Source organism: Anopheles merus, chromosome 3L, assembly GCF_017562075.2.
Source record: "Anopheles merus strain MAF chromosome 3L, AmerM5.1, whole genome shotgun sequence".
NCBI lineage: Eukaryota > Metazoa > Arthropoda > Insecta > Diptera > Culicidae > Anopheles > Anopheles merus.
In genome coordinates this window covers 2,130,787-2,267,910 of record NC_054085.1, presented here as the reverse complement: position 1 = coordinate 2,267,910, position 137,124 = coordinate 2,130,787, and the positions used below count along the sequence as shown (strand labels likewise).

The window sequence follows — 137,124 nt, the reverse complement described above, 5'->3', positions numbered from 1 at the left end:
GAGTAATTTTACGTCGTCACACAAAATAAATTGTTAAACATTCAATATTTAAAAACCATTCACTCCTATGTTTCCGTCTATATTTGCTTAAATGTTTTTCAAAATGTGTCCTGGAAGGAACTGCTTTTGTGACGTTCGTATACATCATATACAGCTTATTATTCAACATTGTTCATTGTTCACTAACTGGAGTTTGTTTACATCTCAGCTAGCGGTCACCAACTGTATTAGAAATGTTATCACAATCGTACATATAAATGTTATTTTACATAATTTCGGATACCACCGCAAGTAGAAATAAAAATAGAGCATATTTTGTAATTAAACTTTATTCATTTCAAATTCAATCATGGAGAATGCATAGCATATTGAATATTATTTTCATTAAACCAGAATGCTGTCACTTCTATAATGAAATTTTTATGATAGATTGTTTATATGACCAATTCCATCACACAATTCACCTCAAAATCTCACTGTTATAATCAATTTAAACATTTGTAGCAATCAGTTCAGTGCAAAGTGTCTATACACTAACGTGTTTAAACGGCTTCCAACACAGTTTGGGGTACAGTATCAATCCCATCTTCAGCACGGTGCGTTCATTTTAATTAGCCATATCATGTTGAGCTCTTGATTAATAAACAACAAAACTTTCGCTGGCAAATTCAGTAAAGCAAAGAATTATATTGTTGGCAAATTATTTACGCAATTATGCCATAAATATTACACGGCACAAACTTTTCGCCTTCAAAAATTGCGTCTATTTGAAAATATGTACGTCTATAGAAGATTTGTGATTTTTTGTTTATATATTACAATCTTGTGTAAGTTTTATGATTATAATTTCACGCATTATTTTTTATGCGTCATGCCATTGGATTTGCTGACGTATACAGCACACCTTCCATTGTATGTCAAATATATTATGCTTATTATTCTCTTTCAGTTGAAAACAGTGATCGTTATCCCTGATATATATAGTGACAATAATACTAAAGTAGTATTAATGCAAGCATAGTCAACGACTCAATAAGTTATTATTTAAACTTAATAGCAATAAACCAAATTATAATGCATTGATACCATTGAATGACACATTCTTGAAAACTTATCACATCCAATCATGGATTGGCAATCAAGCAAATTGTTTCAGCTTGAAAGCTATTGACATTTTAAAAAATGAATTATTACTTGTACATTTTATAGAATCTTCGTCCTGAACATTATTTTTATCTCGTAGATCTATGCTGATACTTATGTCGCGAATCGAATTAGTTCTGTCAACAATGTTCCTAGTATACAAAATAAAGAATAAAGTCACGCTACCTGCAGAAATATCGAGGGATCTTTCACATCATTTATCGTTGAAATGAAAAGATGAAGTATTGCTGACACACGCTGCTGAGATGGGTATAACGCTCCTGGTAATATAATGGTAGATGTAGGGGAATCAACTGCAAGTACACGGAAAGGAAAAAAATATCGTTCGAATAAATAAAAAATAAACATATCATTGTTAATACATGTTTTCGAAGTGATGGGTAAGGTCAAAGAATATTACTGTAATGCAGTGATTATACAAAGACAAACTTTCTAATACATATTGAAACTGTTATGGCCCAATTGAGCTGCTGTGTTTTTCACCAAGTATTTATCACTTAATTGGTGACCATACAATAGTCATCAGGAAAAGAAATTTGGTAATATTTATGTATTAAAAAGTTTGTCTTACTAACAATTTTACATGTCCTTTCGGAAAGTGATCGCAACTTGATCATTTTATATAAAATATGATTTAAAAAAATGAAAATAAAAATATTTATAGTATAAGCTATGTGAATAAATACCTCGATTTATATCGTTTTTGAAATTGAGTATAAATGGAGAACTGTGAGAGGCGGCTCATTCTCGAACTCGAGCGAAATATGAGCAGTTTTGCTGTGTTTGCCCTTATGCTTGAGTATGAACATAGATATTGGTTGCAGATTCAGCCGGTTCTTGATGCCAGCATCGGCGATGGTGACGTAGTTCTTTGTTCATTTTGAAGTAACTCAAAATTATGGATATATATTATATAAAAAGTACCGTAGGCAATGTTTATAATACACCTCGACAACAGACATAAAAACAACGAGCGCGGAGACGGTGGGTGAACATCAATAAGCGAGCAATAGTAACAATCGGGCTTGAGAGGTTACAATAGTTTTGATAAAAGATACACCGGTACATTAACTAATTCATCGAAATACATCCATTCTGGAATACAATTATTATATAAGAGGTACAGCATACAGAGTAAAACCAATTACCTTTAACGGTTTAGCCAGCAGGAAGATTTAATAGTATAATGCTGCGAACAGTGTTGTTTATATTACATCAACAAGAGCATCTTTAAGATGAGAATTTACCTCGATTAATTTCGCTTCGATCCACCAAACATAGCAGTCACGTTGCATTTATGGCTACACAACGTTAACAATACAACAGGATATGAACATACTGTTCTCTTTCATACTGTCTCGTTGATTTTATCCTGCATAACGAAGAAGCATAAAGGCTGTACATCCATGACTTTCCTTTACCTTTGCTTTGAAAATATAATTAACCAGGTATCAATTACCTCTTCTGCAAGTCCTACATCAGCTGTTCTATCATGACCAACCATTCAAACTGCACAAGATACAGATGACTTAATACTAGCGCGAGCATGTTGTAATTATAAATGCACGGTGAAGTTTACTATTGAGCAAAAGAAGAGCGTTAAGGTCGATTTGTATTGTTCGTTTGTCTTAGGGATAGTATCTTAGACTATTTGTACCTTATTTTCGACACCAATTGGTGGCACCGTCAAAAACGGCTAGTCTACAGGCTGTAGCGGTGAAAACGGCGACTAGTATACACGACTAGAATTCAAATATATAATGTACTAAAACAGACGATTTCACCATCTGTTGTCCATTTACCTCCACAAAACAGGTTTTGCGGTAAACGAGTGATTGGATCACAAAACCATATACGACGAAAGCATTCAAATATTGTTTAAAATTTTATCACCACTTCTCACGTTAGTCTTTAATTTTCTCTATTAAAATGCTCTAATCTACAAATGTTTCGAAGATTGACCGATGAAAACATCGTTTCTCTCTTTTTGAATTAGTTTTAAAACGAATACCAAGTGAAATATTTACTAACTGTAAAATGCACACAATGTAAAAGTATGATATCGATTACATAAAATCCTACAAAAGAACAAAACGCTGAAACAGACGCCATATCTCGACGAAATCTCGTCGAGCGATTTTATAAAAAACACACACACACACACGTGCGCGTAATACGAAATTCGCAATGTGAAAAAATAAATAAAACATTAATCATTTAATGGCACAGTTAAAACGATTGCTTACCTTGCACACTAGAAGATTTTCTACGACTGTTTAGATATCGTTTATATTGGTCTTATAAGGATGTGTTTTGATTTTAATTTTTTCTATTCTTAGTAGAGATACCTCATGTGAAGGAAAACGCTTCGGTATAAAGAACTTCACACACGCCTGGGTGACTTCATGCCACAAAACCATCTATGAGATCCGAAATGTTTGTATGATCTTTTAATAACTACGGCTGCGGCTACGATTGCGATCCCGGTGATCAGTTCGATCTGAGAAAGTATAGCCAAATAGACATTATTAAAATATATTACATAGGACAATATATATTACCATGTAAACACAACAAAAGCAATTTTACTTACCGCGTCTACTATGACGATCTCGTTGACGATTATCATAGCGATCAGATCTTTCCTTGTACTCTCGATGATCACGCCGATAGCGGTTGCGATCTCGATCATCACGCTTGTTACCGTACCGATCGTCTCGGTCGCTGCAAAATACAAGAGAAACATTATCAATTATGATGGAAATTTAACAAAGAAAATGGCTTTCGACACCTTACCGAGATTTACGTTCCTCTCGTTTCACGTTGTCTCGTCTGCGACGATCATCATCTTTAGACCGACGCTCTTCAAGGTTTACCGTGTGCTTCCTTCTCGCTTCATACATTTCATCAACAGCTTTACGCAATTTAGAATATCTGTATCGTTAGAAATTATTGTCAGTAATTATTTTGCCAACATGTAGCATACTATATAACCATATAACAACAACTATTACGTACCCTAGATGTTGTTTTCCCGTGAGATGGTCATCAATCCTTTGCTGTGCATCGCCAACGATCAGAAAAGCGCCGCACACTTCACAAACTTCCATTTGCTTCTCCTGGGATGCTGCAATCTCCGCAGTGACTGACCATCCGTTTGATTCGTGTTGTTTTATCAGAGCTTCTTTTTCCTCCTTCAGCTGATCACATTGCTCCATTAAACCCTATTCGGTGATACAAGATGAATTATAGACACACATTAGCTACTTCATCATTAGAAGGTACGTTCACAGTTGTACCTGTGCTTGTTCGACGTCTCCGCGTGTTCCGGCTTCCTCCGCCTCGCGCACAAGTTTATTGATCCGCTCGGTTAGCGAATTCACCTGATCTTGATGTTTGGGTACAGGTCGACCTCCTTCCGTTTTGCTGTTCATGAGAAGAAGTCTTTGCTTACCTTTCACTATCTTTCGGTCCACTTCATTAATCATGTTAGTGCAAAAACGTAAAAAGTCCTCTTCGTATTGAGTTTTTTTACGACAAGGTTTTGCTTCATCAAACAGCCGCTTCGCTTCATCGTCGTGCAATTTGGTGCATTGCCCCAAATCGGCCCGAGTATTTACAAACAGATCGTGTGGACAAAACTTCACCAAAAAGTAGGGACAAAACTGCAACAAAAAGAACAGTATGGTACGTGCAAGGCATGAATCATTTACACATTTTGATGTATCGCCTACCTCTTCATCCGTCCACGAAACTTCCTTTGCAGAAGCCGAAGGATCCAGATTACGGTTCCTTCCCATCAGTTCGTCGAGTAATTGCCGAGCGACATCAACCATGTTGAACTGCTGATACTCTTCGATTACCAGGATAAATTAATTGTTGACCCCACGTTGAGTAAATTTCACTAGCACTGGGGTTTAAACTCCACATCAACTAGGGAGAAAATCTTGCGATATAGACAAGAAAATTAAGCAAGTCGTAATGAATGCATTAATTTTATTGCCATGGAAAAAACTATTTTGACGGCTGTCGTATGCACAATGACAACGTTGGCAGACATCTTTGTTTTGGCAGTGATGCCAATTTGTTAGGCATAGTCAATTGAATTAGATGATTATTCACAATAAACTAAGATAAAATAAAAATATGTTGAGTTGGTAAAATGTTCATGTTCAATTTAGAATCCGAATATTCAAACATAATCCTTTCTGGCTGATGATATGGAATATTTTACAAAAAAGTGAATGCAAATGTTTGATCGATTGCGTCAATCGAGTGGAGATTTCCTTGACATCTACACATTCTGTCAACACCACAAACTTTGACACCATGGCAGCTGCAGCTTCAACCATGCTTTCTTGTTTACTGTTGACTGATGGTCGGCGTTGTTGCTAGAGCGAAGAATTGATTCGTTTAAAATTTTATAGAAAAAAAAAACCTGACCGCAAAATGAAATACGCATCCGTGAATGCCAAGTGTCCCTCATATACGGATAGCCATACATTATACGTCGGAGCTCATACAGGATCGTTTAAAAGTAAGCGCGATATACACTAATACGCACAGTTCACTACACTCACTCTTTGCTCATTCTTCAACAGGAATCCACGTACATGACGACGATCCTTTTCGGCAGGTAAATCTTCAGCCCATTGAGCTGCTCACAAAAACATCGAAGATCACCTGCATGGAATTTGGAAATGTCGACCGTACAGAGATTCTGATCGGACGCGCGAATCGGTGCGTAAAGGTGTTCGACTGTTCCAAAGAAGAGAGCATATCCAATTTTGAAATTGGCACCGATGAAATAGTGGGCCTGGGCCGAAGCAACGGTTGCATTGTGGTCGGAAGCGCTAATGGTATGGTGCAAATTGTAAAGTACCCCGAACCTGTGAAGTTTAGCGTTGGAGAAAACCTTTTCCGACTGCGTCTATGCCCTGAGGATGAAACGCGCATGGTGACCGGAGGCAAATTGTTGAAACAAATCATCAAGCTGTGGGATCTTGAGACGCAGAAGGTACTTTTTATAGCAAAAAATGTGAAAAAAGTCCTAGAATTGGAGCAACATGTTTGGGACAACGATGTGGTGTTTGTTGATCGGAATCTGATCGCCGCCTGCTCCCGTCACGGTTACGTACGATTGTACGACACAAGAGGACCGGCAAGACGACCGGTACAAGATTTCACCTCGTCTGACCCAGATGATCAGCTCGCATTTTCGTGTCTTGCTTCCCACGGTGATTATCTGTATGCCGGAACAACTACCTTCGGCGCGAGAGCGTTCGATATACGCAGGATGAAAAATCACATCCATGTGTACAAAGGTTTTACCGGCACGGTTACATCTATTCGAGTTGATTCGTCTGGCAATCATTTGTTCACTGGATGTCTCGATCGTTATGTGCGAGTTCATCATGCTCATCGTACGGCTCTAGAATACCGTTGCTACGTGAAATCGAAACCGACGCAGGTGTTGGGTATTGAATTTAAAGAACATCAAGCAAGTACTAATCAGGATGAAGTCAACAGCGATGATGATATTCAAATCGTAGCAAATGAGGAAGGGTCCGATCCAGAGTACGATGAAATGTTTTCAAAAATGAAGACTGTAAAGTAAGTTCAGTGATTCTTCTATGTAACACAAATAAATATGTATTTAAATGTATTATCATTAATTTACAATGATTTTTTTTACAGTGAATCCAAGGCAAAGATACCAATGAAACGTAAATCCATCTCTTCGACGAAGAATCCAGAAGATAATGTTCTACCAGTTAGTCATAAAAAAGTAAAAAACCTTACAATGTGAAAGATCAAGTGAATAAACAAGTTCTAAGAGTTAACTAAGACTAACTACAATACTAGTATTTATGCAATACTTAGTGAAACCTCGGTTGCTCTAACCAATGGACATTCCACTCCCAAACTCAGATGGTACGCTCCTGATTTACCTCCCAAAAAGAAAGTACACGAGGATGTAATCCATCAACCTAATAGAAGAATGGCTATTTGATTATAACCAACATATTGCTATGAGCTATCCGCCACAATATTTTATTTACAGTCCGTTCCGGAGTCACGCGCCGCCGACAACAATACCAATCTATCAACTTTTCGTTAATCATCACCTTATAAGAATAAATTCTCCTTCCTTGGACATTCTTTACCATTCTCCAAAAAATACTCAAACCACCATAGAAGAATGAGGGAATAATTATAATATATACATATATATATATATATATATATATATATATATATATATATATATATATATATATATATATATATATATATATATATATATACATATAAATAAATATATATAAAATGAACTACGCTAGTAGATTATCCCAATTATTCCAGGGTAAGTACCCTGAAAATAATAAGGCTGGTAAAATAAAATGGAGTTTGAAATAGGTTTTTTTCTTTCTTTGTGTAACTTCGATTGCAACGAAATAAACTCACTTTCAATTCGATCATTTTAATTCTTAAAATTTACATTTTTTTCCTACACTTCTTACATGTCTTGTGTGTACGCTCGAAGAATGTAATAAAATCATTGCTAATATTTAAAATAATTGAAGTACACGTTTGTCGTATCCTAGTAAATCAACCGTCGATGTTAATTTATTATCCCCGACACTAGTACTTGCTACAGTTTGTAATATTCCAGAAAAAAATATGCCTCTAGTTACATTCTTAACTATCATAGCAGGAAAAAAAACTAAAAACTTTGACGATCTGATTGAAAATAAAATAAAATTTAAAGCGAGTTTTTTACACTCGGAGCAATACTGGAACTTTCATCCAGCGAAAAGTTGTCTATCAATCGAGCGATTAAACTACACGTAAATAATTGGGCGTTGCATTCTTTACACTATTTACACATGAGCAAACTTATGACTCTGATGGTCATTTAACAATGACGAATCCAATTTCCTCTCTCCCACTACACTAAATCGCACATGGTCTGTTTCCAAGTGTTGTTGAAAGGAATTTTCAATATTTGAAACTTGGTGTTTGGAACTTTGCGTTTCAAAATGGATTGAACTCTCTTCAGCGGCACGATTTCTACCTCTTCGGGAAGATCCAATTGAGAACCGATAGCGGATGGTGGATCATCGCTTCCAGGTACAGGCTTCAAGATGGGAATGCTACCTCCCATTTGATTTTCTGCGTCTTCAACATTCGCATCGATATAGAGCTCCGTAACACGCAACAGTTCAACCGTTATGGCCCACACTACCGTTTCTAATGTTTGGTGCAGCTTAATGATTCCTTTCAAGACCATCCGATTCGTGGCAGCTGACTGGGACACATACGTTGGAATCAGTAGCAATTTCTTCACATTCGTGCAGTTGGAGATGTGTCGATCGAATCCCATCTTCACATCACAATTGATTAATTCTAACTGTGTTAAGCTTTTCACTCTGGCTATGCCATTCAGAATGGTAAACATATCAAAGTTCTCCTGTCCTTTTTCGAGCCTAAGCCGTTTTAAGGCCGTTAGGTTGGATAGCACGTTGGCAAGATTGGATCCCATTTCGGTACATTCACCTAGTTCAAGCGATTCTAAAAGTACGAGTGACCCCAAGGCTTCGATCGAAGTAGAACCCAGCTTGCTAATGGAGGTTAATGATAGGTGTTTCAGATTACGCAAAGCTGCCAGCTGATGCAGATCCCCTTCCAGTGAAATTGCGGCTGAAGATTTAAGGCGCAATTCATCCAAATTTGCACCGTGTTCAAAATTCACAAAATCGATGGGATCATTCTTTATTGCGAGTGCGTTGACTACCCGCAGGTTTGGGTTTGATCGAAGCAAGTTCCCCACAACTGTTGAAGAGCACCGACACAGGTCAATAACTTCTATTTGATCTGCTTGCCCAATGTGATCGTTAAAACTTTGCCACATCTCGTCATTACTACCGACGTTTAAAACCTTTCGTAAATCTAGATGCTTTGTACCATTTTTTCGAAGCTTAGCTATCATTCCGGCCCAATCGCTGATGTAAGAATTCTTCATGCGTACAGTTTCCCAGAATCGGGGATGATTTCCTAAATGATTCCACATACGGCAAACACTGCAGGCACGTAAAAGTTCCTAAAAGAAATCAGATCAGATGATTACAATACTTTCTCGATTCATGATGCATACGCCGGAAACTTACTTGTACTTTGAGATAGTTGAAGCTTAGCATCAAACAAGTGTATCCTGCAGAAACATCTGACAAGAAGTTGGACGGATCACGACCGCTTCCATTTTGTGCTGCCGTGGAGCAGTTGCGCGTATGACCTCCTCCAGCAACAGGCGATGATGTGTCGTCATCTGAGATGCGATCATTTGCACAGTTCGCTGGCTTAGCGTTAGTGGAAGCCCCTCCTGCGATATTACCCATCTTTCGAGAATCATCCGGAAATTTGCTGCATCAAACGAAAAGAGAAATAAACGATTATTAGTAATTTACGTGTTTTCTTACTTGTGTGTACATTTTTCGATCGTTATATTTGGGTGTGTAGAATTCTCTTCCGATTAAATCTTCACAAATCATACGAACATTAAGTAAAAAACTGTCTCTAAATGCCTGCTATATGGCATTAATAAAAGGACTAATGAAAAATAATAATTATAATAAAATCAGGTAATGGTTTGTAAACATCTTGTGATGAAAAAATTAATGCGAGCAAATTTGAAAATGGTGTCGTTTTGGATGGGAATCACTGGACGGGAAGTAAAAGCTATCTGGATTGATCCTGAAATCGAGAAAAAAAGAAGAAAGAAATCTGACAGAAATAACGAATTTTTTTCAGTAATATGATTATTCTAATGAAAATTTAAGTCGTTTGTGGATGGAAAAATATTGCATTTAACCCAGGTATTGTCTATGGTTTTTAAGGCGAATTATTGTCATGCAATATGTCACAGTTATGTTACATGAGTTGTAAATTATTTCGATCCCAACAAACCGTGAAAAGAGGGACGATTAAAGTATGGAATTGGAACCTTTACGACATCACTAGACATTTGTCCGATGCAAGGTTTGTTTATAAATAACCCTCACCAGATAAATGAGTCTAATGCAGTTATGACATGAGAAGATACGAATAAATTCTACACAAGTGTTAGGTTCTGATAAAACTATTACTTACATTGCGACCTGCGATTGAGGATTTGTGGGCTTGGTAGAAGATTTTTTGCTCTTCACAGCGGTTGCTTTGCCTTTTGGTACGACCACATATTCATGACTGCCAATGACGAGAACATCTTGTGGCGGTATGTCCTTCGTGGAAGTGTTAATTTTCCCGCATGTACCTGTCGGTGTATTTACCGGTGGTACGTCAGCTTTAGGTCCGGCACTCTGCAGTTGAGCACGCTTTGTCTTTTCTTTGGTTGCAGCAACCGGCCCACTACTGTGAGCAGATTTTACCGCCGGTTTCGACGTTAATGCTTCGCCATTATTTGAAGTTAATAACGGTTTTGTCGCACTGATGCTACTGTTTCCGTTATTGTTAATCATGCCAAAGTTCCCGAACGATTCTTTGTATGTTTGTTGCTGATGTTGCTCCGCTGCCATAGAGTCCTCCATGCAGCTCTTTAAAAAACAATGAACCATTTTAATCGCTCAACCATTTTCAGTTTTTCAAATCTCTTTCAATGTAAAATTTAATGAAACATGAATGAATAACATTGAAAGAAATGTAAATATCTAAATGCCTATTAGAGGCATATTCTTCTACACATACCTTGCAATTAAATCGACGAGCCAATGCTTCAGCTGTTGTAGCACTAACACATTCCGGATGGTACATGCAGTAGCATACCATACACTGCAGCTGCGGTATCATTCCCATCGCTGGTATACATTGGATTGTACAAGTTTCGACCCTTTTGATAAATTCCATACAATATTTCATATTTATGATATACTTCGATATTAACAAACTTGGATTTTAAAAACAAATGGACGAAAATGTTATGTATATAGAATAAAACATAATTTCCAAATATAAATAATAAAACTTTGACTTCAATGACAGGCGTACATGAATGCTCAAATGTATACTATCCAGGATATAAGAGATGGACGTATGAGTCAAAGGAAGATTTTTCTACACTACCAACATTACGTTTGATTGGCACTCGCCAAATATTTTTAAACATCAGATCTGTTGCAACCGCCAACGAATAAACAATGGCATCGTTGGCGATATCAACCGTAATATAATCATCGATGGAATAAAACAATACTACTTACTTATTTTTTCCAGCCAATTTCGCCTGCTTTCCGGTTATTCCGCTGTTTTCATTTCCTTTAATTGATCCCGTGGCTCCCTGAGTTCTGCTACGTTGTCCACCCGTGGAACCTAACGCGTTTGCGGACACTGGGTTGATTTTAGGCGAGTTTTCTACATTCGAAGCAAAAGATTTTGATAGTGGCGTTAGACTAAGCGAGTTAGTCTTGGCGTAGGATGATGGTGGAGGAGGACTCGCTCCTTTCGGCATTTTAGGTTTTGGGACACGTTTGCCCAAATCTGCCGAAGTATCCATTGCCATAGAATGTGCTGCGCCAGGCATTGATCGTTTGGGCACATTACTGTAAGATTTGGCACTCCTGAAAAGACATTTGAAAAAACTCTACATTAATTAGTCTGTGGTCAACATCATATTACAGTGGAGCGCCGTATATCTGAGCTCATCCTTGACTTGACCTCAACCGGATGTTCAGATATAACGGATAATTGGCCCAATTGTGTTTCTTTTACACCCAAATTCGTGAAATATTGTAAAAGTTGCATATTGTTTTGGAAACATGTAGGGAACTTTATGATATTCAAGTTTGTTTAGTGAATATGATTTTGTAATTAATTTTGGTGTCCATAGTTGTAAAATTAGCTCAAATCTTCTGTTACATAAAAGCATTCTATGTAACTGTCATTTCGCGACAAGACAAATATACGAACAGCCGGTTAATATGTACCCTTATAAACGGCGTTTCTAGTACAGATACAGTAAGATTTGTTAAATAATGCTAGATGAATTACATTTTTTGATTCTCGGATAGTTTTAGTAGCGTTAAAAAAATGCCTATTTAAATTTTTTTAACCAAAGACATTTTCAATAACCAAAGATCTTACCTGATTGTTTCTTCATCTGGTGTTCCTCCAACAGGCTCTTTAGCGAATGTAAAATTATCCATCGTGAGATCATCGTGTAACGCAGATACGATATCATTACGGGTACGTAATTTCTTTCCATTAGGTGTAATGTAATATACTTCACCCTTATCTTTACTATTTCCATCCATGTTGGCTCTATACACCTAAAATAGGAATAATAATATATGGATGTAATTAAGAATTTCTCCTTCCTTATATGTAAACGAAATAATGGGGATGGCTAACTTACCAGTTCTCGCTTCCAACCATATTTAAATGGTACTTTGTAGATATCATCTTGCGTGTTAATGGGAACATTTATTTTTCTCTTCACCAAACTTTTATTATTTTCTCCAATAGCTGAGTTGCCAGTATCCATTTCTTCCTGAAATGTAAACAGTTACATACCATTGTTGTATAAATAGCTTTCGATAGATGTTTTATATTGCTACCTGTTTCAAACTGTTTTGTAACTCAGATGCACCGTCCTCTTCGCCTGGTTTGCTGTTTTCAGACAACTTATTATCCGCTGCTGTCAAAATACCCTCGGATATTATCTCCAAGGGTCTCGGGGAACTCATAGTACCTGTGCAATGAAAACAGAACCAAAACGTCGAGGTTAAAAATATAAAAGTGTATGAGCACATTATGTAATTAAACGAATACATGACTTTTCGCAATTTGCCCGATTGCCGGGATTGATATTTTAACTTTTAATACTGTTATACATTTACATTATAACTTATGACATTTTTACACATTACTGCTATTACTATTTACTTTCAGGCCAGGCCAAAACGGAATCAGACGTTTTTTTACTATAACTTTTAGATAGATGGCGATTGATGCAAACAAATGGTACTCCGGAAAACGTCAACAAAAAACAATGTACACCGGCGTATTCTTGAATTATCATTCGTGTAACGTGAAACAAAAATAATAAAAGCAATCGATTACCATTTTCACTGCTAGCAGCGTCCTCGTCGAATCCAGCGAAATCGTCCTCGTCACTCTCGCACATTAGCTCGCTGTATCTACGTTTTATGCCAACATTCGGTCGCACGTTCAAGCTGCCTGCTTGTTCCTCTTCCTCCTCATCCGGATGCTGCTGATTATGCTGCTGTTGCAGCATACCGCCGGCGAGAGTCTCTCCCTGTTGCAGTCCTTGTTCATCAGCCATCTCCGAGAGGGTGATTTGATGCGTTCAACAAGCAACCACCCGTTAACTGCTGCAAGCGTCAGAATGTTTCACTGGTTCTCGTACTTGTAGTTTTACACAAGGGCTGTGTGGACCTTTTCTTTAATTCTACAAATTTTCACTACCCTCTTGGCGTACGAACACGAATGAAAACAATTGCTTGACTCAGATACCACTTTTATCACTGTGATTTATCAATACCATGCCCGAAATGGGGCATTAAAACTAAAGTTAACACTTTCACGTTAAGAAAAGGACATTTCTAATACAACCGGCATCGTCGAGCGCAAACGATTTGTTACATTAGAAACTAAGAAATGATCCGGCCGCTAGAATTCGTAAAAGACGCGTGGGTTTAGGACTAGCGTATGAAGTAGGTTTTGGTTCGGGCGGTTTGTTTCCCTTTCAGGCCCGAGCGCAATACGCGCCGAAAAAGTGAGGTTATATTTTCCACTTGTTATAACTTTTTCTCGACAAGGCCAGCACCAAGCGCAACGTAGAAAAGCAGAACAACATTCACTGTTTTAATTTCGGTCACGTTTCCGGTCTTCCATTCCTTGGTGATGCACTAGTAGAGTTGTTGTTTTTGAAACAGTGAAATCTTTAGTTCATTAAGCCGAAAATTTGATCGCGTATCTTTTCGATGCACACGAGATGTTTGCAATGCCCCACAGTCAAACTCGCTTTCGACGCGATGCTTGACAGGTACAAGCACAGTGGTCGAGCATCCAGTCTGCGACCATTTTGTTTTGAAAGAGTGCAGGATTTATTGAACCTTGAATTAATGCCAATAACATATTTTTTTTTTCTTTAATTGGTTTTAACAGCAATTGATGAAATGTTTCTCTTGCGAAATATTAATTTCGAAAGATTTACGTTTGTTTGTTTTGAATTCGACCAATGATAGCTGTCAAATGTTGTGATTTCCACACTGAAGAAAGCTGTCACGTTTTTCCAGTACATTCCCCGTTGCCGCCGTATTTACGGGAATTGTATCTGATATTTCTGATGTAATACTGGTTGATACGTGATTGAGCTAGCCTTGTAGCAAGAAACGAAAGTGGTCACACCAATGATGATTCAAATACTCCGCAACGCATCGCATTTATCCTTCAAACAAATAACGCGCACGGTTCGACCGGTTACCTGCCTGGTCGGTAATGTGGAGCATAGAACATACAGTTCAGCTGTGTTTACTTCCCGGGCCGTTCCTGTGCTATCCGCCACGGATGGACGCCGGCAATTTGTGCTGCGGAGCGGTTGGACCGTGGGTTCGCGAAGTTTCTGCAGCAAAAAAGATCCGAACCCCGACGATCCCGTCGAACCTTCGGCAGAATCGGTGAACTACACAAATCAGCTGCCTGCAACTGTGGCGATACCAGAAGTATGGCCGCACTTGCCCGTGATAGCGACAAAACGAAACCCGGTTTTCCCGCGATTCATGAAAATTTTGGAGGTGAATAATTTGGTGTAACAATCTTCCGTCATACTCATGCACTAATGGCAAATGTAATTCTATTCAGGTTACCAATCCGATGTTAATAGATCTCATAAGACGAAAGGTGAAGCTGAATCAACCGTACATTGGCATTTTTCTCAAAAAAGACGACGACAATCCAAACGAAGTGATGGAAACAACAAAAGAGATTTATGAAATTGGAACATTTGCACAAATTCAAGAAATGCAAGACCTTGGAGACCGACTGCGGTTAGTAGCAACAGCACATCGACGCATAAAAATCATAGGCCAACTGTACGAAGACCTGGATGCACCGGCTGCCGGTAAGGGTAAGTATTGCGAAGCGTTTTACCTGGGGATATATCGAAGTCGTTGATCGTGATCGGCTCTTTTTTGTCCCCTCTAATGACAAAACTTATTAGAAATGACAATAAAATATCCGTACTTTAACACGCAAATCGCCGTCTCGGTAGACGAACCGGATGCGGAAAAGCGTCGTCGAAAGCACAAACTTCGAAGCAAGCAGATGCGCAATTCTAACAACGACCACACAACCGATGGTACACCACTGGAGGAGGCTCCAAAGCGCCGTCTGCTGAAAGAGGGCGAGCAACAGCCTTTGCTTATGGTGGAGGTGGAAAACGTTAAACATGAGAGCTTCAAAAACACAGAGGAAGTTAAGGCGCTTACCCAGGAAGTGATAAAGACGATTCGAGACATCATTACTATGAATCCATTATACCGGTAAGTAAGCGTGAAAATGGTGTATTGGTATATGAAAACAGGAACCGTTAAAGTACCCATTAAAATTTCCTCCCTGATTAAATTACAGCGAGAGTCTTCAGCAGATGCTTCACCAAAACCAAAGGGTTGTTGATAATCCAGTCTATCTGTGCGATTTGGGTGCCTCACTGTCTGCAGCCGAACCAGCTGAGCTGCAGGAAATATTGGAAGAGATGGATGTAAGAAGTTAATCCAGTGTTAATTGCACAAGTTACATTTTGCTAACTGCCATATTTTGTGATTTACAGATACCTAAACGCTTGATGCTTTCACTGTCATTATTGAAAAAAGAACTGGAACTTTCGAAGCTGCAGGCAAAGATTGGACGAGAAGTGGAAGAAAAGGTGAAACAACAGCATCGCAAATACATCCTTCAAGAGCAGTTAAAGGTCATTAAAAAGGAGCTAGGCATCGAAAAGGACGACAAAGACGCGATCGGGGAAAAATATCGTGAGCGCATTAAGGAAAAGGTGGTTCCAAAAGCTGTGGCGGATGTTATCGAGGAAGAGCTTACAAAATTAAATTTCCTGGAAAGCCACAGCTCTGAATTCAAGTAAGTGTCAAGGTTCACAACGTTAACAGCGCTGAAGCAATGCTCATCTGTAGGCGTTTTGTTCTTTCTCCAGTGTGACTCGAAATTATTTAGATTGGCTTACCACGCTACCGTGGGGTGTGATGAGCGAGGAAAACTTAGACATTGACCAAGCAAGCAAAATTCTGGATGAAGATCACTATGGCATGGATGACATCAAGAAGCGGATACTGGAGTTCATAGCTGTTAGTCAGCTGAAGGGTACAACACAAGGCAAAATCCTATGTTTCCATGGACCCCCGGGAGTAGGCAAAACCAGCATAGCTCGATCGATTGCCAAAGCACTTAATAGAGAGTATTTCCGATTCAGTGTTGGTGGAATGACGGATGTGGCTGAAATTAAGGGTCACCGACGTACGTACGTCGGGGCGATGCCTGGAAAGTTAATACAGTGCTTGAAAAAAACAAAGACAGAAAATCCACTCGTTTTGATCGACGAGGTTGATAAGATTGGAAGGTAAATTACAGTCAATTACATTGCGTTTTGTTTTCAATCGTTCATCGTGTGATATAACTCCATTGTTCACTTCGCAGAGGATACCAAGGCGATCCCAGCTCTGCACTGTTGGAACTGCTTGATCCGGAGCAGAATGTGAATTTCCTTGACCATTATCTGGACGTGCCGGTCGACCTTTCAAAAGTGTTGTTCATCTGCACGGCTAATGTAATCGATACAATACCAGAACCGCTTCGTGATCGTATGGAAATGATCGACATGTCGGGTGAGATTAACAACTGGCAACTAAATCTTCAGACTTCGACAGCAATTGAGCAGAAAGTAATGTGTTTTTTCTTTCCTTTACAGGTTACGTGGCGGAAGAAAAGCTAGCCATCGCCAAACAGTATCTCATTCCACAGGCAAAACGTGACAGCGGTGTTGAAGATAAACACATATCGATTACGGACGATGCGCTACACGCGTTAATCAAAAGCTACTGCCGTGAATCGGGAGTGCGTAACCTACAAAAGCAGATCGAAAAGATAGTGCGCAAGGTAGCATTTAAGGTAGTACGGAAAGAGGCCGATTTCACGGAAGTGTCTGGTACGAATCTCAGCGATTTGTTGGGCAAACCGATTTTCACCCAAGATCGAATGTACCAGTCTACACCGCCCGGCGTGGTTATGGGACTTGCGTGGACAGCTATGGGTGGCTCTGCGTTGTATATTGAAACAGCGAAGCGCAAATTATTGCAACCAATGGACACTAATGGTGGTTCTAAACAGGCGCCGGGCGATGGTTCGCTTGAGCTCACCGGCCATTTGGGAGACGTAATGAAGGAATCGGCCCGCATTTCGCTTACGGTGGCAAGAAATTTCATCTCACAAATCGAGCCCTCCAACAACTTCCTGGAATCTAGTCACATACACCTACACGTTCCCGAGGGAGCCACACCAAAGGATGGGCCCAGTGCGGGTGTGACGATTGTGACGGCCTTGCTTTCGCTGGCGAGGGGCCAACCGATTCGCCAGAATGTTGCAATGACTGGGGAAGTTTCGCTCATGGGCAAAGTGTTACCCGTCGGAGGAATCAAGGAAAAAACTATTGCTGCCAAGCGCAGCGGTGTCACCTGCATTATATTGCCCGAGGAGAATAAGAAAGACTTCACCGATTTGCCCAAATTCATTACGGAGGGTTTGGAGGTACATTTTGCCAGCACGTACGCCGATGTATACCGCATTGTGTTCCCTGAGAGTTAGATGTAATATTTCATTGCTAAAGTGTTACTGATAGTTCGTTAGTCTATTGTATAAGAGCCGCTTGGTGATAGAAGTGCACAACTCGACCGAATAAATGAATTCATTGGTGAAGAATCGGAACATGCCGATCAATTCTATTTCGCACGACAATCATTAAATTTTACCATCACGGCATTAGCGCAGGTAACTTTCACACCTTTAGAGTCAGTTTCAGTGGCTGGGCGGCCTTCTCAGACGGCGGTGGAATCACACGCATCGGTGGTAGCCGGCGCACCTTTCGGCCATGACGTCCATCCTTGCGCTGCCATAGACCCGAACGGGGACGATTGCCTAGTTCTCGATTCTTCTGGGCAGAGCCGATCGGTGTTTTGGCGTGTGCAATATTGGAAACACACCCTACGGTCGCCATACACGTTTGTTGAAATGCAAATTCCTGCTTCGATGGCAGCTGCACGACGACCAGTTCACCGAACTTGCGTAAAATGGTTCCGTATGAACCGGCGGCATGTATCAGATGGCAAGACTGTCCCGGGTACTTTTCAAGGCAATGAATTTGGGTGCCCACCTGGAGTGCACCTAACGGATACGCATCTCCTTCATTGGCACGAACTGCAAACAAAGTGGAAATGAGCAAACCTTCAACAACCTTCGCATCTGCCGTCACCACCTACCTGGTATCCGAGGGATGAAACGGGATGTTTTTATTAAATCACCCGCCTTCATATTCTCCGTCGCCAGAATGTATTTCATTTCGTTTCCCACAGCGACTAGTGCCACCTTTGCGGTACGGCAGCCGTCGTCGATTACATCGACCACTTTTTCGATTTGCGGCGGTCCCTCCGCGGGTCCATCGCGAACCCACTTTATCCAGTGATACTTGTGCTTGATGCCGCCACCAATACCTTTGGCGATCATCCGTCCCGTTTCGGGATCCCGCCCGGCTAGGTTGGTGACGCGAAGCGGCTCAATCGTGTACTCCTCCGGGTAGTGCACGATCCGACGGTACGATTTTCCACCGCCGGGTTTCGGCTTGTTCAGGAACCTTTCCAAACTTTCCAATGATATTGGACGCACTGCCGTATGGCGCACATCTTGAGCTAATGGTGTTAAAGATAAACGACTCAGTAATCGCGCCAAACTGGCCATTATTTTATATTGTGTCGGCACACGCCAGAAGAAATATTTTATTATTTACGCAACAACCGCTTTTGACAGCAGCGTGCGCAGGGCTGAACTGACAGCGGCATGGAAAATCAAACACAAACAATAGAGGTCTGTCACTCTGAAAGCAGCCGATTGAAACCGGGTTCAAAAGGGTTACGAGCAGAATTCAGATCAAGTTATTTTGCTGTGTAATAAGAAAAATACGCAAAATATAAGGGTTCTCCGCAGCAGTTGGGTTGTTAGCAACATGCTTCAGTAAGCATCACGAGCTACTTTGAGAACCGACCATTTTAAGGGACGGAATAGGTTACCCGGCTTACCATCATCTCAACTGGAATTTATAGCGGACAGTGACAACCCGAATTTTTCAGGTATCAACAAATCAAAAGAATGAAGTGAGTAATCAGTCTGAAATCGCTTATTTTTGCTAACTGTCTTCATAATGAAATTGTTGCAGCTGTAAAACTAGTATTGAAGCCATCTTTATCCTGGGTAAGTTGCATGAAGGTGGTAGTTTGGTTACATTGTTGAACTAAGTTTACTAACCCTTCCTCATGATGTACGGTGGAATGCTTTAGGGTTCTTATCTGCTTGTTTGATTGACGTGGTCATGGCTACCGGAACGTTCTACTATTTTGCGTATGGCAGTAATTTATTAGCTAAACGAATTCACATACAAAATCCAACTGCAGTTCGCAAAGGTTTCGGTTATTTGAAGGTAATTTAGAAGGCAAGCAATAGCTAACAGTTAATACATAATACAATAATTTAATTTTAGGATTACAGTTTGGATTTTTTCCATTACGCAGCGCGATGGCGAGGAGCTCCGGCAACAATAGTGGAGCAGGAAGGGAAAACAGTTTGGGGTGCCATATGGGAGATAGACAACAGCAATTTAGCCGATTTAGATCGACAGGAAGGGGTGCACAATAGCGTTTACAAACCTTTAACACTTCCCGTAGTGTTACCAACTGGAGATACTCTGGACTGTCGCGTCTATCAGCTGGTTCGCAACCCCTGCTGCTTGGCACCAGATGCCGAAGATAGACCCTACGAAAGGCAACCTTCCAAAACATACATGAATATCATCGTCAACGGTGCCAAAGAATCGGGACTTCCGGACGATTATGTTTCGTTGTTGAAAAGAATTAAACATAACGGGAACACTGGCGACCCACAGCTTTCTCTGGAGTTGGAAAAGCCTATTGAAGATCTATAAAAAATTGAAAATATTGCATATTAGGAATCAAACGAAATTTATCCACATACATGAACTAAATTTTTGCTTGTGATTGTTGGTCGCTCATCAGTTTTTGCTTCTGAGCACTGATGATTGCTGTTTATTAGTTACAACCGTTGACGCTATAAGCATTAGTTCGCATCACTTTGGTTAGCAGGAAAGGCGCGATTGTTGCAGGACAAATATTGTGTATGTAAAAAGTGTTAGCCGGTCTCATGGTACAGTCGTCAACTCGTACGACTTAACAACATGCCCGTCATGGGTTCAAGCCCCAAATAGACCGTGCCGCCATACGTAGGACTGACTATCCTGCTATGGGGGGAAATCAATAAGTCACTGAAAGCCAACCCCACAAGTGTGTTGGCAGGCCTTGACCGGCATCGGTTGTTGGCCAAAAAAAAAAAAAAAAAAAAAAAAAAAAAAAAAAAAAAAAGTGTTTAAACTATATCCCAGGACACTTAACGCTTAGGATTCAAAATCTAAAAATAAAAAGAAAAGTCGAAAAGGTCGTGATTTCAGCATAGACTTTTTTATATTTTGCAATTGTAAAACTGTGAACTAGCTGATCTTTATGCTAGCTCTTTAAAATCTTTATGCTAGTTACTTAATGTAAAAAAACGGTTTTAAATATGCAGCATTTTCATATAGTGGCTTAAAGCACGCTAAAAATATTTGTATATTTTTATTTGATTCAATTAAACAGCGCATACTTACATATCTTTGGTTCATGGAGTAGGCTATCTGCTTTTGGTTTGGTCCATATTGTGTATTTGCTACTCCCAATTGTTCAAAAATACTCTTTTTTTATTGGGAAAGCAATGTGCACATGTTTGAATGATCAAGACGTATGAATTAAAACAATGGGATAAAAAGTCCGTATAAACCGAGCCCCTCGCAAGTAAGACTAAATAAAAGGGCTGACAAAATCCATCAACTTCTTAAGTAATTTGGAAAAGATGAAGATGCTCAAGATATGGAATATTTGCCGTACCCGTATGAGTGGAAGGGCTATGAAGGAACCGATACAATGATTGTCGAGCAGCGTATTAAGCTTGCCAGACTAGGGTGGACTGGGCATGTAATACGCATGAAACTGGACGATTCAGTAGGTCCAAGATGCAGTGGCAAGATGGCGAGTCCACCATCTAGTTCGGGATAAAGGATTGACAGACGAAAGTGCCAGACTATTAGCAGTTTCTAATTCTCCGCAAGCATTAGATCGCAAAGCGGTTGAGGCGCCAGATAATTGAGTAAGAAACTGAATAATCGTATCGAAAGGATTCATAGAGTAATGCGCCCTTATTTGTAGGCGTGCTCTTTCAAATATTTAACTCAAATTATTTTATTAATTAGCTCAATATATTTTGAATCGCTAAATTTTAAAAATATCCATGAAAATACGCTTTTGTATCAACGGTTTTTTATAAATGATATGTCTGATTCTATACATACAAGCGGGTCTTGAACCCACGACGGGCATGTCATGAAGGTAATAACTTTTGTTAATATTACATCAAGCATACAGTGCATTCAGGATATTTAATGCCCACATAACCTTATTTAATGATTCTTAAATCATAATTTTAATCTCATTCATTCAATTTAATATCAACATTTAACTTCAACACTGTCTCGGATTGCTTCGACTTCGACATCTCAACTCAGTGCTTCAAGGAACGTCTCCGGCTTTTGCCGTGGCCGCAGTGAATTGCGATGTAAATCTTATTTTTGCTATGTATTTTTTTTCTCAATTGAACTGTTACATCTTAATTAGGCCATACGGCCCGTTGAAGATTAAATAAATAATAATAATAATAATAATAATAATATAGCTGTTAGCCGTTTCAAGCAATATTCGTCACGTTTTTTCTTATTATTTATCGCAACAAATGATGTAGGCCTTGAAGACATTTCGCTAATGAGTGATCGTTAAAATCTCGTTTTGATAGAAAATACCTAATATATTAGAATAATAAATAGAATATCAAATTTCTACAACTTTCTACTATTGAAGCTAGATTATCTTTCACTAGGATTCAGAACAACACCAATTGTGTTCTTAAGAGAAGAAGCATTCTTCTTCTTTTTGGCTCAACAACTGTTGTCGGTCAAGGCTTCCTATACCACTTATGGGGTTGGCTTTCAATGACTTGATTCAATGATGATAATGAAGAGAAGAAGTATAAAAAGGGAAAAAAGGATTCTAAAAGCAGGAGCAAGGTATTTCAATAGGAACTATGAGTAATTGATTAGCTAATGATCGTCAACTAGGAAAAACAAGTTTACCTGGTTTTAGCTGTTAGTTAGAAGCTACAATTAGTTGATCATTAAAACTTCTTCTTCTTCTTCTTCTTTGGCTCAACAACCGATGCCGGTCAAGGCCTGCCAACACACTTGTGGGGTTGGCTTTCAGTGACTTATTGATTTCCCCCCATAGCAGGATAGTCAGTCCTACGTATGTAAAACTCCCGTCCTACGTCATTAAAACTACCAATTAAAATTGTTTACTATTGTTACATACATAGTTAAGGAATGTATTCATAACCTGATAATTTGTTTCGTCCCGACTTCACCATAGATGTTCTCCTAGACTGGTCCTCGTATTTTCTGACGATTTTTTGACGATTAACAATGCATTAATTATTACCAAAAACCTATTTTTCGAACTGTCTTTATAAGTATAATATGACCCTTAATGAGTTTTTTTTCGTGATAAGTAGGTTTTGTAGGACGTTTGCAACTCAATGAACAACCTATGTTTTACCAGGTATATTAGGTTGAAATCGTTTGTTAAGGTTATAAAATTGTTATAAATTCTTATATGTTATAACTAAAATTAATATAACTAATAATATGTTATAACTAGCGCATGAGCTCATTGTCAATTTTAAACAAACTTGTCATAAAGAGAGTTTTAATTTGGGATTAATTTGATTAATTAATTTAATTTGAAGGGATTATTTGATTACTGGCATTTGATACATGCGTGTCTCCGATATTTGCTTATAAAATCATATAATAATCTTTGAAAATATTTTTCAAAATGAAAGGAAAATCGATCAGTAGTAATAGTTAGGACGAATTTTGTATTTTATAAATCCTTGACGTTTTAAACCGATTTGAATCTAAAGGACGTACCGAATCGTTATTTTCCATATCTATGCACTATGTAATCTACGTTTGGTATTTGAAAACGATAAGTTCCTTCAATTCTAAACCACTCTATTTTCCCCAGTGTAACACGGAAGCGTTTTTCATGTGTTTTTTTTTTCCAAAAGTTCATCGCAATGAAGATATGCCTTTCCCCTTACGCTTAGAAAAGGAGAAATACTGGAAGTAGGGGAATTTTACACTGTAGGGGAAAAAAGGACGAAGCAATGAACAGCCGAACCTCTTCATCCTTTTCGGAATGAACAATTTTCCAGTCGGAATCCGAAGCACAGTTAACGGAGAAGTGACCATTACAATGAAAAAAAAAACTAAAGCTTTTTCTTGAAAAACACATTCTAGTGATTTGATGTCATGTTTAAAATGCTGCTCGGTCCAGCGAGGAAGTGTTGTGTACAAAAATTATCCACCGCGTGGTTTGCCACGTGGACTGTGTACTTGAGAAATGCCGCACTCACTCATTGCAAATGTAATGACAGCATATAGTACAACATTTATCGAAATTAGGCTGCATTGTACAATGCATGAGTGCAATCAATCCTGCGCTATTTTACGCCCATTTTGACTACGTACCAAGAGCAGAGGCAATGGCCAATAATACGTTGATCGTGCTTGCACTTCCATTGGACTAACTTTTGCGTTTGGACTGTGGTTTTGGCGACTAACAGAGCTGAAAATTATCGCACTGTTGAATGTGCACCGAGTCATGCTGCTCCACCGCATCACTTTAGAGTTCGTATTCAGTATGAAAGCAAAACTTCCGTTAATGAATGGTCTAAGCTGAGCGAAAAGACGGTTGACTAGGTGAAGACGTTGGGGCTGAAACCAAGCCTAACGACAACAGGGGACGTCCTCGAGAATGGGTAATTATCCGCTTTGAAAGAGATGTTAACGGTTGTAAAACAAGTGTTCTACAGAAAAAATATCGACGCAACAATTTGATAGCATAGTCCAAAGAGAAACAAGCTAATCATAGATAATTGTTAGAGTAACTATGGGGAAAAAATACAATTGTTATTGATGAAAAGATAGAAGAGTTATTATGTTTGATTTATTTTTAGTTTGTGTATAATTGAACGAACTTTTAAAAAGAGCAAGTAATAAAATTAAAAATGTTAATGAATTATGTTGTCATATGTTGTTGTTTGTATAGTTTATAGAGGCTTTGGCTCCAACGGTTCTTTCGCCTGTTATGTTGTAATATATATTTTATATTCTTTTTCATTATTCAAAAAACAAAACAAAAATCCTGCCAGAGTGATTGGACGATTTAGATCTCACTACACAATTATTCTCATCTTATTTTGCATTGAAATGATTAATAGATTCTTATATTTTCTTTGGCTAACAGATCAATATGAACATGACGATTTTTACTGAAATTATTCGATTGGCCATGTAACGTTCTAAAGCATCTAGAATTTTAGCATATCTACAATAAATCATAAGATTTATAGATCCGTTTTCTGGTAACTGAAAATTATTGAAAAATAGTGAAAAATATGTGTCTTGCATTTTTTGAGGCTGAGGCAAAATGAATAGTTACTGGCTATAACCTTACTCCTAATTCCTAAATTATCTACCTCGGTATTCCCAGAATTGAAAATCAACAAAAGACTGTATTTAAAAATGGTTGTTAAATAAAAATAAAAATAACTTGATTGTAACCATGATTTAACTGCCTTGTCATGGTCATGGCTAGTGTTGGGTCGTTGTATCCATATAAATACGCCTGTTCTCATTAACAAGCAAGTTACAAGAGCGAAGAGGTCTGAAAAGAGCATAAATGTTTTGCGCAAATTTGATTGGAGATGCCGGTCATTGAACGTTGGATTTAAAAGGCGCTTAAAATATAACTAATTTTTACAATAATCACAAAAACATACGATGTTGTCAAATTAAACGTACTCAATTATGTTGCGGTAAAAGTTGCTGTACACATTTCCTAAAGTCTAAATATCGCTACGACCGGATGGTCAATCCTTGATACGCTCCCACATAAAGAATATTTTATTCTTTTTATGATCCTAACTAGATTTGTAGATCTAGATTTGTAAAAGTAGATTTGGTAGAGAAGTAGTGTAATTAAAGTACGTTCTCAAGGATCAGATAGAGTGTATATTCAAAAATACTAGGGAAATAAACTCTAAGGCATATGTTGTACGACACAAATGGCATATGAAACAGGGCTTGTTAAAAGAAAAATCCTTCAACAAGATCCATCCACTCAACGAGCGAAGTCCACTAAGTACCGCGTTTAAAGCAGCGGTTGCTACGGCCCCACTGGTACGCATAATGCCCTCCACAAATCCCACATGTGAAGAAATAAACCCAAACGAACGTACGTGCGAAATATGACCCAACTCCAAAGACCTGTCACCCTTTGCTTTTGCCACCCAAAACGCGCCCTTTAGCTCACTGCCGCCGTTTCGGGCGTACTGCTTGCGAGGTGAAGGATTTGATTCGCATTGCTATATCGCCCCGTCGCGGTGCATTTCATCCACCTGAGTACACTCCCAACCACCATCCCCCCTCCCTCCCCCCCGCAGGGTAACCCAGTGCCACGTTTCCATTCCATTGCCTGCTTCAACCGGAGCAACCAGGAGTGCGACACGAATTGGGAGTGAAACGGTGAATCGTTTGTTTTGCCGCGGCAAAACATCATTATCCCACATCAGACCGGGGCTTAAAATAAACATAAAATATGCAAATCCTTCTTCCTGCAGCCCTGCTACAAAGATTGCCACCCTTACGTACCACGAAGCTTTGGGAAACTGTTCACGTTACTTTTCCCCGTAGCGGGAGCACACCGACACGCAAAACAGACACATTCGCCACGCGGTTGTCAGGATATATTCCTTGTAGCTGGAAGAATGTACGCAAAAAGGTGGTAGGAATAAGCTGGAGAACGTATTGCTGCTGTTCATCAGAGAGATGGTTTGTATTTGAGCTTTTCATTACACGGTGGTTGCCACGCTGCTTTTTGCCCAAACTGTGGGTACGATGGCGAATTACCAGCGATAGCGAAGTTTAATCTTCGTTTCTCGAGAACTTTTCCAAAATTGTTGTCCATGATCGTGTTTAAACCGGTGCGGGAAACGGGAATGTTTTGTCCTATCGGAAATCTCTTCAAAATACTGGTAACGCTGCTTGAATATGTGGTTTGCTCAAATAATACGAACCCCGCTAACCTTACTTTAGCACGTGCGTGCGAAGTTACCTTGATATCGGGATGAGCGTGGCAATGCCGTATGCGGAGCATCGCTGCAATGTCTGCTACTGGACAATCTTTGCACGGCTCTGCTTCTTGGTCCTGTATGGCTTGAACGAACGCGCGCCATGGTTCATAGACATCCACGATCAGTCTGCATAACCTTGAATTTCAGAAATCGTTAGATGGCGTCTAGAAATATGCACCACCATGCGGGGGAAAGGACGGATAGCAGGAGTTTGAAATGTTTCCATACCAGGAGTGTGCTTCGTGGTTTACGCTTTTGCGCTGTTCCCATTTTCGATTCATCTTCAACTTTGAAGGATTCACTTACGGTGTATAATGCTTACAGTTAGTGCGATGTTGAGTTTGTGCGAGTTGGAACGATTGAAACGATGTTTATAATTTACCTAGCTTGTGAAGTATTTCGGAGAATAACTTTCAAGGGCTCTTCTTAATATGTTTTTTTCTACTATGCATTATGAATACAATGCTGTGCCATGCTAGAGCACACGATACATTATTATTGCTTTAAATGTAAGCAGTATGTCTCGATGCTGGTGACATTTAGATATTTTTTTTTACAAATATGTGATTTTTGGACATTATTTCTGGTTATATTAAGTTATTTTGTATGATGTAACGACATTGCTGACTGCGTACACACACGCGCGTACATATCAAGACATATTGCCTTCTTATAATAATATTAATGATACGTAATATTTGACGAGGTTTTTCGAAATCATTTGAATCAATGCATAAAAATGTTTCAATATTACTGTCAATTTTTTTATTGTTGTTAATTTTGTTCATCGCCGAAGTTTCTATACCATTTATTAGTCTATATCTTGTATGCATTTTTTCAATTTAAAAAAATCAACAACTTTAGCCTTTTTAATTAAATTTAATTCTATTGATTTAATTTATTGAAGATAATGGCGTAGTGCACTGGAGGCTTTGCAATTATTAAAAATAAAACTTAAGATAACTGAGATGAGCTCCTCTGTAAGTTTGCGCTCGGTCAATTATAATTTATGTTATGTGATATTAAGTGATAAGGCAACTTCCTCAATAAACAATACAATACAACACAATACAATACAATTATAAGTAGAAAGTTCTGGCATTTTGAGGGGCTACCAAAGTTGTAGTACACTGCATGCATAAGCATATAATATATAATATAGCATGCATAAGAATATAACTGATACTTTAAACCAGCGGTATCCAAACTTTTCACTTCGCGGGCAGCATTGTTTCACAAACATCGTTGTTTAGGGGCATTTTGACATTTCCTTCAGCTAATACACGATTGTTTGAATATCATTTTAATGAGAAAATACTAACAGAATGAATAAAAATGATTCAATTATTCAAGCTCTTCTTTAAACATAAAAAATAAACATTGATATTTTGAGTTCAATAATCAAATAAATTAACTTTATGTTGTAGTCTTTACAAAGTCATCGCGGTCCGCATTACAAGGTCTCGAAGGCAGCATGCGGTCCGCGGGCCGTAGTATGGAAAACCCTACTTTAAACAATAAAACTTATACGCAAATATTGTTCTCTACAAAATATTTGAGTTTTGTTCAAAATCATTGTGGTTTTAACTGAAATTGAAAGGATATAATCATATATCTAGTTTCCTGAATTTGATATATTTTTTCAAAACTACACTTTGAATGCGTTGTATAGCTAAAATGCTTCAACAAAATTTCATCCGACATCACGACACGACGTCGTAAGGATATTCCTTAAAGAACAATTGTGCCGCAATAAACATCTAATGCTTTAACTCTAATAAAAGAGGCATTGAAGATTAGTGGGTATGATGACAGCGGGAACGATAATTGAATTTTCCATGAGCGTTTTCTTGAGGGAAAAATAAAAACCACCTGATAACACGCCCTGATGATGGTGAGAAAATTGTGACAAAGGAAACTCGTGAGCGGCTGCAGGGAAAGGCCACTAGTACACAGACGCCTTGCCCTCTAAAGACCGAACATTGACAGACATGACTTTTCGGTAATGGAGCAAGCGATAACCGTAATGCGACAGCAGCACATCAGAGACGCTGGATGTGCCCCGAATCCGTCGTTTTGGAAAGCTTTTGGGTTGAAAATGCTCTCCTTACAGTACCGCCGATTGTAGCGGACGGTTGAGGACGGTAAAAATTTGTCTTTCACAATTTAGGTCAGACTCCTTATTCAACACATGATTGCAATACAGAAATAGCGATGACCGTGTGTGGAAGAGAATGATTTGCCACGTAGTCATATTTTCCCTTTGGCGTCTCGCAATGAAGCATCGCTCACAATAAAAGAAACTTTTGCCATTGTGCTGACGGAGATGGAAGTGTTCGTAATTGAGTTACCAGTTAGAAATTAGGTTTTGGTAACGGCTTTGTTTGAAAGCATACAATGCATATTATAGTTCAGGAACACATATGGTAAAAGACATGACAATCGCTTCGACTGCTTGTCTAATTGCTTCCTTTTCTATGCACATCATTTTGATATTATATTTAAAACGGTTTATCTCGGTCGAACGGTATCTGAGTTTGAATAGCGTATTACGTTTATAAAATCGAATGAAGTAAAACGATAAAGTGAATGTTGTTACTTTTTAGATATTTTATTTCTAATGTAAGGTACATCTGTATGAATTTTGCTGTTCGTCAGAGGTTAGCTATATTTATCCTTTTAAATAAAAACAGGAAGCATGCTTTCGTTAGCATCATTTCAAGTATCAGTACGGTTCGCCGCGTTCGTTGATTAAGAGTAAAGTAGGATATAGAAGATGGAATATGCTGCTTTGGAACAGCATATAGGTTATTTTTGTGAGTTATTTGTCATAAAAAATAGGGAGGAAACGTTAAAAAGGCGTTGTAAATTTTACACGAATTATTTTTTGTATTCAATCTAGCACCAATTAGCAGCATACGTTTTAATAAAGCATTACACGGAACGCAATAAAACGGGTTCCGTGGAGAAACACTGAAAACACTCTACCTGCTGTCAGCTTTACGGTTTGAGATTATTATAGGACAGAATACTAGTTGCTCAGTGCATGTTTGTGTAATTGACTTGTCGTTTGATGTTACTAAATGTTTGCGAAGTTTAAAAGAACTTCTTCTTCTTTGGCACAACAACCGTTGTCCGTCAAGGCCTACCTGTGCTTGGCTTTCAGTGGTAATGGGCTTGGCTTTCAGTGAATTTATTAATTACCATTGCAAGATTGTACAGTCCCACGTATAAGGGCACGGTTCATACGGGGCTTGAACCCATGACGGGTATGCTGTTAAGTCGTATGAATTGACGACTGTACCACGAGACCGGCCCAAAAGACCGCTTTAAAAGAACATATCGCACTAAATCGTAGGAGCGGTTAGGTATAGGTCCTTTCGTCTTTAGGTGATGTATGTAGGCCACGGAGGCACGATACTGTATCAAGAAATAAATAAATCACTAAATAATAAAAACATTGTCCTTCTATTACCTATTGAATTGTTGTTCTTAAGCCCTTTGTAATGTGATTAAAGTTGGATGCTTCTTTGCAGTCAGTATTCTCCAAACTACTGTCACTAAACTCTGAACTGTTAAAACCAATTTCAAGATTATTGCCGCGATAAGTTACGAGTTAACTAAATTTCAAATCTCATTGTTCGCGCTTAACTGGTTTCAAAATAGTTATACGTTTCGTACTATTCCATATCTGTATATACACGCGAAAGTACACATATCCACTCTTATGAAGGAAGACAGATGCAGCTTAGTTTAGTCAGAGTGTGTTATTGTTTGCGAGCCATCCTATCAACTTCATTACATCACAGGTTACATCACACAAAAAGCAAGAATGGATAATGTAAGAAAAAAAAAACAGTTGTTCGTACTCGAATAAATATACCTCCCGGAAGACTTTATTTGAACCACCAACGAAGCCGTTGAGCTTGTAAGCAACGACCACAACCATCCATGGAGGCAGTTGTAATTCTTTGCATAGTTTTTCTTCTCTAGTGCTCAATCTAACCAGCAAACGGCTGGCGTTGTTTTTCTCGCCCTGAGTTTTGTCTTACTTGTTTGTTCACGCTTACATTTATGTAGTAATATTTCAGGCAGTAGGTAGTGTTCGGTTGTGGAAGATGAAAACCGGAAAATTATTTGTACGGTTTTGCAACACCGACACCACCTTTCATTGTTAGCTGCAGGTAAGCTTGGGTAATGAAGATGGTCTGTACAAGCTGGTCAGGCAAGACACAAATGGTGGTGTAAGAATTCTGACTGTTTGTTTTATTGAAACACGCTTTTCAAAGCGATGGATATATCATGCCGTGAGCCCAGTGTGTTTTTTTACATTGTGTCAGTGGCGTGAAAATGAATGTAAAACGAGATAACGTAAACATCTGGTAATACTTATTGACTTTGCAAGCTACGAGTGTGTTTTGTTGAATATTGTAAAGTATAAACATGGGTCATGGGTTTAAGCCCCGAATAGACCGTGCCCCCATACGTAGGACTGACTATCTTGCTATGTTAACAATAAGTAACTAAAAGCCCAGCCCACTTCACTAGTGGGTACAGGCAGGCCTTGACCGCCAGCGGTTGTTGTGCCAAAAAGAAGAAGAAAGTATAAACAATAGTACTACGTTCTTTTTCAATATCATTAATCGGAACCTAATTTACTTATTAGGACTATACTATAGTATAGCCATGATCCAATTTAATAGTTTTGCAATGTAATTCAAGTCAAGCCTTTTTAGGCCGTCCACAAGGACAGAGGAGAGGGGAGGGGGGGTTGGCCTAAACTGAGGAGGCGAGATGGCATGAAGCTGTTCGCCATTAAGGCCGGGATAGCAGACTGACAGATGAAGGCGCGATATCGTGAGCGGTTTCGGACTTTCCTGAGGCAGGCCAAGATCGCAAACCGCTTGACACGCTGTTACTCAATAGCACATGTTAGCAAAAGTTGCCAAGTAAAATTGTCTAACACTCATTAAGCCATTTGGACTAAGTTTTTATTATTCAGTACACAACTGCTCTAAAACCGTCTCTAACATGTACAAGAAATCGTTCCAAAAATGTCAAACGTTTAAAGAGTTTTTTTTACAAATGAGACAGTGTTGATAATAATTTGAGACTATCTAATTAAAAATATCATCTCTAGTTTATAAAATATTGCGAAAAACAATTGTTCTTCAAACATAATTTTCTCAAACAACCATGCGTCTCCATGAGTTTTGTTAAACATTGTGCATTTGCTTGCAAGAATACGGTGACATAAGAGTATTGGTATTGTAAAACCTCATACGAACTTATTTTAGACAATAGTAAAGTTAGCTTAGAAATCTCGAAAGATTTTATTTGTATGAGCACAGTTTACAGAAAAAGTCTTGATGTTAGCAACAGCCCAAATAATTTTCCACCTTTGTCATATATGCAATAAGATTACCTACGCCGAAAAGTTGTTGAGCTGCTTTCAGTTTCTTCGTCAGTTGAATTGAAATTTTCTTTACCAGCAAATACCCGCCTTGATTTGTAATCATAATTGAAGCAAACGAAGAACAAAAGTATAAATCCACCCGCATCGTTCTGCACACATGTGACTGGCAAGATGGTCTGATTCGAGGAAAGTACAAAAAACGCACAGACACATTGCGTTGTGCTAGCAGTGCGAAACAACTGAAAGTAGCACGTGGCAAAAATGAGACAGTAATGCTATCAAGATTTGCAAAGTTTTTCAAAAACACGGAGAACAATTAGCATGTAGCAAAAGTTTGCCTACGAATGTGGCATTGTGCGATACGCCAAACCGAACATAACCACAATCTTGCCACGTGTTTGTCTTACGGATGACAATATTTGACTTTACTTTAATGCTGACATAAATCGTGGGCTTGGAAGAGACCGCATGTAACCGGTGTGTAATATCATCGAAGATGATATTGGGAACGGTGTAATGATCTGAGAAAAGTATGTGTTCTTTTTATACATCGTAGCTACGCATAGTGTGTGGTATCGTCTTTGGTGTTTTGACACATTGATGAAGCTTGAAGGTGAATATCACACTACAGTTGATATATTTCAATTGACGTAAATAATACATTGGCTAGGAGAATAAACCTGAGCTTTATCAGGGAAATTAGAAATTAAATTAAGACGGTTTGTTATTCTCATAGCTAAAGCACCCTTTTAATTAAAATTTCGGTCAATTTGTTTTTTTTTTCAATAGCACCGCTATTGGAACCTTTTATTAGTTATATGTTGCTTTGGAACCTTGATAAACAATAGTTGAAAAATAGTTGTATAAGTAGAAATAAATAATTTTGCTGAACCATTTGGTACTTATAATGTTTGGGGCAATGTCTAATAGCATGGGGCAATGTGATCAACAAATATAAATACGTTTTGCTGAGAAACTGATGTAACTCCTATCGTATTCTATCTTTTCCTATACCTTAAACCCTTTGCTTATCTAGAAAACGCATATTTATGTTACTTACTTCTTATAATTTGTACAAGCTATTATAGATTAATTAATTCTTACATTTTTGTTGTTGTAGAGATATTCCATCCGTCTACGATGGTTAAACAGATATCTTTAGTTTAAGTCTAACATATAGTTTAAGTCTAGATACAAACACCTTTTACATATATAGGCTATGCAGTGATAAATATACAAGGGACATTTAAAATTAAGTTACTCACCCAGAAACCAGGCATCAACTCAAATTAACCAAGGCCTAGAAGTAGACAGCGTTAATTGTAGGATGGTAACGTGCGAAGCGGCGGATCTAACGGTAGGTGACCTTGGCAGTCGCCTGGGGCCCCGTCGATGTAGGTGCGCCGAAGATCTATAGTCTATAGTATGCAGTATGTATAAAAGTTGGCAGAGTACTTGCTCGTAGGGCCCCTCTACAGGATGGAAGTTGGGGGCCCATGGCCGTTAATCCATGAACACCGTCGTTCATCATCTATAGAGGGCCTCAAACCCGTCTTACCGCCTGATACCCTCCTAAATCCGCCACTGTGGCTGCGGCTGTCCAACCCAATCTGATAGCGAATCGCGTTTTTTTTATCTTCTGAACTATCTCAATCTGGTTTTAGTACGGCAGTGTCGTATTCTTACTATAATTTCCTATGTTATAGTTCTCTTGCCTTCTCCTTTCTTCTTCTTCTTCTTATGTTCATATGCCGCTTGGTAATAATTCTTATTTCTTTTTAACTTCTTCACCATCATTCACCAAACAGTCATGGTGCGGTGAAACACACCAGAGTGCGGTTAGATTGTTTGTATGCGTGCTACCACATTAAGCAGCATGAATGTACAGCAATTATCCGCAGTACGCGATACTCGATATACGCGAATTCGCAGTACGCGATTCCTCTAAATTTGACAGCTCCATGTGTTTTTTGCAAATATTTAAATTTTTTGAAATATGTTATGCTCTTTTTGAATTTCTTTAATGTTCTTAATGCATTTTTCATTAAATTTGTGCAAAAGATACCTATTGTATAACAAAAAACTTTAATGCAAAACTCTGTGGCGATATTTTTCAACCCTCGAACCGGTAGTGTAAACTATTTTTCCATAGGAATACGCTAGACGCGAAAACTCGAGATACGCTATTGCGCTCGGTCCCGTACGATAGCGTATATCGGATAATGACTGTACATTAAAAGTCACCCAGTCGACGTATCCTGTACGTTATATCAATAATCATTAGCAAATTTTTATATGAAAACCCATCCTTTTGAGAGTACATTTTTATATGTGCTGTAGCAAATTGCAATGATGAAATACATTCTTCTAAGCGGGCATTCAAGGTAGGAGGAGTTTTGGGCGAAGGGAAAGGGAAGGGTTTTCGATCAATTGAATGGTAAACATTTCATACGAAACCTTTTTTATTCGTGATGAAATAAAAATAAAGATCTAAACCCAACTTTTATTGCATCGTTCATTTTGCTGTTTTTTGCGTACCCACTCAGCTTTTTCCGTAAATAAAATCTGTTTTATCTTACCGTATCGTTGTCGATTATTTCGACCACCTTCCTGCGGACGGCACGTACTGGCCATAACGATGGAGAGGCACTATCATATGAGTAATGTGCTCTTCATGTTACGGTTATGGTTATGCTTCCGCAACGTTCGGCCGTACTGCCTGCACTGTATACATAGAACAGAACGCACCACATCTGTTCATTTGGGCTAACCTTACTGCTGGGATTTAGTTGGCCAGTTCGGGAGGTTATTTAGATATGCTCAAGTACACTTTTTCATCGCTGGGTACGCTTGTTGTTGCCGTTGTTCGTTGCTTTCTGCTGCCGCTGTGGTACGAGAGCTTTCGAAGTTCGCTTTCAATTTAGTACGAAGCTGATACTGGAGGTTTTCCGCCAGCATGCAACAACAATGTGCGTGTGTACCTTTTAGAAGAGCTAGAGTGGCTCGATTTTTTGAATGTCACAGTGGAGGAAAATACAACACACTGGCATGAAGGACATTCTATTCACTGGTTGTTGTTGCTCTGCCCTGTGAGAGTAGGCTATTGATTAAGCGCACAAACACAAAACGAAAAAAATAAAATGCAAAACATCTCGAGCATTCCGCAGCGCAAAGTGAATTCTCTTGTGTGTTTTATAAAGGCGATACGGGTTTGGCTGAAGCTTTTAAAAAGATTAGTACCACGCTGCAGCATTCTGGGGTATGAATTATGGTTGGACGCCGTGAAGCTACCGCAGCTTTGTCTTGTTGAGTAAATTTCCATTTAGCAAAGATTCCTAATGTTTTGGTACGGGGGTATATGTAACAACAATGCTTCTAGAATGTATCGTACGTGTATGTTACAGAGGCACCGGAAATACAAACATATGAATGGTATACAGTTTATTTTAACCAAAAAAAAAATGGGTTTTTAGTTGGTCTCCTTTTTCTTTCTTTTCTTAGTGTAAACGAGATATGGATCATACATGCAACGTACAATGTTGTCCGAGTCAATTTCCAATGTGAACAACATTACTCACCGCTTGCGAGATTTTTTTCGACAAATGTATGAGAGCTGTATAAAACCATCTCGTAAGCGGTGTATAACGCAGTTCGCAGTGAAAACTGATCCGGGAAACGAACCCCGTCCCGTCTTAATAGGAGCCGTCGCTTCTATCATCGGTGCAGGCGGCCAACGAACGGTCCAACGAAACCCTGTCCAACGTTTTTTGGTTGGTTCCCATATTGTTTTAGTATGTTCCCTCTACTTTTTAGTCTTTTCCCCATTTTTTTTTCATTTATATTGATGTCCAATGAGACGATGCCAATAAATAGTGATAACGAACCAAAAATCTATGGGATACGATGAATACATCGTGAGACGAACCCAAACAATTATGAGAACCAACCAAAAAATCGTGAGAAACTCTGTGCATTAAAACAAAAGATGTTATTTTGGAATTTTGAGTAAATATAAACTACAAATATATACCAACGCGAACCCATGTCACGAATAAACTGCACGCCTGCATTATCGCGTCGTAACAATATACAATACACCAAAGGAAAAACTGATTTGCATGTAATCGTTCGTACAGGCAGAACTCAAACATGGTGTAAGGAACAAAGCAAAATCTGCTGAATAATGATAAATAGTAAGCAGAAGGATGGGACGACCATTGCTTGCTGCCCTCGAGACAGCAAATAGAATTTAAACGCGATCCAGCAAACGTCAGCGCTCAAAAAGAAATACACATTGCCGACATTGAATATGGCAATCACGTCACATTGGGTCAATTTTCTGCTATTAAACTACTGTCTCCGAACCGTGAAGATGGTTGGTTGGTCGGTAGGTCGGTTAGATAAGGTCCGAGGGGTCCCGATTCCTACATTCTGGGCTTGTACGGTTTTCCCCAAGCACGGTTGAGAAACGTGGCGCGGGAAGAAAACAAAAACCAACCGAAGGGTCAGACAGTAGCATAAATACGGCGAAGGAGCAAAACGAAAGCGGAAATAAAAGGATCGTGCCATTCTTTCGTGCCATTGCGCTACTGGAGGGGCGGGTTTCTTCTTTATCTTGTTTTGCCGTTTCAATCTGACCACTATTTGCGACCGTGACCCCGCTGGTGCTGGATGATATAAAATAATTGAATCAATAGGACACGGCAATGGAATCTTCGATGAGTGGGATAGGAAAATATGAAAATGCCCACCAGAAGGCCAGATATGATCGGGCTCCAAATTAATGGATTAAATTAGGTTTGCATGCTAACCCTCGGGCGGCCGAGAAACGGAAGAAACATTTGGATGCTTCAGTTTCTTAAGTTTGTCGGTCTAATTTTAGGCCATCGTTTCCACTGCAATCACAACCTTTATTGATTACCCGGTGTTAAGTGTAGGAATGGAACAAATCTGCCAATAATGCTTGGTTTGGTGTGTGTGGCATGAATTAATTTTCCAACGCTTCGTAGATCGACAATCTGATCAACAGTACAGGAAGGCATTTGAAACGCAATTACCCCTCAAAAAAGTATTGCGATTGGGAGGCAAATCAGTGATTGTTTTGATTAAAACACAACCGAAATAAAGCCTTCTCTAGATTATGAAGTACCTGGTTTCACAAAACACGCATTGTGTCAAATGAAATTGCCCCGTTGCACACGCATGTACATAGCGGGCAACGAAATAAGCAAATGACATCAAAATTGCATGCGTTATCTCTGTCTCATTTTTTCTCATTCGCCCTTCTAGTAGTACCAGCCCCGTACTGGGATGAAGGGAAAGTACTTAAATAAAAAATGTCATTACTCTTCCCGGGGGTGCTTTTTTGCGAACGAGTTCATCACCCGGTGGACGCGACGTGAGCGATAAAAAGTTCCCTTACCAGGCAGGCACGTTGAACGGACGCAGGCTCCCGGGCAGCTCCCGAGCTCGTTAGTCTCGCTTTGTCATACATGTCAAGTCAGGGTTCAGTCTGCTTGATGGCTACCGCTACCCGATGGGCGTTCCTGCGGTCCATTTTGTGCTGCTCATTGACATCGTGTTTTATTAATACATCACCCCCAATAAACGTCAATATAATCCATTTGACGCTCGTGACGGGTGGTGAAGCATCAGTAATTAGTCAAACTTTTGGGTGTTTGATTTCTGCCATGAATAATGCATGAACGTTGGGTCAATTGCGCGGACCCGATGGACGGTGCTGGTCTCGTCCGTGGTTGCGTATGTCCAAGCGTATAAACTGAGCCTTCGAGGCCGGTCAATTTTCGGGGAAATGGTGATAATTATATCAATTTTCTCATCACATCTCATCTAGCGAGAGTGGTAATGATTTGGTTGAAAGCATTCCTGTTAGTTTGGTTGGTGTAGTTGGCAGGGTAGGAAAAACACATCACACAAAAACACATTCTATTATATTAGACAATGGAATCAGCTAGCTTTCATTGGATAAAACATTATGTTGTGTAAGAAAGGTTTAAAAAATAACCGGTACTACATCTGATATTTTATTCTCAAACATTCTTTCCGGCGTATGGATTAAACCGAAGGGAAACCCAATTAAACCAGAATTCCCCAAAGACTTTTAAATTGGACTGTCATTTGAGATGCATAGAAACATCGGCTAGCAGTGTTCGCTTTGGATAGCACTAACAAACTGGAGCTACTATAGAAGCTGGGAAAGTAATTTTCGTTACTTGACAGCGACTGGGGAAATGTCCGGGCCTGAAGCAAACATCGCGCTGAAATTTGCAAAATAGTAAAGTTTCTTCCGGTGTCTCCACCATCCCATCCACATTGGGTTGGTTCTAGTACGGCACAACATTGCCCCATGCCGGTGCTGAAAATAAATGGTTATCATACATTTATAAATAGTTTAAAATTGAGTTTGCCAAGCTTTTAAAGCGCATAAGTAAATGGTGCAACTGTAGGTACAGCATAGGCAAGTGAAGCGCATATCCTTTCCTTCCCGCGGGAGGCAAACAAAATGCTTTGACAGAACCACCACGGCATGCGTCCCGAGGTGGTGCGTCCCGTTCGAACGGCATGTGAGTTAGAAGGCATTAGAGAAGGTTAAGTGGCCATAAAAGTGTCTATTGTAGTAGGGTAATGGAACAGGAAAAGCCTTCGATACCGATGTACATACAATTGCGGTGATACTTTGGCCGTTACGCAGGGAGGATAAAGTTTTCGATAAAGCGAGACGGCCAGCTTGGAGGAAGCAACTACTGACACCCGTTTGAGCGAAGGCTGCGGTGATTCTCGCTTTAGAAGTCATTCGTTGTGTTGGCCTTCAGTTTTGGCGTTACTTGTTGCTTGCGGGTTTGAGCAGGCATTTCCGTCCAACCGGGCGCTATAATTGTGCACGTCGAGGGAAAAGTGCATATGATAGTAGATATGACGAACGGAAGCTAGAAAGTTTTTACACTGTATAAAATTAAATTAATCCACCGAAGCGTTAAACGAAACTCAAAAGTTGCTCCATCGTTGCGTCTTTCAAAACAGAACGTTACCCATGTCTATTGTCCTAAAGCTATTGGCTATCGCCCGATACTCGCTACAGATTGGAGGGGTTGGCTACACTTCCAACGCACATAAGTTCGCTAACTCATTACTCAAGCACTGTTAACTTTTATCGAAACATTAGAGAAGTGATAGAAAAGTTAGATCATAAATTACAACTGATACACCATGCTCACAAGGGAATCTACAGTTTACTTTGTTATAGCAAGGCATGTGTAGTGAACAGCATGTAAGCATAGCAGATAATTTACCCGTGATAAATTTGGTTTGAAAATAATTGCTTACAATTATTAAAAAGTATATTGTCTACCTTTTTTATTTAACACAATCACGTTAATGCTATGTTTAAAAACATATCCCTTGAAATATGTATCACATGAAATCGTCACCATCAGTGGAGCGTTTCGTACGATAATGTACGTTAATTTTAACGATCCCACATTCAATCGTTTTGAGCTGCTTGGTGCGTTGGTTCGCATACCAACAAACCATATTCCTTCAACATACAACAGAAACAGAACAAGTAAACAATAAGCTTTTGTGTAACGTACACATTAGTATCCCCACTGTTCTTTTCCGGAAACTCCGGCGCAGCAGGTGTTTCAATCACTTTACATTACGACCAGGCTTCCTAGCGCCATCAGCAGAAAACGTCTCAATATGGAAGAGCAGCGATGTGTTTGCTTCTTTTGGTCGATACATGAAGATGGTGTGGCCCATTTCTCTTGCGTTTTATTACGTCAGTGTACGTCTCTTTGGGTCTAATACTAGCCGAGGCACTCGTACTCGACGCGCTAAATAAACATGAATGTGTCACCGTTATTGATATTGATGGGCAAACTGTAATGTCTGCGGCGGCAGCTCGAAGCTCTTCGGCCGGTGCGAAGATGGTGCAACGGTTTCGGAGCTTCGGAAGCTTTTACGGTGAACAAATCACATCAGTATTTCAGGCTCGGTCTCGTTGCCATTCACAACCGCCCGGTAGGAAGATATTCAATTTCGCATTCTACTATTGCATATAAAAGTGACAGATTGTCGTCCGGTTTTCGGAGGGGAATATTTTGCAAATGTTTCGGCAAACTAAAATGAACTGTTTGGGGCTTTATTTATGTATAAAAATGTATTTAGTCGTTAATATTCATATTTCTATCGCGTAGGACTGTATGCCATTTGAACTGTTATTGGTTCGAATCAATGTGATCTCCAAAGAATGTTTCAAAAGAAATTGTCTTTAACTTTATTTCATTCAAGCTCCAAGGAACGATTTTATGCAACAGCAAAACAATTCATCACTGCATTTATATTGAGCTCGATGAACCGATGACGTTGCGATGAAATTACAGCGTAAATCGATCAACGGGAAATATAGTCTCTCATTCCAGAGGAACAATAGGCCGTACAGTAATGTCCTACAGGTATTTTACACCTTTTATCAACCAACGTGCAATCGGACGTAGAAATCACCCATTGGACCGATATATGCTATGTTTTAATTTTGCAGTGTGCTTGTGTGCCTTTCGTTGCAAACCAGAGGTCATGAATTGATAATTTTGCAAAAATATTGTGATTCATGCTTTTCCGTTTAAACCTTCATCGATAAGTGGAAGGGTTGGTCAGCAGATTCGGGCACAAATATCAAACGTTGCTACCCGAGCAGCTGCTGAATCTGAAATTTCAATTACGAATTAAAAATGTCGCATTTGCGTAGATTTGGCAGTATGTTTTTTTTATCTTAAAAGTAGTATTGAAACCGATACAGAAAAATTGGCCATTTTGTTTGGGATGGATTTCATGCACTGAGATCGATTATTTATTTCGAAACTGACCAACTGCTGCACACGAAAATGGCGGTGAGCGAATACAGATTTGCACAAAAAAATGTATTTGCTTGAAAAGTTTTTATCAAGCTACAATCGTTTTCACGGTAACAACAAAAGTTGCAATGCGGCCTTTTTGGACCGTTCCTCCGGAATTTAAAAAGAAAACAATAAGTTTATTTAGTATCATGAATGAACGCTATTAAATTGAGGGTTTCTGTCAAATTTGAAAATCAATCAATATTGTAGTATTTATATTCGATATTAGACCGTTTTCCAGTAGTTCGCGATTTATATGCTTTTCATTTTTTTTTGTATTAATCTAATACAGATGTTTTCTGTAAAAAAGCACATATTTACATAGTGCAATCAAACATATTTTGTGTTGAACTTCTCTTGAACATATTAAATGAGCGCACTGAGAAAAGTTTTTTAATAAAAGAAAAAGTACGTCAAGAATATTGATGTTGACAAGGCGCCAAACGCATTTGTCGTAATTAAAGACAAAATTTTAAAAGCATTCATCCGTAAAAGGCTGTGTAGAACGGTTGCCAAAAAAGTTGCCATTTGAAATACGACCCCAAAGAGACACAAGCCAACCAATGGCTAGATGGTAGCCAATGTGTCCAAATCTTCGCGTAATAGCCAAAGGAAAACTACCGAAAAGTCACTCATGTGAGCCGAAACCCATGCCCATGCCGGAAATGTGTATGTCGCCAACGGTCGTTTAACATTTTATACAGTTTTTGTTAGCTTTATGGGGGAAATTACGCGCGCTTGGCTTTTCATAGTAATAGACAGTCGATTATTTAAAACCCCTGCATCCGGCTGAACCATGTGCGAGGTTGCCATAATTTTTAATTTATTTTAGATGCTTGTGTCTGTTTATAAAATAAAGGATGCATTACGAAATTTAGAAGGAAAGTGTGCAAGAATTTCAATTTCCAATTCGTATAAGAAGAGACAAACATGCCACCATTATTGATCGATTTATTATTATGCTTCCATCAGCTCTGTCAGCTTATTGATTAATATTCTCGTAAAATTGATCATTTTCAATATCCGTTTCCGTTTTTTATGTTGTTACTACTATAACTATGGTACCCACAGGATGCTGCCATATAGCGTGGAGAAGGAACTGAGCGCGAACAATTCAATTAGCTCCACTTCGACCTTGATTTCCTCAGGGTTTTTGATCGTAAGACGAGTACGTGCTTTGTTCATAACAGCATTTCGATTATGAATCCGGTAAGTGGATATGGACTGAATGAAAAATACAGGTACTGCTGGAATGAAGCACCTGGGATCGAATCGAATTTCGTTGGACCCTAAGAGACACTAGCCCAAACATTACGATAGACAATGGAAAAACACACCGTACTCTTATGAACGTTATCTCTCTGAACGGTGAAGTATTCCTTTCTTTGTATACGTGTAGTTTGTTTAAAAAAATTAGGACGAGCAAAATTTATTATCTAAAAAAACCAAACCATTGTTTGATTTGGATGATTCATACTATACTTCAGTAAACATTTGGTTTTACTACACTCAAAAAACATGTTTATCTCTGGACTGTTTTTTTATGTTCGAATACATATGTTGTATTCAATAAAGACATCTGAATCATATTGCTTGAGTATTTTTTCATTTAGAGGAAGGTAAGTAAAGACGGACACCTTAAGGAAAATGTTAAAAATTTAGGAATATGGATACATTATCTTACTCTTATGTTGTAACAAAAATGTGTTTTTTACTTTTTTAAAAACTTTTATCTTTTAACTTTTTTCAAACTGTTAAGTTTGTATCGATTTTTGTTTGTGATGAAATAAAAACATTTTTTTCGTGCAGTATTGATGAAATGTACGGGTAAGAAGGACACCTGATATGGGAAAGATGGACACCATGGAGGGTAAGATGGGCATCTATATAAAACGATGGAAATTGAAGAGGTTTTCAATATTTTAACATATTACATTGCTTTCGACGTCCTGGTACGTACATAAACCAATCCTTGGCCAATTGTAACGACGGAATAATACAGAATTTAAAGCATTATTGAAATATCGGTCACTAACAGTGAACGTTGTAATAGCTTACATAAGCACAGTCTAAAACTCCCCTTTAAGAAAATTACTCCGCGGAAAGTCCGCGATCACAGCATTTTTGAGGAACTTGTTAATAGATCAAGCTATATTTTTTCTACCAACTTTTCTATCTTTGCAATCCCACAAAATCTCTCATCTATTCCTGAACGATGCCGTATTACTGCCTCATCTTTTTATTGCTTAAAGTTGTGCAAGTCGTGACAAAATATTTGATTTCGTGAAGCGCCTCATCAGCGTCGAGCGAGTAATAGCATAACGAATGGCTGCTATTTTGACTGGTGTTTCATTTCTTGCTTATTTCAATGCTTTCCTCTAGTCCTCTAGTAGACATCTTCAGAATATATTAAAATTTTAAGGTGTTTGATGAAATATATTCATCACCAATTGATAGAACAAGTAAAATAATTAAATAAATTTGGTGTCCATTCCTACGAAAGAGTGTCCCCTTTCCCGCTGGTGTCAGGATTCATAAACCACCAAGCACTAATATTTTTATTACTTTCATTCTCGTTCTTTTGTCAGTTTCTTGCTTACTAATTACGACAACTCAGCTAATGAAACTTTCGAATATATAAACAATGCAAGTTACAGAGCTTAAGATCCGGTGTATTCAATTTAGATCCACATAGGTGCGCATGATTTAAAATTTGTTTTGTGCGTAATGTGAACCAGCTTGGATGCTGCATTGTTGAATTATTGGAAAATTATCTTTTCCATGCATTACGAGAAGTGACACTGCGGGTAAGTCCGTCTTTACCTATCTTCCACTAACATATTTCATGTAACGTTAATGTCACTCACGGAGGGTAATACAAAGATCAGAAATTGCAAACAAGTACAATATTTAATTCAGCATAATGTAACCCACATCGCATTAAAACTAGAGGAAAAAATACAGCGAAGCAGCAGGATGTCTAATGACTTTTACAAAGCCGGACGTCGATTGTTTTCTATCCGGGCCGTCCCTTGATACCCACTGACCATAAGGCTACGTGATAAAATAACTAACTAGTAAGCCTATATAAGACCAAACATGCTGCGTAGGTCGTTTCCGCCAAGAGCAAGAAGAATAATCAGCTAAAACTAATGCTTTAAAGGAGATACTTAAAGTGTTGCAAAAGCCGGCAGCGTAAATGAAAGCGAAAACCAGCGGAAAGTACTTCACTCGATTTCCTGGTCACCTTTTTGCCATCCAATCTTGGGCGGAAGTTCCGGTTGCAAGGGTCAAAGGTATTTCATGGAAAAATGTGGAAAAAGGTTCAACTCTCTTTTTTGTTTGTCTGTTTGTTTTTTGTTTTGTGGCAAAAAAATCAAGGAAACTAGGGCCAAACATTTTCCCCGGCTCATTAGTCCGGTCATTACTTTCACTGGATTCACCCACCGTGGTGAAGATCTTTGGTTGTTGAACATGTTGTTGATTACAAGTGCGTACATTTTGCTCTATCTTTTTTTCATCGAAACCACTAGGAATCTGAGATGAAATGAAATGAGAGTGTTGAAAAAAGAGAAATAATAAATTATAATAATATTTGAATAAATTGAAATAAACAACAATTTATTTAATACATACTTGTTACATGTTCGACATACATTCACTGAGCACATACAGTATTTTTAGTTCAAAATCATGAATCGTCGTGTACTGGTAATATCGTTAGATGCCTTTAACCAAGGATTTTTGAATTTCTGGATCTTGATGGACATTTTAAGATACACTGTATTACGGAGAAATCGAAAAACACAAGAGAGAGACGGTTCTAACTATGGTTTGCAGTACTTTAATAAAAATCGTAATAAAAAATGCAAAATAAATACATTTGTAGTGCAGTGAGATGCAATTTTATGGGAAAGTCGTGATATGCGAGGACCCGAGGCTCACCCGAGGTTCATGTCCCAGCTAAATGTGAAAATTTACAATGTCCTGTGAAAATGTGAAAGAGCGCTTCTACATAGGGGAAGGTAGGTAAAGACGGACATGTTAAGGGAAATGGTTAAAATCTAGGGATATATAAGTGCAACGACCATGAAAATGTGTTGCATTATCTTACACTCATGTTTTATCCGAAAATGTGTTGAAACTTTTAAGTTTTCATCGATTTTTACGTTTTTTCATGGATGAAAAACATGTTTTATTTCTTCCAGTTTTGAAATGTTCGGGTAAGACGGACAGCTGATATGGGAAAGATGGACACCATGAAAGATTAGATAGTCACCTATAACAAAAGTTGGAAATTGAAGAGGTTTATAGTATTTTAACATATCCTATTGCTTTCCACATCATGGTACGTACATAAACCAATTCTAGGCAAATTGCAAATTGGGCCGGTCTGGTGGTACAGTCGTCAACTCGTACGACTTAACATCATGCCCGTCATGGGTTCAAGCCCCGAATAGACCGTGCCCCCATACGTAAGACTGACTATCCTGTTATAGTAACAATAAATCCAGCTGCTCCAGCTTTAGAACAACAGTCTAGAACATCCTTATAGGAAACTACTCCGCGAAAAGTCCACGAACACAGCATTTTTTAGGGACTTGTTAATAGTTTAAGCCATTTTTCACCATGTCAAAATGCAACATTTGATATTTGTAATCCGAAAGAATCTGTCATCTATTCCTGAACGATGTCGTATCAATGCCTCATCTTTTTATTGCTTAAAGTTGTCCAAGTCGTGACAAAATATTGGATTTCGTGAAGCGCCTCATCAGCGTCGAGCGAGTAATAGCATAACGAATGGCTGCTATTTTGACTGGTGTTTCATTTCTTGCTTATTTCAATACTTTCCTCTAGTCCTCTAGTAGACATCTTCAGAATATATTAAAATTTTAAGGTGTTTGATGAAATATATTCATCACCAATTGATAGAAGAAGTAAAATAAATCAATAAATTCGGTGTCCAGCTTTCCCTACGAAAGAGAGTCCTCCTTTCCCGCTGGTGTCAGGATTCATAAACCACCAGAAAACAATATTTTGTATTGCTTTCATTCTCGTTCTTTCGCCAGTTTTTTTCATTAATGATCACGTCAACTCATTCATGAAATAAAACTTCCGGAAATATAAACAATACAAGTTGTAGAGCTTAAGATCCGCAGCAGTCAAATTAGATCCATAAGGGTGCACACGATTGAAAACTTATGTTGTTCATGGATTTTATCAATGTTGCATATATTATGCCAAACATGTTCTCAAATGTGTTGTTTAATTTTAAGTTAGGATGCTGCATTGTTGATTTTTTTTTTAAATTACCTTTTTGTGCATTTATGAGAAGTGTCCATCTTACCTGCAGTGTACGTCTTTACCTACCTTCCTCTACACCCAGACGCAGCTGGGACATGAATATATGAAAATTGACTACCAGGTTCATAGGTCAGTGTAGAAGCTTCAAAGAGGGCCGGTACAAAACATTTAAGACGATGTTGAAAAAATCGAATGTACTGGCTAAAATGCAGTCCAAAAAGTTTCCAAAAATCCCTTACCCACCTGCAGTCATCTAGGCTCCTTGACTGCGACAAATTTTCTGCGAGCTCTTTGTGCTAATAAAACTTCCCGGTTTTAGAACAAAATCAAGGGCAACCGTGATTGTCGCGGGTTTGTGAAATTTTCACAGAAACGCTGTGCTCGCGTTTTGCGACGAAACAATCGAAGTTAGCCATACTTTGGTGCTAAAACGTAGACGGTTTGACAGATGTAAAGTGTCGCCAACAATTGTCGCGTATTTGTTGGGTCGTCTAGAAACAGTGCAACGAAAAAGTTTGACAACCAAAATCTTCTCGGTAATCCGCACCATTTTAATTCGATAATCCGCACTCAATCAAGTGCGAATCACCGAGCGTATACTGTACATCAAAGTGAATTGATATATCAGGTGGGCTTATCCAGTGTAATTTGACGTCTTAAAACGAAAAGAGGAAGAAACTCCGGTTTGACAGTTAAATCCATATCAAACTGGGTACTTTGATGATTTTTCCGAATACTCACTCCTAAGTCTGCATAAAATTGTCACTATTTTCTAGAGTTTTTGAGAATAATTCGTGATAAGATGAACGTCATTTGATAATGTGTTTACTGGAACTCTATTCAGCTATTGGTTAGAACTCTCCATATGCGTTCTACCGTTTTTTGTTCGATTTGTACACTATTCCTTTCTATCCGGTTAAACGCATTCACGTTTATAACTGACCGTCAAGCTAGTTTTTGGCTTCTTTCTTCTAACTACTCCAGAGTAACACCATCTACGAGTTCTGCGAGACACTGTTTCACTTTCAATGCATACTAGATTTTGCTATGGAATTGTGAAATCGTATGTCGATGTATTAGTGAGGAAGAACACCATAAGCCCACCTGATATATACACTCCCTTTGACTGTACATCCTGGGACAGCTCTATAACCGGGCCATTTTAACCAGAATGGGAAATAAACTTAACATTGCAACCATATTTACGAAGTACAGAAGATATAACAACCAGGCTAATAAATAACCCAAGTGCCACAGATTAAGCTTAAACGACTGGAAAATGGAATATCCATAGAAAAAAAACCAAAGGTCCATAGTTTCATTGGTTTGCTTAATAGATAATGCATAATTTCAATGCGAAACCATATAACAGTACAGAGGAAATGAGAAAGCTCTCCTCCAAGCGAGGAAACTCCACTGGTTGGGTATCTCACCAACAGAAGGCGCCACCAGCTTTTTGCTATTTTTAGAATTTATGAGTCGTTTGCCATTTGCTAAACGAAGTCTTTTTATATTCCGTTTAGGTTGAGAGCTTGAGTGGTTAAGAACCCTTTTAGTGGTCGTTTAGTGGATTTGTGGCACTTGGGAAGACACTACTTTGACTTAAGACCGTACTTTGCGGAACGGTGGCGCTTTTTAACAAGCACTTGGTACTCTCTGGATCCTTACGGCTGATTAGCCTGATGTGTTAATGCCTTAGTCTATGGCGCTTGGGTTCTGATTTTCTCAGATTTTCTTAGAAAAAGATATAGCGCTCATTTGTTTCAAAACGTTACTTATTTACGTTTTTATTATGTAATATTTATGTAATGTTTGGCCTCAAGTACACGAAGCGCGTTTCTGCTTCGCTTCCTTTGTATAACCCAAATAACCAAATCGTCCTTAACCCACTGTAAAACCACTTCAAACCCACGTGAGTTTGTGGTGGTCGATTCAGTCGTAAACCCATCAAATTTTAGAACAGTCGGAGCTGCCAGTTCCGATCCGATGTATTTATCTTGCCCAACCTTATCCCACCTTTTCCAAAAATGCTTTGAGGAAAAGTTTGGTCAAGGTTTGGCTTAGGTCAATGTGCTGGACAGGATTTTAACTCCTCGGTTGATTAAATTCATTCACTTACATCACTGCACTTCAACTTTAGCAATATTATTAGTCTATAAACTATGCACTGACCAGCGAAATGGAAGAGTTCATTCGCAAGTAAACAAACACACATATACACATATTACACATGAATGTTTTATAACAAACCAACTTAAACACACACGTTTAATTGCTTCCTTTGCACAAATAAATAACATTTTTAACACAGGTGAAACATGTTGAGCAAATAAATTGCACGTGCATAAAAATCTGACTTCAACAAAATTGAAGTGGTGGCTGCTTCTGTGGCCGTGTGGCTTAACCCACCAAACTGATAGTTTTTTTAGCTTTGTTTGATGGAACTGGATGTTTAGTACAAGAAATTGGTGGCGTTTTCGGTATCTTGGTTATATGGGAACTCAACACATTTTGGGGTGATTTTGAGCAAATGAATTAACCTTGCATAAAAAAACTTAAAGTGGCCGCTTCTGTGGCCGTGTGGTTTAATCCACCAAACTGATTGGCTTTGTCTTCTTGATCTTCTTTTGCTACGTTAGTTTTAGTACAATAAATTGTGGGCGTTTTCGGTATCTTGGTTTTTTGGGAAAATATAAAAAAGTTGTTCTAAAAAATATTTTGTACTCTGGGTTACGTTTGCTACGAGCTGTCAATTGCCCAAACGCAGATTTGCTGTATGGGAATGTTTGCCTGGTTAGCACACTTGGAATTGGATTTTATCTGGTCAAAAGTAGCCTTCCGGATAAACGAATCATGGTGATGAATACAGACAAAGACAACGCTATACCGAGTAGTGGTAGTTGTTGGTCTTCTACCGTGGAGAAGGGACACGCGTTGCTAAAGAAAAACAGAGACCACGATATATGCGACGCAATATTTCCTCTTTCTGTGGATCGAGAAATGAGACTCAAGGTGTAGGAAAAAATTCTCATTTTATTTTTTTACTCGCCCGCCTTAACACGGTAAACATTAAACAGTTGATTACTATGCAAACGATTGTGGTGATATTCTGGTATTAAATAAAACGACATTTAGTTAAATGTACCATCAGTGTTCGGGATAAAGTATAGTACAAGGAATTTATTTACAGTCGCTTTTGCCAAAGTAACGGTATTCTATCTGCACCTTGAATTGCACTGGGACAATGTACAGGTGTCGTACAAAAGCATGCCTGTGGTGGAAAACACAAATGAAGGGAAAAGTTAGAGTGCGTTGAAGTGCAGTGCTCAGTTGCATCTAGCTTTCGGGTGATGAGGAGAATTAATTAGTTCGTGTTTTACTCATGTGACTACATATATGATATATTGAACGTGCGAAGATATTGTTGTAAGAAGAATGGTCTGTATTTGTACCAATTATTGTGCATAGTTTGAGCATGCCGTCACGTTCACTCAGATGTGTTGACATGCCAGTGTTTCTATTGCACTGGTCGCAAAATGATCATTGTTTCCGTTGCTGAGGAAGCGGAAGCGCCCTCAATACAATCTACTGAGAAATGTGTATGTGTGTACATGGGTTTATTTTTTTCGTTTCAGCAGAGCTAAAGATGTTGTATGTCGTGTAACGTCCCGTCTCTTTTAAGCAAATTGTTTGTATATGCGTCCACCTGTGAAGTGTGTTGTGCAGTTTGTGAAGTGCAAGAGTGCGTTTTTATATTAGTGTGACAAACCGGGCAGTGCTTCAGTGTTGCTATTGGCAGAGCAGTGTTTTTTTTTATTTATAATTTTGAAAGTTGAGTTATCCCAAGCGTCTGTCGTGCCGCAAAAATAACAAAAAGCAGTTACGTCAGCTCCCGGAACGGAAAATAGAAAGTGAGCGACATACAATTGCAAGCCAGTTCCTGTGCAGCGCAAGCATAGTGGGAACGGCACGATTTTGGTAATTCTTGAGGATCTACATCTCCCTGCGCTGCAGCGATTTAAAGCTCATCCAACCCGCCTAAAGGCAAAAGTCATCACCAAGAAATAGCATTTGCAACGCTCCGGTACAAAAGCATCGTACAGCGAGTTGGTGAACGTGGGTCGACTGCAGCCAAAACAGGCCAGCAACAAAGCCTCGCGATCATCCCATCCCATCGCGGCAGAGGGTGAACCCAAGCTCACCTTTGAAATTCCGTCCCACCTGAAGAGAACCCTCCGGCTCAACCTGCTTCCCCTGGAATTCGTCTACAGCGCACGTACCTTTGACGAACCTCTTCAGTTGCTTCATTCAAGGTAGGCTTCTTCGGCCGGCCTGTGGCAAAACAAGTTTTTCTTCGGGGCCCTATTGCATCCTCTTCGTTCGCACTTGTGTGTATCGGAGCGGTCTCTGGCCGCACGCTCTTTCTTTCGCTCGTTCGCGTTTTCTCCCCAACCGGATGGTTCCAGTCCACACAGTGGGTTACGTTCATAGTCTTGAAAGAAGGAATATTTGCAAAAAATATCTTTTTTCTATCCTCCTGTATCCTGGCCGACATGGTCATGTAGGTCGTTAGACAGGATTAGAAGAAGAATATTTTGGACCAAAAACTAACGGTCGTTACTCAATTAAAACAAAGCTTTGTACGCAAATTCAGATAAATATGTGGACTAAACTCAAATCCTTTAAATTATTCAAGGGAGATCCTTTCAAGCTTTGTATAAACCCGTGTCGTCCCCCATACGAAGGACTGACTCCTGCTATGGGTAATCAAACCAATAAGTCGATAATAACTTTGCCAATTAGTGGAAGAGGCAGGTCTAGTCCGACAACGGTTGTGTTGCGTCAAATAAGAAAAGAATCTCAGATAATACATTATTGAAATATGTCTTTAATTGTCGATGCAATTATCTAAATTATTGATTAAATAATATGTCCATCGGAACCAATGTTAAATGCTGAACTGACGCGATATATTTTTGTTTTATTGGTTTAATAATATGAAATGCTGTGCGTGTTAACATGCAACCATATTGACCCATTGTGAGGAGCCCGTTCATTCCATTTTTATGGCCGGGCGAACACCACCACCAGCACCAACAGCAGCAGCAGCAGCAGCAGCAGCAGATGCTTGCATTTACCTTCTTTCCTTTACCTTCTGCCGTACTATGCCACCGAGTCTAGGCTCTTTGCTTCGTTGGATGGCGTCTTCGCTGGTCCCTTCTCAATACTTACGGCCCGTCCCGTTGAGCGGGGGAAACCCCAAAAGCAATCGTGGACACCATTGTAGTATTGCTGTGACCGCCACGACGAACCGGTTTCGGAATCGCATCCAACGATGTGCGCGCGCAAAGTAGCTATCCGAAAGAGGCTGCTGCCTTTTTTTTTGCTCATGCACGCGAGTGTAAAATGAATCTAACCGTTTCGTCATATAACCTGAGGGATGGGCGATATGCGTCTGGTAAGATCGGGCTTTCAATCTTACTACTGCTGCCCCTGCTGGGCTTCAAATCGTACGATCGCACACTACCGATTATAACAGTAAGTGCCAGGGGAGGATGGTGTGGTAAAAGCAAATAGCACACGCATTCCTCTTTCTATTTAACATTCCTTTGCAGAAGCTGTTGCTTCCCACAAAATGCATGCAAAAAGGGATGATGGGTTTTCTATTGAATGGTGCGTCAATTGTGTAACATTAACGGTGGATTTTTGTTAGAAAAATGTAATGAGGAAAGGAGTGAAAAAGCAGCTTAAAAAGATAGATAGTACCACTGACTGGTTTTGCTCCTTTGGAGATGAATGAAAGCACGGTAAAGGTGTTATCAATCATTCAAGGCAGTCTCATGGACGAAGGAACGGCTGCAGATCGACCTCATGCTTGTAGCACTGAAACATATTTTCAACTTTAACTCATCACTATTGATCCTCAAATCCATTGAAAGAGTTTTAAGAGCACACGTACAGCCCTTAAAACACTTTTCTATTTTCGTTCATTAATATGGATCGTGCCAGTTTTCTCAGATGAGTTACAGCTTGAGAAAACATAAACAAAAGATCGTCTTCTTCTAGATGAAAGCCTCTCGCATGATGCTAATGAAACGAAGAATAGGCAAACATGAAAAAAAAGATGAATGCGGTTAAGGCTGACTTTCTAGTGTTATTAAAACATATTTGTGGAACATCTTTACAATACTACCTTCAAACCGTACGCCATGAAACATGAAAGGAATGCAATGTAAAAATTGTACATCGTTTGTTAGTCAACCAAATTCTTTTCATAACTTGTAATCTAATTTTCAGTAAATTTTGCAAATTTCGGTAGAGGAAACAGACACTTCAACCCATTTTGATTTGCAGCCAGGTTTGCGTTTGGCCTTTACCTCTTGAACTTGGGTTATCTGTTTGTTTGATAAACCAGTGGAATCATTGAACCTTCTGCTAATCGTCAAAGGAAGTGGTTTTAAACATCGTGCTGTGGGTAGGAAACGAAAAGATGAGAAACGTGTGTGTATTTTCCATTAAAAATATTCACCAGTTATCGAAAACGTAAATTGAATTTAATGATTTGTATCCATACGCTGTTTGGTCCAGAGCTATATGTGCAGTTCAAACCATCAGCGCCTCCTCGATGGACTGCCAGTGGAAAGTTTCGATGTTGCTGCGATGTGGGTTCTGGGTTTTGGTCTTGGTAGCCATGAATACATATCCACCGTGTAGCAGCGTCATCACCTCAGTTGTTTCGGTTCGCAATTTGTTGAACCACTCGTCTGAGAACGAAAGCACCGAAACGCGCCGCGGCGGAGACAGTGGGTTGGTAAAGGGAGTTCAGTTTTAAAATATATGTGAGAAAATCGTTGATTCGTAGAGGAAGTAGGACGTATGGCGGTCGGTTGTTAGGTATCGATTGCCGTGCATGCATGGGTATGTTTCGTTCCATTCACCAAAGTAAAGGTGGTGGGGCCTGCTGGCTGGTACACACGCGTTGTTTCGTTTGATGCGTACCTTTGGGGAATTGGCCGTGTGGCCGTGGCGAACCTTTTGCTGTGAAGCATTTGTTTTCGCCGTACGTCTGGAGGTGTAGTGGTAGCATGGTTTTGGCGTGTGGGCCGTTGATTAACCTGTGTTTGTGTGGTGCGATGGCTACCGGAAAATCGTGATAGTTTATTACATACCGGTACAGCGTGTATGAGCGTTATGGCTCCGAAATGATATCATCGTGTCTTGAATAAAGCTTGTTCTGTGCGAAAGAATGTTCGAAAAATTATATCTCTTATCCAAGACGTAATCTGCTTTATATAATACGATACAGCTACTAAGCAGTTGTAGAAGATGTATTCATAAGTGTGTGCTTTATATAAACATTTTCAGTGCAATTGAAGCATTGCGTGTCACGCTGAAAAATAAAAGAAATCTCATAAAAGCTTCATGTTGCCACGGTTGCCCTTACAGCTATTTCAAATCATCTACACGGCACGAACATGACATATGCATTGTAATGAAATGGGCTGTCTCTCTCCGTGGCCGTTACGTACTTTGTGGATGTTGTCGAGTATGTTTATTAAAAAATCACGTACTGGACGCCTCGATGCGTGCCGCTGATGGAAAGGACGGTCCTTCTTTCCGCAGTTCATAATTGTAGTAAAGCTTGTATGGTGTAGAACGCAAGATGGAAACTCCTAAAGACATGTGCTCCGTGCGGTAACGGGAAACACACAATCCATTGGTCCAGCTGCATGATGTGCGATACCGAACGGAGTGTAGACCGGGGTTAGTCGTGTCGTTTTTGCGTCATTTTCTCAAAGGGGTTGTATTAGTAGGGGTGCGAACGAGAAACCCCGGAAGATAGTAAGAAGATGAAGGGTCGAAGAATTGTTATTGCGTGGTGTAGAACAACTACCGTGCGGGCTCGAAAATGAAAGCCTACGACTGGGTCACTTCCTTTTAAGGTGCATTTCAGGCATGGTGGAACAATTTGGGAAACAGCAGTAATGACAAACATCCGGCACATGCTATAGGAGCGGGTTTTATTCTGAACGGATGCACGGAGGAACATGCCAAGTGGTTTCAAGTGCCGTGTAAGATATTGGTTGAAAAATATGATACTCAGTTAAAGATGCTTAACGTGATAATCGTTGGAAAATTAGTGTGTGGTTTTGTAAAGTTGATGAAACTGTCAAACAAGAAGCATTAAACTAGGTACGTCATTAGAGTAGTTTATTAGCGGCGGAGCATTCATCTCATCGAGGAACATAATGTAATAACCTGATGATATTATAAAATAAAAAGTACTAAGCTGATACTTTGTACTAAAAAACGTTTCCCACGTCAATGTCACGAATAGGAAAACTGATTTGTCGGATAAAAGTCACTTTGAAGCAAATGGTGGAGCTTAAGTGTATCACCGTATATGGGTCATTCGGGAAAATGATTGTTGTGGTTTTAACCGTCCTACATTCGCCGGTCCGAAAGCTTCAAGATGAAGATAGTCACCGGTTTGGGCATTACAATTTTCCCTGTTTCGGTAGTGTGAATTTCTATGAACCAAACTCCACTGAATCGTGTCATGTGACCTGGTTGCTCGAAAAGTAAGGCGCCGTTTATTGGGTTAATAGAAAAATTTCAAATATTTAGCGACCAAAGCGCCGGTTAGTGTGCACTGGAACTTGTGTCAGTTGAATTTGGCTGTATAATGACGAATTGCGGATCGTTCGAATGTATGTCGTGGGACATACGAATGTATAAGAAATGTGAATACTCTTGTAGCGTTGATTAAATTAAATATGTGAACTATGTTATTACTACGTCATGTGAAGTGTATTTTAAAGTGTAAATTTGAAAGTGTTGTAGCTAATTTATGACACACTCTTCCGCGAGCACAAGTTTCACTTTCGCCAATTTCCAGTCCACGACATCCGATGATCAGGCGCGCTGTGTATGCATACTCAAGTATATTGAATGTAGCATAAACTGCTTAGTTTAATGGCGCTCACGATGCTGCACTTTCCACCTAACAAATAATGTGTAGGAAGGAAACTGCAACGTGCATGTGATGCAGGGAGCTTGCGACGTGTACAGTTTCTGCCAGCAAAAGAGAAATGATTTGTGATGAATTTTTCATGGACATCAATAGAGACTGCACTTGACTTTCAGGTAGTTTCGTGCCGGTTTTGTTTGCAAATAAAGCGATACGATCACCTGTGGCTATGCTCTGATTGCGCTGGTGATAATACATTAAAGTTTGCGATATAGGTGGAACACTTGAGTTGCTTGTGTTTTCGTCTAGGATGATGTTGTGGAAAATATAGTCGGTTTTATAAAAATTTACATATTATTCCGTTTAAACGTTTTGTGATTCATTTTAAATTGTTCACATGCTATTTTATGGTCTGCGCGTCTTTTATCCTAGTCTAGATTCATGATTATATATTCCTGTCACATTTTGTTAGGTAAATCTTCAATATTTAATGTGTATTTGGCATATACTAGTGAACTTCAACTGAAATATGCTAAATGTGCATGTATATGTCATGAACGAGCTACGATCTTGAGGCAAACCCAAATATATAGATACTATGTTTATCCTTATAAAAAAAAACAAATCGTTTTGGAGCAATGTAAACATTTTTACAAAGTTTCAAATCATTGCTCAGTACGATTGGTCGTCAGCCATAAATGATCGGTGTGGGATGATGTCGGGTTTGGAAATCTTTGGAGAATGGCTAATAATAGTAACCGATATGTAGGTTGATCAACCAAAGAGAAAACAGCGAAACAAACAAAGCACCTACAGCGTTAAGGTGTTAATGATGTTCAATGGTTGTCCTTCCAAAATGCACCTTTAAATGAGGGCAGCATATGCGATATACTGTTTCTGATATAATTAGCTGCGTTTTGATTACATCCATAATTTTTATTCTCATGTATGCTACATTTTAAATAATCTGATACCTATCCAGTGCTAATATTCTGCAAAAGTATTAGGTACTTGAATTGATAATACAGTTACTAGCATTAATATTACTTAGCATGCAACCAATCCATTGAAAGTGAATCGCAAATTGGCCATGCCAGTGGCTGCATCACCCGAGGCGCATCACTAGTTTGTGATCGTACGACTAGATTTTCCTCGTGGGCTAGATGTATTGGTACAGATATCGCGTAACGGCCTGCAATCATAATTATGCAACCGAATAGTTAGCGAAAGCGCGGAACGTAGCTGGCCTATGTTATACCTCAGCGTCGGGCTCCTGATTACGGTTGGTGGCGAAGCCGGAAAAACTTGGCTACCACCGAAACGTGTGATCAACAACGAAGTTACTCGGTAAGCTTTGGCAGTTTGGGTAGCTTTAAAATGGTCTGCATCACTCTTCAGGGCATGTGAAGACTGGAGTTTTGAGCACAGCACGTAAAGCGAATTTCCCACGGAATGTATTCAGGTGTGAGGTTTAAAATGTTAGTATAATCGTTAGATCTGCATTCGAATTTTTGTTCGCAGATGTGGTAGAATAAGGTTGTATCTTTAGGCCAAAGATTCTTATTTATTTGAATAGTTTTAAGTTTCCTCGAGGATGTGTTTACTTCCGTTGTGTTAGAAATTTAGGCAGATGTGCGACTTAAATTTCGGTTAGGTGCGGGACGGTTTCAACGCCTCACTGCATAGAGTGTGGCCCATTTAAGAAGAAGCATTAAGATGCATATGCACCCATCTTCTCTTTCCGCATCCTGTATTACACGTGCAGCGGGCGGTACGTTCTCCAAGTGTTTGGTGTGTAGCACATGTTGTTTTCGGTGTATGTTGAGATGCGGCGGATAGTTGGGCGAAGGATCGCATAAGAGATCGAAAAATGGGAATAGGAAACAGATGGATAGGTCTTTCTATGTAGCGATGCGCTATATGATCGTGACACCTTGCACCGCCATATAGCACACGGTAGAGAACAGATGATAATCGTGCCTGATGGTACGTGCAAGAGATGGGACTGCAAAGGGGCTGTTAGCGGGAGGAACTGTAGTAATAGAACATTAGGCAATGACACCGTGTTAAATTCTATAAAATGAGAAGGACCACCATATGCTGGAGTAATTCTTAATATTAACTGAACTCGATAGTGATGATGATTGATGTTTGTAGTGGTAAGATTTCTTTGAAATTGTTTCCAATAATGTAGTGATGGCCACAAACTTCTTTTTGGTTTTTTATCTTTTGCGGCCGATTTTATGTTTAGATTGCCATCAACCTCGATCTGCAATATACGAGCACTTTCAGCGTAAACAAATCTAAATAAAAACGATAAATACAGTGTTTCACGCAGATTAAAAATATCAATTCTGTACAATAGTAAGAGCCGGTGCGAAACCCCAAAATGAGAGAAATCATCCAGGTTGTGAAGTAAACTGAGAAATTAAAAATAGCGTTTAAGTTTTTGCAGCAGTGCACTGGTGTACCGATCGAGTCGAGCAGCGTTAGCAATTTAAGCTTCTGTTGCTGGGTTAGCGTTTGAGAGAACGAAAAAAGGCAACAGACATTCATCCTTGCTCTCATTGGAGTTGAAAATGTGTGCCGTTGGATGTTTCACACGACTGTCTTTCCTGAGTAAAGGTCAATGTAGTGACGACTGTCCATAAGTGTAGCGACAAACTTTTTTTTGTGATTGCTCATACAGGGAACGTCACGGAACTTAGAGCTGCTATGTCTTAGGGTCATTCTACAATGTTAGTGTTATTTTTACTGGCGACGTTTCGAAACGAAAACATTAGTTTAACTCTAGTTGCTCTTGAGATAAGCTTTATGTTTTCCCATACTTTACCTGGAAAGTAGAGTTAGAAAATGGAAAAATCAAAACAAAATCTTCCTCATGGCAGATTTATGTAAAACACACACACACACACACACACACACACACACACACACACACACACACACACACACACACACACACCACACACACACACACACACACACACACACACACACACACACACACACACACACACACCACACACACACACACACACACACCACACACACACACACACACACACACACACACACTCATATATATATATATATATATATATATATATATATATATATATATATATATATATATATATATATATATGTATACAATGCCAACATGCCTTCGGTAACCATCACGCTTCGCCGTAGCTATTTTTATGCCGGCCCAATCCGGAAATGATGTCGGTGCAGGTCAATCCCAAGTCCCTGTCGGCGGGACTTGTATGCCTAGGTGTGGTATTAAATTAGAGCGATCTGATCGGGTTGAAACTGTACGCTCGGATTGGCATACGACTCAACAATTGGCTTGAATGGGACAATAGCACCTTCCCCCACTGATGGTCTTTTGATCGAGAAAAAATAGAGAAAGTGAAGCAATGATCTGTAACAAATTTCACGGTTCAATCGACTCGGACTTTACCGCTTAGGATGGCAAACACTGGCTCCTCTTACGTACCACTACCACGAGCGCAGGATAGAAATGCATCCGGCATGCCAGATTTTATGGGAGGTTCAATTTCTTTTACGAGTGTTGAGCATCCATTCTTCCACCTTTGCCATCGTGGATGGTATCGTGAAACATATCTTGAATGGTTTGTCTTGTGGTGGTAGGACAGTGTTTTGATTACTTTCAGTGTTGGTATGTTAGTGTTTGTGCGATGTGGTTGCCTAAGCAGTGAAACTAATCACAAACAGTGGAAAATTGATTTGACGTTGAGTTGCTCCTATCATTATTTTAAAAATAGTTCTCACATCTATTTAAAAAATAAGTTTTTAGATGGACTCGATAACGATTGATGCCAATATGGTTAGTTTTCGGTCGTTTGTTTTGTTCATAATATTTTCTAAAATTTTAGCAAATGTACACCGGTATGAACCATACAACATTTGTTACACATTGTTAAACATTGCCGTCGTTATTTTGTGATACTGTTCAATTATAACTTTATATAACTTTAAAGCATGTGGTTTTTGAAAAAAATGCTATGAAAATATATTTTATTTCTTGACACCTTGTAGATGGCAAGTTATTTCGAACTACGTCCAAGCAAGAATTGAAACCAGCACTGAGCAGTGATTCAGCCATTTGTTTGATAGATATACCATCGGAAAAATGTAAACAAAAAGTGTTTTACTCATCGGGAGACGTAATCTGAAAGTGTTTGACAGGTAAAGTGTAAAAAAGATAATAATCAATAGCAGAAGGGGACAAACAAATGGAGTCCAATCATTACTTCACCTCCGAAGGTAAAGCTGCAAAAATCGATAGTAATGTGCTCAGAAAAATTTCCTAGTCTGTTGGGTGGCTTTGCTGACAATTACCTTTCCGTGACACACCATCGTAAACAAAACTCTCATTTGTTCTTCGTGCGGGTCAGACAATGGCTGGAAATTCTATGCCGGGGATGGTTCCGACCTGAGGCATTTGTTTTGCTCGCTTGTCTGCTACGAAAACATAAGTATAATTGTAGTAGGTCAAGGAGTATTGACCTCTTTGCAGTGAGTATTAAAATGGTGGTTGAAGAAATGTTTTCGAAACTCTTTGTGCGTTTCATTCATTCTTCGAAGAAAAATAGCGAGTTTGCGCGAGACTTTCGCTTTAAAGAGGAGGTGGTGTGTAAGCGTTATTATGTGTATTTCATAAATTAATTCGATCAAGCAACAATGTGGTAAGGATGCAAATTTGGTCAAGGCATTGATTCTTCGATCAATAAGTGTCCTTGGTTATTGTAGCACGTTGACTCTGTATGAATTTCGGCAGTAAGGAAAGTATAAAGAAATAATGAAGCGAAATACAGCCACATTATTGGTCGATGTTATAGGTTGGGTATCCATACATTCGAGCCTAGTTTCAACCCATGAGGGAGTTTCAATGTCAATCATAATGAACCTTTCTATGCGATTCGTCTTGCAACTAGAAGAGAAGGTTTTCAGTAACCATATAGTATGCGAGTGGAAGAGGCCAGAGCTTTTTTTTGGCATTGGAGATTTTTATACGAGAAGCTTATACTGAAGAGACGAAGATCGAATAACGTTGGATTCAACGCTACAGTGCAGAAGCTAATGAGCTTTCGAACATTACACAAATGTTGTAAGGGATGTACGCCCTCACGATGGACTCTCGGACTATGAGAGGCTATGCTACTACAACAGACAACTGCATTTACCAACGCTGAGGGTAATTGTTCTTCCGTTCTGTTCTATTGCATTCTCTGCAAAGGTACACCCATACTCAAGATAGGTGGGTAATGGAATATTTTTTGGCTGATGCTCGCCTCGAAAACATAAACCCCACCCCCTGTGTTGCTTCACTAGTGGAACATAGTCTCAGAGTAGCTGTTCTACGAATAAGACCTTTTAGAGGAGTAAAAATAGGCACAGGCATCGTTCATAGAGATAGACGCTATATCTAAGATAACGGGGCACTCTAGAGCTGTATACGCTTCGTACAATAGAAGCTTCTTAACTTAAAGGGCTACACGTGTGCTCTTTGTGGATGTGCGCTTTCCAGTAATAATTAGTCATGCTATTGCCTTAAGTCTGTTCGTTCACATACGACCAGAGAGGTGTTTCGTTGTAGATTGTTGTTGCTTGCAGTAGAGAATCAGTTCATGTGCAAATGTTTACCGTTTGTTTTAATCGCTCAACACCATATGTGTTGTTAGTGCTTCTTTCTGATGTTACACGAAAAACGCATCTGCTGCAAAGGGATTGAAATCGTATTGCTTAAATTCCCAATGCATTTGTTTGTTTGATAAAATTACAAGCGACCAACAAGCGTAAAATTATGCTTATCATTGAATACATTAATGATTGAAATTCGAAAACACAGTAATGTTCAAAATTAAAGGTAAACAATAAGCTTATGAGTAAAGTTCTACTTATCGAGCATATTTATAGATTTTGCTACTATTTGAAGAAATGTTTTAATCGGCTGATTATTGAATCTACACAGACATTACTGAAAAGTTCGTTGAACGAATGATCAACGAAGCTTCTAGATTCTTGCAATTACAATTATATGTTCATATATTACAATTCTTGCAATTACAATTATATGTTAATATATTAATAATATTTAAAAGTACTTTCCATGGGTAATGGCGTTAGTATTGGGATATAAATTTTAAAAGTAACAAATCTATATTTTTATGTTTATTTTCTTTTTTCATGTAGATCAAATATATTCAAATAATCGTATAGCTTATATTTAATTATTATGCAACAATATGCCAATTATTGAATTTTCAACTAGCTTTAAAAAAACATGTTACCTATATGTATTGTTGCATTCCTGAACTTGTATCGATAAAATAATGTTTTTCGCTAAATAACTAGCAAAAAGAAAATTTACATTTAAATATATAATTTTCCAAGAAAAATGGAGTAACAAATGGTATTAATAAAAAAGAAACATTTTTATCCAGTAGGAACATTAAAAAAGTCTGTATTTCTTAAAACGAAATATATTTTTATTATATTCTTGAATTCTTCAATTCTTTGTATAGAATTGAACAAGCAAACTAAATCAAATATTTTTTATTATGAGAGTGAGAAACTTTCATAAGGGAGGTTGGTTCTCTTATCCACAGAGGTTTGATTTATGTTATCCAGGTTTCACTAAACTTGTTGTTATTGTAAGGATTGTGTGAAATATAATTAGTGATAGTTATTTATTTTTTATGGAATGTCCATGTTTGAATACCCTGTATTGGTTACAAAAAGATATCTTGAAAAATATATTCATTTCAAATAGGGGCGTATTAGTAAAGGGTGGAGACAGTGATAAACGCATTTTTTTCGATATCGCATCATCAGTCATGCTGTTAAATAACAGGCTTTGTTTGGTTTGTGAAAGTTTAGGAAAACAACTAGCCGCAGCTATTTAATAAAGCTGTCGAAGAAATGTAGTCAACTTCATGGTTTCTATGTGGTTTAATGGATATTAAATAGATCTAAGATACGTAACTATCTTGACATCGGTGAAGTGAAAAGTAACGAATAGTTGTTTGATTAAAGATCTAGGCTGGCAGCTGCCTTCAAAAAAATATAAATAATTTTGATAAATGAGAACACAAAATAAAAGATGAAACATCATTTTATTAGAAATGTTCTCCTTTTGTTGTTGAATTATTTTATACAATATGCGTCCTTATTAGATTGGACTGTTGGTAATATATCTTATTGTAACGGGGGCACTGATAAACTTTGTACAGTTTTTTGTACAGTTGAATGATCAACAGTTACTTCCTAAATTTTAGGATACTCTTATTTTTTTGTTTTGTTTCTAAGATTATGCCCTAATCCAAAAAAGGGCGTATTTAAAATTCAAAATTCATCTTTCTTATTTTGAGGGAACGTAACAATTTCTAAGAAATACCGCGCAAGTGGTCAAAATAACATTTCAATCAACCTTGTTTTTGAGTCGCAAACGAGGCATCAGGATATTACATTTTGTTTGGCATAGATTTGCAAGAAAATGATTTAAATAAAAACAAATAAGGATCATTTCTGGTTGTAAAATAACGAACCAGATGCGTTGGTAATGGTGGTTGTTGACCTACACAGTAGTGATGGGTCATACAATTAATTTCACGACCCTACCCGGAGTCGGCCAGTCGGATTCGATTCCGATTCGTGGTCCAATGGATCGGAGTCGCTTATGTTTTCAAACACCTGCCGAAATCGTTGCACCTACTGAACCTACTTGTACCTTTTGAGTCTTCTCCAACAACTCCGGGACGCTTACGACACTTGCTAGTTGCTCGCAGTTGGATAGTCACAGATGATTGATGATTAATCGAATAGACCAGGGGTCTTCAAACTTTTTAGTTCGCGGGTCGCATTGCTTCGCAAATAATGATGTATTGTAATGTAAATAGTAAATGAGTGAACGTTTAAACGTTGTTTTGAATGCAAAAGAACTGACTGAATATATAAAATATGAACAGATGTCTATTATTGTATCTTGATTTTCGTCTTCAATTAAAAGAAAATTGTAAACCCCTGGAATAGACCACCGAGCCACCCCAAATTTTCTTAGCTTTACATTTTACATTTTCTCATGCCTTATTCCTAAATGATCCTAACTTGATCATACGTTATGAATGTATCAAATTTTTTTAAGTGTAGTTAAATAAAAAAATGTATTTCGCTTATTGTTTCAGATTACTATATCGTGATGATGGCTCCGTCTCCTTCAAAAAGTTCCAAAACACAACACCCATCGTTTCTAATTACAACCGATTCAGTAGGCACCAGTCCAGTTCCTTCGAGTCCTCCAAGTACAGGTAAGAAAACCATATCAATTGGGAGAATAATAAGAGGTTAACAACCAAAAACCTTTTCAAAATTCGAAGTTTTTATTCATTTGTCCATGCGCTATTTTGTTATTTGATTGAATTGGTCAAAATCTTCAAAATTGAAATCGATTTTGTCCGAATTCATGTTGTGTGTGTTGTAGATGTTGATTTGTTGTTATTTTCACTTTCCATAAATAAGTGGGGGTTGTTTGCATCGGTAGCAAGATTGAGGCTGTGTGTGTGGTTTGAACATTGGTAATGAAATGGATGTGTACATGGAGCAAATGAAGTCAGGGCGTTTGCATCTGCTCAGTTTATTTTCATTTCTCCACTGTTTTCGCAAATTTTCTTCATATTTATTTTCAGTTTCAGCTCAGGCTGAGATGTATCGAAACAATGAAAGAGAGAGAGAGAGTTTGTGGCAGTAGTTAGATATCACTTTCTTGTGGTGTTGAACTTTTCCTAAGGCTCTATGGGTCTATGGTACTGATGATTTTCCAAAAATAAGCACTTTGATTGCTTTACCTTGGGCACAAATTTCTTTGTCAAGGTGTAATCCGTGAAATATTGTTTTACTATTAGCATGTTTAAGGATATCTGTCGTGTGTGGTGATGTCAAAAAGGAAAAGGTCCATTGTTCGTAGATGTTTACGTGCAATGAAATGTTCTTTTTTGGTTGTTTTTATGTGTGAATCCATAGGTTACACAGAAATTCTGATAATACCATATCATGCTGAATTAATCGAAAAGAGCGTGATGTAATGGTGCTATTGATTATTTAATTTCTTATGGTTACAACGCAGTCCCAATTAACCGCTAATTGGACTCATAATCGTTGTGCCAGTCAATGGAAGCCCATCATCATAAATTATCAACTTAGGAAATAAATATCACGACGTATCAGGATCCAAATAATAATCATAATTTCTTCTGTTTTAGATGCGCCCAAATCTCAATGTTCCTCACTATCTGACGGAGAATCGTTTGAATGCTACGGTGACAACGACATATCAATCTCAGAAACTGGTGGTGTTGACCTGGAACTGGCTCCACATTTGAACTCTACCACGGTTGGGTAAGTATACATGTATGTGCCCGCATGTTTAAAATGTAGCATTGTGATGTTTAACAAATGCATGTCGTATTTTTTCGTTCTATGTCTTTGTTGGTATAATAGCGAAAGTAATGGCAATCCGAGTGCCGCCAGCAACTCAGGAATCACCAGACACTCCTGGAGCCGAACAAGTTTACGTGGCGCGCCTAAAAGGTTTGTTTAATTCTAAATCAGAAAAGAGTTTGATTTAGATAATGTCTGATTGTTATTAAAAACAAAACAAAACAAAAAAATAACAAAAAACATATGGTTAACAATGATTCATTAAAATAATTTTGCCAATGAGATTTGTTTAATTGTTGAATATAGTTACGCCAATTAAAGGATAAGTCCCTGAAAAACTAAATAAAAATATGTTAATGTAGTTAAGCTTCGAGCTTCGTTAATGTAGCCGTATCGTCAACGCAATCGCACTAAAGCTATGAATTATAGTTTAGCTTGGATAGTTTAAAAAAATCAACCAAATGCTGAATAATAATTGCTGCATATGAATACATAGTCGTGAATAGAAATTTCCACCAAGAGTTAGTATTACAAAACAACGATATAATACTGTAGTAAAAAACTATCCAACTACATTTTAATTGAAATTGTTGAGAAATTAGTAGAGTATATAAAAATAAAGAATGTAGTAAGGTAGGATAACTAGGTTATACTATACAGTCGTCAAGTCAGTCGTACGATCTTATACAAATGACTGTTCTCGTATGGATTGAACTCTCATGCAGACAGATATATTATCCTGCTATGGTTAAAACAGTGAAGTCACTTATAGCAAAGTCAATTAAAGCGTATTTGAGGTAGAACTAGACCGATTACGATACCTATGCGTCAAGTAAGAAAAAGAAGAAGAAACTAGGACAAATACATACTATATTTTTAAGATGTAAATCTTTTTACTGCTTTCATTGCAAGTAATCATTCTTACACAATAACCTGGATTAGTCGCGCCTTCAGATGTAATTACATAATATTAGGCAAAAAATGCAGGCAATTTTACAATCGATAGCGCATTTTTCATCAATTGTAGGTTAAAGGCAAATTTGCATATAATGACAAAAGAAGGTTTTCATAAAATTCGACAATAAAACAATGAATAATGATGAGTGGTAATTATGTTGACAGGTGAAGAGTGTGTGAACGCATTAAAAGTATGGTCTATAATTACAATGTACGCCAATGAAAAACATAGGTATAGATAAAAGATAATAGTTTTGTATTTTATGTTAATTTAAATGTTTTTCGTGTAGGCTAATGTTTGGCTATAAGAGCTTATAAATATGAAGTGATCCAAATGAATCATTAAGTGATCAATATCTGTGTGCCAACAAAAAAACTTTATGAATTTAATGTATTGGGACACCTGAAAGCAACTGGTAGATTGTCCTCGTCACTTTTGTGGTTGCGTGTATACATAACTGTATATTTTCTACATGTCGTTATGTATCGTACATTAATGTTAACAAAATTCGCATTGCTCAGTTAGGGAAAGCGACAGCAGGTCGATGTTATTCACACACATTAATTATTTAGTTATTATCGTTACAAATATCCAAGATTAGCATACGACAATGTGTTCATTAACTACAAGCTAATCTTTTGAATTATATTAAATGCTTACTGAAGACATATTGTCAGATTGCCACCAAAAGTAACTTTTACAAAATGTGCAACATTTTATAAAGCTTACAAATATAGACTACTCAATTATAAGAAGTTCACAGTGCTTGTAGTCAGTTAACGCCATCCAATTTGATAATTCTCAATTGCAATTAACTTTATTACATTTTTCAATTGATTGAACAAGCCATATTCCAGAACGATGTGCGGAAAAGGTGTTTTTTAGATGTTCAGTGATAAATACATACACTACAGAATAAATAAACTATTAAGATCTACCAAACCAATCATTTCGACTGAACGCGTATAAACACAACAAATTATTAATCCTTCTTCATAGTATCCAATGAGATGGAATATTATTACAATGACATGAAACAGTATATAAATTTGTTCTTTGAAAAAGTATATTAATTTGAAATAAATCAATGAGGGACTGTGTTTAGGGATGTGGCTAAAATACATAAATGGATCAAAGAAAATGCATGGAGTCACTACTGAAGTCAATACTTAACAATATGTTAATCGATATCATAAAAAAGGTTATTTGTATATTGTTTAAAAAATATTTTACTCAACAATAGAATCTGATAACCTGAGGGAAGCGATAATGCTAACGGATATCATAATTTAATTTAATATAGATCAGAGCATTCCATTAAACTTGTAGATAAAGATTTGTTTTTGTTTGAATAACATCTATTTTCTTTTTTTTTCTTTATCATATTTTTCAGCCATAATGACAACCTCCCGAATAGACGCTGGGGATCAATGAGACAGTAAGTATGCGTTGACATGCATCGTAATTGAAGTGTTTGAATTTTTTTAATCTTTTGTAAGGCGCTAATAGTTATCATATAATTAGCTAGCGCAGTGGTGGCTGCATATAGATGTCTGTAAAAAAGACCATTAGTAAAGCATTAAATAATGGTTGATAACCACCAGGTTTCGCTTTAGCTGTAGTGTAAAATTTTCTTTGAATTTAGGATTGATAGCAATGTCATGTGCGTGCAATGAGTGAAAGTAGTTCCGGAGAATGTCATTGCCAGATAATTTAAAAAAAATTACATATCTAAGGAAAGTGTCATAAATAATTGCTAAACTTTGCGATCGAAACTATTGCGTGTAGATTTAGTGTATTGCAAATTTCGATTACTATATTTGTAGTCGATATTAGATTATATTACATAGTGTTTTGGGGATACATATTTTACGGCAAATGTAATATGCCACGAACTGGATGAATTTTTTAACATAGCTGGAAATTGAATAAGTTTCCTACTTATCAAAATTTGAATAGAGCATATAGCCTTTTTAGGCCGTACATTCTCAATAAAAATTTTAATAAAGCACATATATTCAAAGTTTCAAAAAATAATATTGACAATCCTTAGCTTGTATTTTCTCGGCTACTGGCACATGTCTTTGCTTGTTGAATGATTAGCTATAACGGCATTGCTTAAGTGCAACTGGTTCTATGTGTGAGTCAAGTTTTGCGCAGTAATTGGATGAAGGTATTCAGCACGCGAGCGACACGTTTCAATCCATCTGTTTCGCTTTTCTCATCGCATGCTGTTTCGTTGTATTCGGCCTCTTTTTTACAACTGACCTGTGACATGTTTAATTTCTTATGATTCTCCTGGGAATAGTATGCTTAATTTGTATGGTAAATGTTCAAGCGTCCCTAGTTGATTGCGTTACTCCATTAGTAATTTTGTTAGCTGGCAGTCAATCGCTATGATTCATATCAATTATGAATATACATGCTTAAGACAAAGCAATATCCAGGAGTAAAGACAATACATTTTGAATTTTGAGTACATCCAGGCTTTATTACATACTTGTTGCAGCTGGCCGCCTGCCTGTGGTGACAAACACCCGCTACACGTGAAAGTGGGAGCAACAAGCGAATAAAAAATAAGGGAAAAAACAAACCATAAATCCATTTGCCTGCCACACACGCACATTATGCTCGCAAGTATCACACATACAGACGCACCGCGGAGGCTTTACGGCGATATCCAATAAAGCGCGTTGCACGTCGATGTTGTCACAGACAAGCAAAAATAACATAACACACTATGTGTTAGTTGGAGCCGTTAGCGAGCCCCATCCGCTGTCAAAGAGCTGTGGTATCGTTCATTCTGCGGCCTGCCACACGGCACAATCGAACAAAAGTTGTCAGTTGTGGTAGTACAGCTGAGCCTCTGACAAGGTATAGCTGAAGTGAAGTAGCGAACGAAATCCAAACTCACCAACAGCAAGACCGCTGTACCGCTATTTGCGTATACTCCCTCCCTCCCAGGCCACCAGGTGGACTTGTGACGGTGGCTTTAACACTATAAGTCTCAAAAACCTCTCTGCTTTCGTCGCGAAACGCTTTCCCTGTGCGATCGATGATATCATCCGGCATGCAAAAAGCGGCATTGATGGTGAACGGTGATCTCTTGTGATCTGGATTTAGCTGCAACACGGTCTAGAAGTTGTACAACTGGTGAACCGATTGGAATATGGACAAAAGTGAAACCTTGAGCCGGCTAGTAAATGTTTCGACCTTCGTGCAATCAGTTCAAAATTAGTGGTCTCAGGTGACGAAGCCAAGCGGCAACTGTCCTAAAATGTGCAGCTGTATGCAGTTAGTCTGTGTGTTTTATTTTGAACGTCAATTTGTTCTATAGCGTCATTAGTACAACCATTCTTCTTGTGTGGCGCTTGCGGTATGCTAGAGTGTGTAGTGTCACATGTGCCCTGTGTTAGCGTATGTAGTAATGCAAGCGTTTGTTAATCAGCTGATAACAAGAAGGTTGCTGGTGTGCGAAGTGTATGAGAATGAATGTGATTTATCTGCTATTTAAAAGTATGTGTTCGAACTTTCGTCGATAAAAAGCGTTAACCACCAAAGATATAGAACTGTACAAAAGTTTTTATAGAAATTGATGTGCTGTTTACACATAAAGTGCCAGTGCAACCACTGATAGTGCATCAGTAAAGTTAGTTTTTTTTTGTATTTCGCTAACAGTGTGAGCTAATTGAAATTCTCGATCCCGTAATCGGTCCGCGTAACGCTACACCCATCATCCCCAACATCATCATGGATAACCTGTATAAATTGATGGTGTATAACAATGCTAGAAAGTTTGTATTAACCCACGGCCCCGTGGCTTGACCGCGTGCGGCGCTGGTAAATTCTATCTGGACGTTACGCATCCGTAGCTTTACTTTTGCCTGGTGGGTGATACACGTAGGTTTGTGTGGCCGTGCACTGTGGGTATCAGGAGAGAGGGTTGTGTAAAAGTCGGTTATGCATATGTTATTGTTTCGTCTCATTTATGTTACTAGTACAATCGGGTACAGGCAGCTCTCTATATCCCTATCTAATCTGCTTAGTTGGGCTTTTATTGGAAGGCTTGGTGCTACTGTGGGCGCAGTGTATTCATGGTGTGGTACGGCTCAGCAGTGCTTTTGATGTGCCTTGGACTGACATCGAAACATGAGGGGCATGGCCGGCGCTAATACTTTGCTTCGGAATTTAATTTGTGTGTCTCATTCTGATGACGAAACCATGTTATAGGTACTATGAAGTTTAAGTTAAAGGATTCATTGTTTGGCAAGTTATGTATATGTTGATCAACAATTTTAGTTAGGATTTTCGTATTCAAACAATGAAATAATGTATTGCATGGAATTGAGCTTCATTTCATATCGAAAATATTTTTCTTCTTCTTCTTTGGCTCAACAACCGTTGTCGATCAAGGCCTGCCTGTACCCCTTGGGGGCTTGATTTTTAGCGGTTTATTGCTGCTTTCCCCCCATAGCAGGATAGTCAGTCCTACGTATGGCGGCACGGTCCATTCGGGGTTTGAACCCATGACGGGCATGTCGATAAGTCGTACGAGTTGTCGACTGTACCACGAAACCGGCTTAATATGGAAAATTTGCTAGATGTAAATAGCAGTTTTTAGATTAGTCGTGTATTTTTAACGATCAAAGCTTGAGCAATGTTGGTCAATGTTGTCCATTCATTGAGTTATACATGTAAAATTTGTTCGATTGATATCGAACGAGCAATAAGATAAGTAAATTTCTTATCACTCTGCGGAACATACAGTGGCCTACGCGAATTGATAATACAGTTGCATCGGATAACTTTTATATTCAATTGTATCGAACCCTTGAATATCGAATTTTTCAATGAACTATGCTATTTGGTGGATGTGCGTCGAATGTCAAATGAATTTTGAAAATTTATTGAATAAATTGTTAAACATCTCCTGAACAAAAAGTTCGAATAGAATACAAAGGGTAATAAAGGTAAATAGTCCAAAGTAATGTACTCTAGCCACACATTCATGTGCATGCTGCGAGGACAAGCACAACTTATGGGTGATGTTTAATAGGCAATTATTTGTTCAACTCTTATTCTTATCTCATTTGACAAACATTTTATTAGCCAGCATCCAGTTTTCTTGGGCAATGTTTGGATTACAAGTAACAAAACTATTGTTTACAATTTTTTTTTTGACTCCACTTAAAACCACTGAACAAAAGAATTTTCATTTAGTGAGTGACATTACCATTTATTATGCTTTTATGCCATACGATGGATGTATTGCCATTTTTTGTAAGCTAAGCATTTTTTACTTAGTAACTAAGCATAACTAAGTAAATTAATTCTTAAACTAAGCATGTTTTACTTAATACATTCTTTTTAATTCTAAGAAGAATAACCAGCATAGGTCGGCAAACTTTTCAAATGTAATTTATATTAAATTGACTTCTAAAAATAAATCATAAGCTTTCTCAAACAGAAGAGTTATGAATAGTTTTGACCGTATGTGTTTTGTAATAAAAACATATTTAAAAGCCTTATTAATGAGATAATTGAACAGATGAACCATGTTGATCTGTTTGTAATAGAAATTTCATGATTTGATTATTATATTCCTGATTAAAGCTATAAAATAACAACAACAACAACAACAACAACAACAACAAATTATAAAAACAAAAAGTATCATAATATTTCATTTTGCTTCCCCTATTTGATTTAATTATATTGTTAACGTTCCTTAAAAAAGGAATAGAATTACGTAATGCCGTATTGCACATTAAATGACGTATTGTTTATCAGCAACCGGATTACTGTAATTATTTTACAGCTTTCTTGTGCTTTTTTATGCCGATATCGATCAAAAAAGCAGGTGGATTGGTTTAAAAAATAATCGGTTGAATTTTATAATGTAATGCGGTATTTTATGAGTTACGTTTATGATCTATTGAAAATAATTTGCCCAGGCCATTCCAACGTAATAAAATTTGCAATAATAACATGCATTGGTAACAATAACGATTGAATGAACAAAAATAAATAATTATCAGAAAATAGGGTGGAATCATATATTAAATACATTGAAAAAAAATACTTATATTGGTTCTGTGTAACGGTTGTTTTACATGTTGCATGCTTGTTTGCGGAATAAAGTATTTGGATTTTATTTGCTGATACAATACTTAAATCTGTTTTATTACTTTCATTTCAGCAGTACTGGCAAACGACAGCTTGGATCCAATGCCTTAGCAAAGTAAGTTGTTCAATCAATATTGATGATAAAATATAGCTTATTTGTTTATAATGTTTCCTTCGCTAGAAAAAAAATCGCTTTTTATAAACACCATAATTCATGTTTGTAATACTCTGCGTCAAAACAGAAAACGTTGGTTTTAGACATAAAGAAACATGCATTGTGTATTTGTTTCTCTTTGGCTACATTTTGACAATATTTCATTTTTTGTTGCACGCGTACTTTGCTTCTGCCTTTTAACGAAGAAACACCTTCAACCTTGATTACAAAAGGTGTCAATTGGCGATAGATGTTTTCTTCTACAAAGACTTCAGTGTATCGTTGTCAAATTTTGATGATACACAGACAGCTCATAACAAAGAACTATTTCACTAAGCATGCTTAAAATTTTTAAAAAGTGTCTAGGTAAATGACCGGAATGAGTCATTTGTTTTGCTTTACGTTTTATACATTTTGTAAAGTATTTATCGCGTAATCAATCAAGACATTTAAGGACAATGAAATTCTTTCCCGAATGAATAGAATCATATATATACAATCGATAGTTCATATCTATCTAAATGTCTCTAAATATATCTAGATTAAATATTTATCAATTTCGGTCAATTTGATTTATAGAAATTAGTATCACTTGTAAATATTATTTCCAAGACTTGAATTTTAAAGAAATCACATAAAACTGAAGAAAAAAAAAAGAGCACGTTCGATCAAAGAATCACATTTTTGTGCTCACAATTGTCATAGCGTTAAAAGTGCTATAAAACGTGGTGAATCAGCATGGTGAAAGCTACCATCACACCCATTTTATAGCAAACTGAAAGCTTTGGCTGTACATGTAGCTTTATGGCATGCGGTGGCATACTGCTGACTCACATTTAATGCAACTCCAGTCATCTTTATAGATCGTCGAGCTTCAACTCGTCCGGCAGAAGCTCAAACTGTGATACGGCCGAAGACATGTACAGCGATGTCAGTTTGGAAGATGTACAAGACATAAATCATAAGGTACGTATTATTTCTCACAAATACGATAAAACGATACATGAATTTAAGAAATGGGTAAAAATGATGGATCCTGCCGATAGAAGTAAAACACTAGAAGCATGTAATAATAAAAACAAGAAATAAAAATAAGAAAAAGCAAATGAATTGTTAACATTTGCCGTATATGTCAACAAATCAAATAATATTTAATTCGCAATGTGTTTCAATGGGTATAGGAAAATTTTATATTGTCACGTTCCGTTTTACTAGACTGTACGTATTAATGGTGACAATGTAGCGGGCCAATTAAATGCTATGAATGAATATCAGTATGAATGAATCTAATGTTAAATAAAAAAATGTACATCATTGTTAACTTATTTGGCAGCCTTTAAAATAGGTAAGTTTAGTAAAATAAAAACTATCGCTTATTGTGACAGAAGTAACATTCGATGGCCAAACATTACTAATAACGACACTGCACTATTGCACTATTATAAGCACAGTTCGGGTTTTAAAGAAAAATAATGACTATAAAAACGTAGATAAAAATTAAAAATCCAGTCATAAGTGAATTATAACGTTCAAATAACAAAAATAAATGTAGGAAACAGTAACAGAGAGAGGAAGATGCCCCTTTTTCTAAAAACAGACTTGCTAGGTTGCAAAGAGGTGGCAATAGTACTGTAAGGCAGATCTAACAATAGTCTATTAAGATTTAGCAGATGTAGTTTGGTGAGAAAATAGCTCAATTCAGGGAATGACTGTCAATACTTAGGAGGTTCCTGAAGAAAAGTAGGTTTCGCTGAATAAACATGATATTCAGCAGAAAAAAACGATGGTGAAAATACGCCCATGATGATAGATCAAGATGGCGATAGCATCTCAAATAATTTACCCCGTTGTTTCTCTACACACTTCATATCATGCGGGGTTTCCTGCGAAAAGCATTGGGGTTGTGTATTAAAACCGACAAATGTTACCAAACTTTCATATCGAGTCACAACTTATAATTCATACATGAAGATAATTGTAACGCATTCTTCCGTGGTGAGAGGTCAATGCCAGATGAGCGGAGTGAAAATTTCTGCGCAGATGTAAGTTGTGTCAGTTTGTGGCACTACTGCTTATTACTAACGCACATTTCTGTGAATGTTGAAGTGATGATTTCATTCCGCTTCCAAGATAATGCATTAGTATTGGTCTGTATGGCAAACGTGATCTATTTTTGGTGCAGTTTGCTTACGTATGTAGAGCAATTTGTTCGTCTTCTCGCTCAAGGTCTAGAATACAGGGCGTGGAGGACATATTTGTTTTGCAGCTGACATAAAACGAGCAACTGATCGCCATAGTTTCGATGGTGCGCTATCACTTTTGCAGCGTTGCTGCAAATTTATAATATGCTTCGTTTCCTAGAAAATTGTTCATTTGAGAGGTAATAAAATTAATGAATATATATTTTATCTAATTTTGAAGCATCACCAAGTATTATTTTGTTAGGATTTTTGTTCCGTTGAACAATTTTATTAAGAGACAACTGGCAAACACATACACCTTCCTATGGGTCCAGATTTGATTAACATGAATTCTACATTAGGCTTACAATATTCCACATGACGTTTTACATGACTAGACAATGACCAATTACCAATCATATAAGTTTGTACGTTCCTAGTTAAATAAATGAAACCATACTTTCAATACGATAAATGTGAGTTTGTGCGACCGAAGTAATTGACGCCTTGTCAAAAAATAGTTCACATGCAATTAAAGGAAAGTGTGCTTAGAAAAACGATATTAGAAAAAACAGATGAGTTGAAATGATCGGTACCGTTCATTCTACTGTTGCGAAGAAAGATAGTACACTCCGTGCTAATGGGAGGAGATTTAGCGTAAATAGTATATTTATGCAGCAAGCAAACAGCTTACATCCATATTACTTACGCTCTCTGAAGTATCATGGGAAAAATGCGTTGAGAAATTCTTAACACAAACGGGCAGTTTCATTGGCTGGCTGCTGTTAGCCGATGATGCGCTCAAGCGGTGCTTTTTCCAAGTTGTTCAAGTTAAATCGCCCTGTCGTGGACGCCAAGATTTAGACCCCCTAGGGTGTCTATTTGGAGTAAAAGAAAAATTAATTCGTTTTAACGCCTAATTTCGCGATGAGCTATGAGCAATCTTGTCTGAGTAATTTCCAACATTTGGTATCGTTTTCGCAAGGCATTTTTGAGTGGATTGTTTGCTAAATGTAGGCTATCTTTTCGGCGTGTAGTAACGTGCTATAAATATGCTAGTTGTTAGATAATTAATCGCTCTGTTTCAGAACATCTGCTAACGGATTTCTTCTTTCTTCCTCCTCTATTCCTTGTTCGTTTGGGAAAAGCACTGAATAAACAGCATTTAAAAATGCTGCTGTATTGGCGCTTTCTTTGATCATATTATGGAATTGTGATATTCGAATAGGATTATTTATTTAATCACGAAGCCGATGCTAACCGCAAACAAACGAACTAAACTAGAATGGGCAATCATGGGCCTATTATTTTTACCATTAAAAGGGAGTATGATAAGAAAAATAGACCGTTTGACAACTATGGACTGTTAGTCTTTCGTAAAATTGCGATAAATTGTCCCAAACCAACGATTATAACCGTTGACTGAGTTTTTTTTTGTATTTTGAGAAAATGTTTGGTCAATACGCCACGGTGTCACGGTATGATTGCCACACGACAAATAATGTATTAAATACACTTCTGTGTTTAGTTTCTCAGTTGATGGGTCATCTATTTTACGGAATGATTCGCTTTGCTATACAACAGTAAAACGATATGCTATAAGATGTTTTATTTGTTTGTATGTGGAATGTCTTAACACGCTTTGATTAAATCATAGAAGCAAAAAATCGTGTCCACTGCTGCGAAAAATGATTACAAAATCAGTTGTTTTATTGTGGTCCTGCTGCTAGTCTCCAATGGGCCTTTTTTGAGCCCACTTGGCATAGCAATGTCTCTTATAGCCCCTGTTGCCAATGCTAAAAAAATGTCATCGTTTGCAAATGTATTGCAACTGCTTTGAAGCTGTATGCGTAAGTGGGAGGTATGGTTGTCTAACCGGGTGGTTGAAAGATGCTTACCCACGCGTAGAATGGGAACCGAGTCTCGTTTGTTTTCGCTTGGACGACATGACCTGCGTCGTGGCACAATTGTCTTGGTTAAACGTTGGGCAATATGCTGCTGCAGCCACCATGTGGCGAACGACATCTATCACCGATGAGATCATCTGGCAAAATGGCGTGCTATTAATTTACTTACACTTGCGTGAAAAAATATGTTTGAAACGATCTAAATTGATAGCAGCTATGTTGAACCTTGACTTCTGTGCTGCCAACGAATGAAGCTCTGTATGAGTCGCTTTGTATTCGTTTGAGAGGAACATGTAAATGCACTGCCAAATACGATCCCAGAACGAAGGTTAGGAAGGATTTTTTAAATTTTTGTGGGTGAATTAGTTTCAGCTGTTGAGTTTATACCAATTGGTGTCATATGTTGGCGCAATTCCAAATGATGTTTTCATACCTTTTCTTTGCATACAATGAAATAATTGTAAATTTTGAATAATGTGAAGAAAAGAATAAAATGATGAATGTCAGTTGATTTTTTTAATAAATAAAAAATAAAAATGAAATGTTACAAACAATGTAAGATCGTTATTATTGAACAAATGAAAGACAATTAACGTTATTTTAATAATCCGTGTACTGATTACAGAATTTGTAGTTTGTGTTCTTCCTGAAATGAATTCTTAACCGCTAGTTTGCATAGTATCTGCTGGGTAGGGCTATGCATAGCTCAGAAATATTTATTACACGAATTAACATAAGATCCCCCCCCGACTGAGTTTATATCATTAAACGTTTCAGTACGAAGGTGGATTTAGGTAATAAATATGTATACCAAAATCCTACGCGCCACATTGCTAGCATGGTGTAGGTGTCTGTGTTTGTTTTGCATCTTGCATCTTGCAGCTAACGTGCAGCTGGGGTTTACGTATCGTTCGCTGTTCTCGCACAGCCGAGCGCATCTAAATTTAGTCAAACTACATACGAGCGGTGGGTGACGGACGATAGTGATTTTGAAACTGCTTGAAAAAGAAAGAACGAAAAAGAAAAAAAACATTGTCAACAAACGTCGCACTTCAAACGTTTAACAGCTGAGATGTGATGCGATGATACTATGAAGCCGTTGATTATTGTCTTGCGGGTTGGTAGTTTACATCGATCGTAGGTGATATGTGTATTCAAATATTGAAAATAGCATCAAACACGCTGGAGTGGAATGTAAATTAGTATTGGTTAGCAAAGATTGAAACGATGAATAAATAACAACCTACACCGAGCAAAAAATGAAGGGCAAATTTTGGATGCCGTTTGATTTTTATGTCATTTTTTAAAGTTAGTAGCGACGAGGATTACTATTTAAAAAAAATGTTCCACAAGAATCTGTCGTAGACATAATATGCGGTATTTTAATAGTGTAAGACTTGAGCGTCGAGATTCTAACCATTATTGCTGTCTTGGTTCTCTGCTAGCATTTCATTGATTAAACATGTTGCCTGCGCTAGTATTGCTGAATGCTTCATGGTGTCCAGTGCTTCATACATTTTATCCAGAGAATCTCTCAAAACGTTCGTGTGCTCACTTTTCTCTGCTTGTTGCCGTATGGCCGGAGAGTTGTGAATGAAAAAGCCTGCCATTGGGGGGAGGAGCTGATAGAAACACGGTGGCCGCCACTAAGCATTCGAAGGGTAAGAGAGAACCTGTGAGCATAAGAGCGCGCAAGAGAAGTTCGTTGGCACGAAGAGAGACCGCGGTGGTGTTCGCGGCTCTCGATCGCGGTCCCCATTGTTTTGATCGCTAGCAAACTCGTCAGTTGCTCGCGAATCGTCCGTAGTGTGCCTTTGCGTTGGGCCAGCTGTTTTCGTTTGGGGAAACTATTTGTGTTGCATGTTGCATGTGTGTGTATGTGTGCTTTTTTATTTGTATGAGCACCAAACTTCCACACCTTGAATTCGGGTGCAAACGAAACTTCAACAATCTTACCCGCGAGATCCGTTATCGTTCATTCGCGGGTACGTTCATGTGAATGCACTAGTATTGCTGTGTTTGTGAATGTACGTACGTACGCAAGAGTGGGGCATTAGTTCAGGAAAGAAAAAAAAAATCTTTCGTGATCATCGCCGGGGTGAGGAGCAGCATATTCGAGATTTGTTCGTGTGCGGCTGCGTGTGCGTGTGCATTATTTACCACAATTATTTCGGTACGGCATTGAGTTGTGTTATTAAAACATTTTTACGGATCTTTTTCACCACCCAGCAACCTGACTGGCAGGCTGGCTGGCTGGCTCCCTGGCTGGTTGGCTGGCTGGCTTGCCCAAGCTCAAGCTGCTCGCGATCTTTATGCGCACAACGCACCACCGTTCGTTTTTGCCACGCCAGTGTGAAACAGGATGATGTATTCGGTTTCGAAGCCTTAATTATGGCACTTTTCTTTTTCACCACCAACCCCAATCGCGCAAGCCAAACCTGCCCCGCGGGTAGAGCGATTGTCTTTTTGATGTGTGCGCGTGTTTTACAATGAATAGTGTGATTTACTTTCCTTTCGAAATACTTTCTTCGGCGATAGTGGCAATTTTTGCTTGATTGTTTTTGTTGGTTGTGTTGTGGTGTGGTGTGCCCCCGTTTGATGATGAGTTTAATGTGTGAGTGTGTTTCGTGAGAGTGTATATTTGAGTACGTGAGCGATAAGAAAGTGATAACACAATTGTGCTCCTCCACGGCGCCGGCATACAAATAAAATGAGATTTTTGAAGTTGCAAAAGCGATGAAATATATAGCAGCTGATAGTGTTGTTGTGAAACGAGAAGAAGATTACTTATGGTTTACGTTTGTAAGCGCCGGCAATCGATTTGACTTAACGTTCCCCGCTGTTATTACCACCACGTAGTTTATGACTGATCAGGTCAGCTTTTATGACCGCTGGCCGCATGCACATCTTCAATCGCACGGATTTCGAATAAAAGTTCGCCGAAGGGCCAACAGCTGTGATAAGGTCGTACGATTCTTACACACTTACCTTCTATGGAGTGGCCATTGGATGGCAGGTTTCGAAACCATGAAACTGGTTGGATCATTTTTACTTTTAATGTATGCATCACGCTTGAAAAGCAAATAAAGCAACGGTACCAACGCTGCTTCTGCTTATCGTGTTCGTGGTGACAGTGGCTGGGACGAGGAAGTGGACAAAGAACGGACCAGCGACGCTCGAGCAAAGCGCACGATGCCCGAGGGCCAAATTACTACCAGCATCTCACTGAAGCGATGAATCTTCTCGAGATATATGCCTACTGCTGCTGCGGCTGCTGCTTAAAGCCGCCGTCGATCAAATGGATGATCTTGAAAATGTCGTGAACCTTGGGATGAGATATGGTAGGGAACACTGGAAAGGGAGTCTTCGTTGGGCATGAAATACCAAAACATTGGTCGCTTCTTGAGTGTAAATTATGGTGAAGAACAATAGAAAAACGATGGGAACTAATGGTCGACACTGCGTACTTTACGAGAAGCAGTGAAAAAATTGAAAATCGTTAAGTTCCCGTGGGAAGAAGGCAACGTTTCAGATATTGATAGAAATGCATTTGTGTGCATCGCACTTGTGGACGCTTCTTTCCTACTGTACCCTTTTCTATTATTAGTTGTAGAAAATAACCAAAAAGCCAAGTAAGGTTTTAAATGAAATTGTTCTATTGAAACAATTGTCGTAAGAAAAGACCCTTCCCGTAGCTTGGTGAGCGGAAGGTTGCTGTCCCTAATTGGTGCTGTTAATGATGGTTTTACTAGTTTCACAATTTCTCACACTCGAACTGAACCATGTGGCGGCCTTGCACGAGTTGTTCACCTTACAATGTAGCACTTGTTGTGGTGGCCCTCGTTAGAAAAAATAAGAAATAGTTGTGGCTAGTTTTATTGCGAGCACATCAGCACGAATGTTGGCAGATTGCGTGCAAGAACGTACTTGTATTGATTCTTTGGATTACTACGCGTTTGTTGGTACTGCTTGAGGATTGCTTCATTTGGATCCTCGATTCATCTGGAGCGCTCGAAGAAACGGGAACTTTACGGTTATAGCAGCAACAGATCCATCACCAATCATATGGTCGTTTCCCATATAGTTTAGACGCTTATGTGCAGCTGAAGCATATCCCGGTGGTCATGGATGATTGCTTAAGTAGTGGCGTATGCGAATTCTAGAAGGAAAAAAAAACATGCAAAGAGAACACCACAATCATGCCTTCGCTGATGGTCGTCAATGGAGCATGAAAGAATTCGTTACATTCGACTGGTCCGCGGTGCAAAGAGATCGGAACAGTAACGGAAAGGCAACGGCCAGAGTAGGAAGAAACAATAGGAAAACATTCTCGGCTGGGGTGTTTTTTTGAAAGCTGTATATGACCAATCACGATGCCTTCTTTTAGGTAGGCAACCTTGCGTTTGTTTGGAGACAATATATTTTCACCACCGCCAGTCACTCTCATAGCGGCAAAACGATAATCTTATCAACGTTTCGTTGCGTTCTATTTCCGCAGCGAAACTGTGTAGATTTAGTGATGAAGGTCATTTCTGGAAAAGAAATGAATTCCACACATGACAAAACCGTTTATCGCTCTGTTCGGCTAGGGATTTCGCTTGACCCGGCGGTGCGCGCAGTGCGCGGAGAATCATAACTGAAAGTAAATGGATTCCGCTCCTGATGTAAAAAAGCTGTATTTGTGGTTGTGTTGTGGCCGCTTCCGCTCGTAATTGTCCGTGTCCATAATCGCGATGTACGTCGGGTTTCGGCTGGGCGACGAATGATGATACTTGGGCCGTTCCCCTCACATCAGTGCTAATTTCAGCCCACTTACGTCATGCGTAACCAATGTTAATACTAATACTATCGCTAGGTCGGTATTACTTACTGTAAACGCAGGTTCGCGCATGGTACATATGCTCTTGTCATTGAGTTTAGGTATTCGTATATGAAAAGATTGGAGACAAGTCAGCTAGAACATCATTTCGGGCAAGTTGGTGTATGAGCTAGCGCTGAATAAAATGTACCTTTGTTATACAAAGAAGTTGAAAGACAAAAACAGAATGAATCTTTTTTTAAACACCAATTCTACGACGGGTTTCGAAACAAAGAGAAATGAAGGCTAGCCTTTAGATTCATGGTTGGTTCACTTTGAGCGTTTATAAAGATTTCGTTTCGTTTGCTGGAGATAAAGTACGAAATAATAGACAATGCCAAAGGGAAGAACGTTCCATTTTAACGTCACCGAGGAAAAAACGCTCTAAAATTTACTTCAGATTGAATGTAAGAAGATTTTCCCCGTGTAGGTGTAAAAGGGGCAAGAATATGTTATTGCTCGCACTAAAACACCCACCTGCTGGTGCGCCATATACTACATCACCTTACGACACTGTCTTCTATCGCGATGGGCAAAGTTGTCGGTTTGCTGCTTGTAGGGGCTGACTGCGCGCTGGCAAAAAAAATCGTAGCTTCGCTTTGGACAGCAGATTATGCACATATATTCATTTGGAAAAACAGATTATCTTCATTTTATTGCAAATATGTTAAAAAGAGGTTCGTGTGGATACATATGTACAGTTACAGCCGAGTACGCATATCAACAGGTGTAGAAGCAATCATACAAAGATATAAAAAAAATGCTACAATACTGTTTTACTTTTCTTCTCTTCAAAATTGTTCATAAATAGCAAAATGAAATAAAATTTTCAAAGTAGTTAATGCTTCAAATATTTCTGCCTTTCCAAATCATGCAATCTGTTCGAAATACATTCGAAGGCTTCACTCTGAAAGTAAGTTCCAGTACAGTATAGTGTACACTATCACATCCGCAACGCCCTTGTCCAGTTGGCCAGTATTCCGGGAGCTAACGAAATTTAAGCTTGAAAGCAATTTCCTACCAATGCCGTTGGCTGACCCATTTCCTTGGCGCATACAAAATCACAGTAGTTCGGGTTTTCTGGTGCGGCAACTGCCAACTCGCGTAACTAGACCATGGTGTAAAGGTGTGTTAAACATGCGGTAAAACAATTGCATCGCTAATCGCTACAGCTACTACGAACTAGCTGTGTAACATGAAAAAAAGCCCCAAAACATCCGATAAAACATACTGTGTATATACCACCACAGTACGCGTGACGTAGATACACACTAATACGGGGAGGATGCCTGGCCTGGCGGTGCGATAAAAATACGCTCCTTTGCATGGGCCGTGGGCATTTGGAGCTATACCCTGTCTGCCTGGTCTGTTTATCTTGAAAATACCTGTTATCTTTAGCAGGGATGGTTTTGTTGTTGGTCATACAGAGCTCACCTAAGTACAACTTCTCGCACGCACAGTCCAGTGGGCGAATTTGCACAAGTTACGGACCGCTATTCTCCCATCTGTAGACTTCTGAACGCCGATGATCAATTCTGTCGATGATGATTCCTATTGCATTTGCTCATTTGCCAGACTTTCTGCTCTGGTTCAAATTCTCACATCGTTTTTCCTCCTGCGCTGGCTAGTTTTCCAGAAGTTGGCAATCCGCTATTGATTCTACCGCTATATTTGTTCATACGAGGCGGTTATTCGTGCATTGTACGGTGCACGCACATGTATGGAGCTTGTTCAAATTGGCCTTCAACGTTTCACTTGCACTAAATTAGCTCAATTAGCTCCTGAGTTGGTAGTTTTTTGACGTGGAGAACGTGCTGAGCCGTTCACGCCCGTGTCGTGACTTTGAGTTTATTAGTCAAAGGTTTAAATTCTTTTTGAAACCACGTACACAATGAACCCTGACACTTGTGTTTGTGTTGTACTGAAATGGAAGTATAATAACTAGAAACAAAATTAGGAAAGCTCATTGGGCTTCATGAAGAAGAATAATACCCTTTTGCTCTGTACGATTGTATTGAAAATCAAACAAGTTTGTTTTAAATGAATCTAACTACAAAGTTATAGCATGAATTATTTCGCTGTAAAACGATTCAATTGAGAAACAACAATTGGGAGTAACATTCAACGCACACACTCCATAGGAAATCTTACAGAGCCAATCGAAAAAATTATGTAGAAATAAACCTGATCGCTCGAAATGATTAAATAACAATCCTTTCCACTGGTACCGCTACAGTGATCGTATTGAAATTTCAACTGATGGTACTCAATCGATCCTTCCTTGCATACCATACAATCGATGGGTGTCAATTTGCACACCTTTCCTTTCGAACAATTATTTCGGGGGTGCAAAAAACAGCGATTCAATGATGGGTGTTTAGTTCGCTGGTAAAACACTATTCGTCTGAAGGTAACAATACAAGTAACAACAGTGAAAAAGGGAGGAAGGAAATAGAGGGTGAAGGGAAGCCATCCTAGACACTCTCTGTAATGAAATGATCTGGTCGTGGTTGAAATTCAAGCTTAGCAACATCCGGCAGATTGATTCGACTTGCGCTGTAAATGCACACCACTGCTGACACAAATCGCTCATGCAGAGCACTAATTGAGGTGTTAGTCGAAAATCGTCCAAAATTGCAAGAGTTTTCGCGTGCGTTTTACTCGACGAGTAGGATATTCACGGTCTCGAAAGGTGTGGAATAAAAGGGTATACTTGAAGAAAAAACTGTCTGTTTGTTTGTGTAGTGCCGGGAGAGGTTTTATGGTGTGGAAAGTTTGGAAAATATTTCGATTCAGGTCGACCCTAACAGCACGGAACAGGCGTGTTTCTGTTTCATTAGGCTTATTACTTTTGACTATAAGTATTTGAAGGTCGCTTGAAGTTTAGACAATGACAATTTACGACCAATAAGCTGATTGGTTCAAGCTCATAGAACTATGTAGCCTTGCGGAGTGCCTTCACCGTTGTGCACTGATGTATATCTTTACTACGACCTACTGAACATTCTTTCAATTAGTGCTACTCGCTAAACGCGGCCAGAAAATAGTGATAATCATAGGTAGTGAATTATATTTAACAACAAGTTTTGACGACACCTTAACCTGAATTTTAGAATAACATTTGGCGCATTCATACATCCAAATTCATCTAGTAAGATCTTTAACGTATTAACGCTGAACAAACTGTGAAGATCAAGCAAGTAAAGATCTGAAAAGAATATAACGTCCATCGCTTTTCCACACGTTTGTCAGATATTAAAGGTAGTATTAGTTTTACCCGGAAAACGGTCTTCAGTCCTTTGATTAAGTAATGGTCAGATCACATCTAATGGGATTAGTAGCTCATTTGCTCATTTGCTGCATATATCCAACAGGGAACCTGTTAAACATAGCGGAGCGGGACACTTTGATGTTATGTCGAGGTTCATGGTGAAAGAGAAATCCTTACCTCTCGAGTAGAGTAATTTCAACGCTTCGGTGGGAGTATCGAGCTGCAGCCTGGTTGGTTCGTTTTGAGAGACTTTGCTATACTTTCGGAAACACATTGTGCAGCGATCAATCACACCTCAGGTTAGGTTTATGTAATGGTTTTCTTCTCAGCTGCTGCTGTAGCCTCCCTGTCTGCGAACGCGACTCAGGTTCGGTGTAATGTAAAGGGTTTTAATGGTGCATTGGGTTAGTGTAACAAACAGCAGAAGACTAGCAAGCAATACACTATGCAAGACGGTGGCACGGAAGTTGTTGCGCCTTTGGTCACAAAACGTTAGGTAACGGTCTGCACAACGCCTAAAATCATGGATGATGCAAAAGTGTAGCTCGTCGGTTGGGATCTACTCTTGATTGCAGCATTATGTGCATAGGCTTAGCATCGGAAGATGAATTGAGTATCATTGTACCCAAAGTGTCTGATAATGTCGCTAATGAATGTCATCGTTCGTCTTCTTGATTTGATGTAGCTTTGTTTAAAAGGTAGCGCAAGGTAATATAGTTCCCATTGAAGTTTTTTTTTTTATCATGAAAATATGCAAATATCTGGAAGTATATTTGGGCAACCCATAGTTTTTTATGTTAGTGTAATTTTCTTAAGGTAGTGTAAGTTAAATGTTGGTAGATTTTCTCTAATTCTGCAAACATTACTTTGCGAACTTTTAAGCACTACCATTTCAGCATTATTGTTAAAAAAACAGCATAAAGAAGCTAGTATATCTCACGACCTTAACGGAAGCAGATGGTTTTGGTTGGGCTTTTGTGTTTATTTCTTCGTTATGATTACCAACTTGAGACGGTCACAGTCGACAACATGGGACTGGCTGATGTCACAATCATCGGCGAATGTTTCAAGCGCTTGTTATGATACTGCATGCTTAGTTTGTACGCGCTGTGGTGAAAAAAAAGGAATGTTTTTTTAAGTCCGTCGGTCGTCGTTGTCATCACTGTCGTCTATTTATGTATGCTGTTTGATGCGCGGCACCAGTGATTTTTTTTTTCCTTGTGGAATCTAAGCTTTTGCATTAATTCAGCGATGTTGTTGCATAAAAGTGTGACGGTTGCAGGGAATTCAGTTTATACCATATACATTGTCACCTAATTCGTGGACTAAAAACGCATGTTGCATTAATCTGGCGTAGAAGAATGTCAAAACAGATGCATTTGTAAGGGCGTGTGTTTCTCAACTCACCGTGTGGTGAACGAGCAAACCAAACAGGGATTTAATTTTAGTTTCGGTTGCGTTCATCTCTGTCGCATCTTAGACGTTTGATGTGCATAATCTAGTGTTGGCCGTTCCGGTCCGAACCTAGTAAAAAAGTTCCGTTCTTTATGTAGGCCGTTCCGTTCCGATCCTTTATAAAAAATCGTTCCGTTCCGTTCATTCCGTTCTTTCCGTTCATTCCGTTCCGTTCCGTTCATTCCGTTCATTCCGTTCATTCCGTTCATTCCGTTCCGTTCCGTTCCGTTCATTTCGTTCTTTCCGTTCATTCCGTTCCGTTCAATTCGTTCTTTCCGTTCACTCCGTTCCGGTCTTTGCCGTTTCAATATTGTTAGCAAGGTGCTATCGTTCGTGCGTTCCGTTCTTTGAAAAAACCGGCTTTGTCCGGCTGTTGCTTGCTGCATGCAAGATAACTGTTCACTCTTTCTCGCACACAGTATGTGTTGCCTGTGCACTCTCCAATGCTTACAGGAATATTCATAGCACTTCGTCGCGTATCGTTTATAAAAATCGTGATAAGCGAAACCAAAAATGGTGTTGCATTTGGTATTATGGTGCAATTTGTAACATCTATTATACTTTTTGTTATAATTTAGCTTATCTTAACTAGACAAATAATATTTATTAAATTTAAATCTGTACTCATATGGCAGAACGGGTTGGAAAAGATGTATTTATGTTTTATGCCACGATATCCACATTCTGTTCCATTCGACAACCGTTTGAGTGCCGTGATGTTGTAAACGATTTATGTGAAAAAAAAAAAACTATTTGTTTTAAATAGTAAGTGAAATTCAAATAATGAGTCAATCTCGTGATACAATCGTCAACTCGTACCACTCAATAACATCGGCATGGGTAAAAGCCTCGAATGGATCGTGCCCCCATACACTGGGATGATTATCCTGCTATGGGCATTTAAGTTACTGATAGCCAAGCTTATTAGTGGTACAGGAAGGCTTTCGCCGAAAATGGTCGTCGCATCTGATAAGTTAAAAAAAATACTAGATAATAAATGCATGCATTACATCCCCCCCCCCCCCCCCCCCGATGACAGTTTGGCTTCTAAGCTGTGGGTCGGTACTTTTGCACCCCAGGTTCACGTTCCGTTCTTTTTGAAAAATGAACTAGTTCCGTTCCGTTCCTTTTTTTTAACGAAATTCCCAACACTAGCATAATCTAAGGCGACGATCGGACAATCTTAACAGTTGGTGAAGGTTTTATCTTGTACGTTAATCTTAAAAGATAAATAAAAAACTTAAGGAAATAGATCCCAATAACAAATAATAGGCATTGGATGGTCGAAATAACACGCGATAAAGTACATCAGAAACTGGGAGCGAACATGGGGGTAGCCTATTATGCGCTAATGAATTGTTATGTCTGAATAGCAGGTAATCTTCTTTTCTCTTCCTATATGCATGGCGTATGACGCTTTATAAACACGGCAATACGGCAATAGGCAATTTTGATCACTCTACTACATTGTTTGATTATGCTCAACATCTTCATGTATGAGCTGTCATTTAATTGGCATAAAGATGTATTTTCACGTTTAGCATATGTTTTCAACTGTGCAAACTGTTTTGTGTTCTAACCGACAAGGTTGCTGTTCAAAACTAGCCTCCTTCCGCTTGATCTTCTTGAAAACCAATGTCGACCTTGGTTATTTGTTTTGTAAATGGTTGAAGATAGCTTGGAGGAAGAAGTTTTAGAGCTGCTTTCAAACTTGTTATTGTTTGGTGTGCATTTGTGGTGGTTTCTGCAAACTGTTTTTCCCACCCATGGTATGGTATTCGACCGTATGTTTAGAGTAAACTAGACGATCGTTTCTCGGCATTCGGCTTCGACTAGCGTACTGGTACGATCATGCACTACCGACAAACGCCTACAGTTTCCGGTGCAATCAAAAGACCAGTTTATAATCACACCAGCGCGAGGGCAACACAGAAATAACAATTCGCATAGCAGATGATGTTGGTAATAGTGGTGTTGGTAGTAAGTAAGCGGCCCTCTTGCTTTCGTATGTTGTCTATCTTTACATCTCCTGCATGCCAAAGCATAGCATAGACTGTTTATTTTACTTTTTCAACTTTCGAGTAGCAACAGCAGCTGCAAATTTTCCTTTCGTTTATCGCTGAACCGTTCGCTGTGTTCCAGTGTGACGAATGTGTTGGAAGGAACAACGGTCTCGCGCTGTTCGTTCGTGTGGTTGAATTGGTGCTTCGTGCAAAAATATTGAAGGAAGGAGGTTGCACCAGCACAATTGCGTCGTGTGCGCTGCACCATTTGCATAACAAACTTTGCGTAAGTTCCAATTCAATTGACCTCAAGAAAAATGCGCACTCGTACTGGTGGCTCATCTACTGGCATTAAGAGTGTCGATAATTTTTTCGATTTGAATTAATTGCAATTAATGCTTACCATTCTCGATGCAATTTGATCTCTACAGTTGACAGTGTGCTTCAACTCAACTCAATGATTTAGCAGACTTTCACTTTGTTGAATGATGCATAGTTTGTGTAGTAAATATAATTACTTTTATAGAGTCATATCTCCTCATGAGAAGTATATTGATCGTTGCATATATTAGTGCTCAGCTGGAAGCATTACAAATGTGTTTTTTTTATAAAGACAAATATTAAACTAAGCCTAGTATCATCTTCTTCAAGTAAGGATCACTAAAGAACTACTTTTAGGTAAGGCACACATTCGACGATCGCCGGTCAGCTTCGACAGCGAAATGTGTGTCCACTGCGCACTTAAGTGAAACATATTGGTTTAATAGATTTGACATTGATAAATGATAGATAGGGCACACTGCAAACAGGGCAATGTGGAATGTCTCATTCGCAGTGTGTACAAAATGCGTCATTAAAAAAACGTTGTTTGAATCGAATGACTGTGGTGAGTGTGTGACTTTCTTCATTTTGAAAATGTTTTTTTTCTCAAGGGCCGATGGCCGCGGGAAATAGTGAGCGGCAGAAGAGCGAGAATTGCAAACATACGTTGATTCACGATGCAGCCGTGCAGCCGCAATCATCGTTTGCAAGTCGTTCAATTTTCTTGCAAACAGAGTTACTTCATTTTCTTTCGATTTCTCGTCGCGTTTTACAAAATAAACATAAAAAACGCCCAGAAAAGACGATAGAAAATCTTTCGACACGTGCCACTAGGCTAATTGTTTGAGGTGAAGTGATGTACGAACTCCGTTCATGTTTCGGTGTGGGAAGGAATGTGAATGTGTTTTTGTGACCTGCTATTGGGCCGAGTAGAGTCGACCAAAAGCACTTCCTTGTAGTGTGGCTCTACTTGTCGGACAATGTGATCGCAGCGGCAAACAAAGGGGGTGCCTATGTCAACGTGAACCCAGAATGGCAAGAGCCGCTGGTTCCTCTGGGCATTATTGATGGTTGAATCGAGTATCTATACAGACGTGTAAGGGAAACATGGAAATGTTATTCCTTTCGTTGAAGCATCCAGCATGCACGCTCCCGACAACGTGATGTAATGCAAAGATCTACAGTGGCCATAGTTCGGTATCTTTCGGGCCAGCACAGCCGAGCACAGCCGTGGTGTCATTGTTCTTCGATCCAGTTTCCATCCAGTTTGGTCCAAAAACGTACCTCGAACAAATTTCAGCTTTAGCTGAAACTGCAGCTCTAAACCATGACGAAAAGCAGAAGAAACACGGCGAAGCAACGTACGATCAAAGAGAGATTTATTATTCATGAAACTCTGCGCGTCGAAGTTTTCCCCTGCTCTTGGGTATACGAAGGTGAAGGGTATCGAAGGTGTGGAACCTTCACTGCAATGTTACCACCATTCCGAGCTCGAGTTGATCGTGTTGAACGCAATAGTTTACTTAACGGAAATTGAACCAACTGTATATGATCGAGTTGAAAACAGCAAAACGGGTCGCCGGTACGGCACCTAAGGTATGGTGCTGTAGTCAGTGGCCTAGTCAGTGAGTAGGCAAATGTTTCCGGCATTTCTGCTATTGAATTTAGGCAGATGCAACAAGTTTGAGGAATGATACAACAAAACAGCAAGTGAAAGCAGAACAAATCACTGATATGGTATGGTGGCGTTCAACGTACGCTAGTGATATTTCGATAAAAGATGTTATTAATCGTAATTTTCATCTTACATGCGAATGTTTAGTACATGACGATTGCTGAAAAATACAACAAAAAAGCATTAAGCTGCAAAAGTAATGTTTATTGCTACCGTTAGACAGAAGCCAAGGGTTACTTATGAATATAAAGAAAAAAACTTGTACTTTTGTTATCGCATTAATGCGCAAAGTCTACTAGAGGCATAACAACAAATACTGCTACTATTCTTAAAATGTTTTAAATGCTACTACATATGTCTATCTGATTATTACAAATCTGATTATAATAAAATAATTTGGAATGAACATTTAAAGCATTTTAAAACATATAAGGCATTTTAAAAGAGAAATTCGTTGTCGTAACGAAGTATGTCTTTGAAGACCAGAGAGATCCTGAAATGATGTGACTTAAGATGAGCTGTAGATTTAGCTGCGAAACATTAATGAAGAAAACAAAACCAAAAATAACCATCAGGATGACGAAGCTGCAATGCTGCTCTAACCTATCTTTCATCACCGTTGATTTGAGTAATCTAATCCAAATTCAATCATCTTGTTTCCGATCGAGAACTAAACATGATGATTGAACTCGTGTGGTTTAAGGAAAAAATTTCAATTATATTTGTCTGTCATATACATACATGAAGGTCACTACAACATAGGGTATTTTATGCATAGTTTTTAATGTTTCATTTTATGATTAATTATACCATAATTTGATACTTAAGTTTAGTAGAATTTGAGGATTGGAATCTACCGAATAGAAAAAAAAAGATTATCCAATTGGGAAAATATCCGGTTGTAGATCACCAAGCAGTCGTTATCCGTTATCTGTGCGTGTAGTAACTACTCCCCCACTAAACGCTGAACATTGTTATTCAATGCTACGGCGACGGTAGCCTTTTCTGCATAACTGTAGCCGATTGCACGGACACACAGCCCCAAGTAGTAAATTGATTTTCCATTCAAGAAAACGACGAGCGACGGTACGGTCGTTGTCATGGTGGAGTTTGTTTAGTAGCTCGACAAAGGTTTTTGTGCGTCTACTTCGCATTTGGTGGTTTGGTTGCTCGACGATTATGGTAACTGTTTATGCGAGCGGAACGAATGAAACATTTCATGGTACGGTTGTCTTTTGGGGTAGAATTTACAAAAAAAAGCCAAGAGTGTGTTTTTTAGAAGCGGAGCACTTGTTGGGATATAATAGATTATTTAATATTGTGTAAGGGAATTTTTGTAGACAAAATAAGAGAATATCTATAGTTATTATTTACAAATGAATGTTTTAGTGATACGGCAGCAGAGCCTATTTTTGGCCATTTTCATTTATGCTTAATGTTTAAGATTTTGAAAATTGGCATTGAAATAAAGAACTTTTGAATGATATTTTTTTAATATTACCAATATTTCTCCTCAAAATATTTAAAATATCATATATGTAATAGTACTTCTTCTTCTTTTTGGTGCGCAACGTACCGTATTTGGTCTAGAGCTACCTATACTACTAATGAGCTTGGTTATCAGTGACTTATTGATTACCCATAGCAGGAGAATCAGTCCTACGACACGGTGCATACGGGGCTTGAACCCATCACACGCATGTTGTTAGGTCGTACGAGTTAACTAATGTACCACGACCCAAAAGATGATACTTTGGATCTGAAAAAAACTGAGATGCTGTTTTTTTACATTTCTTATACATTTCTTACATACTATATTCATAGCTTAATGCGTTCCAATGAATACACGCTACGCTACTTACAAAACATGAATCAATTATTGAATCAATGACAATTTGCCGAAGAAAGAATGCAAGAGTATTTTTAAAAGATGTAGGATTAAAATATGTTCCATTAAAATGCATAAAAGGAATCAAACAAATAAAAATCTTTCTGGCCTATCACTATGGCATCACAGTTTGAGAAAACAGGAGGTGTTCGTAAAACAGATTTGAAAGTTCGTTAACCCAGTTTTTGTCTGCACAGTGGAGAGCAACGGATGTCAAGTGAATGTTGATTTATCACCAAAATTGTTTCCGATAAAGTGAAACTAAACATGACAGTGGATAGAAATGGAAGTATCAGACAGCCTATGGTATGATGGAGTACCATTAGTAATCTTTTCCGAGCAATCCATTTTATGTGTAATTTAGAGTTGAATTAAGGTCCAATGGTTCGTAAATTTTATTGGCGTGAGCTGCACACGTCTTCATTTTTTCAAGTACATCATAAAGAAGCCAAAGTCAAGACCAATGTGCTATGAACTTGTGCTTTGATTGAATTTGTAAAGTTGCATTCAATTATTTTAAGACGAAAATAGTTCGTATATTTGTGGTTTGATCTTGTTGGAATTATTGGAATCTTGGAGACCTTGCTAGTGATCTGCAGACAGAATTACGTCTATAAGTAAATCAACAACACTATCAGCTGAAATTGGGAATTTTAGTGATCGCAATTGGTTAAAGTGAAAAAAAAAAAGAAATTAATCATGATTGTAATATTTTCTTCGAACAGTGTTTTACAATTAGGATCGTAAGTGCCAATGTTCAATGTAATTGATTAGAATAGTGCAATTAGTGGTTGCGTTAGTGAAAACGGTGAAAAAGGCACATGAAGCCTTGGCCAGTGATTGTCCCGTGTAAATAATGACCGATTGCTGCCACCAGCCCAATGAATTGGCACCGACTTAGTGACAAACTTTCACCGCTCAAAATGATGACCACGACGAAGAAAGTCGACTACCTGTCGTCGACACCGACATCGGCCACGACGCCCTCCTCGACCAGCCAACCGGACAGTCTGGATCTAGACTACGATATGTGGCAGGGTCAGTTTGAGTTCGTTGGTCCCACAGTGCCGATCAATGCTGCAAATGGTAACTGCGGCAGCAGCAGTAGCACCGGCAGCATCGGCATCACGTCGCTCGACAAGCAGTCGCGCACGTCCTCATCTAGTCTGGAAGATTTACGCTTAAACGGGTACATCCCACCCGATCAGCCGGTGCTGATCGACGAGGAAACGTTCCTCAGCCTGCACCCAAATGACTTCCCTTCGTCCGGGCCGCAGTCGGGATTTTTCCTGGACGATTACGGTAACTCAAACCAAAACGGAAATGCTCTCGAGGCTTACCAGCTGAACAACAACAGCATTACAGCGAACGGTAATGTGAGCGGAGGTATACTCAACATCAAAATGCTCAATAACAAAACGAACAACCTCATCAGCTCGGTTACGATCGAGGAGAAAAACGCCAAAAACAACTTGATCAACAACAATCTGAAGCTGATCAACGATAATCCAGAGCTCAGCAATAAGTATATTTTAAAGTCGAGCAACAGTAGCAGTAAAATGAGCGATCTAATCAAGACCGACCTATGTGATAATTTAAACGAACAAGTAAGTAATATCAAAAAGCATTATTGCGTAAAGTGGTAGGATACAAGGCACGGGGACAAGAAAGATGTCATTTTTTGCGATATTTTTGGCAACCAGTCCATCCCGAATACCTCGTCTTGTATGACGTCTCGCAAAAATAACCTTTTTGCGAATATTTTTTTATGTAGCTATTCTGGTACAGTGTGGTAGGTGTAAGGTCTATAACCCTCAGAAAAATAGGTCTATGACATTGCGTAGATCTATCGGCACATGATTCATCTTTTTTTTAACTACCCCAGCATTTATGTTCAGTGGTGTGGTGTGAGTGTTCTGAATGGATTCGCTATAACAATGCTATTGTTTTTGTTACAAATTGCAGCTCGAAATACTACAACGGCAAGTCACCAATCTGGCAGACACCCAGAGCAATGTGGACGATCGCACGAGTAGAACGAAAACGGAATATGCCGTCCTTCAAGCGCGTTATCATATGCTGGAGGAGCAGCTGAGAGAGGTAAGTGACACAAATGATAATTCATACATATGATGTTATAAGTCATCATCTACTATATATTATTGCAATTGTGTAGTTTCTGTGTGTTGAGTCATGGTAAGGCTGTTTTTCGTCGTTAGAACTATCATGAAGTTTGACACTGGGTTTATTGATGTGTTTTTTTACCTGGAACTCTTCAGGATTTGTTTCAAAGATTTTGACTATTTATGCCACTAAGTTTGCCACTGATCTATTCATCACTTAAGTCCTACTTAAACAACATGCGTAATGAATATGACGCTGTGCAAGCGCAACAAGAAAATGGAAAAATTTCATCGCACATTCGTACATTTGCTGCAAAGAAACATAATTTTTGGGAAAACTGAACACGATCCATATTAATTATGCTTTTTTTATCATAACAGATTTGAGTTTATAACGTTTGAGCATAACGTACACTTACACAATAAGTCGTTGATTGCTTAATCTAAAATCTTTTGCGGCATGTTGGTTTAATTAAAATTCATACAAAAAAAACTGTAAACCAACATCAAATTATGTGCTGCAGAAACTGACGAAGCCGTAATATAGGCATCCAAAGGCACACAGGAAGGAATGGAATGATCGTAATGGGTAAAAGAAAAGCTAACTGCCCATCAAGGAAAATTAAATAAAGGTATAGATTACCAATTCACTGCTCAGACCCTTTTTGGGCAATGGCAGAAGCGCATAGGCAAGGCATGAACGATATTATCGCAGGTGAGGCTTACTGAAAGTAACAAAAAGGGTTGGAAAAGAAGAAGGGTGAAATTTAATTGAATATTCATAGTTGGTTGTGCAAGATTCGTTGATCGTGTATGGCCGAACCGCACCATATTATGCTGCTAGTGCTTCTGTTACGATTGTATGTCCAGTGATTGTGCTGATACAAGCTGAAGTTCATTGACATAGAGAGGGGATGTATTTTTAACATAAATCATTCCGTCACACAGGTAATTGCCGAAGTAACAATCAAATTGAACCACAGTTTGATACTCACGGCTTACATTCTATTGCTAACTACGCACGTTCTCGGTAATTTGCGCAGAGAACCTACCACACCAGTGTGTATGTGTGTGAGTGTTGTTGTTGATTCGATTCGATTAATGTTTGTGTCGCATGAATGGTCATACTTCGATTGGCCGGAAACGGATGGCCCCACCCAATGTGGGGGGCATTGCCATTCATCCGGTGGTGGAGAGATCGGACGTTGGCATTTGCATTGTAAAACTCTTGTTATTTATTTGTTTACTAATGTTTTCTTGTTGTTATTTTTATTTTCAGACTGAATTGCGGGCGGAAGAACGATTGGCTGAAGAACAAAAGCGTCACAGGGAGTTGCTGGCCCGCGTCGAGCGGGAGGCAAAATTGCAGAATGAAAACTGTCAGATCCGGATACGGACGATGGAGATGGAGGTAACCAGCTTGCGCGAGGAGATCCAACGATTGCGCCTGCAAAGTGACAAACAGGCGGCCGATCTGCATGCGACGGAAGAGAAGCTGGAGAAAGCTCGGGATTCGCTGATGATCTCGCAGCAGGATCTGGCGGAAGCAAGGGCAGAGGAGAAAAAGTGAGTTTATGTTGCAATTGATTTTCGTGCGTCATACTGACACTGTGCGAATGATAATATGTTTCCGGTTTTTATGTTGTTGTTGCTGATAACTGCATTTACTTGTACTTGTAGGCATAGAGCCGAGAAGCAAGCGGCAGAAGAACTGATGGTAGAGCTTGGCAAGGAATGTGAACGGCTGCGTTCTGAGCGTGGGCCCGCACTGCCAACAACATCGCCCGAGTCGCTGCGACTGGAGGAATTGCATCAGGAAATGGACGAATTGCGCCAGAAGAACAAGTCACTGGAGGAAGCGAACGAAGAGCTTCAGGCTATGATGTTGACCCGTAGCATTGAGGAAGGACGTAATCTGCTGAACGGGACCTCGAACAGTTTGGCCCAAGAGCTAGAAGCCATGAGCCAAAATCAGGTAAAAACGACGTTTCGGAACGAGACAACACAACAGTGTGTTCGATTCGAGTGGCTTTTGCGGACGGGAAAAGAAAGCGTTTGCTTTTCTACTACGTCTAGGATGGTTAGGGTGTTGTTGCATTATCGTGCCTGTATGTTGTTCCATCACGTTACGTCTTGACCCTTATCACTAGAGCTTAACTTAGTTTAGATTTCACCGCAACACTGTAGGGTGATGTTGCGTCATGCGCCGCTATCCTCCTACTTGATGTTGATATCCGTCCACCGGAACCGAATATCCGTCTGTTGAGCGTCGTCGGTCGGGTCCACACACTTGTCCACTTGTTTGTTTATCTCAATTGTGTCACGCTTCTGTATCTTCTTCTTTTCGCCCCCTTTCACAGGATACCGTTGATTCGACCACTTTAGCGTCATTAACACAGGTTAGTTTGACGGTACTGATGGCGTATAGTCTTTGTTTGCTCCTCTGCTCCAAATCATGTTTCGCGATCGAAACGATCGGCTTCTAATCATACTTATCTTCTGGGGATACTGTTTTTTTTTCTTCGATGTTTCTTTTTTGTACTACCCACAAACAAACTAACATCTTTGTGCAGTAGCTTTGGGTTGGGTGAGGTAATATGGTTTGCGGAATTAACATTACTCAAAAAATTACTTTGGTTGAATAATGTTGTACGGTGGTGCATCTGTCCGTAAAAAATCCCCCTAAGAGACACTTTGTAAAGTATTAATTTAGTTTTATTCAACGTAAGTCGTTAACATTTGAACGTTTCCTTGTTCTATCTTGTCATAACTTCCAAATACTATTACTGTTCCGATAATTGACGAATCTTTACCTACGTTTACATTATAAATTTGAAATTTTGATATAGTTAACATTTTATAAACAAGGGATATTTTGGACGGTGTTTATCGGTCTCTTTAATCAAATAATTTACTCTTCCTTTGTACAAGTTTCCTTTGTACAAGTATATGGATTAGGCTTCTATCTACAATTAATATTGAAATACGTTCTTTGATATAACAGGGCAATATGTTTTACATTTTCTGGTTTTATATTAACTACTATGTGTCTCTGATTAAGCATTTTATTTCACATACTCTTCCTAAGTTGTTTCTTTACACGATTCGACTAAGAACTAATCAGTGTTAAGCGTGCTTTACTTAATACCACTGTATGACCGTTGGTTTGGCGGTGTAGGTTATGTGTGTTGCACAGTTTTTACAATCTTTGGCTTTATAACGCTGTACATAAGCTTTCTCATTTGATACTGACGGTCTGTATACTATACCTTCGTTACAGCTCCAGGTCGCATTCCAGGAGAAGGAAGAGGAGAACCGACGACTGAAGCATTACATCGACACGATGCTATTGAACGTGGTGGAAAACTATCCACAGCTGCTGGAAGTGAAAGCCGCCTAAACTGAACTGGTTGATTTTGTTCCGTTTAGTTGAGCCTTAGTGTAAATTACATTCGCTTTTTACAATCAAACAAAACATAGTTACATGTTACATGTTACTCACAATTGAAGAAAGTGTAGGAAAGAGCGTATACTAAAAAAATAGACGGAAAAATACACAAGTCAGGGTAAACAGGACGCGGATGTGCGACTAATGGAATTGAAAGCAGAAGCCCAAGCAATATATTGTTTTTTTTTTATATATTACTGAGTACATTTAGCAACTACACAACACAAAAGGACGACCGTAGCTTGTTAGACTATAATTTCTTAGACATTGCTAGACAAACGAAGAACAAGGTACATTAGGATTGCGTTCGAAAGGCCCAGAGCAGACGCAGTTTATTTATCAGAGAATGATTCTCGCTTGATGATGATACTGGTACGGTTTTTGTTTACAAACGATAGATCCCTCCAAAATCCATGCTTCAAAAGAGGGTAGACGAGCAACGGTACTCTTCGGTTCTTAACACATCATAAATGCGCCTTGCAATCAATTCTAATGATGAGCAGCAGCTTAACAGCAAAGCACTTACTAGAATCGTGATAACTGAAGTAGCCTTCAAGCGTAAAATATGTTTGATGTATCCTTTTTAAAATGGACGTTGTAAACTATTGTAATGCGTAAAACAGGGCAGTGGAGTTTGACGTCGACTAATTGAGTGGCCAAGAATGAAGTTTGTATTTAAAATTAAAAAAAAAATGTCTAAAAATCACTTTAAAGTTGCATTGAGAGAGGAATACATTATAAATTATTAGCAAGAGGAGAATGTTGGAAACAGCTTTGCAACGCCTTTCGGTTGGGTTTTCGTTTTTTTAGACGACTACACAGTTAGCGGAAAGGAAGGACATGTTTAAAAGTTTTTTATAAAAATTGTTTTAGCATATGCATTGGCGTTAATGAGCAAATAATTCAATTCAAAATCACCAGCTGCACTCGATTTGCAGTTCAGTTTAAAATTATATACACAAAGACGCATATTTGAAAGATCTATTTACGGTGCGACTATTTTGTCGATAAGTTATTGCTGTTCAGGTTTGAAGGTTACATTACATGGAGTGTAGTGCGAAATCTATTTTACCTTCCCTTTACGACGAGGGCATGTTACGGATAGGAGCAGGGCGTAGGAAAAGATAGCTGTTGAAGGTGATGTGTTTCGTAAGCGGTTGTGCAAGTGCAAGACGTTAGAGTGCTATGACCCATAAGCATTCTCTTTTTATAGCATGGATGCCAAAATAGCGTTCTACTAAAACAAAACCCAACTGTATTACTACTTAGAGTCAGAAAATAAAAATACTTACAACATACACTGCTGCTAGTGCTTCGTAGTCTATTAAGACCATGCATATATTGAGAATGTTGTTGTATTATTGTTATATTCTGTATTATCGGATGCGTCACGGTTCGTGTGAAACAGTACTAACCAAATGTAAACGTTTGGCAGCTAATTGATCAGTTGATAATGATGTGTTATCGTTATTCAAACAACATGCATGATGTGACTCCACCAATGGTTCATCGATATGCATCGTTAGCTTATCATGTGAGTTTCGCAGCAAAACTACCTACCTATGACGATAAAAGCTTCAATGATTGATAACTTGATTAAGCAGTGGAATGCAAATGTTCATGGTAATTTATGCTTGATGTAATTGTAATGCACAGATCAGCCATTCAGTAGCGAACTGTCCATCATCGATATGGGACATTGGGCGAATGTGCTGCTTCTTGCAGCAATACTCTGCAGCTACGCAGGTATAAAATAATTTTATATAAAATTGCATAAAATATATAATTTGAAATTCGTTTTTTTCAAAGGCTCTTTACAAGCTTCCCGGGATAAAAGAATGGCAGCCGGAACAGATGTGGCACAGTCGGAGGTACCGTATCAGGCGTCGTTTCGTTTAATCGAACAAGACCGTCATTTGGGGAGTGGAGCCATACTCAACGTTCGTTTCATCATTACGCAAGCTTCTTTTATATGGAAACTGATGCGCACCTATCCGGGGCAACCACTTTCTGAATTGGCACGCATCCGGCTGGGACAAGTAGAGCTCAAGTCTAAAATAGACGATCGGTTCTACACGATCTATTCGCACACGTATCATCCCGAGTTCGATTTTGAAGCTGCCCGCAACGATGTTGCGCTAGTACGGACGCGCGAGTACATTGATTTTAACCGTTTCGTGCAGCCGATTGAACTTCTCATCGGCCCCATCCCGGATGGTAGTTTAGTATCGTACACAGACTGGGGTGCCGAGAAGGTAGAAGGTGCTAAAGGATCCCTGCTTCTGTGTTTGTGATGTGAATTATTATCATTTTAGGATACTGCCCCACAGGATGACTATAAAGAAAAGTTGCAAAAATTGGACGCTCGGGCGATTTCGAACGATCAGTGTAAGGAGCTTCTGAGTCCGTGGGATTTGCAGGACCTGGTGTACGTTACCAGGGTGTGCGTTTATACGAACGGCACGGGCAGCATATGCACGGTATTGATTAGCTTACCTCATATCAATTGCAAGTGTACATGTACTGTGTGTGACCATGCTGTGTTTTTAGGGCAATGTTGGAGGACCGTTGGTGATGATCGCAGATGGACGGCCGCAGTTAGTTGGTGTTATGTCCTACGTGTACCGGGCATGCAACTCTCTCGTCCCAGGAGGATTCGAAAGGCTGTGGAATCATCACGAATGGATCGTTGAAGAGTCCAGCGTCAACTACAGTGACACAAACTTTGGTGAAATGTGCCGCGTAGTACGGAACGTGGCAGCTCAAATATTAATGCAAAATAAAGAAACCGTACGACGCCGGAGAGCGATTAGAGCTGCTAAGGTGAACAGTGATGAGTAGAGCTTATATCGCAATGAAATCGATACGATATGCGATGTATTAAAAACGATTCATTTGAACACTTTATTGTCTTACCAGAGAAAGTGGTTACAAGTATTGGCCTCTACGTTTCCTCACCTGAACGTAGCTGTGGAAATAGTGCGTCAAAGTTCAAAAGAGCCAAGTCACGATCAATTTCACGATGCCGTCGCTGACTTTCCGTCAACTCCACATCGTCACACTGCTCTGTCTGATTGCGCTCGAGAAACAGTTTCATTTGCCGATCCACATCGCTGTCGAAATGTTGATCCAGCCTCAACCCGGCCACATCCAAGCGGTTCTGCATTTCGGCAAAGTTAGCTTCCAGCTTCAAATCGTCTGCTACGGAATCCGTGTTGGTGGTAAGCAGATCACCCGCTATCTCCTGCGACTTATCGCCGATCTTGCATAGGCTGCAACGGGTCTGCAGCAGCTTGCGCCTGGCAGCCTGCAGCTCCAGCCGTTCCTTACTGAACTCGATCTTTTCTTTAGCCAAACGATCCTCCCGCTCGGACACTTCGCGAAACTGTCGCTGTATCAGTTGCATCTTGAGCTGCAAGTTATGTTCCGATTTACGCAGACTGCGATACACTGTCTCGGCATTTCGTTCCCTTTGACAAGCCCGATCGATTGCCGCTTCCAGCTCATCTTTTGCTTCACACAACTTGCTTTCGCGCGTTTGCATTTCACGGCGTTTCGACTCTAGCTGGCGCTGCATCTGTAGGTAGCGCTCCTTCTCTGTATCGGCTTGGCGAGCGGCTTCTTCGGCCACCTTGAGGGCGGCTTCCACCTCAAGGCGCGACGTTCCCGTACCGATCGAGTTGGTGGTGGACGCTAGCTGCGCCATCGTCTCTAGTTTGGCTTTCTCCTCCAATAGAGTTTGCCGTTCCTGGGCCACCTTATCCATCAACCGAGAGTGTTCATCAAACTGCAAGCGCTTCAGTTCGTCAATACGTGCCTCCTCCCGTTCATGACGCTCGCGAAGAAACTGTTTCTCCTTGTCTACGCTCTGCCGCTCTGCTTCTAGCTTGATACATTTTTGCTGATATTCCCAGCGCTCTTGCGATGATATCTGGGAAAGAAAATGGAAAATTTTGTTAAAAAAACGTCATAAAATGAGTCATCCGATCAAATAGGTCCAACCTTAGTCATCTCGGTAACTTTACTCTCTAGCATTTCCACCAAATTGAGCAAACGCACGTTCTCCTCCGCCGTAGCTTCACGTGTGCGATCGAGTAGACGTTGCTGATCTTCTAGTTGCTTTTCACGCTGCTTCAATTGAATCTCTTTCTCCTTTTGCGTGAATTCGATCTGGTCCTGTAGCGTGTCGCGAAGTTGCTGCAAATCGCCGGACGCATTTTCCAAGTAGCTGGAAGCACTTTTAAGCGTTTGTAAGTAAGATTGATTATCTTGAATGGCAGAAAATTCGAGCATTTTCGATTCACGTATTGCAGCCACCGATTCGCGATGATCCTGGCGCAATTGTTCGAGACTTTCTTCATATCCTTGCTTAAGCTGTTCGATCACCTTACGGTGATGCTCTTCCATCGATTGGGCTTTCGCTTCATGGTCTGCGATTAGCTTTTGCTTCTCCTGTTCGACGAATGTGATTTTGGCTTGGTAGAAATTTTCCAACTGCTTGTTGTCATGCTTCAGGCGTGCTTCCATGATGCGAAGACTTTCCTCCAGGAAGGTCATTTGTTTTTTGTAGCTTGATTCAAGGATCGACAACTCCTGTTCATGGTACGCAGACAGGTTCGCCACCATATCCTCGAGACGCAGCTTCTCCATCTCCAAACGTTTCACATCGGTTTGCAGTTCCACTTTTTCGAGGGCATTTGGTTCGGTAGCTTGCCTCAAGTCGTTTGCGGAAAGCTCGCTTGTTGTTCGGTCACCGAATGGGAGGGAGGCGATTGGGGCCGGTTGACTCATGATTAGCTGTATGTTGGCATTTATCCGTTGCTGCTGTTTGGCGAGAACATCTTCCAACAGTGTGTGGCGTTGCATTTGTTTCTGAAGTAGTTCGTTAAACTGTGCTTCTTGCCGTTTCAGTATAGTTTGCTGTTTCTGTTGCATTTCAATTAATGCCTTTTCTTGGTTCTTCATTTGGCCGGCTATGGACAGCTGGATTTCCTGCTGTTGCATCGTCGCTAAAGCGTTTTGCGCTTCCATATCTATGAGTTGAATAGTGTTTGTAATTAATTGAGGGTCCGATATTATCGGCTGGGGCTGTAGTGTGGGCTGTCCCAATCCGATTGGCGTCGGGGTAGATGTTGTAGATATTTCTGGTTTGGGCGGTACAGTCACATCCGCTGAGACATCTGGCGGAACTGGGGCGACAGGTGGCGCTTTAGCTGCGATGGAATCGCGCGGTTTCGCCTGCGCTGTCGAAGGCACGGGAACTTGTTCCACATCGCTCGCCATTGGGTCATCATTTAAACCTAACCAATCAGCACCACCTTTCTTTGGTTGCTTCATTTCAGCACGAGAGCCTTTTTCTTCCGTTGTCCCGCCGAACAACCCTAAAGGATCGTTCAGCATTGAGACCGAAGACTTTCGACGACCGCTTCTTTTCGGAGCAGCGCCGAAGCTCGGGATATTGTTTCCGGTTGGTGCGTAGCTACCCATAACAGAACTTTCGGGTGGTGGATTTTCCGAGGTGTCGGTTGATTGGCGAGAAACGGCTTTGCTAGTAGTTTGCGGTTCTTCCAGTGTGGTGGTAAGACTTTGCCTTGGTTTAGCCATGATGCTTTTCGGAGGTATCTCTTTGGTTGCAGCGGTTAACGGTCCGCCAAGAATGTCGTCTAGAATGGTAGATTTTGATTTGGGCTTTTTCGGATCGAAACCAAGATCTGCCAGCAAATCGCTATCGTCGAATGAAATTTCCTTCTTCTGCGGTGTGGTAGGTTTGTTGGACGGCGCCGTGCTGACTGGCTTACTGGGAACAGGTTCCGTTTTTCTTCCTTGCACGCTAGTCAAACTGGATGGTTGTTGGGTAGTTGCTGTTGAAAGTTTCGCGTAGTCCAAAGATGCGGGTTGCATTTTTTCCGACGCCATACTAGACGGCTCGCCGAATTTGGGAACCGAAGCACGCTTTGCGGTGTCCGTTTTAATGCCGAACAAATCTTCCATTTTTCCGGGTCTGCCGGGTTTATCCGGCTTTTTTGAAGGCTCATTTCCAAACAAGCTATCATTACTGCCATCGCTTAATAAACCTTCTAAAGGATCATCTAAGTCGAAGTTCATTCTGAGAAACTACACTGGAAAAATGAAAATTGGACGCATGCAAAACAGTAAGTTTGTTGAACGATATCAGTTACCATAGAAACGGCTTGGGTTTTTTTTTAATTGTACAACGCTATAAGATCGACATTTTTCTTTGTCAAATGATTAATTAAACATCAATAATAAAGACTTGGAAATATTGAAACCAGTAACAAATATTTATTGTTTCTATTTTTTTATACAAATGGCCATAACAAATAAAATGCCATTAAATGTAACGGTGGAATTAAAATTATACGTGTCAATCCGGCCCTCTCACTAGGCACACGAGTTTTGACATTTTCGTCAGAGCACAACGAAACAGCCAGAGTGACCAGAAATACCGTTTTATCTGCATTCCTAACGATTTTTAATATGCCTACCGAATCACAGATGACCACCCTAAAACTACCGATTTTTTGATTTATCCTACCGAAAATCACAGATGTTTTTGTTCATAATACTAACCGAAAAGTCATAAAATCATTGCCCAAATCATTTAATGTATTAAATTCCATATGGAAATCACTAGGTTATTCGTACCAGTTTTCGGCAGTGGACCTACCCAAATAGCCAAAATTGCTTATGCAGCCAATTTTGGCATGCTAAAGATCGCTGCTTGAATTCGCCTTTTGCAGTAGATAAACAGCATCAAAGTTCCAGGTGGATCTTTAAAACAGCGCTTAAGCAGTTTCCTTATACCACGGTGCCGGGGATTATTTTTCTTTACGTTTTATTTTCAAGCAAGGCGTCATCAATTAAACAAACAACACGATGCATATTTTTTTTATCTGCATGTTGATTTTAAAACCAGCCTTTGACACTTAGACAAGAGCCACCTCGTACCGATGTCATGCATTAAAAAGCTATAAAGTTCCACAACGTTCGGTACACGTTCTTAACAAACGTTTTCAAACTATCAAATGAAATGTGCAGAGCTCAGCATTTTTCGACAGATATGCTGTCAGTCAACCCAAATGCCACAAATCCACTAAACGACCACTAAACGGGTTCTAAACAACTCAAGCTCTCAACCTAAACGAAATATAGAAAGACCTTGTTTAGCAGACGGCAAATAACAAATGCATTCTCAAAATAGCAAAAAGCTGGTGGCGGCTTCTATTGGTGGGAGTGGAGCTTCCTCGATTGTAGGAGAACTTTCTCATTCCCTCTATACTGTTGTACAGTTTCGCATTGAAGTTATGCATCGCTAGAATTAGAACGGCAATACGATTGTTTAAATACTAAACTTCAATGTAAACCACCAGCACTGAAGCAAGTGAGTATTGAATAATGGTCGTTGGTGCCGATACTCACGTATCTGACCACACGACCATTCATATAGATTTTTGCTCAGAAAGTTAGAAGGCTACATAGTTCATGATTAGATGAAACTTGTCGAAATACATTGCAAGAAAAAGACAGCAATATAGTGATGAGTTGTAATACGCCATCTATTGAGCAAATTAATGAAGCTATGGAGCTTTCGTTTTTTTCTAAAGATATTCGATTTTCCAGTCGTTTGAACTTAATCTGAGGCGTTTGGGAAATTAATAAATAAAGTGCTTTTTAACACTAATCTTAGCAAAGTAAGAATGTTAAAATGCTTTTAAAAAAAAAATTCTACCTATTCACATTGATGAAAACATTTTCTGTCCCGTATTCGCAATGCCGAAAATAAGAACACAGCCTGCCGGAAATAGGAACAAACTGTCGAAAATAGGAGCAAAACTAATGTTTGCATTTTCACAAATATTTGTGAAAAAGGGCTTTGAAACGGCAAATAAAAAATAATAGATGTATGAGCAGTTTTTTGTGAAACTGCTGCACTAGCCTGCCGAAAACTGATACAGCTACCCTAGACGAATACTTTTTGGACTGACTGTATTTTCTCGGGCAGATTCCCTAGCTCTAGCTCAGAAGATCAAAAACCGTAACAAGTACTTAAAAACGATGTCGCCAAACCCTCCAAATAGGTAGGTTTTTCCCTCGCTGGCGACGTCGTTTTTAAGTACTTGTGACGGTCTTTTTTAACGTTTCGAACGACGGTTTTTGAAGGATGGTCGCCAGAAAGCTCGCCTTGTGCTGTGGGCATAGTGACCAGAAATACCGATATACATATCTAGGGTTTGAAGGAAAAATCTCATTTTTTAATCATTGAACTATAAAACTCAGCCAAATAATCAAATCAATCTAAATAATCCAGCGAAAATCAAATGAACGCACGTACGATAAAATCGTATCCGATGGAGCACTGCAGCGGCCATAAGCGGCCGCGTGGAGCCCCGAAAAAAAGAACTTGTCACCACTGAGAAGAAAATGTGTACAGTCATTATCCGATATACGCTATCGTACGGGACCGAGCGCAATAGCGTATATCGAGTTTTCGCGTATAGCGGATTTGTATGGAAAAATAGTTTACACTACCAGTTCGAGGGTTGAAAAATATCGCCACAGAGTTTTGCATTAAATTTTTTTGTTGTAAAACAGGTATCTTTTGCACAAATTCAATGCAAAATGCAAAAAGAACATTAAAAAAATCCAAAAAGAGCATAAACCCAAATAGCCAGCTCGTACTTTATAGCTGATTTAAGGCTGTTTAACGAAAAATCGTTCCAATGTCGTACTTTGTGGCTGATTAAGAGATAGACGGTACTTTAAGGAACTATGGAGCTTTTTAACAGGCACATGGTACTCTTTGGAACTTTGCGGCTGATTAGCACTATGTGTAGGGTTCATGATGGAACTTGAAGGCTTGTTAAGAAAGGGTACTGAACTTGGTGGAACTTTATAGCTTTTTAATGCATGACATCGGTTCAAGGTGGCTCTTGTCAAAGTGTCAAAGACGGACGCCGGCAATAATCTCATTGCTGCTGCACAAGTTAGGTTCGTTAATTGAAGAATGAATGTAGAGTGAAGTGATTGTGAATTATCAGTAAATTGTGTAAAATTTTGTGTAATTCATCAATACAAAGGATTTAAAAATATACAAATGTGTTTAAATGAAAAAAATCTTGTTGTTTATTTCATCGATGACGCTTGCTTGAAAATAAAACACAAAGAAAAATAATCCCTGGCATCTTGGCATAAGGAAGCTGCTTAGGCGCTGTTTGAAAGACCCACATAGAACTTTGATGCTGTTTATCTACTGCAAAAGGCGAATTAGAGCAGCGATCTTTAGCGTGCCAAAATGAGCTGCTTAAGCAATTCTGGCTATTTGGGAAATATTTCAAAGTATTAAAATATTTGCAAAAAACACATGGAGCTGTCAAATTTAGAGCAATCGCGTACTGCGAATTCGCGTATATCGAGTATCGCGTACTGCGGATAATTGCTGTATCTTAGTCCTTCTTTGGCTTAGAATTCCTAGTGCAATGTTCAGATCGACACTTTAGAAAGACCTTCATTTGTGTAACCGCTAAACCAAATCTAATCCATATCCTAGATAAAGGATGCATATTCTCGTGAGATGGAACTTTCATCTTGCGCATTAGCACCCTCCGCCCCCGCCCCCGCTCACCCTCGCTTAACACTTATTTTAACTGAGTTTCGATTTTTAACCTACCGAAAACTAAAGAAAAAATGTTGGTGCTCCTACCGAAATCTGCCAAAATAATCTGGCCACACTGGACACGGGAGAACAGCTGTCAAATGACATAACATCAAAACATCAACAAAGGCGCTCTTGCGCAAAAAGTGGAAATTATTGGACGAGTAAAATGATAAAAATTAGACGAAGGGAATGAAATATTACATTAAAATCCAGTAACAACAGCTGTAGTTAAGAATGTTGACAAACATAGTTCGTACTGCCTGTAGATTACCGATCAGAAATGTGCTTTCCAAAGTCGATCGGCCGTGTTTATCGGGTCCCCCGGTTCGATGGTTTACCGGCAAAGGTTACGATGCGGAACGAAAGTTGAAAATAAGATCGACAGTGTACTATGTGGCCGCTGCTGGTGTTTTAACCGTAGGATTAAGCTATGCCGCCGTTCCACTGTATCGGATGTTTTGTCAGGCTTACAGCTATGGCGGCACCACCAGCCAGGGACACGATGGCGAGAAGGTTGAAAGCATGCAAAAGGTAAAGGATAGAGTGATAAAGATAAAGTTTAACGCCGATATAGGAGCTTCGATGCGGTGGAACTTTAAACCTCAGCAAACCGAAATCAGGGTAAGCTGCGATGCGGTGGCATGTTCGATATGAGACTACTGATACCTTTTTACGTTGCTTCCTACAGGTTGTTCCGGGTGAAACCGCATTGGCGTTCTACTCGGCCAAAAATCCGACGGACCATCCGGTTGTTGGGATCAGCACCTATAATGTGATTCCATTCGAGGCTGGGGCGTACTTCAACAAAATACAGTGCTTTTGCTTCGAGGAGCAGCAGCTCAATCCACATGAAGAGGTTGACTTGCCGGTGTTCTTCTACATCGATCCGGATTTTATAGAGGACCCTAAGATGGAACTGGTAGACTCAATTACGCTATCATACACTTTCTTCGAGTCAAAGGATGGTGTGAACATACAAATGCCTGTGTATGCAAAACAGCATGGTTAAACAAGGATGCGTTAGTTTTTAAAATGATGTTCAATATGTCTGTGTTTCGTTTATGAAAACCTTCATCGATGACAACATATTCCAGGTGTATGTTTCGTATTGGTAAGATACTGATAGAAAGTTGAAATTTGAAATCGTCTAATTTGCTATAAATTGTAGATTATGAAAGTTTCTCCATGACAGAGATTTGGGGTATTTTAATTAAGGTTAATGAATTAATTTGTTCCTACCAAAAGTACATCAGTGTGACTTTGAGCAACCTTTTATTTTAACCTTTATTTTATTTATTTTTTAAGGTTTTTTTCCGAGATACACTTTTTATTCACACCCCAGTGGAAACAAGTATCTCGATTATTCGCGTATGTCGAGTATCGTGGGGTTTCTACTAACATATCTTCAATGCTTTTGTAGTTTTTATTGAATCCAGTGGTTGTATCCTTCAAATTAATTACAGGTGTCCCCCGAGATACGACTGTATTTGGGACCGAAAAAATGTCCCAAAGCAAGGCGTAAGTCGAAAAAGTCGTATGTCGAATATCTATGAATATAAAGTTTATAACCGAATTTGAAGAGTTGGAATTTATGATATCGTGTATTTTATTTATAATAATGTTCGATAATGTAATAATTATATTTTAAAAGCCGTTCACAATATAGATATTCAAGATAGGGTAATTGTGGAATCTTTGGAAATGTGTGTATAACGATTATCAGCCCAGCAATTCAAAAAAATACATCATTTTCTTGTCAAATGACAACTTTTAACTGTCAAAATCAAAATCGTCGTATCTGCGAATCGTCGTAACTCGAGGGGGTCGTAACTCGGGGGACGCCTGTATTTGTTAGGATTCATACGCTGAAATAGCTTGAACTTCTTTGTATTGACAATTTAAAACTTTAAAACTATGGCTGTTATTATAGGATGCTTTCGATAGCGATGGGCCTTTTTTGACGGGTTTGTAGCTACAACTCTATTAACCGTTTTATCTGCCAGTACCAAAGTTAAGGAAAATCATGTTCAACATTACATGCGGTTCTAATAGCAAAGAAATGTAATTTGCGGTTCATTTGATAAGATTAAGATTAAGATTAAAATAACATTTTTTCAATTTCGTTTCTTCTTCTTTGGCACAACAACTATTGTCGGCCTGCCTGTATCACTAATGGACTTCAGCGACTTATTGGTTACCACAGCAAGATAGTCAAGTCCTACGTATGGGAGCACGGTCCATTCTGGGCTTGAACCCATGACGGGCGTGCTGTTAAGTCGTACGAGTGGATAATTTCGTTTACTCTTTTCTGATGTCAACTTTCAACACAACTTTTATTTGAACTACATGTTTACAATTGTTACTTAAGCCACTTTCATTTTAGCGCTACTTCTACAACATATTTGAAATTTAAATTAAATTGTAATCTATTTATTTCTTTGTTGAAGGGAACAATCCTAATGGAAAAAATCAGAACACTTTATTTAGTATTTTATTTTTAAAAAAATTGACACGTTAAAACCAAATCTTATCCTCCATTCTGGAACATACTACAAATATATTTCGATTCTGTAACTAGGCCAGAACCTTACACTTAAACTTAAACTGGTGGTAAACATGTTGTGGAATTTGAACTGGTACCGAATATATCTAGTCTATCATATCAAGTCCTGGAAAATGTTGAAATTTATTTTTATTTATTTACATAACTGCTGTCTAAATTGAATTCTAAACAACATACTTATTAACTAAACTTATTAAATATTCACTCGGAGGGTGGATTGGAAGGATGGTAAGAAGATTTGATGGTCAAACAAGTGGGCGCAGGAATGAAACAATCTCACAGCACGTAATAAAGGGTCATTTAAACCAACTGAAGTGCGTCGATTTAGAACAAATAGAGGAGCACGAGGGCGTAAGGATCTGGCTGGAACATAGATGGCAGCTTTGCTCATAGTCCGGTAGGGTATATGACGTGTATCCAGGCATTTTGCTTACAATATAACGAGTAAATGATCTCTGCACTCTTTCTATGCGATAAATCGATGTATATGAGCTGGGACACCAAACAACAATAAAGTATTCCAAAATAGGTCTTACTAACGAACAATATACCGCTTTTAAACACAGAGGGATTATGCGGATTGAAAAACGTTTTATCATACCGATTGTTTTACGAGCCATATTAACGGTAACGTCAATGTGATCGAGGAGTGATAACCTGCTATCGAAAGTTACACCAAGATCTTTTACCGAGAGTACGCAATTTATTGCGATACCCTCGACGTTATAAGCAATCGACAACGTGAAAGACTGAAGGACATGACAATTTTACGACATAGAACTATAAGCGCGTGCAGTCATTAACAGACGGTAAAGATATAAAAATCTTTAGGTTATCTGCATTACAAAAAAATATTCGTGTGGAATGACAGAGTTAACATCATTAATAAATAAAACGAACAAATAAAGGGCTCAACACGCTACCTTTGGGCACTCCCGATTTGGATGAAAAGGATTTGGAAAAGCAGAAGTTTAGTTTAACACGAAAAGAGCGATTGCTAAGAAACGAATCAAGCCAACGAATGTGTGAGTCTATGAAACCCATTTTGGATAGCTTCGCAAGAGGGATAGGGTGAGGAATGCGGTCAAAGGCTACTTTAAAGTCAGTATAAGTGATATCAACCTGAGAACCGCTGTCTAAACTAGAGGTGATAACGAAAGTCAAGGAAATAAGGTTTGTCAAGGTAGAGCGTTTAGGAAAGGAACCGTGTTGCTGTGGTATAATGCAGTTTCTTGTAAGAAAGAGGATATGTGATAGATACAAATATTTTGGGGCTTGCACAGAGGATGCAGGTTCCACGATAATTGGTAGCGTTTGCGCGATTACCTTTCTTAGGGATGAGCTAATTTCCATGTGTCCGGAAATGAACATGAGTTAATGGATATACGGTACAGTTTTAATAGGAGAGAACCAAGCACAGTATTGAATTTCTTGTATACTGCTACTGGAATGCCATCTGGACCGGGATTATATGACTGTTTAAGATTTTTTATTGCTTGTAGTACTGTGCTAAGGTGTAAGTTTAGGTTACTGTTGTTGATTACATCGGTGGGCGTGTTATGAGTGCTATTAGAGATTGATGCTTTGGTTTTGATTGATTCAGCATACACACTTGAAAAGTGTTCAGCTAGAAAGTTGCAGCAGCCAAGCCAAGCCAAGATTGCCAAGAGTTACATGAGAAGGGATATCATTAGATTTACGACGTTTATCTGCATATCCCCAAAAAAAGGATTAAAATTAGTAACCCCATCATTAATTGAAATATCTGTTTCTAAGAACTACCAGTTTATATTCGAAAGCATAGCTGAAAGTTTAGAGTAATCCATTTTTTTAAAAGTTATATGTACATTTGACGATACTGTGCACGGGGCCTTTTGAATGTTTGCAGAGAGAGAGAGAATTATAAGGCTGGATGATAATCATCTGGTCTGAGTAAAGGTGCTACAGCCGATAGCAGCTGAGAGTTTATATCAACTGCGCTCTTATTTACGAAAATAAGGTCTAATTGTCGTCCCACACTATTTTTGATTCCTGAGATTTGACGGAGACTACACTCTGTTATTATGTCGCAAAATACATTATCATGAGCGTTACTTGATGAGTTTGCATTGCTTGAAACAAAATAGTTTTCAATGAGCGCCCAAACAATTGAAGCGTCACCTAACAAAAACATTGAATCGTTTCTTTTTAGGCGGCGTTGAACCTCATCAATAACCTTAACCTGATTAAGAAACCAAAATTAACCTGATTTTAGAATTTATATTTACAGGGTTTCCCACGATTTATTGGTCAGTTCCCATGATTTTTTGGTGCGTTCCCACGATTTTTTGGTCGTATCCCATAGATTTTTGGTTCGTTCCCATAATTTATTGGTATTTTCCGATTGGATATCAATACAATTGGACCAAAAAATTCTGCGAAACGACCGAAAAATCGTGGGAACGCACCAACAAAATATGGGAACCCACCAAAAATTGATGGGAACCGACCAATAAATCGTGGGAAACCCTGTAATTCATCGCGGCCTCGGAACTGATTGATTGCCTTTTGCCTGGAATACCTTTTGTCTATGTTAGTAAATTATATTCATGTTTTGAATCTGATTTGGCCAAGGATAAATGTTAAATCTATCTAGTTGGAAGAAATGATACTTATATATATATATATATATATATATATATATATATATATATATATATATATATATATATATATATATATATATATATATATATATATATATATATATATATATATATATATATATATATATATATATATATATATATATATATATATATATATATATATATATATATATATATATCTAGTTGGATGATATTATATATATATATATATATATATATATATATATATATATATATATATATATATATATATATATATATATATATATATATATATATATATATATATATATATATATATTTTTTTTTATTTCTCGTAAGGACGGCCAGGTTGGCCGTATCATTATGGACTAGACTTAAATCTAACATTGATGGTTCTATTGTATTTCTTAATATCTATGGGCTGGCCGAAGCACATTTCCTTGCTCGGCTTTGTGCACCTTATTCCGGGTGGGCTCGGATTCTGTTGTATGCCAGCCGTTCTCTTTCCATAGTGTCTATGGGGAATTCCAGTATTCCCAACCAAGGGAGCAGGGATTTAGTGTATATGGCATCGACACCGTATTTTACAGGTGTTAGGTGAGCGATGGTTTCCAGCATCCGGGTTGTCTAGTGCTCCGCGATGGCTTGGTTGTTCTAAATCACCACTCTGAGCTCGTCATGGTGGTGAGCTTCTGCCCCAACCGTCGGTTATGTGTTCAGACTGGCCGAGGATCACTAAACATAATTTAACATACAACGTAGACAATATACTACACACTACAGTTACTACTAACAAATATGCTAATAGGTACAATCATACATAACCGGGTAAATATGTTCGCGCGAGAATATTAATAAGTGTCCACATGGCTATGCGTGTGTAGATGTGGATATAAAGAAAATCCACATGCACACACGCACACCAATGCAGACACCACCCCATGCACACGAACGCCCATACACCCTAAGCCATACATGATCATACCTATACATTTATTGGGTCTCTAAACATATAAGTTCGGTACGTGATTACAAGGTGATGCCAACCTCCTTAGCATATTTGTGCAGAATTCTCGCGTATTCGTAGTCCCTTTGACCAAGGATGTCACGTATTGGGACCTCAGGGTTCCTCCCTATTGCTTGAACCGTCGATAGTAGTGCGGGTCTTGTTGTTTCAAACTCCACACATGACCATATGACGTGGTCGATGTCGTGGAATCCTTTGCCACAGCTACATACATTTGTATCGACGATCCCTATACGTTGTAGATGTGCGTTCATCGCATAGTGGTTTGACATGAGTCTTGATGTCATGCGAATGAATCCACGATCTGCCTGTAGGGTTTGAAACCATGGACGTTGTGTCACCCTAGGAGAGATGGAGTAAAGAAATCTCCCGAGATCATCGGCACCCCACATGCTCTGCCAACGAGCCATGCATAATTGCTGTGGGAAGCGGAGGAATTCGTGAGGCTGAATCGATCGTTCAAAGGAATCGCCCTCAGAGCCGCCTCGTTTGGCCAAGAGATCTGCCCTCTCATTGCCAGGGATTCCGCAATGAGCAGGTAGCCAGACAAGCGATATTCGAAACGCTTTATTGAACAAAGAGCTTAGTGTTTCTAGAATTTTTTTAATAAAGTAATCAGAGCTCTTTATCGCCTCCACGGATTTCAAAGTTTCGACAGCACTGAGACTGTCAGTGAATATATAATATTGATCCGGAGGGCTCGCGCTTATTAGAAGCAACGTGTAAAATATGGCAGCCAACTCTGCGACAAATATTGAGCATGGCTGTCTCAATTTGAAGAAGGCTTGTTTGGATGTATTATATACACCAAAGCCCGTGCCCACGTCTGAAAAGGATCCGTCCGTAAAATATTGTTTTTCGTTGGGATGGCCATACTTGTTCACAAAAATGCTGGGAATTGTCCTCCAGCGAAGATCGTTTGGTATGTTCTTTGTTTCCTCTTGCAAAGATGAATCAGTTACCAAAAGGGAATTGTAGGACTCCGGTAGATTGGCGCAGCTGATTGCTTGTGAAGCACTAGGGTTAGCCTGTAAAGATACAAAATCCTGATATATCTTCATGATTTTGCAGTTAGAACCTGCCTCTCATAGGGATTTGAAATTATCAATCACTAGTGGATTAGATACTGTGGAACGAAGTAGAAGGCGAAGCGATAATTGTTCAAAACGTAGTTTTAGCGGCATCACTCCAGACATCACTTCTAGAGACATATTATGGGTGGATTTCATACATCCCAGCGCAATTCTAAGACAACGATATTGTATGCGTTCTAGTTTTATTAAATGCGTCTTGGATGCCCAATGGAAGCATATGCAACCATATTCCAAGACGGATAAAATCTTTGTCTTATACAGTCTTAGGAGATCTAGTGGGTGTGCACCCCACCAGAATCCCGTGACTGTTCGGAGGAAGTTAATTCTTTTGGCACATTTTCTTGCCAGTTGTTCTATATGTGACCTCCACACATTTTTGCTGTCAAACCAAACCCCTAGGTATCTAAAAGTTTCGGCAATCGTGATTTTTTCTCCATATAAATATATGTCAAACTTTGGTTTGTACACGTTCTCACGCCTATTTTTTGGTGTATCGTAGTGAAATGAAAAAATAAGCATTTCAGTTTTTTCTGGGGAAAACTCGATACCTAGGTTGTTTGACCACGCTTCCAGATTGTTCAGCGTGGTTTGCAAAGGATTTTGAAGACCTACGATGTCGTTGCTAGCGACTGACACAACACCGTCGTCTGCCAATTGCCTTAGGTTGCAGTTTGGGGCAAGACATGAATCGATATCATTTACATAAAAGTTGTATAAAATGGGGCTCAAACAGGACCCTTGTGGTAGTCCAAAATAACTGATCTGTCTTGTTTGAGCGAGACCATTATCGAAATTCATTGCTTTTTCAGAAAGGAGGTTGCAAAGGTAAGTGTTTAGTTTAGGACTTAACCCCGCGTTTTGAAGTTTTTGACCTAGTATGCTAATCGATACTGAGTCAAATGCCCCTTTTATATCTAGAAATACAGAGGCCAACATCTCTTTACGGGTATGTGCCAGCTCTATTTCTGAAACAAGAAGCGCTAAGCAATCGTTTGTACCCTTACCTTTGCGAAAACCAAATTGGGTACTGGACAACAAGTTGTTAGACTCCAACCAGTTGTCCAATCGAAAAAGAATCATCCTCTCGAACAATTTGCGCAAGCACGATAGTAGGGATATAGGTCTATAAGACCCGTGCTCTGATGACGGTTTGGCGACTACTTTCACCTCTCTCCATTCTTGCGGGACTATATTGAGATCTATCATTTTGTTAAATATCATCAATACCCGCTTCTTCGCCACGTCTGGAAGGTTTCGGAGAAGACTACTCCTAATCTTATCCAGTCCGGGGGAAGAATTATTGCAAGAAAGGAGAGCTAGGGATAGCTCGACCATGGAGAAAGGTGCATCCAAGCTGGGATCACTGCATGGCGCATGTTGTTCAAATTTCTGCGCTGGACCGAAATCTGGACAGACTCTTTCGGCGAACTGAAAAAGCCAGTCTACTGAAAATCTTTCGCTCTCATTTGTAATTGTGCTGTTTCGCATCCTTCTACCCATTGTCCACAACGCACGTAGCGAAGTGTCAGGCGGGAGGTTTTTGACAAATTTGCGCCAAAATCCTCTCTTTTTCGCTTTAAGTAAGTTTTTACATGTTCTCTCCAGTGCCTTATACTTTTCGTATAAGGCAATGGAGTCATGAAGTTTATATTGTCCAAATGCCTTTCGCTTCGCTACGTATGCAGTTTGGCAGTCTCTGTCCCACCAAGGAGTGGGAGGCTTAGTATGCGTCCTTATTTGGCGGGGCTCTCTTGTTTGGGCTGCAAGAGCGCACTCGTTTACACAGTCTACGAGATTTTTGTATTCCACTAGTGGGTCAAAAATGGATGTCACAGATGGCAGCCTCACTGACATAAGTGCGTTGTATCTCGTCCAATCAATATTCCTTGTCATGTCGTAGTTGACCGGTATGCTATTGATTGGGCGCCTTCCAGTAGTGATTTTAATTTCAATCGGTAAGTGATCGCTGCCATTAGGGTCCTGGATAACCTTCCACAAAGTATCCAGAGCAAGCGACACTGAGCATAGAGACAGGTCTATTGCACTGTCACGCGCCGAAGGCCCTGCCACTCTAGTAGTATCGCCGGAGTTCAATATTATCAATCTATGGTTGTCGCAAAAGTCCCTAATGACTGGAGCACGTGAGTCGTCTCGTGTGCATCCCCAGTCGTATCCATGAGAATTGAAATCTCCCAGGATGAGAAAAGGTGTTTTCATTGCAAATGCTATTATTTCAAGATCCTTTTTGATCTTCTCAAGTTCAATATCGGCTTCCGGTGGGATATATACAGATGCAAAGGATAAATCAAGATCGACTATCTTTGCCTGGATTGCGACACATTCAATAATTAGTAGTGAGGGGAGGGGTATTCGAAAGAATTGTATGTTTTTTCGTACTCCTATGAGTACTCCCCCACCACGCCTAACCCTATCTATAGTGTTTCGATCTTGGCGTATAATGTTATATCCGTGGAAGGTAACTTTTTTATCAGGGGAAAGCCAAGTTTCTGATAGGACAAATACATCTATGTTGTGCTTGTTTACCTGTACTTTAAACATATCTATTTTTCCAAGAAAACTTCTACAATTCCATTGGAGTATGTTAGCCATGGACGGGTTTATGTTCCAATTGTACCAACGAACTCAAAGCAGGCCATTGCCCTAGCCATTGCTTTATTGCGCTGACCAACATTGGTCGTGTCATGGCAATTATGCTTTTCAATGGTTCTGGAAAAGCCAGCGCTGTAATCATTGAGTCAATCATTTCTGACATGGACAGCGACTGAACCTTTCGTCGAGGTTTCTTTTTTGGCTCTGGCTTGGGCTGGGGGAGGGAAGGAGAAGGGAGTGATGGAAGATGCTCGTCCAGCGAAGGATTGTTAGGTTTTCTGGGGCGAGGGGCACGTGCTAGACGAGGTGGTGCCTGGGGAGGAGAGTTTTTCTTCTCGTAACGTTGAGAAGCTTTCTTCTCCTTAGGAGGCGTAGCCTTCACAGGGGTTTTCCTACGACGACGACGATTCACGGATCTCTTCACTCTTATTATAACCTCCGAGATTTTAGGGACTGGTTCCTGGTTGACCGATGTGAGCTCTTCAGCTAGCACGCTGTATGTGTTTTCGGTCAAGCTACCATTCGCTAGAACTGCAGCATATGACCCACGAGCCAATTGGTACTGGGCTTTTTGAGTTCATTTTGTGACTTCTTGTACACCGGGCACTCTTTTAATTCATGCCAATGATTTTTACATTGAGCGCATTTGAATGGCGCTGCAGTGCAATCCGAGGACGGATGTTGACCTTGGCATTTAAAACATTTAAATTTGTTGCTGCAAAAGTCTTTTGTATGGCCGATTTCACTACATTTCTCGCATGTTGGAATCTTGGGAACAAAGGGTCTTGCTATAGGAATGCGGAGTCCTTCGTACACCAAGAAACTAGGAAGTACAGTTCCCTCAAACGTAACGCGCTTCGATTTTGTTTCCGTGTACGTCTTTTGCCCGTTTACTGTGGAAGAGGTGTAAAGTGGTTTCACCGCAATCACCCTCACCCCTGGAGTGGATAGAGTCCGGAAAGCACCCATTCCCAACTTTAGCAGTTCTTCGGATGGAATATCCTCTACGACACCTGCTACCTCAACTATTCCACCTGGGATATACACTCGGTAGTGATCAGAGAATTGTGGATCAGCTGCTATAGCGTTCGCCTGCATTCGGTCGCTAACGGTGATTCGTATCCGGTTAGTAGGAACACGATATACATCGGTTACCGCAGGATAGCTTTTATGCAGGGATGCAGTTATAGCCACTAGGTTGAGCTCACTTTTTCCGGGCATCATGAAGACGCGAAAGTCTCCCCGGTAGCAAGATGGGTATTCACGATGTCTTGCTTTGTCAGTCGACATTGGTGTGACGGTAGCAAGAACTTTTTTGCAACTGGTTCCTTCTTCTACTACTACGGGTACTTTCCTTTTCTTATGGGATACCGTAGTGAACCCTTCATCAGAGGAAATCGTTACAATTTCCGTATTGGCCATATTGGCCACAACAGTTGGGGGCAAACAGATATAATTAGTTAATAGAAATACCGCGGAGAGAAGTGCAAGATAAGAAAAAATTAAGAGAAAAAAAAACAAGAACAAAATACTAATACGTTCAAAACTACTAGAACTTTGTCATCAACCTATCATCACGCACTGATGTCTACTCACAAAGGCGGAGACTGTAACGGTACTATGTACACTCTACACTCTACACACTCAGCACAATACACACTTGCCACACTGCTTACGTTAGGCATGTGGTGCGTTATACGAAATACACTCGTTACACACAAGTAGGACTTCACACTCACCACCAGGACACACAGTGATACTACTAAAAGGGCAGTCGGTGAACTTTCGGCTTTGAAGCGATTTCGATCTGTTGCTGTGGAGCGATCGTGATAAGCATCCGATCGCATCGACGGTTGGAGACAGAATGACTTATATATTTATGTAGTCTAAATTTATTATAGTCTATGACTATATATTTATTATAGTCGACCAGGAACTGGTCGATGGTTAGTTGTTAGAAACTGCCGTTTAAACTAAAAAAGAAAATAAAGTAAATTTTTTAGGCTGGCACTTAAGGCGCGCTACAATTATTTTTTCCTTTATTTTCCTATTACTTCTACAAATACTACCAGTGTAACTGGTAGGGGAAGGTAGGTAAAGACGGACACGTTAAGGGAAATGGTAAAAATCTAAGGATATATAGGTGCAACGACCTTGAAAATGTACATACATTATCTTACATTCATGTTTTATCAGAAAATGTGTTGAAACTTTAAAGTTTGCATCGATTTTTAGCGTTTTTTTCGTGAATGAAAAACATGATTTTTTTCGTGTAGTTTTGAAATGTTCGGGTAAGACGGACACCTTATATGGGAAAGATGGACACCATCAAGGCTTAAAAATTGAATTGTATTACAGTATTTTAACAAATTCGCTTTCCACGTCCTGGTACGTTTATAAACCAATTCTTGGCCAATTGCAACGACGATTCATTCAGCCGTGAATTTAGGAATTGTAAGCACAGCTTCTAATAGAACGTAGAATGCAGAATCTAAGGCATCTTTTTTAATATCGGGCACTAACAATGGAGGTTGCACCAGCTTACAGAACAACAATTTAAAACTTTAGGAAATTATTCCGCCGAAAGTCCGCGACCACATCATATTTGAGGGATTTGTTAATAGGTCCAGCTATTTCTTATATTGAATATTGAACTTTTTAAATCTGTAAACTCATTGAATTATAAACCCATTATATCTTCAAAATACCCTCATTTTACATCAAATCACCCTCAATACAACATCATTTTGTACAGAAAACTTGGTGATCGTATATGATGCTCGTCGGAATGGCTATGCTTAATAGCTCCATGACAACCATGGCGCTGTTTGGTTAATCTCATATGGCGCTCAGAAACCAGATAAAGCATTTGTTGATGCCTCAACCTCTTTTTTCATACGCGTATTACGACGAACTACTGCTACTGCCACCTAGCATAGAAGAAACACGAAAAGCTATCCGTCGGCTGAAAAATTCTAATTGCAGCCGAACTGGCCAAGAATAAAGGTGCACGACTAGAAAACGAGATTCATCAAATCGTTACTGAGGTGTGGGATAGCGTATCGATGCCTTGTGACTGGAATCTCGGCATCATCTACCCCATATACAAGAAGGGAGATAGGTTGGACTGCAACAACTACAGGGGTATTACGGTGTTGAATACCGCCTATAAAATATTCTCCCTGATCCTCCAGGATCGCCTTGTCCCGCACGTCGAAGAGATAGTCGGAAACTATCAAAGAGGATTCCGAAACGGAAAATCAACCACTGATCAGATCTTCACCATGCGGCAGATCTTGGAGAAGATGGCTGAATACAGAAACGACACATCTCTTCAAAGACTTTAAAGCCGCGTATGATAGCATAGCGAGGGTAAAACTGTACGACGCTATGAGCTCATTTGGAATCCCGGCCAAACTGAGGCTAGTTTGAATGACTATGACCAACGTCACTTGCCAGGTGAGGGTGGATGGAAAACTCTCAGGACCTTTTGCTACCACCAAAGGTCTGCGCCAGGGAGACGGGCTTGCCTGTCTCCTATTCAACCTGGCACTAGAGAGGGCCATCCGCGACTCGAGGGTGGAGACTACGGGAACCATCTTCTATAAGTCAACCCAGATCCTGGCATACGCTGATTATATAGACATCATTGGTCTGCGGCTCTCCTATGTAGCAGAAGCCTACCAAGGGATCGAGCAGGCGGCAGAGAACCTCGGATTGCAGATAAACGAGGCAAAGACCAAACTGATGGTGGCAACATCAGCGGGCCTACCAATAAATAATCAGAATTTACGTAGGCGTGATGTACAGATAGGTGAACGCACGTTTGAAGTCGTCCCAGAATTCACCTATCTTGGGTCAAAGGTCAGCAACGACAATAGCATGGAAGCTGAGTTGCGCGCAAGGATGCTGGCTGCCAACCGGTCATTCTACAGCCTGAAAAAGCAGTTCACCTCAAAGAACCTGTCGCGACGGACGAAGCTGGGACTATATAGTACCTATATAGTACCAGTACTCACATACGCCTCTGAGACATGGGCACTCCAAATCTGACGAAACACTCTTAGCCGCGTTCGAGAGGAAGATGCTCAGAAGGATACTTGGCCCCGTATGTGTGGAAGGACAATCGAGGAGCCGCTATAATGACGAGCTATACGAGATGTACGGCGACCTCACTGTCGTGCAGCGTATCAAGCTCACCAGGCTCCGGTGGGCTGGCCATATTGTACGCATGGACACGCTGGGTCGTCAGCCCGTAAAGTCTTTTTAGGCCGTCCACAAGGACAGAGGAGGCGTGGTAAGCCCAAAGTGAGGTGGCAAGATGCCGTGGAGGCGTCCGCCATTAAGGCCGGTATAACGGACTGGCAGACGAAGGCGCGAGACCGTGAGCGGTTTCGGACACTCCTGAGGCAGGCCAAGACCGCAAAGCGGTTGTAGCGCCGGATAAGTAAGTAAGTAAGTGAGTATTACGACGAATACTTTTTGATGGCCCGCCTTTTTGAGCAAAAAATACTGTTTTTTTTTGGTTTTACTATTTTATTTGCTCTTGCGCTATTTTAATGACACATTTTTAGTAAAACGTGTGAATTGGTGGTCCGTTTATTAAACGTTATCATTACTTTTATCGTCCCTTGCCTGTTGCGAACATAATTTCCATTTTTCTGTAAGGTATTCAGCCATACGAATACATTACACTGAATTGGGTGACCTAAGGGTTGCATTTAGAAGACTTCTGACTTAAATGATCGAAAACACTGACGGTAACATTTATTTTTTCATATTTCACTGGACTACATGTGTGTATCGAGCACGAAAGACTGTTGTTGCAGTTAGGTTGTTATGATGGTTGCGTTGGAGCCATTTAATTAACACCTAATTAACCGCTTCAGATATCAAAGCCAAGACGACCCTCCGTGTCCCATACTTTTGAAGTTCCGCTTGCGTGTTGGTTTTTTGTTTGTTAATTTTTCGCATAAAATATTCGAACACTCACACATCCATACCAAACACACACTCTGTCTGGTTGGTAAAATTCCCTTAAAATGTGAAAAATCTTAGGATTAAAAAAAAGAACACACCCATGCACGATGCGCCATACGGAATCATACGACGGGAAGCTGAGAAACGCGGAAAGTACTGCAAAAAATTTTTTTTTTTTGTATTTTTTTCTTCCATCCACCAACCCTATTTCAGTCATTTTGAACAGAAAAAAAGCGTGTCGTGCGTTGTGCAGATGAGACTGGCTTACCTTGCTTACGGAAACGTTTAGCATTCCTTGGTACACCGTATGATAACACATTCGAAGCGTTCATAATTTGTCGGCGGTTAATTTTTACGCTGCGACACCTTGGGATGGAGTGGAGAGGCAGATGAAAAAGCAAAAAAAAATTATCACACAAATGGGGGACAAGTATGCTACCACCTACACACCCGCGTCACAGGTTATAGTGAACAACGGGAAAGTGTGAAAAGTATACCAACTTTTTTTTTATCATGTTTTTTAAACCACTACCAACGTACTCATACGATCATTTTCATTCGTGTGGGTCACCATTTGTTTTATCTTCTCGTTTCCGATCGTTCGTTCTGGCCGAAAAAACGCAGGCTGTTTTCCGTCTCCTGTTATGTCCGGAGCCAGACAGTGGGGGAAAAACAACTAACAACTCGACATGCTTTCTCATTCTACCCAATACATCACTAAACCTGAGAGAGCGAGAAAGCATGTCGATTTTGTCGCATGGGAAGCTTCACAGTACTGCAAAAAAAAGTCGTTTAATTCGGGAATAACACACAACACGGGGAGTACAGACACCCTGAAAGGGTGTAACTTTCATCTCCCGGCAGTAAAAAAAACCCGCCCGCTGAGCAGATTTTTGTACCAGGTTGAACAAAAAAAAATGTATCCCTCTCGTTGTCGTTTCGCTGAAGCACCAGCAAAATGGTAGGCGAGCAGTTTAAAGCAAAATGTTGATGCGTATCGTATGGGTGGCGCTGCTGATGCTGTTGTTGTTGTTGTTGTTGTCGTCGTTGTAGCGTTTTACGCCACCCTCTTTATGCAGCAGGTGTCATGATTAGTGATGGGCAAAACGGCTCCGAAGCCGGAGCCGGCTCCGACCGGCTCTAGACAATTTCGGAGCCGGCTCCGGAGCCGGCTCCGCTCCGACGGCTCCGGAGCCGGCTCCACTCCGACGGCTCCGGAGTGGACTCCGACGGCTCCGGAGCCGGCTCCGCACCAACGGCCCCGGAGCCGGCTCCGCACCAACGGCTCCGGAGCCGGCTCCGCACCAACAGCTCCGGAGCCGGCTCTGCTCCGACGGCTCTGGGGCCGGCTCCACTCCGACGGGTCCGGAGCCGGTTCCGCACCAACGGCTCCGGAGCCGGCTCCGCACCAACGGCTCCGCTCCAACGGCTCCGGAGCCGGTTTTAACACAAAGGACCAAAATAACTTTTTCAATGAAGTTTCAATCGAGGAAATCCGTAAATAACGGAGTAGGTATGTTTAAAAGAATTTATCAAAAAAAAATATCGATTAGTTTTGAATACTGTTAAGAAAGACGAGACTAACGAATGCTACACAACGTCATGCATGTCAATACTGCAATCATATCGTGTGTTAGCTTCCACAAGTGCGAGAATATATATTCGTTTTTTATTACACTATCATTCGATGATGTCCTATTGAACCGTTAGTGCGGAGCCGTTGGTCCGGAGCCGTTGATTCGTCGCCGGCTCCGGACCGGTGGGCCCGAAGCCGGCTCCGCAGCCGTTGGAACGGAGCCGTGAATGCAGAGCCGTTAGTCCGGACTCCGGAGCCGGCTACGAAGCCGTTGGTGCGGAGCCGGCACCAGAGCCGTTGGTGCGGAGCTGGCTCCGGAGCCGTTGGTGCGGAGCTGGCTCCGGAACCGTCCAAGCGGAGTCGGCTTCGGAGCCGTCCAAGCGGAGCCGTCGGAGCGGAGTCGGCTCCGGAGCCGTTGGTGCGGAGCCGGCTCCGGGAAAAAGTCGGAGCCGGCTCCGAAGCTGTTAGTCCGGAACCGGCTCCGGAGCCGTTGGTGCGCTCCGAAACGCCCATCACTAGTCATGATGATGTAGAATAAAGAAATCCCATCACTGTGATGCACTGCCGGCGTGATAGCGGGCGTGATGATGGATTTTAATTTCACGCCAGTATACCTCCCGAAAAGGATTTATTAAAAGGGATCAATTAACTGGCATTTTGCAGCGTTTTGGTATCCAAGTGTTGCACGAGTGCGAGATGGCTGTGTTGAGGAAAAGTGGTTTTATTTACTTTAACAATGACTACACGACGTGACGAAGCACGGTAATTATATGAACACAATATAATACATGTAATAATACTCGGTTAATTTTTGTGTTTTAATTTTTATTGTTTTGATTATTTGAAAAGTTTGTTTTATTTTCACGTGTAATGCACACCATTCTTTTCTATCTATTTAATGTTTTATTCAATTTGGTTACTTTATTTTTCTTACCTGAATATGTTGTTTGAATGGCCAATCTATTTTTGCATGAGAGTTGGAGCATGTTTAATACACCCCTTTTTTTTAAAGAATACGAAGGCTGTGTTGTCCTAGCACTTAAAGTTTACCGTTGTAGTAGTGTTTTGATTATAGTAATATACATACAGGGCGTAATATTTACGTGGCCTTCGTCTGATTTACTATGGTCGAAGTCATTCAGAGTAATGTAAGGATTAGCACCAGTGCTTTGCAATATTTTTTTTAATTCTTGTCATTCTTCCTTAGGATAGGGAGGACAATGCGTATTACCCACTTTTATGGATGGGATACAATGGTTTAGGAAAAGGATAAAAAAACTGAAAAACAGTGTCAGCAAAAAAATCGTTCAGTAACGGGCGATTTGTGATCCGAAACAGACTCATGAACATGAATACATGAACTTTTATACATAAAACTATGTATAATAAACAAAAATATATAATGAAAAATAACCACACACATTAACATGACTTTCCTTATGAGAACCCCTGAAGAATCCGGGATAACGTTAGCAATGGAAAAAATGAGTTTTTCTCGGTTGGCAGTAGAAAAAAACGAAGAGAGATTAAATAGGATCGAATTGGTCTAGAAAATATCGATGGGGCGCAGCTGGAGGATGTTGGTCCAGTTGGCGTACTAGGGTGTCATATAAATTGAGCCGAAATTCACCTAAAATAGTCGCATTGAATTTTGTCGTCATTGCTTGCCGATGCGAAGCCTTCTTCTTCTTCTTCTTCTTCTATTTGGCGTAACGTCCTAGGCGGACATGCCGACCTATACAGAGGCTTTCGAGACTTAATTAATTACCACGCAGCCGGATAGTCAAATCCTTGCTCAAAAGGATACTTGGCCCCCTTATGTGTGAAAGGACAATGGAGGAGCCGCTATAATGACGATCTATACGAGATGTACGGCGACCTCACTATCGTGCAGCGTATCAAGCTCGCCAGGATCCGAGGGCTGGCCATATCGTTCGCATGGAAATGGGCGACCCAGTCTGTAAAGTCTTTTTAGGCCGCCCACAAGGATATAGGAGGGGGGGGGGGGGGGGTGGTAGGTCTAAATTGAGGTGGCAGGCTGCCATGGAGGCGTTTGCCAAGTCCGAGATAACGGACTAGCAGACGAAGGCGCGAGACCGTGAGCGGTTTCGGAATCTCCTGAGGCAGACCAAGACCGCAAAGCGGTTGTAATGCAGGATAAGTAAATAATGAATTTGTGGCAATACAATGCCATTTTTTATGTAAGTATTCGATTTAGAGAATCATCTACACCCACCTTATACGTGTAGATCGTGTAGATCGAATCGGAGGTTGAACATTGATCGTAGTATACATAGCATGAATATTCATACCAAAAGATCGAGGGATATGAGATTTTAACATAGAGAGGATACAAGATTTCATTTTAATTTCCTTGCCATATTCCCGAATTTCAGCAATTTTGGTTTAAAAGTATAAAAATAATTTCTTTAAAGGATTTGAGAAGCATTCCGATACCTTCATACATATTCCCTTAATTGGATTTGCAACTTATGCTAGAGAATAACTAGTCTTCAATCAGCACAAATCAACACACGCCCCATGCGTCACATTTGTACAGAAGGTTTATCGGTTTCTTTTGATGGAATTTTCCCAAATTGCAGCAAATGCAACTAAAAAGAAAACAGCAGACAACTGTGTGCAATGCCGTGTCAGCTTGAGTAATGATACTGCTTCAATCGGTTCAGAAGAACCGCTGTAAGTACAGATGAAAGGAAAAAAAGTCACCTACTCCCGGTGCATCACTACTACTGATACTACCACTACGCCATGGCGGTGCGATAATGCTGTGAGAATGCAGCGGACAGAATTTCAACGACATCATACAACGAAGCAATGGGGTAGCGGATTCGTTAAAATAAATTTCCACTGATGATGATCGTCATGGAGTCAATAGGACAACGATTTGACGGAGCCGCAAATAGGTTTAACGTTTCAGTCCCGGGATGGAAATTTTATTTCAAACCCCTCACATTCCCTCACATCCCCGCCGTAGGCGCTCAGGTTTAATCGTCGTCCGTCGGTTTGGAATGAACGGAATGAAGCGACGACGCCACACACTTGTGTCAGATTAGGCGTTGAAAATTGACTGCACGCGGAGAAATTATAGGCATGGTCTGCTCGAAAGTGTGTGTGTGTCTGGCAGCTGAGACGGTGGTACAATTTATGTATTTAACCACATTGTGGTCCACAAGACGATCATCCGAATAGTGGTTCAAAGAAGGAAGAGGAAAAGTCATGTTATAATTGCAGAGTAATTGTAAATGTAGTAGTTAGCTACAAGTTTGCTAGTGTTGTTTTGGAAGAAAAATTATGTGTGACAGTGGCAAATGGAACGATTTATGTTCGAGGATAATTGTAGTTCGGTTCTAGAGCTCGAGCAGTACAGACGTAGAAGCAGAGTGCTCAGCAAAAAAAAAAAACTAAAGACAAGTGTGCGTGAAAACTACAAGCGTGTGGCAGACCGGCACCATGTCGGCAACGGGACAATCTAGCATTAAGCTGGACTTTTCTCATGTCCCAAACAAGCCAACAACTAATGAAGTGATTGACTTCATAACCGGGAAATTTGGAATTCCGATGATACAGGTGAACAGAATTCACCTCCGGACGTCGTCCGTTTCATGTCACGTAGACATCAAGGAGCAAAGTATTGCCTTGGACATCGTGGAAAAAACGATGGCAAACACACTATTCAGTGTAAAGGTGTGGAATATCCCATACCAATTACTATGGACGATGGGTCAACGATCGTGAAGATTCACGACGCTTCAGCGATGGTTTCAAACACACACATAAAAAACCATATGCAGAGATACGGAGACGTTATCTGCGTTACCGAAGGTGTATGGAGCGACGCCTTCGCATGTGCCGGTATTCCGAACGGATATCGCGGTAAAAGTAAGGCTTAGCCTTCTACGTTACGCTAGCGTTACGCGTAACGCCAGTTTACCACAAACCCAAGCAGCATTTTTTTGAACGCCTGTTTTAACCGTCGTGGATGAGCAAATTGATTGATAACAATGTCTAATAATCGAAATCTAATGAATGTTCAGCAATCGTTCATAAGGTTTAGATTCATTGATAATTCATTAAAATAAAAAAAAATTATATGACTATTACCTTACTATATTTGATATTCATTAATGTTATTTAATTTAAGAATTACTTTTAAAACAATTAAAATATTAAAATGCTTATACATTTCTTAGCCCACTATTGGTGTAGAACTATAATATTGAAATTATAATCAATGTGCAAATTTATTTATAAACCTAATTCATCGCCCTTATAATAGTGCCTTTAAACTAAATGTAATTATGATTTAAAATGGCCAGAAACATAGATTTCATAGATAATAAATACATGTCATATATTTAACTTAATTACATATGTTTTACATATTGTTTTATTTTCTGCTTTTGGAAATGTTACTCCAATTTAAAGCTTCATGAGTTTTTAGAACTTTTATTGACTATTTTTCATAAACTTTGTATATACCTTATGTTTCAGAATTAAATTTCCTTGATGTTGGTTAATCTTAAAACATAAAACTTTTATTTTCATCGCAGTTTTAAATATTTTTTGTTCGAAAAATAGACTCTGGTCGGTCGCGTGGACAAAACTATAATAAAAATGTTGCTTGGGAATGTTTCAAGGCATATAACGCTTCTCCTATGTAACGTAGAGGGCTGAGCCTTAATTTTACCCTTCGGCGAAAAGACAAGCTGATAAAAAACTGACCGACTTTATAACGGTACAATTGAAATGAGGACGAACGAGATACATGAAATCGGCTGAAGACAATATTATAATAGGTAGGAGGCAATCTCGATAAATTCTAATTCTAACACAGCTGAATAAAAAAAGATTCGACTCATCGCAAAGTAAAAGATAATTTCGAAATGGCCAACACTAATACACATTTAAACATAACAGAATTCAAAAAATCCTATCGTATAGGAAGTATTAATATATGTAATATATCTAACACAACTAAAACAGACGCTCTTATTGGTACAGCAAAAAAGCTAGATTTAGATATAATATGCATGGAAGAGGTCAACGATTCGTCATTGGAAATAATTCAAGGCTATGAATCAATAAAAAAACATAGATGAACGACAAAGAGGGGCTGCAATAGCTTTAAAGCAAGATATTTCATTTTCCCATGTTGAAAAAAGTTTAGACGGGAGAATTATATCCCTGTGCTTTGGCAAAACCAAACTTATTAATATCTACGCGCCATCCGGTAGCCAAAACAGAACACATAGAGAACGATTCTTTCAACAGTCGTTAGCATATCACCTAAGACATCCCGTTGAAAATATAATTATTGTAGGAGATTTCAATTGCATTATTAATAAAAAATATGCACTTGGAACCTCGAACTATAGCCCAGCATTACGTAATGCAATTAATAATGTGAATTTAGTAGATACTTGGAATTTGTTAAAAATGAACCAGAATTTACTTACATTACTTCCAACTCTGCTTCACGTATAGATAGGATATATGTATCACGTAATTTAAAAGAAAATCTCCGCTCGGTTGACATTCACAGCGTTTCGTTTAGTGATCACCGTGCTTATGTCATACGATTAGCACTGCCAAATAATAATCAACAAATAATAACAAGGCAAAAGCTATGGTCATATAGGAAATATATTACAACACAAGAAATTCAAAACGAATTCAAAAAAAAAATGGATAAGATGGACCAGGTAAAAAAAAAACACTACGGAAACTGGTTAACATGGTGGATAAAATATGCAAAACCAAAAATTAAAAAGTTTTTTCCTATGGAAAACTAAAATGCATTACAAAGAATATAATCAAACGCATGATAGGTTACCATCTAGATTAAATGAATCATATTCGAAAGAAAGAAAACAATAACTACATTGCAGGAGAACCAATGTGTACATTTCATCTATTTAAACGCAGGAAAAATCGTAATTTCATTAAAAAACTCCGTTTAAATAATCGAACATTAGAAAACGAAAACGAGATACTCGACGCCATTCAGGAACAGTCCAAGCTACTCTTTTCAGGCAACGATAATTGTTTAAATTCAACGCCAATCATTCCCAGAAAAATACCTGAGGCATGTGTGCTCAATAATGATCTAACAAAAGAAATTGGAAACTTTAGAAATATTTCATACCATTCGAACAGCAACTAAAAATCGTAGTCCAGCATTAGATGGTTTATCATATGAGTTCTATGAAACATTTTTTGATATTATTCATAAGGAACTTAATCTTATAATCAATGAAGCTCTTGATAATGATATTCCACCCAAATTTGTTGAAGGAATAATTGTTTTGATACCAAAAAATAATAATACTTTCGAAATCGAAAATTGGAGGCCTATAACACTGCTCAACGCAGATTATAAGATTTTTAGTCGAATTTTGAAATTCAGAATGAAAAATATCCTTGACACACACAATATCCTAACATCTTCTCAGAAATGTGGCAACGGAAAAAACAATATTTTTCAGGCACTTCTTTCGATCAAAGATAGAATTATGAACTTCAAGGAAAAGAAAATAGCAGGAAAACTCATCTCTTTTGACATGGGAAAGGCATTTGATCGAGTCGACCATACATATTTGTACAAAACCTTGACGGCAATTGGATTTAAAGAAAACTTTATTACGCTCATCAAAAAAATTTACTCAGTATCTACCTCAAGATTGTACATAAATGGATCCCTCCAAGGAAAACTTCATATAAAAAAATCGGTAAGGCAAGGAGACCCCCTGGCAATGCATTTATTTACCTTGTATATATACACCCGCTTCTATGCAAATTAGAAATCATATGCAACAGTCAAAATGATTTAGTTAACTTTTATGCAGATGACATTTCTATTATCACAACGGATATGAATAAAATATTCAACATAAAAAAGCATTCGAAGAATACGAAACTGAATCAGGAGCAAAGCTTAACACAACCAAATCCCTTGCAATGGATATAGGAGTAATCAATAATCACAATAGAATCAACATAGAATGGATTGAAAACAGACAAAAAATCAAAATCTTAGGAATTCTATTCACAAACTCATTTCGTTTGACGATGAAATTGAATTGGGAAGCGACAACACATAAGTTTGCTCAATTAGTAAGACAGCAAAAAATGAGGGAGCGCAACATCCAGCAACGGGTCATACTAGCCAATACTTTCCTAACATCGAAATTGTGGTACATTGGATCAGTTATGACAATAAGCAAATACCATCTTGGGAGGCTGACATTCTATCTGGGAATATTCATATGGTCAAATGGAGGGCCAAGAGTAAAAATGCAACAACTTGCTCAAAAAAAAGCAAAGGGAGGTCTTAACTTGCTAATACCAGAACTCAAACTTAGAACATTATTGATCAACCGACACCTAATTGAAAAACAACACATGCCGTTTACAAAAAGCTTCTTGAACCAAACAGAAAATCCACCTAACATTAAAGATCTTCCATCATTCTATCCTTGTTTAGTGCCAATAAGAACTGAACTAGCCTATTTAAATGATAGATATAAAAATAATCCTTCAGCAAAAGAAATTTACAAAAAAGTAATGGATTCGCTTCCTCTACCACATATTCAATCCAAAACACCATCACTGCATTGGAACAAGATATGGCGTAATATTAATAACAACAAACTGAATTCAAAACAACGAAGCTACTATTATCCTTTGGTTAACGAAAAAATAGTTACAGAAGAAATTAAATTTAAATTCGGAATGAAAACAAACCCGAACTGTGAGAAAAAAAATTGATGCCCTTTAACTTTATTGCACATAAATTGTAGGTTTGCATCTTAGAATCTGGCCACCGCACAATGGGCATTTGCCGGAATGAGATTTAATAAATCAACTTTGTAATAACAGAATTCCAAAGTATAGGTTTCAATCTTTAGGGTTAAGCTAAAAAAATCCAAATATGAGCTTTTTATCTCTTCTGGTTCTCTAGAATAGACCTCTCAAAGTCGAGACTTATTGAAAAAACGCGGTAAAATCTTCACTTTTTTTAACCTTGCTAACTCTTTTTGAATATAATTTTTTTGTTGATTAATTTATGCAATTTTGCAAGGTTATTTAGTCAACTTTATGAATACATTCGAGATGACTTATAGTAAATTTAAAATTCTGCTAAAATATATGATAAAAACTGAAAAAAAAAACTTCTAAAAATGTTCATCCTTATACATTCTGACTCGTTGTCATTATGCAAGATTCGTCGAGTTGCGTCGTTTCATATATATCACATAATAGTGTAATATATATACTATATATATACTATCAATCTGTTAAGAAACATTCTACGATAGTTTGCAAACGCGAATTTTATTGAAGTTTTTTTACATCATCTTTTTTCTAAAAACAGACACATGTGTTACTGGGCGGCTCCATAGGTGCCGAGTGTAACCTTTTCTACGTGCTTTTGATAATCTTTCATTTCCATTTAGTAAACTGTGTATCTTAGTTTTAGTTCATGTACTTATTTAATATGTAAATTTCTATTCTAGCCTAACTTTATTATAAAATATAATAAAGCAAACGAGAACCACATACCCTTTGGTCCTACCCCAGGTTATAGACTTATGTAAGTCAAACAATTGTAAAATTATATCTATCTTCCATAACAGGAAAATATTATTAATAGACCATTGGCACTTGGGAGAAGAAACTGCCAAAAATCATGACAAATTAAATAGAAGGACAGAATGGAGTATGCTAGAAAGAATATTTTTCAAGAAAGAAATTGCAACCAGAAGGACATGTTGCATAATGCGCTGTATTCATCTGATTCGTTAACCAGTTCAATATCGGTAGCTACACACACTAAATAAAAGACAGAGTTCAACTTCACAAATGATGTAAATACTTTGTTTGTCGCTATCGTTGAAACAAGCGCTGCTAGCTCTGATTCTGATTTGTTCGGACAGTTGCAAACCCAAGAACATCAGTATTTTAGTTTTATTACACGCTCTGAGGACTTGGGAAAGTTTTGCATGAATATTGTGTGATATCAATGTCTAAGAAAATGCGTAAAACAACAGATTTGAAATTTTCATGCCTTTCGAAACGAGAGCTTGTAATAGCATCCATCTAGGTTGTGTATAAATATTTTTATACTTGTATTACCTATGAGTAAAAGTGATACAAATTAGCTACAGTTCTCGTATAAAATGCAGAAAATATTGTGTTTTTCAAAACTATTAGAATATAATAAATTATTAGGAATATACCATTAGAAATAACAAGTAAAAGAAAAAAAACACACAAAATTAATGAAACTTTTAAAACTACAGTAGATGGCCGCTAACTGAGAGTTTAAATTTGTGAGAAAAATTCACATTTGCTATGAATTTCCTTTAGTAAGATTCCGGTTATTTCATATTTTGACCTTTATGTGATTTTTAACTGAGAATCACTCCAGTTAACGGACTTCCACTTTAAAAAAACTCCAATAAAACACATCTTGTTAGGGGTCACCTACTGTACCCTGAAAACGCTATTTTATGTAGCGCCACCTGGTAGTATGGGTACGAACTACGTATTAAATGTACCATCATGGTACTTGACAACAAGCTATAAAAACTAGCAATTTAAGTGAAAATGATTTTATCCCAAAATTTGTTCTAAACTGCTCATTGTGCACCGTTGTGATAATCTATTGCGGTAAAACAGGATTTTTATATACCAGATGCCGTTGCTATAGAAGTCATCGACAACTTGTGACTTTCTAGAATATGCAGTGATAATGAAGGCCGGATTTAGTTTAAATGTTATCGTTAGTTTTATGTTTGAACTGTTTACACCTTTATTACACATATTAAATGATACAAAACACAATACAATGATGTATGGGGCCGCGCGCACAAGCCGCACCGTGAGCCCTACCGGGAGCCCTGCTCGACCGGTAGCCTGTTACACACTCCTGCGTTAGGTGCGCTCTGCACACACTTAGCGCGCATCGCTAAGTGCGGCGTATTAGTGTGCGTGAGCGCAGTGTCGATTCCTGGATGTCGACCAGCAGCAGCGCAACTGCTACGGCGAATCCAGGGCTCGGCACGTCTATCCACAACATCTCCCCCTTTTAATAACCGAAGGGTCGAACCGACGCGGGTGATATTCCACAACGGAATACCAGCGTGGTGACACCCTTCGACCGATGGTACGTAGTGGGGCCCGTGATGCTGCTGCGCTCATGTTCCCGGGCGGCGGCGATGATGCCGCGTTCGCGTTCCTCGGGTTGCGGCTGTTGTTTCTGGAGCGGCGGCGATGAAGCCGCGTTCGCTGTCCTCGGGTCGCGTCTGCGATGATGACCTGTTGTCCCGGGGCGGCGGCGATGATGCCGCGTTCGCTTTCCTCGGGAGCGTCTGCTATGGTGCACCGTTGTCCCGGGCGGCGGCGATGATGCCGCGTTCGCGTCCTCGGATTGTAGCGTCGCTGCTACGCCTGCCGGGAGGTGAGGGTGGTGCCGCGATGAAACCTTGCACCGGCAGGGCCATGACCGGCGACAGCAATGGCCGGCCACAGCGATGGCGTCTCTGGCTGGACGTGCTGGGTTTGCTGCAGGTGAGGCGGAATGTGTCGTCGCCTATGATGCGAGGCTGCTGCGTTGCAGCCGAGGCGACTTACGTGTCGCCGTTGGTGATGCGGGGCTCGAGCCGCGGCGGGAATGCGACCTCGCCGATGACGTGCTGCCGTGCTGCAGTCAAGGCAACCTGCGGGTTGCCGATGATGAGGCGGACTCGAGCCTTGGCGGGATTGCGACCTCGCCGATGATGTGCTGAGGTGCGGCAGCCGAAGCAACTTGCGCGTTGCTGTTGGTGATGCGGGGCTCGAGCTGCGGCGGGATTGCTGCTTCACCGATGACGTGCTGCAGGGCTCGAGCCGCGGCGGGAATGCGACCTCGCCGATGACGTGCTGCGGTGCTGCAGCCGAAGCAACTTGCGCGTTGCTGTTGGTGTTGCTGGGCTCGAGCTGCGGCGGGATAGCTGCTTCGCCGATGACGTGCTGCAGGGCTCGAGCCGGGGCGGAATGTGCCGTCGCCCTTGATATGCGGCTGCAGTGGGTGGTGTGTAGCCGGCTGCCCATTGCAGCGGTCGCCAGTGATGGGACAGCAGCCGGGGCCACGGTGTCTGCGGTGGCGGCGGCCCGATGTTCCGCGGTATCCAAAGGCACAGGGAACCGTGCCATCGCGATGGCCGCTGCACTGACGCTGCAGAAAGGCCAGACGAAACGCGATGGCTGCCGCGGGTTCTGTAGGATCCTCCTTGCGCAAGAGGATCCCATCCTCGTCGCCACTTTTATGTTTGAACTGTTTACACCTTTATTACACATATTAAATGATACAAAACACAATACAATGATGTATGGGGCCGCGCGCACAAGCCGCACCGTGAGCCCTACCGGGAGCCCTGCTCGACCGGTAGCCTGTTACACACTCCTGCGTTAGGTGCGCTCTGCACACACTTAGCGCGCATCGCTAAGTGCGGCGTATTAGTGTGCGTGAGCGCAGTGTCGATTCCTGGATGTCGACCAGCAGCAGCGCAACTGCTACGGCGAATCCAGGGCTCGGCACGTCTATCCACAACAGTTAGTTGGTGAATTGATTTAAACACATGGTAAAGATTCTCTCGGTGCTTTATACTGCTTCTTCAGAACAAACGAACTAGGGAACAACACACCAGCTTCACCAGCTCTTCGAAAGCCGCTAGGGATAATCTTTCGTGATCGCGCCAAATCAAAACATCCACAAACGTTTGGCCAGATACAGACTCTAGAAAAGACCAAAAAGTTTTATCTAGACTGCGGATAGGTCACACACTCCTCACCCACAGCTATCTAATGGAAAAGAGCAGTCCCCCACTATGCAGTTGTTGCGGTGTCTCCATTACCGTCAAACTTTTTGGTTAAATGCCGTGGTTACGAACCTAAACGCATAGAATACAACATCTCAAACAGCATTGATGATGCTCTTTCTCAGCGGTCGGCAAACTTTTGAGGCAAAGGGCCAACTTTAGTAAATGATCGAGTGCCGCGGGCCAGGTGAATGCGGTTTTTTTTATTATTGCGCTTAAATTATTACATTTTAATTTTTTAGAAACATTTTAGGTATTATTGTTGTTTTTCTGTAATTATATCATCCAAGTATGGTTCAAAATTAATGATACCTACTTTAAAAACTAATGTTTAATCATTTGAGAATCGGCAATAGATGGCCAAAAATGTGATCAGTTAAAACATAACAAAAAGGGATCAATATCGCTTCCTCAAGACCCCATCCTCCCACGCCGCAAAACATATTTAAGATATTCCGGGGATGATACAAAAGTCTGAACGGCTGAAAAATTATCGAAGTAAAAATAGATTTAGTAATTTTAAAAATGCTTTATCGATAAGTAATGCCATGTCAGATCAATTGAAAACTGATTCCTTATGAAAAAGCACTTTGATAATTGTTGTACTCGTAAACAGCAACAGTGTGGAATCGGCGTTCTCGTTAAAACAACAGGGATTTTTAAATATTTGTTTTTGCTTTCAAATACGATCGAAAATATCCCTAATATAGTGTAAAGAGAAACCAACTGATTTGTGACAAATTAAGAAAAACGAATAAAACAAAATAAAAAAAAAAATCGAGTGAAAATGTATGGAGCTCTTTCACAATATTTAAAATTTTGTATTGCATGTTTTGCGTTGGTGAAAGTATAATGCTCTCTCATCAAATGCAAGTCGCATGCAAAAATTTAAATAAATTTATTGTAACCAGGCTTTAGTATATCTCATCAATATTAAATTTTGTATGCGATTTCCTTCATTCCGAAAGTCTTATTGTCGTGTTGAAACAAAGTTAAAATTACATAACGGTTGCATTAACAAATTGACCAATTCAGAGGTTTATCATGGGATTATCTTCACCCGCTCTAACAAAACGTTAATTGCACTTTGAATAGTAGTATCCCTTGAGACAACAGACAATCTCTATCAGTACCCTCACCTTGACACCTTCATCAGTCGAACTCTTACCATGATGACCAAAAAGTTGACCAACCAACTTAGAAGCGTGCGCGATCAACGAATAACACCCCGTAGCGACTTAAATGGACTGCGTACACAAGTCTGTCGTCGCATAAGAACGTGTCTTTGGTCACCAACATCTTGGTACTATTAGGCAACAATCAAAGCATCGCAAGAGAGCCCAGGTTCATTTTTTGAGGTTCCATAAGAAGCTAAAAATGAAGACAGAGGTACAAGTGGCTACATTTATGAGTTATCTGGGCCGGGAGATCGATCCGTCATTCCAAAGTACTTTAATTAAAGTTGAAAGAGTACAATGGTATAAAATGTTATTCTAAAAGATATTCAGTGATTTGTATACAAATAGTTTCTTCCCATCTTTCAAAATCAGTCAAATCCTTTCGCGGGCCGGATTGAATGTTGCGGCGGGCAGCATTTGGCCCGCGGGCTGGACTTTGCCGATGTTATAACAAAACTCCACCAAAAGAACCTCCTTAAATTTCTGAAAGACATAGACCTATACAATAAAATATAATCAAAATCAACCCAACTCCACACCAATAATCTACCTGCAAAGAGATGAATGTAGTCGCAAGACTCAAAATCTCTATAAACAAATCTTACTAC

At 39.4% G+C, this 137,124-nt stretch overlaps 10 protein-coding genes and 1 long non-coding RNA gene across 61 annotated transcripts; 6 read left to right on the top strand and 5 right to left on the bottom strand.

Annotated features, from left to right (window-relative positions):
• Positions 1-311: 311 nt before the first annotated feature.
• LOC121599273 (luc7-like protein 3) lies at positions 312-5,215 on the bottom strand. 7 transcript variants are annotated; one of them, XR_006005654.1, is made up of 7 exons: positions 4,899-5,215; positions 4,464-4,829; positions 4,183-4,388; positions 3,961-4,098; positions 3,758-3,888; positions 1,851-3,664; positions 312-1,457 (listed from the first exon to the last, which is right to left on the bottom strand). XR_006005654.1 is itself a non-coding variant. In XM_041926963.1 (6 exons), the coding sequence occupies exons 1-6, from the start codon at positions 4,998-5,000 to the stop codon at positions 3,615-3,617; spliced, it is 993 nt and encodes a 330-aa protein (XP_041782897.1). In that variant the 5' UTR covers positions 5,001-5,215; the 3' UTR covers positions 312-3,614. The 7 variants fall into 7 exon arrangements, 1 of the variants encoding a protein (XP_041782897.1); XR_006005656.1 differs by having other exon boundaries at positions 2,412-3,664; XR_006005653.1 differs by having other exon boundaries at positions 312-2,536; positions 2,624-3,664.
• Positions 5,216-5,505: 290 nt separating this feature from the next.
• On the top strand, positions 5,506-7,023 carry LOC121599272 (WD repeat-containing protein 74). Its single transcript, XM_041926962.1, has 3 exons — positions 5,506-5,701; positions 5,766-6,777; positions 6,862-7,023. Exons 1-3 carry the CDS (start codon positions 5,614-5,616, stop codon positions 6,971-6,973), a joined length of 1,212 nt encoding a protein of 403 aa, XP_041782896.1. The 5' UTR covers positions 5,506-5,613; the 3' UTR covers positions 6,974-7,023.
• Positions 7,024-7,628: 605 nt separating this feature from the next.
• On the bottom strand, positions 7,629-14,226 carry LOC121598535. Of its 3 annotated transcripts, none has more exons than XM_041925535.1 (9): positions 13,279-14,226; positions 12,774-12,907; positions 12,572-12,706; positions 12,301-12,485; positions 11,421-11,777; positions 10,909-11,107; positions 10,315-10,757; positions 9,336-9,588; positions 7,629-9,268 (listed from the first exon to the last, which is right to left on the bottom strand). In XM_041925535.1, exons 1-9 carry the CDS (start codon positions 13,499-13,501, stop codon positions 8,117-8,119), a joined length of 3,081 nt encoding a protein of 1,026 aa, XP_041781469.1. In that variant the 5' UTR covers positions 13,502-14,226; the 3' UTR covers positions 7,629-8,116. The 3 variants fall into 3 exon arrangements, with proteins under 3 accessions (XP_041781469.1, XP_041781470.1, XP_041781471.1); XM_041925536.1 differs by having other exon boundaries at positions 10,909-11,050; XM_041925537.1 differs by lacking the exons at positions 10,315-10,757; positions 10,909-11,107 and having other exon boundaries at positions 13,279-14,223.
• Positions 14,227-14,419: 193 nt separating this feature from the next.
• On the top strand, positions 14,420-18,171 carry LOC121598536 (lon protease homolog, mitochondrial). 2 transcript variants are annotated; one of them, XM_041925538.1, is made up of 8 exons: positions 14,420-14,975; positions 15,043-15,307; positions 15,401-15,722; positions 15,811-15,940; positions 16,010-16,314; positions 16,388-16,810; positions 16,888-17,075; positions 17,159-18,171. In XM_041925538.1, exons 1-8 carry the CDS (start codon positions 14,592-14,594, stop codon positions 18,049-18,051), a joined length of 2,910 nt encoding a protein of 969 aa, XP_041781472.1. In that variant the 5' UTR covers positions 14,420-14,591; the 3' UTR covers positions 18,052-18,171. The 2 variants fall into 2 exon arrangements, with proteins under 2 accessions (XP_041781472.1, XP_041781473.1); XM_041925539.1 differs by having other exon boundaries at positions 14,433-14,975; positions 15,452-15,722.
• On the bottom strand, positions 18,151-19,302 carry LOC121598537 (39S ribosomal protein L2, mitochondrial). Its single transcript, XM_041925540.1, has 2 exons — positions 18,723-19,302; positions 18,151-18,660 (listed from the first exon to the last, which is right to left on the bottom strand). Exons 1-2 carry the CDS (start codon positions 19,195-19,197, stop codon positions 18,242-18,244), a joined length of 894 nt encoding a protein of 297 aa, XP_041781474.1. The 5' UTR covers positions 19,198-19,302; the 3' UTR covers positions 18,151-18,241.
• Positions 19,303-19,349: 47 nt separating this feature from the next.
• LOC121598538 (gamma-glutamylcyclotransferase-like) lies at positions 19,350-20,735 on the top strand. Of its 2 annotated transcripts, none has more exons than XM_041925541.1 (4): positions 19,350-19,610; positions 19,673-19,707; positions 19,794-19,933; positions 19,994-20,735. In XM_041925541.1, exons 1-4 carry the CDS (start codon positions 19,606-19,608, stop codon positions 20,432-20,434), a joined length of 621 nt encoding a protein of 206 aa, XP_041781475.1. In that variant the 5' UTR covers positions 19,350-19,605; the 3' UTR covers positions 20,435-20,735. The 2 variants fall into 2 exon arrangements, with proteins under 2 accessions (XP_041781475.1, XP_041781476.1); XM_041925542.1 differs by having other exon boundaries at positions 19,352-19,586.
• Positions 20,736-49,390: 28,655 nt separating this feature from the next.
• On the top strand, positions 49,391-98,598 carry LOC121598389 (rab11 family-interacting protein 4B). Of its 41 annotated transcripts, none has more exons than XM_041925151.1 (13): positions 49,391-49,509; positions 50,136-50,810; positions 63,682-63,804; positions 64,756-64,891; positions 64,994-65,083; positions 67,285-67,329; positions 72,091-72,132; positions 73,023-73,137; positions 93,695-93,829; positions 95,132-95,418; positions 95,533-95,827; positions 96,213-96,251; positions 97,133-98,598. In XM_041925151.1, the coding sequence occupies exons 3-13, from the start codon at positions 63,696-63,698 to the stop codon at positions 97,250-97,252; spliced, it is 1,413 nt and encodes a 470-aa protein (XP_041781085.1). In that variant the 5' UTR covers positions 49,391-49,509; positions 50,136-50,810; positions 63,682-63,695; the 3' UTR covers positions 97,253-98,598. The 41 variants fall into 41 exon arrangements, with proteins under 41 accessions (XP_041781085.1, XP_041781077.1, XP_041781082.1 ...); XM_041925143.1 differs by having other exon boundaries at positions 49,391-49,559; XM_041925148.1 differs by having other exon boundaries at positions 49,391-49,559; positions 50,133-50,810.
• Positions 52,426-53,721, bottom strand: LOC121598391. The gene is made up of 4 exons (XR_006005548.1): positions 53,667-53,721; positions 53,027-53,261; positions 52,691-52,966; positions 52,426-52,584 (listed from the first exon to the last, which is right to left on the bottom strand). It is a non-coding gene; the product is annotated as an uncharacterized LOC121598391 (long non-coding RNA).
• Positions 98,599-98,939: 341 nt separating the features above from the next.
• LOC121600306 (trypsin-like) lies at positions 98,940-100,189 on the top strand. The gene is made up of 4 exons (XM_041928768.1): positions 98,940-99,046; positions 99,110-99,555; positions 99,616-99,780; positions 99,851-100,189. The coding sequence occupies exons 1-4, from the start codon at positions 98,992-98,994 to the stop codon at positions 100,139-100,141; spliced, it is 957 nt and encodes a 318-aa protein (XP_041784702.1). The 5' UTR covers positions 98,940-98,991; the 3' UTR covers positions 100,142-100,189.
• On the bottom strand, positions 100,185-103,554 carry LOC121600305 (fas-binding factor 1 homolog). The gene is made up of 3 exons (XM_041928767.1): positions 103,480-103,554; positions 101,303-103,414; positions 100,185-101,231 (listed from the first exon to the last, which is right to left on the bottom strand). Exons 1-3 carry the CDS (start codon positions 103,480-103,482, stop codon positions 100,245-100,247), a joined length of 3,102 nt encoding a protein of 1,033 aa, XP_041784701.1. The 5' UTR covers positions 103,483-103,554; the 3' UTR covers positions 100,185-100,244.
• Positions 103,555-107,079: 3,525 nt separating this feature from the next.
• LOC121599229 (cytochrome c oxidase assembly protein COX11, mitochondrial) lies at positions 107,080-108,012 on the top strand. The gene is made up of 2 exons (XM_041926884.1): positions 107,080-107,597; positions 107,665-108,012. The coding sequence occupies exons 1-2, from the start codon at positions 107,211-107,213 to the stop codon at positions 107,983-107,985; spliced, it is 708 nt and encodes a 235-aa protein (XP_041782818.1). The 5' UTR covers positions 107,080-107,210; the 3' UTR covers positions 107,986-108,012.
• Positions 108,013-137,124: the final 29,112 nt, after the last annotated feature.

Coding starts and splice junctions, on each gene's coding strand:
- LOC121598538 (XM_041925541.1), top strand. Junction 19,708..19,793: donor TGAAGCCATCTTTATCCTGG/GTAAGTTGCATG, acceptor GGAATGCTTTAG/GGTTCTTATCTGCTTGTTTG. Junction 19,934..19,993: donor AAGGTTTCGGTTATTTGAAG/GTAATTTAGAAG, acceptor ATTTAATTTTAG/GATTACAGTTTGGATTTTTT.
- LOC121598536 (XM_041925538.1), top strand. CDS start 14,592: ATGATGATTCAAATACTCCGCAACGCATCGCATTTATCCTTCAAACAA. Junction 14,976..15,042: donor GATTCATGAAAATTTTGGAG/GTGAATAATTTG, acceptor AATTCTATTCAG/GTTACCAATCCGATGTTAAT. Junction 15,941..16,009: donor AAATATTGGAAGAGATGGAT/GTAAGAAGTTAA, acceptor TGTGATTTACAG/ATACCTAAACGCTTGATGCT.
- LOC121598389 (XM_041925130.1), top strand. CDS start 92,611: ATGAATTGGCACCGACTTAGTGACAAACTTTCACCGCTCAAAATGATG. Junction 95,828..96,212: donor AAGCCATGAGCCAAAATCAG/GTAAAAACGACG, acceptor CCCCTTTCACAG/GATACCGTTGATTCGACCAC. Junction 96,252..97,132: donor CTTTAGCGTCATTAACACAG/GTTAGTTTGACG, acceptor CCTTCGTTACAG/CTCCAGGTCGCATTCCAGGA.
- LOC121599272 (XM_041926962.1), top strand. CDS start 5,614: ATGAAATACGCATCCGTGAATGCCAAGTGTCCCTCATATACGGATAGC. Junction 5,702..5,765: donor TCATACAGGATCGTTTAAAA/GTAAGCGCGATA, acceptor ATTCTTCAACAG/GAATCCACGTACATGACGAC. Junction 6,778..6,861: donor TCAAAAATGAAGACTGTAAA/GTAAGTTCAGTG, acceptor TTTTTTTTACAG/TGAATCCAAGGCAAAGATAC.
- LOC121600305 (XM_041928767.1), bottom strand. Junction 101,232..101,302: donor AAGTTACCGAGATGACTAAG/GTTGGACCTATT, acceptor TTTCTTTCCCAG/ATATCATCGCAAGAGCGCTG.
- LOC121600306 (XM_041928768.1), top strand. CDS start 98,992: ATGGGACATTGGGCGAATGTGCTGCTTCTTGCAGCAATACTCTGCAGC. Junction 99,047..99,109: donor AATACTCTGCAGCTACGCAG/GTATAAAATAAT, acceptor TTTTTTTCAAAG/GCTCTTTACAAGCTTCCCGG. Junction 99,556..99,615: donor CAGACTGGGGTGCCGAGAAG/GTAGAAGGTGCT, acceptor TTATCATTTTAG/GATACTGCCCCACAGGATGA.
- LOC121598537 (XM_041925540.1), bottom strand. CDS start 19,197: ATGGCCAGTTTGGCGCGATTACTGAGTCGTTTATCTTTAACACCATTA. Junction 18,661..18,722: donor TTTCATCCCTCGGATACCAG/GTAGGTGGTGAC, acceptor CTTTGTTTGCAG/TTCGTGCCAATGAAGGAGAT.
- LOC121598535 (XM_041925535.1), bottom strand. CDS start 13,501: ATGGCTGATGAACAAGGACTGCAACAGGGAGAGACTCTCGCCGGCGGT. Junction 10,758..10,908: donor CTCGTCGATTTAATTGCAAG/GTATGTGTAGAA, acceptor TGTTTTTTAAAG/AGCTGCATGGAGGACTCTAT. Junction 9,269..9,335: donor TCAACTATCTCAAAGTACAA/GTAAGTTTCCGG, acceptor GATTTCTTTTAG/GAACTTTTACGTGCCTGCAG.
- LOC121599229 (XM_041926884.1), top strand. CDS start 107,211: ATGTTGACAAACATAGTTCGTACTGCCTGTAGATTACCGATCAGAAAT. Junction 107,598..107,664: donor CTCAGCAAACCGAAATCAGG/GTAAGCTGCGAT, acceptor TGCTTCCTACAG/GTTGTTCCGGGTGAAACCGC.
- LOC121599273 (XM_041926963.1), bottom strand. CDS start 5,000: ATGGTTGATGTCGCTCGGCAATTACTCGACGAACTGATGGGAAGGAAC. Junction 3,889..3,960: donor CGAGAGGAACGTAAATCTCG/GTAAGGTGTCGA, acceptor TGTATTTTGCAG/CGACCGAGACGATCGGTACG. Junction 3,665..3,757: donor AGATCGTCATAGTAGACGCG/GTAAGTAAAATT, acceptor ATACTTTCTCAG/ATCGAACTGATCACCGGGAT.